Source organism: Nomascus leucogenys, chromosome 16, assembly GCF_006542625.1.
Source record: "Nomascus leucogenys isolate Asia chromosome 16, Asia_NLE_v1, whole genome shotgun sequence".
NCBI classification, from domain to species: domain Eukaryota; kingdom Metazoa; phylum Chordata; class Mammalia; order Primates; family Hylobatidae; genus Nomascus; species Nomascus leucogenys.
Genome location: NC_044396.1, coordinates 27,972,349 through 28,116,527, shown reverse-complemented (window position 1 = coordinate 28,116,527; position 144,179 = coordinate 27,972,349). Strand labels below are relative to the sequence as shown.

Genomic DNA, 144,179 nt, shown 5'->3' with positions numbered 1-144,179 from the left:
GGGAAGAAGGGATAAAGGGCATAATTTAAACCGTTAAAGTGCTATTAGAATGGCCAAAATCAAAAGACTGAACCATACTCTGTGCTAGAGCGGATGTGGAACAACTAGAATTCTCATACACTGCTAGTGGGAATGTAAATTGTGCAACCACTTTGGAAAACAGTTTGTTTAAAAGTTATGCATATTTCTACCACATAAACCAACTATTCAACTGCTAGATGTTTACCTGAATTAAAACCATATGCCATATAAATAGATATATTTTGTTGTATCCTCTTTTGAACCAGGTGCATCATCCTGCTGGTTCCCTCATTAGCAACTTAACTAAATTACTATATATTTGTAGAAAAAAATAAATAAGTAAATAAATAAACGCATACACCCATGCAAAAATGTAGCTGTACTTGCCCAAAACTGGAAACAACCCAAATGTTCATCAACAGGTGAATAGATAAACAGATTGTGATACATCCATACCATGGAATAATATCTAGCAATAGAAAAACTGTACTGCTGATACGCAACAATTTGAATGCATGTGGAAATAATTATGCTGAGTGAAAGAAGCCAGACAAAAAATAGTACATAATGTATGATTCCATACATGTACAATTCTAGATAATAAAAATAAACCATGGTGGAGAAAAAAAAAAACAGATGGGTGACTGACTATAGACAGGAGGAAGAGAGACAGAAGTAGGAATTACAAAGGCACACAAGAGAAATTTTGGGAGTGATGGACATGTTCATTATCCTGATTGAGGTGATAGCTTCACAGGTATATACATATGTAAAATTTTATCAAGTTGAACACTGTTTTGTTTGTTTGTTTGTTTATTTGTTTTTTGAGACGGATTCTCGCTCTGTTGCCCAGGCTGGAGTGCAGTGGCGTGATCTCGGCTCACTGCAACCTCTGCCTCCTGGGTTCATGCCATTCTCCTGCCTCAGCCTCCTGAGTAGCTGGGACTACAGGTGCCCGCCACCACCCCCGGCTAACTTTTTTGTATTTTTTTTAGTAGAGACAGGGTTTCACCGTGTTAGCCAGGAAGGTCTTGATCTCCTGACCTCTTGATCCGCTGGCCTCAGCCTCCTAAAGTGCTGGGATTACAGGCGTAAGCCACCGCGCCCGGCCCCTCAAGTTGAACATTTTAAAGATGTTCAGTCTACTTCATGTCAGCTACACCTCAATAAAGCTGTTAAAAATCCTCTGACTTACCTGAAAGGTTATTATACTTTTTTTTATTATTATACTTTAAGTTCTGGGATGTGCAGAATGTGCAGGCTTGATATGTAGGTTTACACATACCATGGTGGTTTGCTGCACCCATCAACCCGTCATCTGCATTAGGTATTTCTCCTAATGCTATCCCTCCCCTACCCCCTACACCCCAACAGGCCACGGTGTGTGATGTCCCCCTCCCTATGTCCATGTGTTCTTATTGTTCAGCTCCCACTTATCAGTGAGAACATGTGGTGTTTTGTTTTCTGTTCCTGTGTTAGTTTGCTGAGAATGATGGTTGCCAGCTTCATCCTTGTCCCTGCAATGGACATGAACTCATCCTTTTTTATGGTTGCATAGTATTCCATGGTGTATATGTGCCATATTTTCTTTATCCAGTCTATCACTGATGGACATTTGGGTTGGTTCCAAGTCTTTGCTATTGTGAACAGTGCTGCAATAAACATACATGTGCATGTGTCTTTACAGCAAAATGATTTATATTCCATTGGATATATACCCAGTAATGGGATTGCTGGGTCAAATGGCATTTCTGGTTCTAGATCCTGAGGAATCAACACACTGTCCTCCACAATGGTTGAACTAATTTACACTTCCACCAACAGTGTAAAAGTGTTATTTCTCCACATCCTCTCCAGCATCTGTTGTTTCCTGACTTTTTAATGATCACCATTCTAATTTGATTTGCATTTCTCTAATGACCAGTGATAATGAGCATTTTTTCATATATTTGTTGGCCACATAAATGTCTTCTTTTGAGAAGTGTCCGTTCATATACTTCGCCCACTTTTAGATGGGGTTGTTTGTTTTTTTCTTGTAAATTTGTTTAGGTTCCCTGTAGATTCTGGATATTAGCCCTTTGTCAGATGGACAGATTGCAAAAAATTTCTCCCATTCTGTAGGTTGCCTTTTCACTCTAATGATAGTTTCTTTTGCTGTGCAGAAGCTCATTAGTTTAATTAGATTCCATTTGTCAATTTTGGCTTTTGTTCCCATTGCTTTTGGTGTTTTAACCGTGAAGTCTTTGCCCATGCCTAAGTCCTGAATGGTATTGCCTAGGTTTTCTTCTAGGGTTTTTATGGTTTTAGGTCTTACATTTAAGTCTTTAATCCATCTTGAGTTAATTTTTGTATAAAGTGTAAGGAAGGCGTCCAGTTTCAGTTTTCTGCCTATGGCTAGCCAGTTACCCAACACCATTTATTAAATAGGGAATCCTTTCCCCATTTCTTGTTTTTGTCATATTTGTCAAAGATGGTTGTAGACGTGTGGTGTTATTTCTGAGGCCTCTGTTCTGTTCCGTTGGTCTATATATCTGTTTTGGTACCAGTACCATGCTGTTTTGGTTACTGTAGCCCTGTAGTATAGTTTGAAGCCAGGTAACATGATGCCTCCAGCTTTGTTCTTTGTGTTTAGGATTGTCTTGGCTATACAGGCTCTTCTTCAGTTCCATATGAAATTTAAAGTTTTTTTCTAATTCTGTGAAGAAAGTCAATGGTAGCTTGATGGGGATAACAGTGAATATATAAATTACTCTGGGCATTATGGCCATTTTCACCCTATTGGTTCTTCCTATCCATGAGCATGGACTGTTTTTCCATTTGTTTGTGTCCTCTCTAACTTCCTTGAGCAATGATTTGTAGTTTTCCTTGAAGAGGTCCTTCACATCTCTTGTAAGTTGTATTCCTGGATATTTTATTCTCTTAATAGCAATTGTGAATGGTAGTTCACTCACGATTTGGCTCTCTGTTTGTCTATCATTGGTGTATAAGAATGCTTGTGATTTTTGCACATTGATTTTATATACTGAGACTTTGGCGAAGTTGCTTATCAGCTTAAGGTGATTTTGGGCTGAGATGATGGGGTTTTCTAAATATACAATCATGTCATCTGCAAACAGAGATAATTTGACTTTTTCTATTCCTAATTGAATATCTTTTATTTTTTTCTCTTGCCTGATTGCCCTGGCCAGAACTTCCAATACTATTTTGAATAGGAGTGATGAGAGAGGGCATCCTTGTCTTCAGCCAGTTTTCAAAGGGAATGCTTCCACCTTTTGCCCATTGAGTATGATACTGGCTGTGGGTTTCTTATAAATAGCTCTATTATTTTCAGATACATTCCATTAATAATTAGTTTATCGAGAGTTTCTAGCATGAAGGACTGTTGAATTTTTTTTGAAGGCCTTTTCTGCATGTGGTTTTTGTCATTGGTTCCGTTTAGGCGATGGATTACGTTTATTGATTTGCGTATGTTGAACCAGCCTTGCATCCCAGGGATGAAGCTGACTTGATCCTGGTGGATAAGCTTTTTGATGTGCTGCTGGATTCAATTTGCCGATATTTTATTGAGGATTTTTGTACCAATGTTCTTCAGGGATATTGGCCTGAAATTTTCTTTTTTTGTCGTGTCTCTGCCAGGTTTTGATATCAGGATGATGCTGGCCTCATAAAATGAGTTAGGGAGGATTCCTTCTTTTTTATTGATTGGAATAGTTTTAGAAGGAATGATACCAGTTCCTCTTTGTGCCTCTGGTAGAATTTGGCTGTGAATCTGTCTGGTCCTAGGCTGTTTTTGGTTGGTAGGATAGCAATTACCAGTAGGATATTAATCATTGGTCTATTCTGGGATTCAACTTCCTGGTTTAGTCTTGGGAGGCTCTATGTGTCCAGGAATTCATCCATTTCTTCTAGATTGTCTAGTTTATTTGTATAGAGGTGTTTATAGTATTCTCTGATGGTAGTTTGCATTTCTGGGCAATCAGTGGTCATACCCCTTTATCATTGTTTATTGTGTCTAATTGATTCTTCTCTCTTTTCTTCTTTATTAGTCTGGCTAGTGGTCTATCTACTTTGTTAATCTTTTCAAAAACCCAGCTCCTGGATTCATTGATTTTTTTGAAGGGATTTTCGTGTCTCTATCTCCTTAGTTCTGCTCTGATCTTAGTTATTTTTTGTCTCCTGCCAGCTTTTGAATTTGTTTGCTCTTGTTTCTCTAGTTCTTTTAATTGTAATGGGAGAGCGTTGATTTTAGATCTTTCCCACTTTCTCCTGTGGGTGTTTAGTGCTATAAATTTCCCTCTAAGCATTGTTTTAGCTGTGTCCCAGATATTCTGGAATGTTGTATCTTTGTTCTCATTGGTTTCAAAGGACTTATTTATTTCTGCCTTAATTTGTTATTTACCCAGTAATCACTCAGGAGCAGATTGTTCAGTTTCCATGTAGTTGTGTGGTTTTGAATGAGTTTCTTAATCCTGAGTTCTAATTTGATTGCACTGTGGTCTAAGAGACTGTTATGATTTCTATTATTTTCCATTGGCTGAGTAGCATTTTACTTCCAATTATGTGGTCAATTTTAGAATAAGTGCAATGTGGTGCTGAGAAGAATGTATATTCTGTTGATTTGGGGTGGAGAATTCTGTAGATATCTATTATGTGTGCCTGGTCCAGAGCTGAGTTCAAGTCCTGCATATCTTTGTTGATTTTCCATCTCATTAATCTGTCTAATACTGACAGTGGGGTGTTAAAATCTCCCACTATTATTGTGTGGGGGTCTAAGTCTCCTTGTATGTCTCTAAGAACTTGCTTTATGAATCTGGGTACTCCTGTATTGGGTGCATATATATTTAGGATAGTTCGCTTTTCTTGCTGCATTGACCCCTTTACCATTATGTAATGCCCTTCTTTGTCTTTTTTTATCTTTGTTGGTTTAAAGTCAGTTTTATCAGAAACTAGGATTGCAATCCCTGCTTCTTCTTTTTTTTGCTTTCCATTTGCTTGGTAAATATCCTCCCATCCTTTTATTTTGAGCCTATGTGTGTCTCTGCACATGAGATGGGTCTCCTGAATACAGCACACAGATGGGTTTTGACTCTTTATTCAATTTACCAGTCTGTGTCTTTTAATTGGGGCATTTAGCCCATTTACATTTAAGGTTAATATTGTTATGTGTGAATTTGATCCTGTCATTATGACCCTAGCTGGTTATTTTGCCCTTTAGTTAATGCAGTTTCTTCATACTGTCAATTGTCTTTACAATTTGGTATGTTTTTGCAGTGGCTGATACCAGGTTTTCCTTTCCATATTTAGTGCTTCCTTCAGGAGCTCTTGTAAGGCAGGCCTTGTGATGACATAATCTCTCAGCATTTGCTTGTCTGTAAAGGATTTTATTTCTCCTTCACTTATGAAGCTTAGTTTGGCTGGATATGAAATTCTGGGTTGAAAATTCTTTTCTTTAAGAATGTTGGATATTGGCCCCCCCTCTCTTCTGGCTTGTGGTTTCTGCAGAGAGATCTGCTGTTAGTCTGATGGGCTTCCCTTTATGGGTAACTCAACCTTTCTCTCTGGCTGCCCTTAACATTTTTTCCTTCATTTCAGCCTTGGTGAATCTGACGATTATGTGTCTTGGGGTTGCTCTTCTCGAGGAGTATCTTTGTGGTGTTCTCTGTATTTCCTGAATTTGAATGTTGGCCTGCCTTGCTAGGTTGGGGAAGTTCTCCTGGATAATATCCTGAAGAGTGTTTTCCAACTTGGTTCCATTCTCCCCATCACTTTCAGGTACACCAATCAAACATAGGTTTGGTCTTTTCACATAGTCCCATATTTCTTGGAGGCTTCATTCATTCTTTTTTCTCTAATATTGTCTTCATGCTTTATTTCATTAAGTTGATCTTCAGTCTCTGAAATTCTTTTTTCCTCTTGATTGATTCGGCTATTGATACTTGTGTATGCTTCATGAAGTTCTTGTACTGTGTTTTTCAGCTCCATCAGGTCACTTGTGTTCTTCTCTAAACTGGTTATTCTAGCTAGCAATTCCTCTAACCTTTGTTCAAGGTTCTTATAGTCCTTGCATTGAGTTAGAACATGTTCCTTTAGCTCGGAGGAGTTTGTTATTACTCACCTTCTGAAGCCTACTTCTGTTATTACTCACCTTCTGAAGCCTACTTCTGTCAATTTGTCAAATTTGTCAATTTGTCAATCTCATTCTCCATCCAGTTTTGTTCCCTTGCTTTTGGAGGAGAAGAGGTGCTCTGGTTTTTGGAATTTTCAGTTTTTTTCACTGGTTTTTCCTCATCTTCGTGGATTTATCTACCTTTGGTCTTTGATGTTGGTGACATTTGGATGGGGTTTCTGTGTGGACATCCTTTTTGTTGATGTTGATGCTATTTTTTTTGTTTGTTAGTTTTTCTTCTAACAGTCAGGCCCCTCAGCTGCAGGTCTGCTGGAGTTCGCTGGAGGTCCACTCCAGACACTGTTTGTCTGGGTATCACCAGTGGAGGCTATAGGACAGCAAAGATTGCTGCCTATTCCTTCCCCTGGAAGCTTTGTCCAAGAGGGGCACCTGCCAGATGCCAGTCAGAGCTCTCCTGTATGAGGTGTTTGTCGACCCCTGCTGGGAGGTGTTTCCCAGTCAGGAAGCAGTCTGTCTTTTAGCAGAGCTCAAGTGCTGTGCTCAAGATCCACTGCTCTCTTCAGAGCCAGCAGACAGGAATATTTAAGTCTGCTGAAGCTGCGCCCACAGCTGCCCCTTCCCCCAGGTGCTCTGTCTTAGGGAGATGGGAGTTTTATCTATAAGCCCCTGTCTGGGGCTGCTGTCTTTCTTTCAGAAATGCCCTGCCCAGAAAGGAGGAATCTAGAGAGGCAGTCTGGCTACAGTGGCTTTGCCAAGCTGCAGTGGTTTCGGCCCAGTTTGAATTTCCCTGTGGCTTTGTTTACACTGTGAAGGGAAAACTGCCCACTCAAGCCTCAGTAATGTCAGACTCCCCTCCCGCCACCAAGCTCGAGTGTCCCAGGTCGACTTCAGACTGCTGTGCTGGCAGCAAGAATTTCAAGCCAGTGGATCTTAGATTGCTGGGCTCCATGGGGGTGGGATCCACTGAGCTAAACCACTTGACTCCCTGGCCTCAGCCCCCTTTCCAGGGGAGTGAATGGTTCTGTTTTGCTGGCCTTCCAGGTGCCACTGGGGTATGAAAACAAACTCCTGCAGCTAGCTTGGTGTCTGCCCAAACAGCCACCCAGTTTTGTGCTTGAAACCCAGGGCCCTGGTGGTGTAAGCACCCAAGGGAATCTCCTGGTCTTCAGGTTGTGAAGACTGTGGGAAAAGCATAGTATCTGGGCCAGAACGCACCATCCCTCATGGCACAGTCCTTCACAGCTTCCCTTGTCTAGGAGAGGGAGTTCCCCGACCCTTTGCACTTCCCAGGTGAGGTGATGATTTACCCTGCTTTGGCTCACCCTCTGTGGGCTGCACCCACTGTCTAACCAATCCCAGTGAGATGAGCCGGGTACCTCAGTTGGAAATGCAGAAATCACCCGCCTTCTGCATTGATCTTGCTGGGAGCTGCAGACCAGAGCTGTTCCTATTTGGCCACCTTGCCAGCCACCCTCTATTATACTTATTTTACATCTCCAAAGTACCTATCACAAAGCTAGATGCAGAATATACTCATTGTAAACTTGTTGACTGAAAAGAATATTAATTAAAACCCATTAATAAATATTTTAATTGCCCCCAAAACTACACATTTTTAAGCATCTGCTTGTGTCTGTGTAGATGTGTAGAATAAACAGCAATGTAAGACAATACAACATAAGAGTTTCTAAAGTCCCATTTACATAAAATTACCTGCTAAATACAATAGTTTCATCATTTATTAAAATAGTGTTTATTAAAATAGTTTCTCTGAAAGTTCTTATTAATGCTGCTAATATAATTTGATTTATTTAACTTTTAAAAACATATTTCTGTAATCCATAACCTGTATTACATGCTTAGTTTTTATTACTATTATTATTAGCTTAAACTAGCTATACTTTCTTCCTATCCCTTGTCTGAGGAAATCAAAATTAACACAGTTATTTTTTTGTCAACTGGAACATTTTAAAAGTCAGTTTCTAAAATTTTTACTTCTTATATGTAGCATCATTTCATTAACCCAAAATAAGGACTTTCCTTCTTTCTTCCCCTTTCTATATATCCCTAGACTACATTCCAGTATTTCCTTAGCATGTACATTAGTAATACAGTGTCAATTTTGGTCAGTCATCCTTTTAATAGGTACAGTGAAAACTTACTCTTTATTTTATTTCTAACAGCCTGTAATTTGTTTTAAAAGTACAGCTATATTCCCTACCCTGAGGATCTATTAATAAGATAAAAGATCGCATATATCAGTTAGTTTGCATATACTAGATGTCATCTTATTACAATTATTCTTATGCAACGATAGCTTCCTTATTAAAAATAATTTTAGTAAGTTGTATCTTGGGTCTTCCTGTGTGATTTATGTGGTAGATTTTATGATAGCATCTTTACCAAACCTCAGTTTGCAAAAACTCTGGAATGTGATACAGTGTAATAAAACATTGACTTGAGATATTAATTAGGTGATAAAAATGCTACATAAGATTCATTTGTAATACATAAACTGCTGCTTCCAGCTTCATGCCCTGTAATTATAGGGAAATATAAAACTCATACCTACCCCCTGAAGGGAAAATAATGCAGAAGCACAAATAAATTTGCCTTTAATTATTCCAGCAGCCAAAATGCGATGACATAAAATAGTGATATTCTAAGCACAAATCAACACAAAACCATTACTCCTCCCAGGGAATAGATCCAGATGTTCTGTCAGGGACCAGCAATCCTGGGCAAGCACGAAAGATGCCAGCGACTCTATATCAGATCTGAATCAGACACAAAATTGCTATAAATTTCCCATCTGTAACTGTCCTTTCCCTTGTCAGTTCTTGTCCAGCACTCCTTGCTGTCACATTTTTAAAAATATAAATGTATGGGGTACAAGTGTAATTTTGATACATGGATAGATAGCAAATGGTAAAGTCAGGGCTTTCAGTGTACCTCTCTTCAGAATAATGTACATAGTACCCATTAAGTAATTTCTCATTATCCAGTCTCTCCCACCTCCACCACCCTTCTGAGTCTCCAATGTCTATCATTCCACACTCTATGTCCCTGTGTACACATTATTTTAGCTCCCACTTATAAGTGAGAACCTGTAGTATTCATCTTTCTGTGTCTGAGTTGTTTCACTTAAGATAATGGCCTCCTGTTTCACCCATGTGGCTACAAAAGACTTGATTTCACTCTTTTTTATGGCTATATAGTTAATTGATTGGGTATATATGCCATATTTTCTTTGTCCAATGATGACTTGATGGACACTTAGGTTGACACTTTATCTTTGCTATCTGCAATAAATGTTAAAGTTTAGGTATCCTTTTTACATAATTTTTTACATAATAATTTATTTTTCATTGGGTAGATACCAAGCAGTGGGATTGCTGGATCAAATGGTAGTTCTATTTTTAGTTCTTTAAGAATTCTCCATACTGTTTTCCGTAGACGTTGCACTAATTTACATTCCTAGCAACAGTGTATAAGCACTCCCTTTTCTCTGCATCCTCACCAACATCTGTTACTTTTTGTTTTCTCAATAATAGCCATTTTAACTAGTATAACATCATAACTCATTGTGGTTTTAATTTGCATTTCTCTGATGATTAGTGATGATGAGCATTTTCTCCTGTGCTTGTTCACCATTTATATGTCTTCTTTTGAAAAATATCTATTCATGTCCTTTGCCTGCTTTTTTTTTTTTTTTTTTTTGAGACGAAGTCTCGCTGTGTTGCCAGGCTGGAGTGTAGTGGCACAATCTTGGCTCACTGCAACCTCCACCTTCCTCTACCTCCCAAGTTCAAGCAATTCTCCTGCCTCAGCCTCCAGAGCAGCTGGGACTACAGGCGCGTGCCACCACGCCCAGCTAATTTTTGTGTTTTTAGTAGAGATGGGGTTTCACCCTGTTGGCCAGGAGGTCTTGATCTCTTGACCTTGTGAGAGGCTGCCTGCCTCAGCCTCCCAAAGTTCTTGGATTACAGGCATGAACCACTGCACCTGGCTCTTTGCCCACTTTTTTAAAGGATTTTTGTATTTTAGACATTGACGTGACCTCTTATCTTAAATACTGATATGAGCAGCAGCTTCCTTTTAAGAGAGAGACTCCAAGGAGAATGTTATCTTGCCCAAAGGAAAGTGGAAGGATGCAACTTTTATATTCAATTATTCCATTTTTTTCTTAAAATAGATGAAGCAATCTTGGGAAGAATATTTATTTTTTCTTGCTGTATCATCAGACTTCCATGGACCACTCACCAGGACAAATGTACACCCCCACTGAAAGTCTTTACTCCCTCCTTAAGCAAATTTGTAGTTGAATTACAATCTTTCCTTTATTTTGCTAGCCTGGGAAATCTTCTCCTATTCCATCACTGTCTGTGCCATAGAAATAATGCATATAGTGAACATGAGTAATACTTAAAAATAAGAACTAGACTGTAAGTTATATTTTTCCATGTTTAGATTTATCTTAAAATGAGTCATTCACCAGTGTAATATAGAGTATTTGATAACTTGCATTCACTAAAAAAGTCAAGATTTTCTCTAGACAATTAGACTGAACCTGTTATTTACTGCTTGCTAAAGTAGGTGAATATTCAAATTCACTAAACTAAGGTCCAATATTATTCTTCATTAAAAATCCTCCACTTAAAGGAAAAACGTACTTCTAGAGAGGTGAGGTTCTGTGCTTTTATTTTGCTATCTGTGAATGGACACTGGAACCCCAGACCATTTTTCACAGGTGCTGATTATAAATTAGGAATTCCGGAAGATATGCAGCCAGAGACACTAATATGCCACAAGAACCACTCCCCTCCCCTGAAAAAAATCTTTCTGTCTCAAAACCAAATTCTTTAAGATCTGCTCTCTCAAGGTCAGTCTAATTCAAAGAATAACGACGATTTTTTCCACTACCTTATTGAAGCAAATGACTTGCACATTTTTAAGGAGAGGAAAACTTTTTTGAATTATAAACAAAGTTGAAAGATAAGAGACTGATGAAAAACAAATGCACAATGCATGTGACAAGAAAGGCTTAATATCTATATTATACAAAGAGTGCCTAGATATAATTAAGCAAAAGATAAACACTCCCATATTAACATAGGTAATATGGGCTGGGTGCAGTTGTTCACGCCTGTAAGCCCAGCACTTTGAGAAGCTGAGGCAGGAGGATTGCTTGAGCCTAGGAGTCCATGACCAGCCTGGAAAACACAATAAGACCCTGTCTCAAAAAACAACATAGGTAATGTGTATGAATAGGCAATTAATCCTAAAAGACAAATGATCAAGATATTAAAAAGAAATTCAACCACAATAATAATCAAAGAATTTCTAATTGAAATAGTATACTTTTCTCACTTGTCAAAGTAGAAAATATTTATCCAATTTTTTTCAAAGATAATTTCCAGTATTGAAAAGCATTTAGGAAGTAAGGCATTCTCATATATTACTGGTAGTAATGCATCTTGCTCTTTTGGGAAAGCAAAGCATATTTATATGTAATATATATTTAGAGGAAGGCAAAGAAAGATGGTAGAATAGAAGGCTCCACCGATCTTACCCCAACCCCTACAAGGACATCAATTTAACAACTATCTACACAGAAAAAAAATCATCTTCATTAAGAACTAAAAATCAGGTGAGCTGTCATAGTACCTCATTTTATCTTCATATTGCTAAAAGAGGCACTAAAGAGATAGAAAAAACAGTCTTGAATTGCCAACACCACCACCACCATCCATAGCAATGGCCTGGTGCAGAGAGCATCTCTGGGCACTGGGGGAGGAAAATCACAGCAATTGTGAAGCATTGAACTCAGTGCTATCCTGGTAGAGCAGAAAGAAAAACCAGATCAAACTCAGCTGACACCCATCCAGGGAAGGAACATTTAAACCAGCCCTAGCCAGAGGGGAATCACCAATCCCTGCAGTCTGAACTTGAGTTCTCACAACACAGAGGGATAGAGTGCTCTGTGTCGCTAAGTAAACTGGAAAGGCAGTCTAGGCTAAAAGAACTGCAACTCTTAGGTGAATCCTAGTGCTGAACTGGGCCCAGAGTCAGGGAACTGGGGAGGCACGTGACATAGTGAGACACCAGCAGGGGCAGTTAAGTCATGAGCTGCACAGCTCATGACTCTGAAAGAGACCCCTTCCTTATGCTTGAGGAGAGGGAAGAGAGAGGAGGAATTTGTCTTGCATCTTGGATTCCAGCTCAGCCATAGCAGGATAGGGCATGGATCAGAGTTGGGAGGCTCCCATTTCAGGCCCTAGTTTTTTGACGACATTTCTAGACACACCCTGGGACAGTGGGGAACCCACTGCCTTGAAGGAAAGGACCCAGTCCAGGCAGCATTCATTACCGGCTAACAGAAGAGACCTCAGGCTCTGAATAATCAGCAGTGATATCCATATACTACATCGAAAGCCTTGGGTGAGCCTCTGAGACTTGCTGGCTTCAGATGAGACTCAACACTTAACTGGCTGTGGGGGATATGGGGAAAAACTACTTTTGCTTGAGAAAAGCAGAGGGAGAAGTAAAGGAGACTTTGTCTTGCACCTTAGGCACCAGCACAGCCACAGTGGGGTAAAGCAACAAGTGGGCTCTTGGGGTCCCCAATTCCAGGACTTGACATTTGTACAGCATTTCTGGGCCTTCCCTAGGCCAGAGGGGAGCCCACTGCTTTGAAGGATAAGTCCCAGGTCAGGCAGCATTCACAAGATGACTTAAGAGACTTTGAGTCTTAAAGAAACATTGGCGTTAGACTGGCAGTACTCCTCATGACCTGTGTTGATGGTGGCTGTGGAGTGAGGCTCCTCTACCTTTGGAAAGGGGAAGGAAGAATGGGAAGAAAAGTGTCTTATAGTTTGAGTGCCAGCTCAGCTGCAATACAGTAGAACACTAGCTAGACTTCTAAGGTTTTTTACTCTAGTCCCTGACTCCTGGATAGCACCACTGGACCCACCCAGTGCCTGGGAGAACTGGCTGCCCTGAAGTGAGAGACACAGGCCTGGCTGGTTTTGCTACCTGATGATTGTAGAGTCCCAGGGCCTGGAGCAAACATAGGCTGTAGCCAGGGAGTTGTTATAGCAGGGCTTGGGTAAGACCCAGTGCTGTGGTGGCTTTAGGTCTGAGCCAACACAGTCATAGTAGTGGTGGTCATAGGGAGGTTTGTGTCACTCCACCTCAAGCTTTAGGTAGCTCAGAACAGAGAAAGAGAGACTCTGTACGTTTGAAAGAAAGTAAGGGAAGAGAGCAAGAGTCTCTGCCTGATAATCCAGAGAATTCTCCCAGATATTGTCCAAGACCATAAGACCATCAAGGCAGTACCTCTACAAGTCTGCAAGAACCACGGTATTACTGGGCTTGGGGTGCCCCCTACAGCAAATACAGCTTAGATCACAACACCCAGGTCTGTTCAAATATGTGGAAGGAAAGCCTTCTGTATTAGCATGTTCTCTCATTGCTATAAAGAACTACCTGAAACTGGGTAATTCATAAAGAAAAGGTGTTTAATTGACTCACAGTTCCACTGGTTATACATGAAGGATGGCTGGGAAGATCTCAGGAAACTTTCAATCATGGCAGAAGGCAAAGGGGAATCAGACACATCTTATATGGCCAGAGAAATAGGAAGAGAGAGAGGGGGAATGTGCCACACACGTTTAAACAACCAGATCTCATAAGAACTCGCTCACTATCACAAGAACAGCAAGGGAGAAATCTGCCCCCATGATTCAGTCATTTCCCACCAGGCTCCTCCTCCAATATTGAGGATTACAATTTGACATGGGATTCACCTTCCCAAAAAAGATAGGTACAAACAAGCCCAGACAATGAAGACTACAATACCTAAGTCTTCAATCTCCAGACACCAAAGAATGCAATACAATCCAGGAAAGCATGACCTCACCAAATGGACTAGATAAGCCACCAGGGACCAATCCTGGAGAAACAGAGATATGTAATCTCTCAGATAGAGAATTCACAATAGCTGTGTTGAGGAGACTCAAAGAAATTCAAGATAACAGAGAAGAAATTCCAAATTCAATCACATAAATTTAACAAAAAGATTAAAATAATTAAGAAGAATCTGGAGCTGAAAATTCTGGAGCTGAAAAATGCAACTGGCATACAGAAGAATGCATCAGAGTCCTTTAATAGCAGAATTGATCAAGCAGAAAAAGCACAGTCAAAGAAGAATAATAAAAAACAATGAAGCATGCCCACAGGATCTAGAAAATGCCTCAAAAAGACAAATCTAAAAGTTATTGGCCTTAAAGAGGAGGTAGAGAAAGAGACATGGGTAGAAAGTTTATTTAAAGGGATAATAACAGAGAACTTCCCAATCCTAGAGAAAAATATCAATATCCAAGTACAAGAAGGTCAGAACACCAAGCAGATTTAACCCAAAGCAAATTATCTCAAGGCATTTAATAATCAAACTCCCAAAGGTCAAAAATAAAGAAAATATCCTAAAAGTAGCAATAGAAAATAAGCAAATAACATAAAATGGCACTCCAATACCTCTGGCAGCAGACTTTTCAGTAGAAACCTTATAAGCCAGGAAAGAGTGGCATGACATAAAGTGCTGAAGGAAAAAAAACTGTTACCCTAGGATAGTATATCCAGTGAAAATATCCTTCAAACATGAAGGAGAAGTAGACTTTATCAGAAAAACAAAAGCTGAGGGATTTCATCAATCCATCCCACAAGAAATGCTGAAGGGAGTACTTCAATCGGAAAGAAAATGATATTAATGAGCAATAAGCAATCACCTGAAGGTATAAAACTTACTGGTAATAGTAAGTACACAGAAAAGCACAAAATATTATAACACAGTAACTGTGATGTGTAAACTACTCTTATCTTAAGAAGAAAGACTCAGTAATGAGCCAATCAAAAGTAATAACTGCATCAACTTCTCAAGACATAGCAATACAATAAGATGTAAATAGAAACAATTAAAAGTATAAAAGCCAGAGGGAATGAAGTTAAGGTGCAGAGTTCTTGTTAGTTTTCTTTTTGCTTTTTTATGCAAATAGTGTTAAGTTGTTCTCAGGTTAAAATAACGGATTATAAGGTAGTATTTGCAAGGCTTATGGTAACTTCAAGCCAAAAAACATACCATGGATACACAAAAAATAAAAAGCATGAAATTAAACCATATCACCAGAGAAAATCACCTTCACTAGAGGGAGACAGGAAGGAAAGAAATAAGGAAGAGAAGACCACAAAACAGAAAACAAATAACAAGATAGCAAAAGTAAGTCCTTTCTTGTCAATAATAACATTGAACATAAGTGAACTAAACCCTCCAATTAAAAGACAGAGTGGCTAAGTGGATGAAAAAACAAAACCCAATGATCTGTTGCCTACAAGAAACACACTTCACCTACACAGACAGAGATAGACTGAAAATAAAGGGATGTAAAAAGATATTCCATTTCAATGGAAACCACAAAAGGACAGGAATTGCTATACTTATATCAGACAAAAAGGATTTCAGGACCAAAACAATAAGAAGAGACAAAAGTTACAATATAATGATAAAGGGGTCAACTCAGCAAAAGGATATAACAATTTTAAATATATATTCACCTAACACTGGAGCACCCAGATATATAAAGCAAATATTATTAAAGGCCCCAAAACAATAGCTGGAGACTTCAATACCCAGCTACTTTCAGCACTGGACAGATCTTCCAGACAGGAAATCAACAAAGAAACATCAGGCTTAGTGTGTACTACAGACCAAATGTATCTAATAGATATTTACAGAACATTCATCCAATGGCTGCAGAATGCACATTCTTTTCCTCCAAACATGGATCATCTCAAAGACCACATGTTAGGTCAGAAAACAAGTCTTAAAACATTTTAAAAATTTAAATACATGATATATATTTAATGTATATTTAATAGTTTAGTCTATATATTATGTTTACATTTATGAATATATATTTATATATTGTAAAGGCATATAACATATGCATTTGTATGATAGGCCCATTAATTTTTATATTACATATTTATTTGTAAATGCATATATATTTTAAAGGCATATAGATTCAAAGACATGCCTATATTTATATCATGTATATTAATTTATGTATTATGTATTATTTTCTATTTCTATACATTTCAAAGCATATAGAGGAAAATTATATTTCTTTATGCTATATACATTATATAATATGTATGCATATGAATTTATATATTACATGGTTAATTTTAAAGATATATTTGTATTCTGCTACCATTTTGTGGCAAGCTAATTGTAGATATGTTGATTTGAGAACCTGGATTTTTTTAAGTGGTTGACTTTTATGCACATAGACAAAGGCATTTTGGGATTCTTAGAATCTTTGATGCCATGTACACTTGTGGAAATCATGGTGAACACAATTCCTCAACTAATCAACAAAACCAGATGTATTCCCAGCATTACAGGTCCTCCCTTTACAGGCACAATAAATGAGATTTTCTTCCAATTAGATGTTTTCTTAGCAAAATAACTGTTTTGAAGATGTCAACTTTACAATTTCCAAAAAAGTTCTCCAAAATGCAAGTTGTTTTCTGACATCAGTACACGCATAATATATGAAAATCCAAAAATGAAGTCACTCAGACATCTGTACATTCACCCAACATGTATTTTCCTTCCAGTTGTATGTTGAAGGAAAATGGAGTAGCTTCCAATTCCTTCATTACTCACTTCAAATTATTGAAGTAAATGTCACCAGTTCTAGAGCATTTGACATCATTTAACAGAAACTACAGCCGGGTGCAGTGGCTCAAGCCTGTAATCCCAGCACTGTGGGAGGCCGAGATGGGTGGATCACTTGAGGTCAGGAGATCAAGACCAGCTTGGCCGACTTGGTGAAACCCCATCTCTACTAAAAATACAAAAATTAGTTGGGTGTGGTGGTGCACACCTGTAGTCCCAGCTATTTGGGAGGCTGAGACAGGAGAATTGGCTGAACCCAGGAGGAGATTGCAGTGAGCTGAGACATGCCACTGTACTCCAGCCTGGATGACAGAGTGAGACTCTGTCAAAAAAAAAAAAAAGAAAGAAAGAAACTAATTCTTTTCTCACTTTGCTCCAAGCTACAAATAAGCTCCACCATTTCCAGAGCAAAAGGATTCACCTGAGTCACTGATTACAAGTCTTCCTTTACTTGGCATTGTAAAAAGCAGCTATGTAGGAGGCATCAAGAAAGCTAGAAATTAAAGGAAAGCTAAGTCTTGGTACAATTCTAGACTTCAATTTGAGTCTTTTTCAAAAATCATTTTTTATCTGTTTTTGATTGACCAATATAATAGGCTCATTGGTTCTGAGGGCTTTATGCTTCCATTATATGTCTTTCCATAAAAGAAATACTTAAGCTTTTATGTCTCGTCACATTTGTGGTAAAAGTAAAATGAATGAGTGCATCAGCTAAATTATACTTTCTTTGCTTTAACATCTTAAACTTTAGCTTAAGCCTAATACCAATAGAGATAGGTCTCCATAATGTAATATCCTAATTACATTTTAAATAATATCAGTGGAAAGTAATCATAGACATAACTTATCAAAGTTGGTGACTGTTAGTACTAAAGAATTTAATAACATTTGTTTAAACTATAACTTAAATAGCATAATATTAAAAATAATCTTAACAAAGAAAATATTCAAAATTCCAGAAGAAGAATGGGAACATTGTTTCACCCAGCTCATTGTGAATCTCAACATATCCTGGAACGAATAGAAATTCACAAAATTGTATAAACTGAAACCCAAACTCCTCATCACTTTATAATGACCCAAAACAACAAACACTTGCTGAACAGTTGTTGAATGCCTTTGCCATCCCCATGGTTACAAAATTGAGTAAGATACCACCTTTATCCTTGAAAAATTTATAGTCCAGTAGGAGACACATGTACTTAAAGTGATCATTTTGATATAATATTATAATCAGTAAAATAAAGGTAAGTAAAAATTAGGCTATGGAAGCTTAGAAGAGGAGCATTGAGCCTTCAAGGAAAAGTTCCCAGAGAAGATGATGCCCTAACCGATACTTAGAAATGAAAATAACTAAGAAAGAAAACGTGAGGAGGGCATTCTAGCTAGAGCAAACTTCAAGAACATAAGCATACAAGTATGAAATAGCAGAATATATACAAGAAATAATTGGCATCTCAAAGAAAAAAAGTAGGGAGAAGGTTACAAATGGATCATTTTTGAAATCTAAATTATTTAAAACCTAACAATTAATTGGATGTGAGTACTGAGAGAGAGGAACTAGTCTAAGGTGACTTCCAGGTTTCTGTCTTAACTCAGGCTGATACCTTACCTACCTTTTTATCTCCCACTCCTGCCCCAGCTCCCATCACAGAAAACATAACGTGTAATAAAGAATAGATATACAGACAGAATATGCCTACTCTGGAAAACCGGACCCACTACTTTTCATGTATCCAAATGATACCCATTTTTCCAGGCCCAGCTTAAGTGCTGACTTCCTCACTATCCATCACCACCTCCAAGACTTCTTTGTTCTCTCCTGACTCTGACCAAGCACATTACCTGATGTCTAAAATCACACATTTGGGGGTTCATCATAAATTACTCTTTCATTATATTATGCCATTTTTTGCTTTTCAGAATAAAAGTAGCCTAATTATCAGGGTTAGTTGGATTTTTAAAATAATCTTTTATGCATTAATTCTTCAGATGTGAAGTATATAAACAAAATAATAAAAATAACTTAAAATACCATCCCCAGAAACAAACATCATTCACAGTTTGCTATGTATACTTCAAGACATATCCTAGCGAGTATATGATTTTACATAAGCAGACTGAGAACTCTAATACTCTTCACAAACTGCTTTTTTCTCTCCATGACATGTTAATTGTTTTAGATACATACCACTTTATTTAAAAGCTGCAGAGTATTCAATTTTATGGATGTGCCCTGTTTCTTCTTTGCTATTCTTTCTCTAATGTCTAAAGCTTAGATACTTAACATTTAATATTACTTATTTAGTAATATATGTTTTTAAGGCTGTGACTTTCTCTATAAGCACTGCTTTAGCTGCATCACAAATTTTGGTATGCTGTGCTTCCATATTATTTATTCCAAAATAGTTTATAAAATCCATTTAGATTTCTTCTTTGACTAATAGTTTAAGTAGAAGTGTACTGATTAAATTCCAGACACATAGGAATTTTATAAATTATCTTTTTGCTATTTATTTCTAGTTAATTCTGCTGAGGTTCAAAAACATAGTTTATGATTTTAAATTTTTGAAATTTGTTAAAACTTGCTTTATGGCCAGTATGCTAAATTTTGATAAATTGTGTATATATACTATAAAGAATGTGTATTCTTTTTGTTAGTAGATGCAATGTTCGATAAATGTTAATTAGGTCAATTAGATTTGTAACCCATGTCACTTGAACTCTTCTATACCCTTATGGATATTTACCTATTTGTTCTATCAGTTATCAAGACAGTTGTTTAAAATTTCCTACTCTGATATTGGATTTATCTATTTTGCTTTTAATTCTGACAAATTTTGTGTCCTTTGTATTTTTTTCTCTGCTGCCTGAATCAGCAATGTGTTCTATATTTTGAGGTTGTTCTTAGGTGCACACAAGTATAGACTAGCTACACTTTTTTGTCAAGTTGGAATTGTATTACTATTAAATGTATTTTATGTCTCTAGTCGTTCTTTTTTCATTGCTGTCTAATTTGCTTGGTAACAATATAGGTGCAGTATCTTTCTTTTACTTAGTATTTATTGCATAATATGTGTTTTTCATCTTATTTTCAATCTTTGCTACATCCTCATATTTTATTTCTTTTAAACAAATATATAATTAGGTTTGGAATTTATCTAGTATGTTAAGCTTCACCTTTTTATTATATTACTTTGTCCACTTACACTTCATGTTAATATATTTCACTTATACATAATGTAACTTAAACATGTTAGTATATTTGACTTTAAACCTACTATGCTGTTATTTTTTCTGTTTCTGCTTCTTTACTTTCTTTCCTGATTTAGGGTTGATTATACATATTTATAATTCTATTATTCTCTCTTATTAGCTTGGTGCTTATGCATTGTCTTAATGTTCTTTTAGTGGTCACCCTAGAAATTAAAGCTTGAATCCTTGACTCATCAAAATCTAACATAAACTAATACTTTTGCCACTTCCCAGACTATAAAACATTAGAACATTTTAACTCCATTTACCCTTCTGCATTTTGTGTTACTATTATCTTTTAACTTTTAAACTTCACGATCCATTATTGTCATTGCTATATGATGTCAAAATTTATTTATATTTATGCCCACATTTACACTTTTTCTTGATCTTTACTTTTTTTACTTCTCTGATGTTCTATCTGGGATAATTCACTTTCTTTCTGAAGAGCATTTTCCCTTAGCATATATTTGGTTTTCTCTAAAAATATATTTATTTTTCCATGATTATGGAATTCTAGTTGGAAATTGTATTCTTTCAGGAGTTTGAAGATTACATTCCATTGTCTTCTGGGTCTCATTGTTTCTGTTGAGAAGTCAGTTTTCCTTGTTGCTTCCTTGATGGTAATATGCCTTTAAACTTTTAATAGCAAAGTTAAAACATTGTCTTAATATTATTTTCTTTGGCTTTTAGTAGATCTATTATAAAACATCCTGCTTATCCTTCATCAGTTTTGAAAAACTTTCAGCATTATATCTTCAAATATTGCTTCTATGCTATTCTCTTTCTCATGACACCTATGTTAAACCATTTGATTATATCCTACAGGTTTGCAGAATTAGACAGATGATAGATAGATAGATACATAGATAGATAGATAGATAGATAGATAGATAGATAGATAGATAGATAGATAGATAGATAGAAGACATATATCCAATAAATCTTACATCTTTTACTATTGCTGTATTTTCAGTATTCATCTTTGTTAATTTTATCCTGAATGCACACACAAGGTGTTATGCTTCCTGAAAGAGAGTTTAAATTTTCTTCTGGATATTGGCACAATAAAGGCCTGAGCAATCTGCGGTTATTTTAATCCAATGAGCAATTAAGCTTATTGAACCTGGGCTTTAATCATCCTGAATAATATCTATTGAAGTTTTCCCTTACTCCTAAGGTGTAGCCCTTCTAAATCTCAACCAAATACCAAGAGTTTTCACCAGACCCCAGCCTTCCCTGTCAGGTACTCAGCCCTAATTTTTGCCCCTTCAAATTCTAAAGAATAAAATTAGACTTTATATTAAACCATCAGCTCAAAATGGATTAAAGACTTAAACGTAAGACCTGAAACTATAAAACCCCTAGGAAAAGATATTGATTGGTCTAGGCAATGATTTATTAGATATAACATGACAAGAACAGTCAACAGAAGAAGTGGAAATAAACAAATGGGGCTATATCAAACATTAAAAAATCTACAAAGCACAGGAAACAATGAACAGAGTGAAAATACAACCTATAGGATGAAAGAATATAACTGTACAAATCATATATTTAAAGGAGACATTAATATCCAGAATATATAAAGAGCTCCTATAACTAAACAACAAAAAACAATTTTTAAATGGGCAAAGGACTTGAAGGCAAGAGAAAGAATAAATTGCATCCAAATTGGCAAAGAAGTCAAACCGTTGCTGTTAGCCAATGATAGAAAACGCTAAAAATGCCTCCAAAAGACTCCTAGATTTAATAAACAAATTCAGTAAAGTCTCAGGTTACAAAATCAATGTATACAAATCATTAGAACCGCTGTACAACAACAACAACCAAACTGAGAATCAAATCAAGAACTCAACTCCTTTAACAACAGCTGAAAAAAATAATACAATAAAATAAAATACATAGGAATATACTTAGCCAAGGAAGTGAAAGATCTCTGCAAGGAGAACTACGAAACACTGCTAAAAGGAATCATAGATAACACAAACAAATGGAAATATATCCCATGCTCATGGATTGGAAGAATCAATACTGTGAAAATGACCACACTGCCCAAAGCTATCTACAGATTCAGTGCAGTTCCTATCAAAATGTCCATATCATTCTTCATAGAATTAGAAAAAAATCCTAAAATTCATATGTAACCAAAAGAGAGCCCAAATAGCCAAAGCAATTCTAAAAAAGAAGAACAAATCTGGAGGCATCACATTACCAGACTTCAAATTATTACTAAAGGCTATAGTTACCAAAACAGAATGATACTAGTATAAAAGTAGACACATAGACCAATGGAAAAGAGTGGAGAACCCAGAATTAAAGCAAAATACTTACAGTTAACTAATCTTTGACAAAGCATACAAAAATATAAATTGGGGAAAGGAAACCCTATTTAATAAATGGTGCTGGAAAAACTGGCTTGTATGCTGCTGGTAGGAACGTAAATTAGTACGACCACTATGGAAAACAGTATGGGTATTCCTTAAAGAACTAACAGTAGATCTACCATTTGATCCAGCAATCCCACTACTGGGCATCAACCCAAATGAAAATAAGTCATTATATGAAAAAGACACGTGAACATGTATGTTTATTGAAGCACAATTCACAGTTGCAAAGATATGCAACCAATCTAAGTGCCCATTGACCAATCAGTGGATAAGGAAAACGTGGTATATATACACCATGGAATAATAGTTGGCCATATAAAGAAAGAAGACAATGTTTTTTTGCAACAACTTGGATGGATCTGGAGGCCACTAATCTAAATGAAGTAACTCATGAATGGAAAACCAAATAGTATATGTCCTCACTTATAAGTGGGAGCTAAGCTCTGAATACATAAAGGCATACAGAGTGATATAATGGACTTTGGAGACTCAGAAGGGGAAGGGTGGAAGGGAGGCAAGGAATGAAAAGTTACATGTTGGGTACAAAGTACACCATCCAGGTGAAAGGTGCACCAAAATCTCAAAATTCACTTCTGTATAATTCATCCGTGTAACCAGAAACCACTAATACCCCAAAGCTATTGAAATTTTAAAATGTATTTAAAAATGAGATAAAATGAATATTTTTGGTTTTAACTTTTATACTAGAGCTGAAAGTGATTTATACATCACCATTTCAGTGCTACAGTATTCTGTATATGTCTATGTATATTTACCTTTGCCAGTGACTTTTGTGTGTGTGTGTTGCTGTTTCATTTTAACTTGCCTTTCATTCAACTTGAAGTATTTATTGAAGCAACATTAGCATTCCTTATAAGATAGGTCTAGTGGTGATGCTTATTTATTTAAATAAGTTGTTTTCTTTTTTTTCTTTGTCTTCTCTTTCTGGTAACCCCAGCACATTCTGAAGGACAGATATGCCATGCACAGTATTCTTGGCTGGCAGGGTTTTTTTCTTTAAGGACTTTGATTGTACCATTCTACTCACTTCTGGTCTTCAGAATTTTTGCTGAGAGATGACAAATAATCTTATGAAGGCTCCCTTGTATATGACAAGCTATTTTACCCTTTATGCTCCCAAAATTCTTTGTCATTATCTTTTGACAACTTAATAATAATGTGTCTCAGTTGATGTTCTTTGTACCTTTGTATTGGTGGCTGCAAATCTGAAGAAACGGAGCCACTTCTACCAATCTTTATGGACTGTTTTGACAGGGAAAGATCTTCCTAGCTAGAGATTCTGGAAGCAGCTTAAACCTTTTCTATAACTGTGTCTTCTCTTATTTGTGCATTTAAATTCTTAAATAAAATTATTTACCCATTTTTTTTTTTTTAAGAGCCCATCGTATCTTGCTTCCTCTGGTATCTGACTGCTATATCAGGGTCAGGACTTACAGGCACACTTCACTTCTTTCCCTGTTTCCCTGTGGAGAAGCCATGAGTTCTATGCTTTCTCCCTATCTTGCAAAGCCATTCTTGGCATAGTAAGCTACCAGCCCCTTTTCCTTTGTTCTTAGCTGCCCCTACCAAACTAAGCTACTTCTGTCAACATTCTGGGTAAAGTGAGACAGAAACCTGTCCCTCAGGCAGTATATTGAATGTCCAAGATGCTGAAAACACACTTCATTCCTCTTCCTCCCTTCTGAAGGAGAAGTCACGGGGCTGTGTGCCTTCTCTCAATCTTACAGAGCCATGTCAGCAGCAATAAGCTATCAACCCCTTTTCTTTGTTCTTAGTTTACTCCAGGTATCTGAAATATGCCAGTTCTGTCCATATTCCATGTCAGGCAAGACAAAAAACAGCCCTAGGGAAACACACTGAAAGGCCTGAGACGTGGAAGCACACTCTGCTCTCTCTTTCCCCCAAGGGAGAAATCATGGGCTGAGGCAATCTGTCTTAGTGGTGAGTGTGCTGGGTTGAGCAGGAGCTGATACAGGTAAAGTAAAACTGCTCTTCATACCTGTTTCAGTGTGGGTGTTCTTGGTCTTTTGCTCACCTGGGGTATTTCAACTTTGTAACTGAATTCTAGACTTCTTATAAAGGTATTATGGTGCATAAATCACTGTTAAATCCATTCCACAGGGGTACAAGGGCTGAGACTTCCTATTCTGTCATCCTCCTTACATCACTCTCCAAGGCAGGTATTTCGAAATCTTTAAAGCCCCATTTCGTAAATGGCAAAATTGACACCCAGAGAGGCTAGGTAATTTGGCTATGTCAAACAAACAGAAGTAATGGAGCCAAAATTTTAATTCATGTAGCTTGACTAAAACATCAACAGCTTAACAACTCTTCACCACTGCTTGCTATTTAGCAATTTTTCCCTATTTACTAAAAAATCTGTTTTCTTGCACAGAAATTATTATTCGTTTTTAAATAACCTTTAAGAATATATTTTTAGAAATGAAATCACCAAGTAAATGGCACAACCATCAGAAATATTGATAAATATTAACGTACAGCCTTTCATTTTGGTTAAATACATTTTTCAAACTATCAATTAATAGCAGAAAAATTTTCCATGCTTTTCAATCTAAGAACTTAAAAATGGTACTCAATTTTGTATTTGCTCCTCTAGTTATTAGATTGAAAATGTTTATATGTGCTAACATGCCACTTTCTGGTTTGTTTGTTTTGTTTTTAACTTTATTGTAAATTCAGGGGTACAGGTGCATGTTCGTTATAAAGGTAAGCTCATGTCTTGGGAGTTTGTTGTACAGGTTAATTTGTCACCCAGCTATTAATCCCAGTACCCATTAGTTATTTTCTCCTGATCCCCTCCCTTTTCTCTCTTTTATTTTTTCTTTTCTTTCTTTTTTTTTTTAATTATACTTTAAGTTCTGGGGTACATGTGCAGAAGGTGCAGGTTTGTTACATAGGTATACATGTGCCATGGTGGTTTCCTGCACCAATCAACCTGTCATCTACATTAGGCATTTCTCTTAATGCTATCCCTCCCTTAGCCCCCCACCCTCCAACAGGCATTGGTATGTGATGCTCCCCTCCATGTGTCCATGTGCTCTCATTGGTCAACTCCCACTCATGAGTGAGAACATGTGGTGTTTGGTTTTCTGTTCTTGTGTTAGTTTGCTGAGAATGATGGTTTGCAGCTTCATCCATGTCCCTGCAAAGGACATGAACTCATCCTTTTTTATGGCTGCATAGTATTCCATGGTGTATATGTGCCACACTTTTTTATCCAGTCTATCATTAATGGACATTTGAGTTGGTTCTAAGTCTTTGTTATTGTGAACAGTGCCAAAACAAACATGCATGTGCCTGTGTCTTTATAGTAGAATGATGTATAATCCTTTGGGTACATACCCAGTAATGGGATTGCTGGGTCAAATGCTATTTCTAGTTCTAGATCCTTGAGGAATCACCACACTATCTTCCACAATGGTTGAACTAATTTACACTCCCACCAACAGTGTAAAAGCATTCCTATATCTCTAAATCCTCTCCAGCATCTGTTGTTTCCTGACTTTTTAATGATTGCCGTTCCAATTTGATTTGCTTTTCTCTAATGACCAGTGATGATGAGCTGATGGGATTTCACTCATGATTTGGCTTTCTATTATTGGTGTATAGGAATGCTTGTGATTTTTGCACACTGATTTTATATGCTGAGACTTCGCTGAAGTTGCTTATTAGCTTAAGGAGGTTTTGGGCTGAGACGATGGGATTTTCTAAATATACAATAATGTCACTTGGAAACAGAGACAATTTGACTTCCTCTCTTCCTATTTGAATACCCTTTATTTCTTTCTCTTGCCTGGTTGCCCTGGCCAGAACTCCTAATACTATGTTGAATAGGAGTGTAGAGAGAGGGCATCCTTGTCTTGTGCAGTTTTCAAAGGGAATGCTTCCAGCTTTTGCCCATTCGGTATGATACTGGCTGTTGGTTTCTCATAAATAGCTCTTATTATTTTGAGATACATTCCATCAATACTTAGTTTATTGAGAGTTTTTAGCATGAAGGGATTGTTGAATTTTCTTGAAGGCCTTTTCGGCATCTATTGAAATAATCATGTGGTTTTTGTCATTGGTTCTCTATATGTGATGGATTACATTTATTGATTTGCGTATGTTGAACCAGTCTCGCATCCCAAGGATGAAGCTGACTTGATCCTGGTGGATAAGCTTTTTGATGTGCTGCTGGATTCGATTTGCCGGTATTTTATTGAGGATTTTTGCATCAGTATTCATCAGGGATATTGGCCTGAAATTTTCTTTTTTTGTTGTGTCACTGCCAGGTTTTGGTATCAGGATGCTGGCCTCATAAAATGAGTTAGGGAGGATTCCCTCTTTTTCTATTGATTGGAATAGTTTCAGAAGGAATGGTACCAGCTCCTCTTTGTACCTCTGGTAGAATTTGGCTGTGAATCCATCTGGTCCTGGACTTTTTTTGGTTGGTAAGCTATTAATTACTGCCTCAACTTCAGAACTTGTTATTGGTCTATTCAGGGATTCAACTTCTTCCTGGTTTAGTGTTGGGAGGGTTATTTTTGTATAGTGAGCTGGAGAACCAATTTTTTTTTCAAGCAATTAGTCAGTACCTCAACATAATTTAGAGACAAGTCCATTTCTTCTCCCTGATTGAAATTCCACCTTTTCTTATACTAAATCCTCTGATATACTTTGTTGTACTTCTGAACTCTATTTGCCTCTGTTAATCTATTTTCCCTTGTATCATTACCATACTGTCTTAATTCTAAGCATTGGTACTATTATCTACTACTTGTTTCACTTGCATTAAATCTTTTGTGCTCAACCAGTTTCTAAGCTCCTTGAAATCAGAGACTAGAACTTATATTTCGGCCTGTTTGCATGTGTGTCTTCAAAAGCACTTGAAACCATATTATACACTCACAGATCTAAAATTTGTCTGAACGTAGTCTCAGAATTTCATATCAGATCTATCAATCTGTAGAGTAATATGAAAGCTTTCAAACCTTTGCTACAAATAGAGGAGTGGAAATATCTCTGGGACTATCTTAACCAATAATACAGATAAATGATCTATTTTTTTTGTTTTGTCCCATAATTGTTAGAGAATCAGAAGTACTGCTTGCTCTTTTTATATATGAGGGCTGTCCAGATCTGACTAGTTTGATTTACAGTATGGCTTAGGTATAATTGTGTTACTCTGCAACGGAATAGAGCAAAATACATTTACTCCGGCCATATGCTTATGGTTTTAGGAAGTGTCTCATGTTGAGGTACAGAAGATATGGGCTTTGTTTTTAAGAAAATTGATACAAATTTTGGTTTTATCACCTACTGGTTTTTTGCCTGATATGTAATTGACATGCAATAAATATTTTAAATTAAAAATGAATGAATAAATATATACTTTGTCTAACCATAATATGTGTTACTAATGGCAACAACCTGTCAGAAAGTGGCCCATTTTCAGTACCACTGTATTCAATGTTTCTTGCTATTAGAACCATTAGAGTAACTGTTTCATAGAGAACTCCTAGATGGTGAAAGCAAACCCTCCTTTAAACAACCTTAAACTCAAGTATCCAGAAAAGGAAAAGTGAATTCTGTATCCAAATACCTCTTTCCTTCAGGCATTCTTAAAAAAATAAAAATAAATCATTTTTCCTATCTAATATATAAATTTGAGAACTAGATTATTTTATTCTTTTTATTCCTTAGAAAGCACCCCTTGCCTCCCTATTTATTCAAAGCCAGTTATTTTCTCAGGAAAATTTACACAATAAGTCTGGTGTTTTATAAAAACTTCGGTGATTTTTTTATAGTTCTGTGAAATAATAGAGCACAAGCAGTGTCTTTAATATTTAGGACCTGGGCAAAGTGTGTTGTCAAGAGACCTGAATCTGGAAGAAAGTTCATAGTGAGAAAAATAGACAGGGCAGGCTGAATAGGAAGTAGCTAGAAATCATTAAGGGCACTCACTGAAAGTGAGATTATGAGGACTTGATTTTTTTAAAAGGACATTAATGAAGACATATAAATGGCCAAATGCTCATGAAAAGATTTCAACATTACTAATCATTAGGGAAATGCAACTCAAAACCACAATGAGATACCACACTGCACCCGTTAGGATGGCTACTATCAGAAAAATAGAAAATAGCACATGTTGGTGAGGTTGTAGAGAAATTGGAACACTTGTGTACCATTAGTGGAAATGTAAAATGGTGTAACTGCTATGGAAAACAATATGAAAATAATTGAAAGTAACATCTAAAAAGATACATGTACACCTAGGTTCATAGCAATGTTATTCACAATAGCAAACAGGTAGAAGCAACCCAAATACTCATCAATGAATGAATGTATAAACAAAATGTTATATATATATACACACACATATATATAACATTGTGTGTGTGTATATATATATACACTGATATATACAATTAAATATTATTCAACCTTTAAAAAGGGGCAATTTTAAACTAAAGAGCTTCTGCTCAACAAAAGAAAATATCATCAGAGTGAACAGGCAGCCTACAGAATGGGAGAAAATTTTTGCAATCTATCCATCTGTCAAAGGCCTAATATCCGGAATCTACAAGGAACTTAAACAAACTTACAAGAAAAAAACAACCCCATCAAAAAGTGGGCAAAGGATATGAACAGACACTTCTCAAAAGAAGACATGCAGCCAACAAACATATGAAAAAAGGCTCATCATCACTGGTCATTAGAGAAATACAAATCAAAACCACAATGAGATACCATCTCATGCCAGTTAGAATGGCGATCATTAAAAAGTCAGGAAACAACAGATGCTGGCAAGGATGCAGAGAAATAGGAACACTTTTACACTGTTGGTGGAAGTGTAAAGTAGTTCAACCATTGTGGAAGATAGTGTGGCGATCCCTCAAGGATCTAGAACCAGAAATAGCATTTGACCAAGCAATCCCATTACTGGGTATATACCAAAGGATTATAAATCATTCTACTATAAAGACACATGCACACATATATTTATCACAGCACTATTTACAATAGCAAAGACTTGGAACCAACCCAAATGCCCATCAATGATAGACTGGATATAGAAAATATGGCACATATACTCCATGGAATATTATGCAGCCATAAAAAAAGAATGAGTTCATGTCCTTTGCAGGAACATAGATGAAGCTGGAAACCATCATTCTCAGCAAACTAGCACAGGAACAGAAAACCAAACACCACACATTCTCATTCATAAGTGGGAGCCGAACAATAAGAACATATGGACACAGGGAGGGGAACATCACACACTGTGAGGGGGTGGGGGTCAAGGAGAGGGAGAGCATTAGGACAAATACCTAATGCATGTGGGGCTTAAAACCTAGATGACAGGTTGATAGGTGCAGCAAACCACCATGGCACATGTAAAGCTATGTAACAAACCTGCATGTTCAGCACATGTATCCCAGAACTTAAAGTAAAATAAATAAATAAATAATAAAAATAAAAAATAAAAAGAGGGAATTTGGGCATATGCTACAACATGGATAACATATGGACATTATTTGAAATAAAATAGGCCAGTCATAAAGAAAAATACCATGTGAGTCTACTTTTATTAGGTGCCTGGAGTAATCAAATTCATAGAGAAAGTAGACTGGTGGTTCTTAGGAGCTGAGGGGAGAAGAGGAAGGGGTGATATTGTTTTAACGAGTATAGAGTTTCAGATGGTGATGACGGTTGCAAACAATGTGAATGTACTTAATAAAACTAATGTTTGCACTTTACAATGGTTAAGATGTGTACTTTATCACAATTTAAAAAAATGTTTTAAAGCAAGCAATGAACTCTAATTTGCCTCTATAATCTAATTGGAAGGAAAAAGTGATGATACACTGTTAATTAAAAACAGAGATCCATGGTGAAAATGTAGCTATCTTTGGGAAAAGCTGCTAAGTTCAGTTAAACCACTGAAGTTGGCCCGAATGAACTGGGGAAGGAGGGTGAGACTGACATTTGAGAGAGAAGGATGACAACTCAGGAAGAATGGTTTATGAAACAAACAAGAGAAGAAAGAAAAGATTACCCAGTACCTATGAAAGGCCAGTTGAAAGTAAGTACTATTGATGTATAGTGGAATAAATTACTTCCCCATTCAATGACTTTTCTCAGCAACACTCTGTGACCCAAAAACAAAAGCAAAGAAAACAGATATTAATGGGAGATCCTGCACTGAGAAATTGAGAAATGTCACTACAGAAAGGCATTGAGGTAAAGAAATGTATGTGCCCAACTCTTTTCCAAATAGTAACTCGTTTGCTACTCGTTAAGGTTCATATAGAAGACTCTAGCCAAGCCTGCACTGGTCTGACCTCCTAGAACTTTCCACATGCTCACAAACTGGTTACCTTTTTACAGTTGCAATATGACTGAGCATGCATGTGGTCTATTCATTATGATACTTTGTTAAAAATGTTTCTTTTGCTCTTATATCAGCAAACCATAACTTCAGTAAGATTACGTGCAATAATTTTCACCAGAACTTCAACTCAGTCCTTTGGGAATTTACTTCACCTTTTGAAATAGGTTGTTATTTTGCTCCCATTGTACAAGAAAAGGAAGCTGAGGCCCTAAGAAACTAGTGAAAGTCATTCAGCTACCATGTAGTAATGAAAGATTAAGATTCAGACCTCCTGACTGAGAAATAAAACTGTAAAATAAGACCCCAAACTCTCTGCATGAGTTGAATTCCTTGTGGTTGGTGGAAATACTCTAAATTTGAAAGTGGAGCCATATGGCCAAAGCAGGGTGGGAGGGAGTGGTCACATACCCTGGATTTTTGGAGACAGAAGCTCTTCCCAATCATCCTGCTTTGCACCCCTGAGCCAGAACAGTTTCTGTGATGGGAGCTGGGATAGCCTGTGGCTGGAAACCCCTCAATGGCTATTTGAAAGAAACATCTGACAAAGACTTCTGGTTGGGTGCTTGGAAACCATCCAATCAGGGTTTGTCTACTTAGACTAATCAGAGCTAAACAAGTTTGAATCCTTAATTTGCATAAATGAACCATATTGAGAACCTGAGCAAGAACTTTCCCAATTTAAGCCAGACTCTCCATTTGTTATTTGTCACTTTTGTTTTACACTGATAGCTATGTCTCCCCGCTCTGCATTTTGTTTTTTAATAGAAAATGAAGTTCTCCCTTTGCCTCTGCAGATCTCCTTGCTCTTGTTCTTTCCACTGCACTAAGCTGCCCAAAGTAAACAAACAAGAAGAGAGAAAATGCCCATTCATGAAGAGGATAGGAACAAGATTTAGCAGATGTAAAGAAAGCACAGGTAAGTGTCAGATAAAAGTAAGTTAGCAATCTGTGAGACAGAGCAGGGTTGTTAATGGCAAAATCCAGGATATGAGGGTGATAATGGGTAGTAACAAGGACCAGAAGTTAGGGCCACTGGCAATTTGTTGAGTGAGGAACCTTGATTCAGTATCTCCTACACAACATGGATTTTAAAGGTGCCAGTGATTTAGTGGAAGATAAGAAATATGAAGAGTGTGATGTGAGTAGTAGCATGAACACAATGTCCAAGTAAAGAAATGGCAGGAGGTGATTGAAATACAAAAGATATTCACATGCTGAGCTTTTCTGAGTTCACATAAATCACAAAAGGCAAAATATATACATATATGTTGTTTAATATGTGTGTGTGTATACATACACACACACACACACACACACATATATATGTAGCATTTTTTGAAGAAACCACATTTCCACTGAAGGAGTAAAAGAAGTCTGAAGATGGAAAGTTTCTAGCAACAAACGTTAAAAAAAAAAATAGACTAGTTAAAGTGTAAGTATAGGTGTCCTATGGGTGGAAGTAGTGGATAAGTTGAACTGGAATGAGTTTTGAGGTATGGAGGAAGCAGGAGAGAGGAAGACAAATCAGAGGAACCGAAGTGAATAATGTGAGAGTTTGGGAAGTATAATGGAAGAAAGGAGTAATTTTTGCAGTATTTTAATTTTAAAATCAGTAGACCGTCACCACAGTAGAGTCAGGCAGAGCCTCCCATAAAATTTCACATAAGGTGTTTTCTGACCATAATGAGCTCTCTGGTCATGTACTTTGTACTTCAGAGCAAGATCAAGCACTTTCCCTGCCTGTTTTGTTCTTAAATATACCTCAAATTAGAAGCAAGGTGTGTGCTTACCAGAAACATGGGACACATCAAACCCTAGTCCATGAATTTTTTATAAGCAGAGGAGAATTAAAAGATCAGATTAAATTCACAGCAATAACTGAAACCCTGCTCAGAATTAATGTGCCTCATTACCTGAGTGAAGTTTTCAAGAGTAAATACTGCTCATTTCACAGTCAGAGCACTGACGTGGTGACATGTTTCTCACTCGCGCAATTCACTCATAATTTAATATGATATTTTATAATTGTGATAAAATATTCTAGGATAGAAATTATGTTTGGCCATTTATGCAACCCTCCATTTTGCACAAATTAACGCAATTTATGTCCTGGTATTCCTCAGAGCTTAAATATTTAAATGATGTTTAATATAATCTTCCCCAATGAGTAAAACTATTTTGGAAAAAAAGCAAGATTCGAATATTGCAATGTGCAATATGTGCAGTGTGCAATATTAAGAAAATGTTTACTTAAATTTGTATTTGCTCAATACTTAGAATAAATGTTTCAGTTAATTTTTAGGCTGTTCTATTCTGTTTCTCTGCGCTATTTTTTATTCTTAGGATATTTGTCACTTGAATTTGTCTGTGTTTTAAATAACCATCCATCAGTTTTTATTATCTGTGGTAAGTCGTTTGCAGAGATGACCTAAATCTCACCCATTCCTATACACTCACCCCTTTTCTCTCCTCCCATCAAGAAGTGAAGGTTTTTTCTCTACTCTTTGAATTTAGGTTTGGCCTTTTATGTGACCCTGGCCAATGAAATATTAGCAGCATAAGATGAGCAAAGATTTTTAAAATATTTGCACACTGGGGCTTTCTCTCTTTGACTCCAAATGAAACCTTGAGACCACAAAGTGATGAGCCTAAATTAACCTACTGGATAGATCCTTTGAAGTAAAGCAGAGCACCACTTGGCAGTCTGCTAACCACTTCACTTGAGGCTATCTTAGACAATCCAGTCCCCATTAGGCCACCAGAAGAGTGCAGCCAAGTGAATCCAGGAAAAAAAGATCAGAAGAATGTCCCAGCTGAGCTCGTAAGCAAATAAAACTGTGCTGACTCACAGACTCATAAGCAAATAAAACCATTGTTAAGTCAATACATTTTTTATAATTTGTTACATAGAAATAGGTAACTGATACACTAGTATACTATTATCCTCTGAAATAAGTTGCATTCATCCATTCAAGAGGAGTGGTAGGCTAGGTGCAGTGGCTCATGCCTGTAAACTCAGTGCTTCCAGAGGCCATGACAGGAGGATCACTTGAGGACAGGAGTTTGAGACCAGCCTGGGCAACATAGTGAGACCCAATCTCTACAAAAAAAAGATTAATTATCTGAGTGTGATGGTGTGCACCTGTAGTCCCAGCTACTTGGGTGGCTGAGATGGGAAGATTGCTGGAGCCCAGGAGTTTGAGGCTGCAGTGAGCTGTGACTGCAGCACTGAACTCCAGCTTGAGCAGTAGAGCAAGATCCTGTCTCTAAAGAAAAAAATGAAAGAAAAGAAAAGAGACAGAGAGAGAAAGAAAGAAAAGAAAAGAAGGAAGGAAGGAAGGAAAGAAAGAAAGGAAAGAAAGAAAGAAAGAAAGAAAGAAAGAAAGAAGAAAGAAAGAAAGAAAGAAAGAAAGAAAGAAAGAAAGAAAGAAAGAAAGAAAGAAAGAAGGAAGGAGGAAGGAGGGAAGGAAGGAAGGAAGGAAGAAGGAAAGAAAGAAAGAAGGAAGGAAAGAACGAAAGAAAGAGGGAAGGGCCGGGCCTGGTGGCTCAAGCCTGTAATCCCAGCACTTTGGGAGGCCGAGGTGGGCGGATCACGAGGTCAGGAGATCGAGACTATCCTGGCTAACATGGTGAAACCCCGTCTCTACTAAAAATACAAAAAATTAGCCAGGCGTGTTGGTGGGCGCCTGTAGTCCCAGCTACTCGGGAGGCTGAGACAGGAGAATGGCGTGAACCCGGGAGGCGGAGCTTGCAGTGAGCCGAGATCGCGCCACTGCACTCCAGCCTGGGGGACAGAGAAAGACTCCATCTCAAAAAAAAAAAAAAAAAAATAAGGAAGGAAGGAAGGAAAGAAAGGATAGAAAGAAAGAAGGAAAGAAAGAAAGAAAGAAAGAAAGAAAGAAAGAAAGAAAGAAAGAAAGAAGAAAGACAGACAGACAGACAGACAGAAAGAAAAGAGAAAGAAGAAAGAAGAAAGGAGGGAAGGAAGGAAGGAAGGAAGGAAGGAAGGAAGGAAGGAAAGAAGGAAGGAAGGAAGAAAGAAAGAGAAAGAAAGAAAGAAAGAAAGAGAAAGAAAGAAGAAAAAGAAAGAAAGAAAGAGAAAGAAGGAGGGAGGGGAAGAAAAGGAAGAGGGGAAGAGAAGGAAGGGGAGGGGAGAGGAGGGGAGGGGTAGCCAAAGCTGTGTTTTGATTGTGAGGAAAAGGAGGAAATAAAAGTATATCTTACATTAATTCTCAGTCTCATCCAATCACAACTTATACCACTAATGATCGTAAGAATCCTTGATCTTCTAAATTAGCTCAGTGTTTTAGAACTGTAAAAATAAGTAGCTTCCAAACAGTTTTGTTCAAGCTGTTCTATTATTCTAGTAATCCATATGCCAAACCCCATTTTCTAATTTGGTAACAGTGGAATGCTGGGAAGAATCCCCAGTGTTGGACTGGCATTTTGGTGCATGGCTGAGTTGATCACAGCAAGGCAGCTGTCCCATGTCATTCATGTTACATCATGCATGGGAAAGGTTGCAGGGGGAGATGGCTCAAGCTTGAGTTAGACTGAGTTTAAGACAAGATTGTCACTTAATCCTAAGCCACAAGACGAGACAAGAAGTAAGTGCTATTCATGCTCTGTACTAATGATTTTTAACCAGGGATGGGCATTGTAGTCACCAGTAGACTTTTACACTACCAATTTTTCCCCATCTAATTTCAGTTTTGCTTTAAAACAAGAAAAAGCATCTGTTTTGTTTGTTTTAACATCACAGGTGACAGTCATGCACAGTGTTCAGTAAGAATAACCAATATATGCACAGTATAAAATTAATAATGTGATATTATTTGAGGTTAATAAGAGGGTTTTCCAATAATACAACTCCCACTGGACTAATACAGTGCCTAAAATTATAGTAGTCTCTTATTGGCCAAAAATATATTACATGTCCAGGGCAGTCTTAGTATAAGGGAAAGGCTAGAATCAAAAGACCAGGATTCTCTCTTATTTGTTTAACCTTAGTGAAGTCTTTTAACTTCTCAGTTTTTCCTCTGCAAAATAGGGAATGAAATATATGCTTGCTAGATTACTGGTGTGCTTGGGGATGTACTCTGCAAACTTTAAACTGCCATTTAAAATAAAGAGTTGCTATCTTTCGGTAGGAAAAAAAACATTAATTTCTCAGAACCAACTGACTAATCTGAATTCTAGCCTATTACCTAATAAAATGCTGAGAAAACAAGACACAGGTAACTTTGAATTGGAATGGAGGAGATCTCTGAAGTGGGATAATATTTAGGAAGGGAGAACTAGGTGTTTCACTCCAATGGGATCCCCTCAACTGGAATGGAACAAAATAAAGGGCTAAAAATGATGCTAGATGCAAGCATTGCCTACTTCTCAGTTTAGCTTCAGATCATCTCAACAAATGGCCCCAAATCAGAATGGCTTACAACTCCCAATAGGTTCATTTATTCTTAAATTATGAGACAGGTATGGAGAGAGAGTGAAAATAAGATGTATCTTGGAAAAATGCACTTGATTTGAGATATTTAAGTTTTGTAAGCAGCTCTTCTCTATCAATCTCCATTTGAAATCAGGTTATTTCTATTTTTCATATTTGGAAGCATACAGCTATAATAGCAGAGTCAGAGGAGGAATTTTGTGGATACAGGAAAAATAAAACTGAATTGCTCTTCTAATTGCCCTACAGACTTAGCCTATATAAATAATAATTCATAATCTTCTTTTATTCTGTAGTGTAATAATTTATTTTTCTTTTGATGGCAATGACATAGGTTCATTTATTGAGGCCATAATGATGAAAATGAAAACCCAAAAAAAGATGAGCTTACACACTAGAGAAAAAATGCGTTTGAATAGTTAAAATACTAAACAGTAGAGGTAATGGTTTTTTCTTTCATTTCAAGCTTTCAAAAATGTTATGTGAAGGTGAATCTTGTGCACTTCGATTCAAGAGAAAGAATGAAGATGTTGATTTGGAGGAAATCACACAATTCTTGTATATTTTCTACTACACAAAGCTAAAACCTATATGCCTTCCTACTAAAATAACTTTATGGCAATGCTGAACATTTTTCAAATAATTAATAAATTATTTACTAACCTCATGAAGCAGTATTTTTTCCTCCATACATTTCTTTACCCTACAAATCACTAAAATATTCTTTTTATCTTTTTTCTCATTTCCTACAATAAACATAATGGCATATATTTCTTATTTAATACACTTAAGAACAATAATAAAAGACACCTGACCAGGTATATTGTCCAGCTATTCTGAATTGGACAGGCTGAGACTTGGAGCTGTCATCTAGCCAAGTGGTTTGTTTGTTTGTTTGTTTGTTTGTTTGTTTGTTTGTTTGTTTTCAGTGGAAAATAACTTTTATTGAGACCCCACCAGCTGCAAAATCTGTTCCTCGCATTAAGCTCCTTCTTCCTTTGCAATTTTGCCTTTCTTGAGTGCTCCCACGAATGCTTTCTTCTCCTCCATGGTCTGGAAGCAGTCATGGCCAAACGTGGAGGTGGTGTCAATGAACTTAAGGTCAGTCTTCTCCAGAGCCTGTCATTTGGTCTGCACCAGCAAGGACTTGCGGAGGGTGAGCACTCGCTTCTTGGTTACAACCACACGGCCTTTCAGCATGACAAAGTCATTGGTCACTTCACCATAGTGGACAAAGCCACCCAGAGGGTTGATGCTCTTGACAGACAGGTCATAGTCAGTGGAGGCATTGTTCTTGATCAGTTTGCCACCCTTGATAAGGTAGCTCTGGTCGATCTTATAGATCTTCTTGTTGATCTCAGTGCAGTGATGGTACTCTTTCTGCCCAGTGCGTGCCCCAGAGAAGGCCACACAGGCAGGATGCCATGCCCCAATACAGGCCACCTTGCAGAGGCCTCAGCGGATCTTGCAGGACAGCTTCTTGGTGTGCCAATGACTGGTGACCCCTTGGTAGCCTTTGCTCTTTGTCACCCCAATGACATCAATCATCTCATCCTGCCCAAACACCTGGTTCACAGGTACCTGCTGCTCAAGCCTCTCACGGGCCCAGTCCAGCTTCTCAGCCACAGTGCCTCCGTTTACCTGGATCTCCATCAGGTGGGCCTTCTTGTGGAGCAGAAGAAGCAGGCGCATCTGGTTGTGGGTAATGATATGGATGACTTGGCAGTACTTCTTCATGGTGCTGAAGTCCTTCTCCAGCTGCTTCTTGCTATCCTCATCCCGCCATTTCTTGCAGTACTTGGTGAAGGCCTTCTTCTTAGATTTATGCCAGTTCTTATAGAAGTGCCTCTTGCACTCATCACTGATGTGCTCAGCGAAGACGTTCTTGAAGGTCCAGAGGCCTCGAGGGGTTCCCACATAGCCCACATTGCCCACAACCACCATAGTTGTCTCCACAATGGTCACAGCCTCCACCACCTCCTTCTTGTTCACCTTGGATCCTGGCCTGTCGACTTCCCGCACGATGTGGGTCATGCCAGCCTTGTATCCCAGGGAGGCTGTGAGGTGGACCGCCTTGGAAGGGTCATCTTTAGGGAAGCTCTTCACCTTCCTGTGATGTCTCCTGCTGCACTTCTGAGGCAGGAAGCCGAGGGACCCGTGTCTGGGACCATGCCTTGAGACAGAGTCTTGCTATGTTGCCCAGGCTGGAGAGCAGTGGCACGATCTTGGCTCACTGCAACCTCTGCCTCCCAGGTTCAAGTGATTCTCCTTCCTCAGCCTCCTGAGTAACTGGGACTACAGGCGCCCGCAACCATGCCTGGCTAATTTTTTTATATTTTTAGTGGACATAGGATTTTACCAGGTTGGCCAGGCTGGTTTTGAACTCCTGAACTCAAGTGATCCGCCCATCTTGGCCTCCCAAAGTGCCAGGATTACAAGAGTGAGCCACCGCACCCAGCCAGCCAAGTGGTTGTCTTACCTTCTGGGGATGTTCTGCAAATGTGCATTGTTTTACTTGTCTTGATTCTCTGCCTAGATGTTTATAAATAACCCAGGATCATTAAACAAAACACAATAAACAGACAAATGAATAATCAATAACAACATAGTATGATAGATAATGTAATAAAAGTGCTGCAAGATTAAACAATATTGTCACATCACATTGTGAGGGCAATCAGGGACTTGCTTGTGTACTATGTCCAATGAAGGAGATGCATATTAGTTTTCTGTTGCTGTATAGCAAATTACCACAAGCTTAGCAGCTTAAAACAATACCCACTTGTTGATTTCACAGTTTCTATGGATTAGGCATCCAGACCTGACTTAACTGGGTCCTCTGCTCAGGGTCTTAACCTAGATGTTGGCTGGGACGCATTCTCATCAGGAGCTTGAGATGCTCTTCCGAGTTCATGTAGGTGTTGGCGGAATTCCATTTCTTGTAGCTGTAAGGTTGAGGTCCCCATTTTCTTGCAGGCTGTCAGCCAGGAGGTACTCTCAGTTCCTAGAGGCTGCCCACAGTTCTTTGCTACATAATCCTCTCATCAGGTGTCTCACAACATGGATGTTTACTTCTTCAAGGCCATCAGGAGTATTTCTTTTACCAGTCTGTTAGAACAGAGTTTTATAAAACTTGATGTAACCACACAGGTAACTCTCCCATCATCTCCGCTTCCTACCAAGAAGGAAAGTGAAATGAAAATTAAAGTTTGGAAGATGGTAATAGCGGTGTCAGGAAGGAATATGGATGTAAAGAAAGAAATCAAGTTAAAAGATAATGGGATGTTACCAAAGAAAGGAGTTTTCCGTTAGAAAGATAAAAAATAGAATAAAGAGAGCTAATCTATACATCAATAGAGTGAGAGGTTTGTGTGAAGCAGACTTCTAAAAGCTTAGAAAAGAAAAAAATAATGAGAACTTGGGGGAAAACGTCCTTTATCTGAGGATTATTTTTCATTTTCTATAAAGTAGAAATTTTCTCCAGGCATTTATAGCTGTAAACATTACGGTTTTGTTTCAAAACCAAATTAGGAATATTTCAATATTCATTCACTAAAAGTAACTTTAGATCTAACTTTACACATGATATTAAACATTATGTACATTTTTATTTTCCCGAAATAATGATAGCTACTTATCAAGTACCTACCATATACTATGCACTGAGCTTTGTAAACATTGCCTCAGTTCTTACAGCCCTGAAAAATATTAATATAAATATTTTACAGGTAAGAAAGTTGAGATGCCAGGATATGAGGTCAAACTCCACAGGAGCTCAATTACCATTGTATTCCAAGTGAACTACACGTCCAGGATTTGTACAACCTGGTCATATCAAGTGACTTGTCCACATTCTCCAATCTAATGAGAAGAGGAAGCTCAGGCCTTCTGGCTCCAAAGCCTTCTCTCTCTTTATACTGAACCAAAAAGTAAATTTCCATTGATTCAAAATTCCAGGAAATTCTACATTTCTGATTTGAGCTGCGGTGTTGTAGAGTTACTTCTTTATTGGGTATTTATTAAGCCTTTACTATTTGCCAAACACAGTATTTGGTGTTCCATGTGTTATTTCACTTAATCGTCACAGCTTTCTGATGTACTTACTATCGTTACTTCCATTTCACATACAAGAAAACTGAGGTGACTTAGGTTTGTAAACGTGTTCATAATATTCAGGCAATAATTGGTAGATTCAAGATTGAACTCAGTTGTCCCTGACTCATTGTGCATAGCTAATCTGAGGAACCATGGGAGACAACACACACTGCTCAGTTGACTTCCCTACAACAGTTAATCTGAAATTATCTTCACATTTATCTCTTTCCTATTAAAAACTATCATGATACTTTGCAATGATTTATCATCACTCATCAGATTTTATAGTCACCTCCACACAAATCTGTGGTTGATTAAGTAACTAAATTTGGAAGACATTTCAGTGATGAAAAGTGCTGAGTGTTTCTATGAATAATAATTAGCATGGTACTTCAACTAAATTATGTATGTAAGTATTGGGAATCAATCAGCAGAGGATGGTCAGGTTTTGATGAGCAGAACCAGATAAGATGGATTAGTCAGGGCAGCACAGATGACTAAAGCAGACATTGGCTGCAAAAAACAAATAAATAAATAAAAACGTATTCAGCACCTAGTCTGTACTAAGCACCATGCAAAATCCTGAAAACACAATGCTGAATAAGAGGGACACAATCTCTGCCCTCGGGGATCTTACACTCTAGAACATGGCATCATCAGAAGTCACCCCAGCTTGATGGAGTATGCTGCCATGGAACTCTTGTAATAGGCAAGCAGACCAGTGGAATGCAAGTACATGGCCAAGGTGCCTGTGATCCAGAGCCTGCCCTCAAGCCCCTGGGAGCGTCGAGATGGGGCAAAGCAGGGTTGCAGTACTGGAAAAGAACCACGACAAAGGCACATGGGAATATTTCGGGGATTCAGATACTGAAATAAGACAGTGACCTGCCCACAGAAAATAGGCAAGAGTTTGGTACTGCAAATAAATCAGGGCCTGATCATCAGGAAGGTTAAGGTAAGCCTGGTGTTCAGGACTAGGTTTATTTATTTATTTATTTACTTGTTTTATTTACTTTTTTTAATTTTTTTTATTTTTTAATTTGAGACGGAGTCTCACTCTGTTGCCCAGGCTGGAGTCTAGTGGTGCAATCTCGGCTCACTGCAACCACCGCCTTACGAGTTCAAGTAATTCTCCCTGCCTCAGCCTCCTGGGTAACTGGGATTACAGGTGCCTGCCACAACGCCTGGCTAGTTTTTGTGTTTTTAGTAGAGCTGGGGTTTTGCCATGTTGGCCAGGCTGGTCTTGAACTCCTGATCTCAGGTGATCCACCCGCCTCAGCCTCCCAAAGTGCTGGGATTACAGGCATGAGTACCGCGCCTGGCCAGGACTAGGTTTTTTAAGCCCCATGCAGTCTACTAGAAACAGAAATGACCCCAGAGCCTAAGGGATGTGTTAGCCTGTGTTCTCCCATCCAGTAGCTTCTGCTATGGGAACTGGAGAGGGAGTCAGATCGGCCATCTCACTTTCCCATTGGCCATCTCACTTTCCCAGGCTGTTTTCTCTCTAAGACGACTCACTGCATCTGCATAGCCATACTGAGATCCTGCCACCACATTACATCCCCAACCAAAGGTTATCCAAACAATAATCTCACATAGAACATTCACCTGCCCTTACCAAAAAGAGCTTTTTTTTCTCTAAGCACAAATTAGACTGATATTTCACAAGTTCTCTTGCCCAATAATTCTGTTTGGGAACAATTGCTGCCTTTTTTCCTGAAATCTAGACTCCCAATCTTTGCTTTAAGTGGTGAACTTGCTTTAAAAAATAAAACAATCCTGACAAAGGTGCACACACAGCTGTGTGCTGCCTTGGATTGCAGGGGGCCTTCATGACCTGCTCAGTTCTCTGACTTGCATTCTTATCAGGGAGTCAATTTCTTCAAAGGTCCAAATTCATTTCCTTCTAATTCTATGACTAATCTCTTTTATTCTGTAGAAGGCAATGGCTTTTTTTTCTTTTGACATGCTTTCATTAGTTTTTCAGGACATAATCAGGCAGTCATTTTCCTTCAGTAATGCTATGTGTATGCCTGTAGGCTATAATACCCTATGGTGAAAGGCACAAATTGCATGTATTTGATCAAACAAATTAGAACTACTGTCTCTTGCAGAGAGATGTGATATTTTTCCAAAGGATAAAATTTTAGAACAGGATGCCTCTGGTACCATCTACTGCAATTTTTTTAATGACATTTCTTCTCAAGATAGTAATTACAAACTCATTTGCATGTAAGCTTGGACCTGTACAATGCCAATGCTGCCAAATATTTAACAATAAGCATTTGTAAATACTTGAAGTTAAGCTGTGTATAAAAAGTAAATGACTTACCTGTGAGCATATGGTAAATATTCAAGAATCAAAATAGTCTACACAACTCCTAATGACTTAACCAAGAGCTTACAAAGTTCTTTCAAATGTTTCACAGTATTTTAACCTCAAAATAGAGTAGAGTTATTGATATAGTTTGGATGTTTGTCACTTTCAAATCTCATATTGGAATGTAATCCCCCAGTGTTGGAAGTAGGGTCTGGATGGAGGTGTTTGGATCATGGGGGTGGATCCCTCATGAATAACTTGGTGTCCTCCCTGCAGTAATGAGTTCACATGAGATCTGATTGTTTAAACTAGCTGGCACCTCCCCTTCTCTTTCTTGTTCCCACTCTCACCATGTGACACACTGGCTTCCCTTCACCTTCTGCCATGATTGCAAGCTTCCTGAGGCCCTCATCAGAAGTAGTTACTGGCACTATGCTTCATGTACAGCCTGCAAAATCATGAGCCAATTAAACCTCTTTTCTTTTAAATTACTCAGTCTCGGGTATTCCTTTATAGCAACACAAGTGGACTAACAGAGTTACGATGCCCACTTGTCAGCGACATGCTCATGTATATGTGTATGGACCCTGACTATAACCCACATCTTCTAACCTCAAGTTCAATTTTCCTCTCCCCAGTGGACCATACTCAAAAGCTATCATCTATTTTATTCCTCAATATGTTTCTGTCCTGTATGGAAACTATGTTACATCCTGCATTTTTAAGTATCTTTTTCTTTGGAAGGTTTGTTCACAAAAGAAAAGCTGCTTCCAAGTGGCAACTTAGTTATCACTTTAATGACATGCATACCAGTGAAGAAGCAATCTACAGTCTTTTGCAATCTTCTTGCTAGGCTTTTTAACATTTTCCATATGTGGACCTCCTTATTACTATAAAAGAATTTCAGAGAAATTCAGACTTACAGAGATAGGTAAGAATGTAGATTAGAATGGGAAGTTACCTACATGAAAACAGAAATAAAGCATGGCAGTGTGGTAAATTACTGTTATCCTGAGAGTGGCTGAGAAAGTTAAGGTAATTTAGGACAAAATCATGACCCAACGGACGCTGAAAATATTGAATCCTTTATAACAATACTCAGATGATTACCTCTTTTCTAGGTTGAAAATTTTTATATCAAAATAGATGCTTAAGTATATCCAAATTTTATCTGTTTAATGATATTAAGAAGTAATATTTATCAAGCACTTAAACATACCAGGTACTACTGTTTCATGAGTTTTTACTCTGAGTTATCCTATTTAATCCTCAAAACATCCTTTAAGGTTGGGCACGTGGTGGCTTACACCTGTAATCCCAGCACTTTGGGAGGCCAAGCAGGCGGATCATGAGGTCAGGGGTTTGAGACCAACCTGGCCAACATGGTGAAACCCTGTCTCTACTAAAAATACAAAAATTAGCTGGAGGTGGTGGCACATGCCTGTAGTCCCAGCTACCCAGGAGACTGAGGCAGGAGAATCACCTGAACCCAGGAGGCAGAGGTTGCAGTGAGCCTAGACTGCCTAGACTGGGCCATTGCACTCCAGTCTGGGTGACAGAGCAAGACTCCATTTCAAAAAAAAAATCCTGTAAGATAGGTACTGTTAGCCCAATTACGTATTAGTAGATGCGGAAATTAAGACACAGAGTAGTTAAGAACGTTGTTGAAAGTCATATTGTTAATGAATGACATTGCCTGGACTTGGTCCAGGGTGTTATATATTGAGTAGATAACAAGGCATTTTTAAAGAATTAAAAGTGAAATTGCCCAAATGAATTAAAATAGAAAAGAATATAAATTTCCTAAAAAAGAAGCTTGTGTACATCTGAACTCAATACCTGAAGAGGAGGAATTTAAGACACTAGAAAGATAAAGACATATAGGTGGTTTCTAACAGGAGATTAAAGAATAGGCAGACAGTGCTGCAAAAGGCTTTGCATAAACTATAGAGAAAATAAGTCTATAAATAGGTTCACTTGTTATGTTTTTGAGTATGAATAATTGGGAGAACAACATTGCTGAATTCCTGTTAGAAATCACATATAGACAACCTAGGATGATGACGAATGACCATCAATGGAAGCCTCAGCTTTGCAGTTCTGAACAATGATTTTTAAAAAATCATTATTCTCCCCTTTCCCCATATTTTCCTCTCCCCATCCCCAGACTCTGATAATCACTTGCTTGATTGAATCTTTCTACAATCGATACATAAAGAAAAACATCACATTGTACTCCATAAATATATACAATTATTATTTGTCAACTTAAAATAAAGAATAAATAATTTTTAAAAATTTTAAAAATTATTATCTCTCACACACACATACATGTGCACACACACATAATGCAGTTTGCATTTTTATTCTAATTGCCAATATTCGTAACTTGATCAATGGTCAAATATTTGTCCCTCCACCTCTTCTATTTTCTTTCTATTCCCTTCTGTATTCATATCAGAATGAGGCCTTGCAGCCATGAAAATCAGGTACATTAACTTTAGTACATTTCAACAAAAATACATCAAAAAACTTATTTTAAGCAATGCCAGTAGGCCATACTCACACAAAAAATAAATATACAACGAGAAACTTTATTATGTATGATTTACCAAAGGCCTCTATGTGCTGGGCACTTTATAAGCATTATTTCTAATACTACATGTAACATACATATTTATGCACTTTAACTTGAGGAAGCCAAGAATCGAAGAAGTTAAAAGACTTGACCAAGGTCCTAGAGCTAGAACTGTCTGAGCTAGAATTTAAACCCCTTCCAACTGACCCCAAAGACCCAACTCCTGCTGTGGTATCATTCTGTCTTGTCAGTGCATGAAACTCAGCAAAACACAGCCACTATCTCCAGGGATTTTTATGACTAGAAAAAAAATCACATAATAAAATGATTGAGGACACAAAGACAAATTTAGAATTGAAGAAAGAATAAAGATCAAAGGTATCACAGGCTACCCAACATATATGAATCCGTAAGAACATTTTGTTAAACATATGTCACAAACAAGTTACATTAGGATGTTATTTGAACACACACAGAAAACATAGACTAAAATGGCTATCCAGACCCTGAGAGGCACTAAATTGTTGTGGACACCTTTTGAGACATAGACCAGCCAATGCCTTCCTACTACATGCAAAGAACTTTCAACAGTGTCTGACTTATAGCAAATGCTATATAAATGTTCGTTGTTGTTTAGCAACTTATTAAAATTGCCTTATTGCAACCTTCAGTAACAGATTCTTGCAGCCATCATTCTATCTCTTCCTTGGCCACAGAGAGAGGAAAACTAACTCAAACGAGGCCAATTAGATTTTCTCTACCAGAGGTTTATCTGGAGATTGTTCATTGTCTCTGTTAGCATCAAACTGAGTAGACAATTAGGGGACTGAGAAGGCCATTTTCTACTATGTGTACAAGAACGTCAAACTGCTGAGAGAGAGGAAAATGAAGGAGCAGAGAAAGGGAGAGAGAGAGAGAGCATGTGGAGAGCAGAAACACCATATGGGCCCAGAGGGAGAGAGACAGACAGGGAGGCTGCAGTGGAACAAAGCGACCTCCCACTTCTGCTTCCAGCTCTCTGTAAGGTCTGACTTCACTTCTCTCATTGGATCGTTGTACCTTTCAACATATTTTCATTTTTGCTTAAATTATCTGAGTGGGTTTTGGTGACAATCAAATGATTGCTGATTAGAACAAAAATATATTCCAAAAGAAAGGGAATACTAAGAAAACTTGTGAGAAACTCAAATACCCACGTTCTAATTTATTTACTACAGAAGAACCCTCAAGGGTAACTTTAGATTGAAGTTGTTCTTGTGATACCCTGGGTAGAAATGAATTGACTGTGAGGGCCATTGAATACATTTCAGTAGTTTGAGATTTAGACCTGTGCACTTTCTGAAGGGCTGTCTGGAACATTTTTCTGTAAGCAGTGCTACTGCAATGCACAAGATTGTATCTTGGTGGACGGAAAGGATTAAAGAGTTTCTTATATTAACAAGCTTTCTACTAACAAATGAATTGGGTATTGGTCAAAAAAGAGGATTCTAACAAAGACTGTCGTACCTGGATGCAGTCCAGGTATATTATTTGATGTAATAGCAGAGGAATATTAGTACAAATTTTAGAGAGCTTAAGCCTTCTGGGAAACATATGTGAACTGAGAGGAAGAAAATATTTTCCATTTCTTCCAAAGATTCTATATATTTTAGGTCAATACTGATAATGCAAAAAGAAATCTGAGCCTACCTCTAAGCACTCTCGTGGAGATATTCTGTTTCTTTGGACTTCTTTTGCCTCACGGTCATCATCATCCCATATAGAGCTCTTCTAAGGGAATGTGCATGAATCAAAAATAGACTAAGAGCTATATTTTCTTCAGTTTTATGTTCAATGAATTTGCCTAACTTGCAAATCCTGTTAGTCTGGTGTGGATGAATCTTCTGTCTCTTTTGAGGATTACTTCTAATAAAGGGGCTGTGATATGAAGTTTGAGTGCACATGCTTGTGCTGTGGCTATAAAATGGTGAGAGTGATTTCTATTATCCACAACAAAAAAACAGTCTTTCCATTACACACACACACACACGCACACACTATAGTGATTTATATATAATTTTAATGTGCTAAGGGCTACCTCGGCCAGGCTGCAGGAGTTCTTCTAGATTCTAGCTCATCATCAGTAAAGATTTCTTTACCTCCCTCCCTTCCATGAACTTATCTGTTCCACATTTCCACACCACACTACTGCACCTTTCCAAAGTCCTCTTCCTAGAAATTCTACTCCCAAACCCCAGAATCACCTTCTTATCCCTTCATACCAGTACAATGATTTCTGTCTTGTAGGATACCACTTCCTAAATTGTGAAAAATAAACTAGTAGCCCGATGAAGAGTCTCCACTCACACCTTTGTGTATTTAGGCAAGTAAGGAGGAAAGGTAAGTTACTAACATCCCAAGTTGGAATTCCAAATGTAATTTTTCAATAGAAGCAATAATATAAATAAAAAATAGATATTCAATGTTACTAGTATTGTCCTTCAGTTTCTTTCACTCATTTTATTTATTGATTGATTTAACAAAGCATTTTCTTGTCTTCTGCATTCCAGGCACCACTCATGAGTCTGGGGATACGATCATACACAAACATAAAATTATGAATGTTTTATGGATTGGTTTTAATACATAAGCATGACATATAACATTGATTCTATAGGAAATTGTGTACTGAGTTCCTGATAACCCCCTTACAACATATAAAAATCCTATCAATTATTTGAGGAATTCATAGATATGTCTATATCTGTGCATATATAAATGCTAATTTCTCAGTCAACAATGTAATAGTCCATTCATTCATTCATAGACACATAGATAAATATGCATCTATCCATATAGTACACCATAGGAACTGGTGTCGAGACCTCAAATCACTGGACATAACCTCTTCTCATTTTTCTCCAAAACACCATATCAAATTTCTAACATATATTTTAAGTCTAAAATAAAGTTCCAAATCTAAATACTTTTTAGGTTTCTCTATGAATAATGCATAGTTACTAAAGGCATGTGCTTTAGAATCAGACAGATCTGGGTCCAAATCTTAGTATTTTTGTTTCTTTGCACAAGTTATTAGACTCTCCCAAGCACTAAAGTTCCACCTATTAATATTACCTATTAATGTTTGCCTATTAATATTAAATATTCACCTATTAATATTAAATGGGAACAACAGTACCTATCTCATAAGGTTGACATGACAATTGAATCAAACCAAATATAAACATTACAAATATGTATATCTTAAGCCACTAGTACAAGGTAAACATTTTTAAAAATTATACCTATTTCTATGAAATGGTTATACCTCACCTATCTGTGAGCCAAACATCAGAAAGAATTAATTGATTTGGAATCCAGTTAGGAACAACAGGCTCTGCATCCTCTTCTAATGAAAGTACATAGGAACACGAAAGTAGGTAAGTCCTATTTTGTAGTTAGGTAATTTTATTTTTCTTTCCATCTCTAATTCTTATGATTTTATCATGCTTCATAATATGTGTTTAAATATTCCCTTTTACCAGACTTGAAGGAGGCAAATATAGTAATTCCATGAATACACTGATATGGTTTGGCTCTGTATCCCCACCCAAATCCCACCTTGAATTGTAATAATCCCCATGTAGCAAGGGCAGGACCAGGTGGAGGTAATCAGATCATGGGGGCAGTTTCCCCAATGCTGTTCTCATAATAAGTGAGTGAGTTCTCACAAGATGTGATGGTTTATAAGCATCTGGCATTTTTCCTGCTTGTACTCACTCCATCCTGCTGTGCTGTGAAGATGGTGCCTCCTTCTCTTTTGCCTTCTGCTATGATTGTAATTTTCCTGAGGCCTCCCCAGCAACGCCGAACTGTGAGTCAATTAAACCTTTTTCCTTTATAAATTACCCAGTCTCAGGTATTTCTTCATAGCGGTGGGAGAACAGACTAATACAGTATATTGGCACCAGGAGTGGGATGCTGCTATAAGGATACCCAGAAATGCAGAAGCAACTTTGGAACTGGGTAACAGAGGTTGGAAAAGTTTGGAGGGCTCAGAAGAAGACAGGAAAATGTGGGAAAGCTGGAACTTCCTGGAAACTTGTTGAATGGTTTTGACCAAGACACTGATAGTTATATGGGCAATGAAGTCCAGGCTGAGGTGGTCTCAGATGGAGATGATGAACTTCTTGGGAACTGAAGTAAAAGTGACTCTTGCTATGCTTTAGCAAAGAGACTGGCAGCATTTTACCCCTGCCTTAGTGCTCTGTGGAACTTTGAACTTGAGAGAGATGATTTAGGGTATCTGGCAGAAGAAATTTCTAAGCAGCAAAGCATTCAAGAAGAAGAACAGAACAGAAAAGTTTGAAAAAATTTGCAACCTGACAATACAATAGAAAAGAAAAATCCATTTTCTGGGGAGAAATTCAAGCCCACTGCAGAAATTTGTGTAAGTAATGAGAAACCAAATGTTAATCAACAGGACAATGTAGAAAATGTCTTCAGGGCATGTCAGAGAACATCACGGCAGCCTGGAGGCCTGGAGGGAAGGCTGGAAAAATGGAAGGAGGCCTGGGAAGAAGAAATGGTTTCCTAGGCCAGGCCCAGGGCCCACCTGCTCTGTGCAGCCTTGGAACATGGTGCCCTGCATCCTAGCTGCTTCAGCTCCAGCTGTGGCTAAAGGGGGCCAATGTACAACTGGAGCCAACACTTCAGGGGGTGCAGGCCCCAAGGCTTGGCAGCTTACATGTGGTGTTGAGCCTGGATGTCCAGGCAAAAGTTTGCTGCTGGGGTGAAGCCCTCATAGAGAACCTCTGCTAGGGCAGTGCAGAAGGAAAATGTGGGGTTGGAGTCCCCACACAGATTCCCCACTGGGGCATTGTCTAGTGGAGCTGTGAGAATAGGGCCACCATCATCCAGATCCCAGAATGGTAGGTCCACTTACGGCTTGCATCATGAACCTGAAAAAGCTGCAGACACTCAATGCCAGTCCATGGAAGCAGCTGGGAGGGGTCCTGGACCCTGCAGCCACAGGGGTGGAGCTGTCCAAGGTTGTGGGAGTTCTGAATGTGAGACATGGAATCAAAGGAGATCATTTAGGAATTTTAAGGTTTAATGACGGCCCTATTGGATTCCAGACTTGCATGGGACCTGTAGCCCCTTCATTTTGTCCAATTTCTCCAATTTGGAATGGGTGTATTTACCCAATGCCTGTACTTCCATCATATCTGGGAGGTAACCAACTTGCTTTTGATTTTACAGGCTAAAAGGCAGAAGGGACTTGTCTCAGATAAGACTTTGGACTTTGAGTTTGGGGTTATTACTGGAATGTTAAGACTTTGGGGGACTGTTGGAAGGGCATGATTGTGTTTTGAAATGTGAGGACACGAGATTTGGGAGGGACCAAAAGTGGAGTGATATGATTTGGTTCTGTGTTCCCACCCAAATCTCACTTTGAATTATAATAATCCCCACATTTCAAGCAGAGGAGCAGGTGGAGGTAATTGAATTATGGGTGCAGTTTCCTCTATGCTGTTCTTGTGATAATGAGTGAGTCTCATGAGATCTAATGGTTTTATAAGCATCTGGCATTTCCCCTGCTTGCACTCACTTCATCCTGCTGCCCTGTGAAAAAAAAAGTGCCTTCCTCTCCTTCCCCTTCCACCTGATTGTAAGTTTCCTGAGGCTTCTCCAGCAATGTGAAAATGTGAGTCAAACCTCTTTCCTTTATAATTACCTAGTCTCTGGCATTTCTTCATTGCAGTGTGAGAACAGACTAATACATACACAGACCTGAGAATTCATATGGACACTCCACTCAAACTCCAAAAAACAGCTAAAAGTCATATTTTTTTCTTAATTAAATCTTTAAGTCCATTTGACCAAATCTAGGGGTCAGAAATGGATCAAAATGATATATGAATTGTCAAATAACCACTCCCACAAATGCTTTCCTTACAGGACTTAGAAATATGACATTGATTGAAAAATGGCATGCTATTTGTCACATAAGGCTGTTAGCTAAGACGTCTCTTTAACACAGCTTTCTATCACTTCTCTCCCCAGAGTAGCATTGCAACATACACCACTACCCTAGGATTGAGATTGTTCTGAAGGAGAAATACGTTTGTCTGCCACTCTCCCTGAAAAGCTTCTGTGGTGAGGACACAGGTTCATATGTCTTTGTCCCAGGAATCTGTCCTCTAGTTCATTTCCTCAGCCTTTGATATTTGAGGAAAAGTTCTTGTCACTCAAACACCAAGCAGGAAAGAACTAAAATTGATGTTTAATTAACCTTCTTAATTGAAAATTAAAACGACTCTTTTCCCAGTAATAAGAGTCTTTTTAAACCCTGAGAGAGGGAGCAGTGGAGTCAATTAAAATTAAAAACCTTAGGCAGAAGCAAGAATACCTGACCCCAGGGTTGAAAGTGTTTCATCTAATCTGGCATTGTCAATGCTGGAGGTGGTGATTCACCAAAGGGAGGAAACCTCTTCCTAAGTGGTTAAACTTTTAGATACTAAATATAAAGAGAATTCGAAGTTTCTCTGATTTCACACAGTACCCTGGCCTTAAATGTGAAGGGCAGAATTCCTTCTTCACCAGAATTTTAAGAATTTATTATCCTTGTGCCCTGCCTTCTGCACAAGTAATTTTCCCCCTCCTTATTTGTATGTTGTGCTTAATCTACTCAGCTTGATTTGGTAGTCTTTTAGGTCTATCTTGAAAATAAGAATTAGGACAACACTAATGATATCAAAAAGTAGACATAAAAGAAGCACAATCATTTTGTTTTACCTGCATAGTTTCTTCCATCTTGTTTTTGAAGAATCCATGTCCATATATGCATCTTTGCAGATTCTGTGCATAAATCAATAATAACCTGTATATTGAAAAATACATTGAAACAATCTCATTGTATATCTCTTTCTCTCATTAAGCTATAAGATCCTAATTACAGAGTCTGTGTCTTATACATCTTTGTAGCATGGCATATAATAGTATCTGGAAATTTTACTCCTGTTTTTAATATATTTCCATTTAAATAAGAGCTACCATGAAATATTTATAGAAAATTCAAGGATGAGTTTGGGTTGACATTATTTAAAACGAAGGCAGTTCGTGTCTGTCAAATATTAAAAACAACACCTAGCTCTGATAACTGAAATGTTTGTATGAACTTTTGAACTTGAAAAGTACATCATTTTCTATGACGAAAGTGGCATTCTAAATCAGTGAGGGAAACATAGGCACAGTGGCATGCGCCTGTAGTCCCAGCTACTCAGGAGGCTGAGGTAGGAGGATTCCTTCAGCCCAGGAATTTAAGGCCAGCCTGGGCAACTCAGTGAAACCCCATCTCAAAACAAAACAAAACAAAAATCAGTGAGTAAAAAGTGGATGCTTTAAAATGATGCTTGAGAAAAAAAAAGATGAAACTAAATCTTCATTTCAAACTGAAAACAAATAGATCAAAGATCAAAAATGTAAAAATTTTTAAAACCATACGATAGAAAAATAAATGAGGATAAATTTTTTTATAAACTGAGAGTTGGAAATATATTCCTAGTTCAAAATTTAGAAGCAATAAAAGAAGTAAAGTCTGACTACACTAAATAAGAAATTAAAAATTGGTATACAAAAAGATTATAAACAAAGACAAAAGACAAACTAAGAAAAAATACATGCAATTCATGTCACAGACAAAGGGATATTTCTATGGTACATAGAAACATGGGTAAAAGATGTGAACAAACAGAACACAGAAGAAGAAATGGAACACATGAGAAAATAATCAACCTAACTCACAAATTAAAATTTAATTAAGAGATCACTTCGCACCTATAAGAATGGCAAAAATCCAAAAATTAGACAATATATTATTTAATTGTCATGGAGCAACCACATGAGTTGGAAATGCAAAAGTATAATATAAATAGAGGGGGATTTGACAATATCTAGAAAAATTACTTATACATTCTCTTTTTGACTCAGCAATTTCATTTCTAGGAATCTGCTCAAAAAAAAGCAAAATTATAAAATGTTTTATGCACAAGATTATTCACTATAGAATAATTTTAATACTTAACTGGAAATAATTCAAATGTCCATTAATAGAGACTGGCTAAATAAATTACGGTAAACTAATACTATATAGCCATGAAAAGGAATAAAGAAGATTGCTATACACTGATATGAAATATTCTCTAGGATATACTATTAAGTGAAAAAATGCAGAATAACATATACAATGTGCTATTTTTATATAAGAAAAAGAATTTGCATTTATTTAGCAAATTACACTTGTAAAGGGAATTTTTTTACTAACCAACAACTGTTTATAAAAAATGAGTAGCTATAAAAAGAGAAAAGAAAGAGAATACAAGGAATTGCAATTGAACCAAAAGCCCTAAAATATGAAAACAAAGCAAAAACAAGCTAATTGTATATCAAATTAGAGATATAAACACAAAAACAGTTCTTTACATAGTATTTTTATTTTTCATATTTAGTGGAATATAACATATTTCATAGAGTTTGAAAGAAATCTTAACAGCAGCCCAATCATTAATCATAAAATTGTTAATTTTATTTTGATATTCTATACATATTAGAATAATGCAAATATATAATTAAATTTAATGTTAAGTAAAATTTGATTTCACCTAAAATTTAACCATTCCATTAATAATTTAATATTTGAGTTCACCTAAATTTAATATTGCATTAAAATTAACACTTTAATATTACATAACTTAATATTACAAGTAAAATTTAATATTATTAAGCAATAAAATATCCATGTAAGAGAAAAGCAATAAAAGTATATAATCAAAAAGTTGAATTAATCATATTACCAGACCAGCATTATCCTAATACCAAAGCCAGAGAAAGACAGAAAAGAAAATTACAGACCAATATTCCTGATGATGAGCATAAATGCAAACATCCTCAACAAAATACTAGCAAACCAAATTCAACAGCCCATAAAAGGATTATACACTCACACCATTTCTGGGATGCCAGGATGGTACAATGCATGCAAATCAATATATGTGATACACTACATTAATAGGATGAAGGACAAAAATCATATGATTATCTCAACAGATTCAGGAAAAGCATTTGACAAAATTCAACATCCTTTCATGATGCAAGCTGTCAACATATTAGATATAGAAGAAGTGTTCCTGAATATGTTAAAGCTACATATGACAAGCTCATAACTATCATCAGAATCAGTGGCACAAAGTGGAAAGATTTTCCTCTAATATCAGGAACAAGACAAGGATACTCATTCTCACCACTTCTATTTAACATAGTAGTGGAAGTCTTAGCCGGAATAAGGAAGCAAGAAAAAGATAAAATGCATCCAAATTGAAAAGAAATAAATAAAATTGTCTCTGTTTGGAAATGACATTATTTTATATATAAAAAATCCTGAAGACTTCACTGAAAAATTATTGGAACTAATAAACTAAATTTGTAAAGTTGTAATATACAAAATCAACACACAAAAATTAGTAACATTTCTGTATACTACAATCAACTATCCAAAAAAGAAATCAATAAAACAATTCAGTTTATAATAGCATCAAAAATAAAATAAAATACTTAGAAATTAATTTAACCAAGTAGATGAAAGATCTATACACTGAAAACTACAAAACATTGATGAGAGAAATTGAAGAAGTAACAAAGGGAAAGTTATTTTTTGTTCATGATTAGAAGATTTAATATTGTTAAAATGTCTATACTGTAATTTTGATGTACAGATTCAATGCACTCCCTATCAAAAATATTAATGGCATTTTTCACAGAAATAGAAAAAAAGTTCTAATATGCATAGGGAGCCACAAAAGAGTCTAAATAGTCAAAGCAAACTTGAGCAAAAATAACAAAGCCAAAGGCATCACATTACCTGATTTCAAAATATACTTCAAAGCTACAGTAATCAGAACAGCATGATACTGGCCTAAAAACAGACATACAGACCAATGGAAAAACATAGAGACCCAAAAATAAACCCATGCATTAATGTTCAATTGATCTTGAACCAAGCTGCCACATAATGAAGCTTTATGGAAAAGAGACACACAATAGGGAAAGGATAGTCTCTTCCAAATGATGTTGGGAAAACTTAATATTCACATGCAGAAAAATGAACTTAGGCCTTTATCTCACATCATCCACAAAAGTCAACTCCAAATGGATTAAAGATCTAAATATAAGACATGAAACTGTAAAACTACTGAAAGAAAACACAGGGGAAAAATTCCTTGACACTGGCCTAGTCAACGATTTTTATAATATGACTACAAAAACAAAGGCAACAAAACAAAAATACACAAATAAGATTGCATCAAACCAAAATCCCGCAAAGCAAAGGAAATAATCAACAGAGTAAAGACAATTGGAGAAAATATTGGATTTCCTATGGAATGAGAGAAAATATTACATACCATATATCTGATAACAGGTTAATACACAAAATATATAAATAACCAACTCAATAGCAAAAAAAGCAAATAACATGATTTTTTAAATGGGCAAGGAACCTTAAAAGGCATTTCTCCCCAAAAGGCATTTCTCAAAAAAAGACATACAAATGAACAGGAATATGAAAAAATGGTCAATATCACTAAATATCAGGAAAATTATATCAAAAAACTGTGAGATATCATTTTACACCTGTTAAAATAGCTCTTATAAAAAAGATAAAAGATAACAAATATTGGCGAGCATGTGGAGAAAAGAAACCCATTTTACACAGTTGGTGGAAATGTAAAATAGTACAATCACTAAGGAAAGTAGTACAAATGTTTCTCAAAAAAATTAAAAATAGAACTACCCTATGATCCAGCAATCCCACTACTGGGTATATATCCAAAGGAAATGGAATCAGTATATCAAACAAGTATCTGCACTCTCATGTTCATTATAGCATTATTCATGATAGCCAAGATACTGAATCAACCGAAGAGTACATAAATAAATGGATATAGAAAACATATCATATATATACAATGGAATATTATTCAGCCTTAGAAAAGAAAGAAATCTTATCATTTGTGACAACGTGGAGGAACCTAGACACCTTATGTCACCTAACATAAGCCAGGTACAGAAAAACAAATACTGCATGATCTCAGTTATATGTGGAATGTAAAAAAGTTGAATTTGCAGAATCAGAAAGTATTGGTGACTTTATCAGAATTGTTGCCAGGGGCTGGAGGTGGAGGGTTGGAATAGAGAGACGGTCAGATGGTACAAAGTTTCAGTTAGAATGAATAAGTTCTGGAAACCTATTGTACAGCATGGTGATGATAGTTAATAATACTATATTATACACTCAAAAATTGCTAAGAGAGTAGATATTAAGTGTTCTCACCACAAAAAAAAGATTAGCATGTGAGGTGATGGATACGTTAAGTCGCTCGATTTAATAATTTTACAATATTCTTGGAATCTTCAAAAAGTTCATGGAAATGCATATTACAAAAAAACTAAGCATGGATTTCAAAATGTTTATGTACCAAAATAAATCTGTACGAACTTGTTATAACTTGTCTGAATAAGCTCTAGTTCAAGGCAGTAAGAATAATTCATCAGTCTGAAAAGAGCCCCTATCACAGCAATATGGATTCTGCTAAAATTAAAGTAAGAACAAACATCAAATTTGTGGTGAAGCTTGGGTGGGAGAATGAGGAAATCACTGATGCTTTACAAAAGTTTACAGAGACAACGCCTCAAAGAAATCAGCAGTTTACAAATGAATAACTTGTAAGAAGAGACAAGGTGATGAGGATGAAATCCGCAGTAGCAGAACATCCACATCCATTTGTGAGGAAAAACTTAATCTTGCTCATGCCCTAATTGAAAAGAACTGATGATTAATGCCAGAAACAATAGCCAACACCACAGACATACCAATTGGTTCAGCTTACACAATTCTAACTGAAAAATTAAAGTTAAGCAACATTTTCTTCACTGGGTGCCAAAACTGTTGCACCCAGATAGTTGCAGAAAAAAGCAGAACTTTCTACGGAAATTTTAAACAAGTGGGATTAAGATCCTGAAGCATTTAATTGAAGAATTGTAGCAGGAGATTAAACACTGCTTTAACAGTATGATCCTGAAGACAAAGCACAATCAAAGCAATGGCTACGAAGAGGTGAAAGTGGTCTAGTCAAAGCCAAAGTGGACCAGTCAAAAGCAAAGGCCATGGCAACAGTTTTTTGGAATGCTCAAGGCATTTTGATTGCAGACTTTCTGGAGAGCTAAAGAATGATGACATCTGCTTATTATGAAAGTGTTTTGAGAAAGTTAGCCAAAGCTTTAGCTGAAAAACGCCTAGGAAAACTCCACCAGAGAGTTCTCCACCATGACAGTGGTGCTCCTGCTCCTGCTCATTTCTCTCATCAAACAAGGGGGCTATGTTGCAAGAGTTTCACTGGGAAATTATTAGGTATCCACCTTACAGTCCTGATTTGACTCCTTCTAAATTCTTTTTGTTTCCTAATCTTAAAAAAAATCTTCAACTGGTATCCATTTTCTGCAGTAAATAATGTGAAAAAGAATGCATTGATAATGCTAAATTCCCAGGACTCTCAGTCTTTAGGAATGGACTAAATAGCTGGTATCATTGCTTACAAAAGTGTCTTGAATTTGATGGAGCTTATGCTGAGAAGTAAGGTTTGCACTTTTTATTTTTATCTTTTAATTTCATTTTCCACAAACTTTTAAAGTCCCCTCGTACATATAACAGAACATCACATTGTATACCATAAATATATACAATGTTTATTTATCAATTATAATTTAATAAAGCTGGGAAATTTTTAATTTTAGTTAAAATATTTTAATATTAATTCTGAATTTTAATTAACTGTTGAATTAATATTTGAATTTGAAATATCATTATAAACCCATGATTTTTTTTCTTTTTTTAGAAAATACAAATTTCCTAGCTCTGCCCACGGAAGAGGTCTAGAAGCCTCTTGAATGACAACCAAATAACACTAATTCTCTAAATACCGTTCCCTACTAAAAGAATTCAGGGCCTTCAGAAAACAGTGGATTCTAAGTGTGTACCTGGAAATATACAAGATGAACATTTTGTTATCCCAAAAACAAGTAAGTTATGAAGGTCAAAGGGTCATTTCCAAAGGGAACACAAGCCAGCATGAAAGAATACCCCTTGGCCAAATTTGAAATGATTTGAATATCAGAAATAATAATGAATGTAATAGTTTAAAACACGTTGAATATAGATATGTTAAATGAATAAATCATAATAATAAAGAGAGAAAGTAAAAAAACAAAACCTACTTAGTAAACAGCATTTTTAAATTTAAAAAATATCAGTTAGAAGGATGAAATTAAGGGTCCATTCTTACTCTATTAACTATATTTCAGAGTAACAAAATAACTCTGCTTCATGAAGGAAAATTCTTCTCTACCGATTGATGTGGGGGAAATTACAGAATTCTTAAAACCACATTTTATTACTCCAAATAAAATAATCAATTCAATCATCATCAATAGATAAATCATTAGATTGTGGGGAACTTTACAACAGAGGGATCAGGCCATCACCACCCATAACCCGTTGATCATTCTTAGCATCACAAAAATATGGACAATTCATGATTCTTAATTTGTTAATTTTTGCCAAAATTTTTGAAGGAATTCTGATTAAGGATATGATACATTCCTGGCTTAACTAGAACGGAGACACCAAAAGCCACACTCCAGTGGCCACTATCTAGAAATTTATATACCACACATATTCTACAATCAACAAGATTTCTTGAAGATCCCATAAAACTGAAAATGCCTTCTCTGATAATTCCCAGTCAGCTCCCAGACAGACAGCTCTCCCTGAGATTTTCAGCCAAGAAGAAGAAGGGAAACTTTTTCATGAAAGAGTCCATACTGCCCAAAGCAATCTGCAGATTCAATGCAATTCTTATCAAAATACCATCATCATTCTTCACAGAACTAGAAAACAACAATACTAAGATTCATACAGAACCAAAAAAAAAGCACACACAGCCAAACCAAACCTAAGCAAAAAGAACAAATCTGGAGGCATCACATTACCCAACTTCAAATTATACTATCAGGTGGCCGGGCCTCACGCCTGTAATCCCAGGACTTTGGGAGGCCAAGGCGGGCAGATCACGAGGTCAGGAGATCGAGACCATCCTGGCTAACATGGTGAAACCCTGTCTCTACTAAAAATCCAAAAAGTAGCCGGGCATGGTGGCGGGCATGGTGGCAGGCACCTGTAGTCCCCACTACTCGGGAGGCTGAGGCAGGAAAATGGTGTGAACCCGGGAGGTGGAGCTTGCAGTGAACCGAGATCATGCCACTGCACTCCAGCCTGGGAGACAGCGAGACTCTGTCTCTAAATAAATAAATAAATAAATAAATAAATAAATAAATAAAACTACTAGGCTATTATTACCAAAACAACATGGTCCTGGTATAAAAATAGGCACACAGACTAATGGAACAAGATAAAAAATCCAGTAAAGCCAAAAACTTACATTCAACTGATCTTCGACAAAGCATACAAAAACATAAATTGGTCCTGGGAAAACTGGCAAGCCACATGTAAAAGAATGAAACTGGATCCTCATCTTCTTATGCAAAAATCAACTCAAGATGGATCAAAGACTTAAATCTAACACCTGAAACCAAAAAATTATAGAAGATAACATTGGAAAAACTCTTCTAGACATTGTCATAGGCAAAGAATTCATGACTAAGATGCCAAAAGCAAATGCAACAAAAACAAAAATAAATAAATGGGGCCTAATTAAACTAAAAACCTTCTGCACAGCAAAAGAAATAATCAGCAGAGTAAATAGACAACCCATAGAGTGGTAGAAAATATTTGCAAACTATGCATTCAACAAAGGACTAATATCCAGAATCTACAAGGAACTCAGACAAATCAGCAAGTAAAAAACAAATAACTGCATCAAAAAGTTGTCAAAGGGCATGAATAGACAATTCTCAAAGCAAGATATACAGACAGCCAACAAACATGAAAAAATACTCAGCATCACTAATTATCAGGGAAATCCAAATTAAAACCACAATGAGATACTACCTTATTCCTGCAAGAATGGTCATAATTAAAAAGTTAAAAAACAATGGATGTTGGCATGAATGTGGTGGAAAGGGAACACTTTTACACTGCTGGTGGGAATATAAATTAGTACAACAACTATGGAAAACAATATGGAAATTCCTTAAAGAACTAAAATGATCTACCATTCAATCCAGCAATCCCACTACTGGGTGTCTACCCAAAGGAAAAGAAGTCATTATATAAAAACCACACAGACACACACATGTTTATAGCAGCACAATTTGCAGTTGCAAAGATATTGAACCAACCTAAGTGCCTATCAACCAATGAGTAGAAAAAGAAAATGTGGCATATATACACCATGGAATACTACAAAGCTATAAAAAGGAACAAAATAATGTCTTTTGCAGCAACTTGGATGGAGCTTGAGGCCATTATTCTAAGTGAAGTAACTCGGGAAAGGAAAACCAAATATCGTGACCTCACTTATAAGTGGGAGCTAAGCTATGAGGATGCAAAGACATAGGAATGATATAATAGACTTTGAGGACTCAAGGGGGAAGTTTAGGAGTGGAGAGAGGGATACAAGACTACATATTGGGTACGTGTACACTACTTGGGTGACAGGTGCACTAAAATCTCAGGAATCACTACTAGAGAACTTAAACTCCAAAAACTATTGAAATAAAAATAAAATTTCCTAAAATAAAAAGATGATTAAAAAATAAAAAAGAGCAAAAAGCAATAAAGTATGACAAAGAAAAACAACAGAGAAAGCCAACAAAATCAAAAGCAAGAACTGCCAAGAAAAAGAGAACAGACACAAGGTACCAATGTCAAGAATGAAACGCGAGGACAAAAAACCAAACACCGCATGTTCTCACTCATAGATGGGAATTGAACAATGAGAACTCATGGACACCGGAAGGGGAACATCACACTCCGGGGACTGTTGTGGGTTGGGGGAAGGGGGGAGGGACAGCATTAGGAGATATACCTAATGCTAAATGATGAGTTAATGGGTGCAGCAAACCAACACGGCACATCAATACATATGTAACAAACCTGCACATTGTGCACATGTACCCTAAAACCTAAAGTATAACAAAAAAAAAAAAGAATGAAAGAGGGAACATAAATAGAAATCCTCTTACAGATATTACAAGGATAATAAGGAAGTAATATAAACATCTGCATCCTTGAAAAACAAATAACTCTATTTGTATGATAATTGTATGATTATGCTGGAAAGGGAATGCAGATGGAATATAATTCAGAAAATAGGGAATTCCATAGAAATACACAAAATAAGCCAAATTAAGGCATAAGGAAAGCTTTTAGTGTCAACAAAAATTTAAAGTTGAGCCCCTGGCTTGACTTAGGGAAGTCTACTGGAAAAGTACTAGAAAGCAGCATATAATGAAAGAGGGTGAAATCTCAATGTCTCTGGGAGTGTGATAAGGTTCTTCCACAGAGTGAGCAATGAGATATGTTTCAAACAAACATATTGCCATACCTTTGTCTATTCCAGAGAATATTAATAAATTATAAATTATCTCAAATTGAGAGGAGCGCCTATTATATGACTGGCTTCTAAAGCCCTTATGTAAACTAGCCTAGAGAAACAAAAACTCCAAGAAAGCAAAGTAGAAAATACTTTTAAAATCCTGGTTATTTAAGAACCATAGGAACTAAAATTCATAGGAAGAAAAAGAAGGAGTTTGAGTTTAACTGTGAATCCCACTATTGGGGATTTAGTTGCTAAGTCGCAATATAAAAAGAAAATAAATACCAGTTTGTGTCAGGCTAACAAATAGTTTATCCTTTTTTCTAAGTAGAACTTTAGTTCTTTTATACTAAATTTAAATAACTTTTATTTTTGGACATATAAATACAGAAAAATTCCATTAGGATATATTTGGGTAATATTCAAGCAAAAGTTAGTCCCACTAAAGTAATAAATGGTATACAGTAGTTCTCAATTATCTACTTTCCAGTTTTCTTTGTAACTGGAAAGGATCAAAATTTACTTTTTTAAAAATGTAGATATTAATATAGGTGATAGAGTAGTTACAAGGAATACCATAGTTGCATAGTGTTATGTTAAATGGTGGATGTGTTTTATCTTCTTATCAAGGGAATAGATGCAATTTTATTAGGATGGCAAACTCAGTGAGGATATCAATTGCCCTGGACATACCGATAAGGCTGCCATTTCTTTAAAGTTCAAGTTAAACACATAAGCAACTTTATGTAAATTTGTATATGCTTAATTTACTACAGAAAACAGCATATAATTGAAGAGGGAGAAATCCTACGTTTTACATATTATTTATGCTTAAATGCATACATAAAAGGTTATCTTAATTATTAAAGAAAGCTTTATGTGTTAGTTCAGAAAAAGGTTGATCTTGAGTAGAACTTTTGTTATAATTCCAAATTGTTTTTTAAATTTTTTCTCTTATTTTCAATTGTGGCAAAATACACATAACAAATCAATTTTATTTTAAAATATTTGATTGACAAATAAAATTATATATATTCAAAGTATACAATATGATATATTGATGTAGCTATACATTGTATAATGATTACCACAATCAAATTAATTAACACATCCATCACTTTCCATAGTTACCACTTTGCGTGTGTGTGAGATGAGGACACTTAACATCTTTCCTCTTATCATATTTCAAGTAAACAATATAGTATTATTAACTATAGTCACCATGGTGTACATTAGGTCCCCAGAACACATTCATTTTATAACTGAAAGTTTGTACCTTCTGACTAACATTCTCCCCTTCCCCCACCTGTCTTCCCGTGAAAACACCCATTCTACTCCTTGATTCTACGAATTCAATTATTTTAGATTCCACATATAAGTAAGATCATATAGTATTTATCTTTCTATGTCTGGTTTATTTCACTTAGGATAATTTCCTCCAGGTTTATAGATATTGTCACAAATGGCAGGATTTTTTTATGGCTGATTAATATATTCGTGTGTGTGTGTGTGTGTAGAGAAAGAGAGAGATTTTTCAAAAGAAGACATACAAATGGTCAACAGGTATATGAAAATGTGCTCAATATCACTAATCTTCAGTGAAATAAAAATCAAAACCACAATGAGATATCACCTTACGCCTGTTAAGATGGTTATTATCAAAAAGATGAGAGATAAATTCTCAAAAAGGCAAGGATGTGGAGAAAAGGGAACCGTTGTACACTGTTAATGGGAACGTAGATTGGTACCGTCATTGTGGAAAACAGTATGAAGTTTCCTCAAAAATTTAAAAATAGAACTATCATGAAAAAAGTATATGCACATATATCACTTCTGTGTATATATCCAAAGGAAATAAAATCAGCATCTCAAATAGATATCTGCACCCCCATGTTCACTGCAACATTATTCACAATAGGCAAGGTATGGAAACAACCTGTGTCCACCAATGGATGAATGGATAACTTAAATAATTTTTAATGAAAACTCTCTTTGTTTCCAAAAATGCTATTATTTCTAATATATGTTTGTACTTGCTATTGTGTTCATTTTAAACGTATTGCCTTTTCAAAACCACGTAATAATTTCCTAGCTTCAGGCACCTCTGGCCTAGGCTAATATAATGAGATTTTTCTAATACTGTCTTTCCTAAGTGTAGTCTCCAAATTCAGAATAATAAAACTCTTAAGATATCTTTTTCACTCAGGTAATCCTTGGTGCTTCTCAAATGGCCCACTTGGTTTACTTTTATACATTATAAAGGATGGATGCTGGAAATAATTAATATATTATGTTTTTCATATATTAGTTATCTCACCATGAAAGATACTAAAATAAATAATCCAGCAACACCTGTTGGGCTCTAGGTACCAAGAGTCCTGTCTTTTCTTAAGCAGGAATTACAATTCCTGAATTCCCCAGCTATGTAAAACCCTTCTCATTATAGGTAAAAGAAAAAGCTATGATTTATGGTGCTTATCCCTTGAAGTGAAATCTTGTCATAAGCCCATTGCTTTTCTTACCATGTCTCTTGACTCTGTTAATTCATGTTTGTTTGCACGTGGTAGTGGCAGCAGCTTAACTACTTGAAGCTTCAATAGAAAGTGTTCTGGCCTCACCTCTCATACTATGACTCCCTAATAGAGTGCAAGCCTCATTACTTTAAAATAACATCCTACACCTACTAGCCAAACTTATTCCCACTTATAAAATTTTACTTTGCTGATTCCCACATAATAGTCGACTGCTGCTCTAATCTAAGGGCAGCTACCTTACTTCCTCTTCCTGATAAAGATAAATTTCATGACTATTTAACAGTTTTTCATAATGCCCTATCCTGACTTGACTAATGTTTTCCTAAAAACTTCAATATATTTTTGTTGATAACCCATGTCTTTACAATAGTCTGTGTACATTTTGTGCTAGGCACTCTGTTACAGAAGCTCCCTTATTTAAAATTTTAAGTTAACATGCCTTGGAAGTTGTTCATGACTGCAGCTTTGTTGCAGGTTGGGTTCCCGAGAAACAAAATCTAACACAGAGATTAGTTTGTGTAAGACATTTATTGGAGTGTACATGGGTTCAGCACCTCTGAAAGGGAAATGGAAAAAAGGCAAGATTGGACAGAGGATAAGATTGGGCCGTGATGCAGTCTTAACCAAAACCTGAGGCAACCCTATGGAGAGCTCTGAAGCTGGGATGCCCTTTCAGAATTATTCCCCATTACAAGAAAATCAGGCATTTTACTCAAAATCAATCAGTCATTGGATGTAGGCTTCCCCTGAAAAGAGAGCATGACCTTGGACAAAACAAGTGGAGAGAGCAATTTCTAGGAAGAGCTGATGGCTGAGGGCCTAGGTCCTTCAGTCCTAACGAGGAATGCAGCTGCCACATCGCAGTTTCTCCTATAGGCATGGCATAAAAGCAAAGAGATTTGCTAACTTCTTGAGATACCCCAATCAAACATAAGGAAAGAAATGACTTATTAGAGTCAGTTCTACATACAAAGGAAGTCTTAGATATCAATTAAAGCCCACACTTCTGATTCTAAAGGGACTACTTTATCTGCAAACTACAATGCACAAAGCACTGCTGTGATGGTCAATTTTATGTGTCAACTTGACTGGGATACAGAGTCCCCAGATGTTTGGTTAAACATTATTCTGGATGTGTCTGTGAGGGTGTTTCTGGATAAGTATAACATTTTAATCTGTAAATTAAAGTAGAGCAGATTGCCCTCCCCAAAGTGGGTGGGAATCATCCAATCACTTGAAGGCCTAAATAGAACAAAAGGCTGAGCCCTGTCTGCCTTATGGTCTTCCAGCTGGGATTTCAGCCTTCTGTCTCCAAACTTGAACTAGAACTTACACCATCGGCTCTCTTGGTTCTCAAGCTTTTGGATTCAGACTGAAACTTACACCACTGACTGTCCTGCTTCTTAGGTCTTTGAACTGCAGAGATTGGGTCCTCAGTCTCCATCACCATGTGAGCCAATTCCTTATCATAAATGAATGAATTAATCATATTTTCAGATATGGATAGGAAAATATATACAATATATATGTGCTATTGGTTCTATTTCTCTAGAGAACTCTAATATAACTCCCTACTGATTTTTATATTCTTGGTGTTAAAAGAAAGCTTCTCCTCTAATTTCATGATTCCAGAAGTACTTATTCAAAAATAACAGTCTTTCCCTCCAGAAAAGAAAAGATATCTCAGCATTGTCTCATGAACAGTGATGAATTTGGACATTCCCAAGACATTTACTCAATGGCACCCAAGTATATGTCCAGCCCTTTGCTGCACATGCTACATGAAATACCCACAATGGCAAAGGCAAATTGGTTCAAACTTTTCAAAAATATTTATAAAGACATTTCCCTTGAAAGATTCACAAGTGACTAAATCTTGCCTTTTCTGTAATTATCATAACACAGGAAAAACTGCAAAGGTAGAACAAAACTCACAACTCCAAGGATAATTTGAGTATTTACAAATGGATTTATTTACTTGCCCAAATCACAAAGCCTTTAAGTAGGCTTTAAGTTTTATGGCTAGATTGAAGCTTTCCCTCGCTGAAAGTCTAACACTTAAACTTTGCAGGGAGAGAAAGGGAGTTGTGTACAGTTGTATACTTAATTTCCATCTTTACAGGTGAAATGCTTAAGGGGCTACATAAGGTTTTTCCTTTAAAACAGAACCTTCATTGACTTTCACTCTCAAAGCCCTGAAAATGTAAGATGATAATTTTTATACAATCATTAAACAAATTTTAATGTTTTTTATATTTCTATTTTGAAAAAATCCAAATTTATAGGAAATGTATATGAGCAGTTTAATGAATTCCTATATGCCCTTCACCTACACTCACATTTGCACATTACTTTATATATTTCTCCTTCTGTCTTTCTTTCTATATACATTCGTATATTCATAGAAATAATAAAGTTATTATTGCTAATGTTCATTGCCATTACCAATGGTTGCAAACGTCCCAGCCTTCATTCCTAAGTACTTCAGTGTTTATCTTCTGTAAGAATAGGAACGTTTTCTTACATAAACCAACATAAAGTTATCAAATTCAGAAAATCTAATATTGATATAATATCATAATATAATATGGAATCAGCGTCCCAATTTCACCAGTCATCCCCAAACAATCTTTATGTGGTTTCTTTTTCTTGATCAAGAATCCAACCCAGGATCATCTATTGCAAGTAGTTATCATCTCTCTTTAGTTTCCTTTAATCTGTAATAGTTCCTCACCTTTCTATACTTTTATGACACTGATATATTTGAAGAGTACAGGCTAGTTGTTTTGTGGACCTTCTCTCAATGTGAACTTCTCTGATGTTTTGTAACAATTTGTTTTTGCAAGTTTGGCAGGAATACCACACAACTAATATTGCTTCCTACTTGGTGCACCTGAATACCAAGAGGCACATGATGTTAGTTTATCACATTAACTAGTTATGCTAACTTCAATCACCTGGCTCAGATGGCATCCACAAGGTTTCTCCATGTAAAATCACCAATATTTTCTTTGTAATTGATAAGTGATCTGTGGGGAAGTACTCTGAGACAATGTGATTATCTGCTTCCCATCAAACTTCCACAGAGTAGTTTTAGCATTTATTAATGATTCTTTCCTGAGTCAATTATAACTATAATAGTTGCATAATTTTTTTAACTATCTTTTCTTCTATGTTTATTATATAACATTATATCATAATGAAGAATTTTTCCTTCTCTCCCATTTATTTATTTAGCTTCAGCAGAAAGCTATAGATTCTTCTTTTATTCAGTGGGTTACCAGACATTAGTTATATTTCTGTTGATGGTTAGATTGTCCTATAATAAATTTAGCCATCAAGAGCCCTTCAAGCTGGTTCTTGTGACCTTTAAATAATATCCTTTTTTTTAGAAATTCCATACTTTTGGGCACAATAAAGTGCTTCAGACTCAGGTTGAGTTTTCTCTCTCAGCTCTGGATTCAGCCATGGCTTCAAACTATTCAGAAACCATTACGTGGTTTATTTACGTCTACCCAGAGTGTTTGTTCTCTACAGTTACATCAATAACTTTTTTCCTTTCAATATGCTCCCTTAGGAACTCTTTTTCCTATGTATTAGAAGGCTTTCCTATGCTGATCACATGAAAATGTGACCTATACTTTGACAAGATCATCCTGCCTTTCCAACATTTATCTTGCCCTAGTTTCTTTTAGTGGAGAATGGTATTTCAAAAATAAAATCTGGGTGCCAGCTGTGCTCATTGTACCAAGGTGTAATTGCTTCTAAGCTCATTAGTGAATAGAGCTAAGAAATATATACTTTTATTATAAATAGGATATCCTTTAAATCATGAATTAAGAAATATATGTGGGTATTATTCTATCTCTAACTCCAATCTAATGCCACAAGATTCTTTCCTATTTTCCCCAATTCCATATATGTAGTTCCTTCTTCCCCAGTGAGAACATTGGCTCCCAACAATGAGACTATATTTACCCATTTTCTTAATCCCACTAGATATATAAAATAGTTCTAGAATTTCCACAGCCATACTATACACACAAGAAACTATTAAAGAGTGTTCGACATTTTTTGGCAGGTTTTTTCTTTAAGGGTATGTAGCAAAGAGCTGTTTAAAAGTATAAACTAATAATATTTAAAATCATAGCAGTTAATATTTACAGAAGAATTCAATATATCTTATCTAAAATTTCCACCCTAGCCTTAATGATAATGTAATCTACATCACAAAATCCCCATAAATTCTCACTTTCCTTCTGACCACATTACCTTATTACATTCTGATCTTGTCAGGTGTTTTCAAAACCTAATGCCATACACAAGAGTCATACCTAACAGGTACAAACTGCATTTCCTAAAGAGACACCAATGAATACACCCCTACAGAATACACAACCAGTAGACATTATATAGGAAAAGACACCAGTGTGAGTCAGCCTTAGAACTATATTGGAAAGGGCCATTTCAAGTGTTTCAAGCCGCTACTGCTGCTTGTAAACTCCAGAACACAGAACCCATGGACTTATACTTCTTAATGCAAACATATTAAGGATTTTACAACATGAATATCCATCCCCACTGGAGATCTAACCCTGAGCTCACTAAAAGGCCTCCAAAAGTAAGAAACTTACAGAAGTAGATAATTGAACAGACAGTTGCCACCGCTGCCGACACTGCCAATTGCACAATTTTTTATATGGCTCAGGCACATATAAAAAATATTAACTCAAACACATCTATTCCACATGCCTCAACTTAACTCTAGGTCCCTCCTCACAGTTGCTCCTGTTACTTATATATCCAGAGCCTCAAAGTCACCTATGGGATGTAAGGATAACAAGGAACAGGTGACTAATAAAACAACTTATGATTGAACTGTTTTGTCATGAATTAATTCAGAAACTTCACAACATGTTTAAATTTACCTAGAATGTTTGTTCTTTGCAATTAAACCAAATACATTTAGGTGGCAACTGATACCAACTGATTATTTTTATGTCCTTTCTATATGCACCCAAAAGATTATTTTTCCTATTTAATTAGATAGGCCTCTCATGCTAATGACATCGAAATGTGACCTATTCTTTGTCAAGATTGTCTTTGTAAGTACTAAAAAAAAATTCTACTATTTCTCATATTTTGTGGGGAGCCTGACATGGTAACTTACCAGAAAATATGCAAGACACCAAATATCACTAGCGTTTTTTCCTTAGACTGAAATGTGTGATCCTCATTTTATAACTAGGACCAAAAAACAAATAAAGCAGCTCAAGTTTGAGAAGTCCAACCAACCAGCATAAATGTATTGGCTAGACTAATCTAGCTAATAAAATTTTTCCTGACTATTTACAGGTCAACCATCTATTGAGTCAATACAGTAACCAATACCTGGATAAACACTTCAGGAAAAGTGGAGCCATTAATTTGATTTTAAAAAAAAAGCATAAATAAGGTTGCCCAAACTGATCCGTGGGACTTGTTCTCCTAGTTGGTTATAGGCCATTTTGGACAGCATTAGGAGATATACCTAATGCTAAATGACAAGTTAATGGGTGCAGCAAACCAACATGGCACATGGATACATATGGAACAAACCTGCACATTGTGCACATGTACTCTAAAACTTAAAGTATAATAATAATAATAATAATAAATAAATATTTAATCTTAAAAAAATAAATGAAAGATGGGATTTCAAACGTTTCTTTTGACATTTATGATGGTCCTCATACCTTTTGCATTTTCTTCTGAATGAGATGCAATTAATTAAAAATTACTATAGTACCATTACGCTAGGCTGACACTCAGCTATATCTGAATCCATACAGGCTGCTATGACAAAAATACCACAAACCTTTTAGCTTTTAGACAACAGAAATTTATTTCTCACAGTTCCGAAGGCTAAGAACTCCAAGATCAAGGTGCTGGCAGATTTGATTGCTGGCAAGGGCTCGTCTTCTGGCTCATACATGGCACCTTCTAGCTGTATCCTCACTTGTGAAAGGAGCCAAGGCAGCTCTCTGGGGTCTTTTGTATAAGGTCACTAATCCCATTCATAAGGCACCCCCCCTCACGACCTTATCATCTCCCAAAGGTGCCACCTCCTAGTACCATCACCTTGGAGGTTAGGATTTCAGCATATGAATTTGAGGGGGGACATAAATATTCAGTTCATTGCAATTCTGCATCAAAAAGACTGAAGCTTTCACAGCTCACTCAGCAGACTTTGGCTAAAAGAGGAAACGACGTTACTATAGTAGAGAAATGGTGCACTCCTAGCTTAACTAAGGTGAAGGGCTCAGCAGAAGTCCAGCAGAGTTCAACAGCAGCCACACCCAGAAATAAAACATCACTTTCTGTCACTTTTAGTAACAAGATTTCTCCAAAACCTCATAAATAAAGTTGCCTTCTCTGATAAATGCCAGTCTGCTTTGGGGAAAATGCTCTCCCTGATAGGTTTTAATTAATCAGCTTGCCCATAGACAAAAAACAATATTTCACTGTTCCTCAGGCTGCTTGTTTTTATAAATCCCCCCTTGCCTTGGTTTCATGACAGATCTCCAGCGCATGTGAATAAATATCAGCTGTGCTTTTAATTAAATTGAGTTATTCTTTGGTGAGATTGTCCTGAATTTAATCAAGCTTCACAATTGACTTTCATTTACAGAGGACAGGAACAAGTTAAGTGATCACACTGGAAGCAAAGAGTCACATCCAAAATGTAAGAAAGTTCATAGGACAATTGACCCAGTTTCTACAAAAAGCCAATGGTGGGAATTTTAAAAATGAAGGGAGGATTGTACCAGATTAAAAGAGATTTGAGAAACATAAAAGTGAATAGAGTATGTGGACCATATTTGGGTCCTGTTTTAAACAAAGCAACAGCATTCTTGAGACAATCATGAAAATGTGATTATAATTGTTAAGTATTTTAATAGAATTGTATTTATGTAAGAAAGGTTCATGTTTTATAGAGATACATACTTCACTACAAAGAGTGAATTTAAATGATTGTTGTGACTTCCTTTTAAAGATTTCAGCAAAGATGAAAAAGGAAAAAGAAACAGAAGCAATAAAGTTTTGGTAATTTCTTAACTTGACTCAATACAAGTTCATTATTTGCTTTCTTGTGTCTGTTTGAAATAGTTTATGACAAAAATATAAGTACAATATTTTTATATTTTGATGTAAATATTCAAGCTATTGAAATCCTCCTTCCAAAAGAGGACGTTTCCTGCGCATTCTAAATAAGCCCAAGTAACACATCTGCAAATCTCTGGGCAATTTCTTTTCTGCCGCAAAAGGCAGCATTTGCTGCCTAACTGCACATTGCTGTGTTTTTGCTGAGCTGAACTAAAAAGATAGGTGTAGTTCAGGAAGTGATCCAACCAAAAACAGAAAAAGCCATTAAATATATGACGAGAGAAAAAAAAGAGTGGAATGGGGTTCTGTTGTCTATAGTTGAGTTCAAGTGCTTTTTTTCTTTTCTTTTTTTTTTTTTTTGAAACGGAGTCTCGCTCTGTCGCTCAGGCTGGAGTGCAGTGGCACAATCTCCGCTCACTGCAAGCTCCACCTCCCGGGTTCACGCCATTCTCCTGCCTCAGCTTCCGGAGTAGCTGGGACCACAGGCGCCCGCCACCACATCCGGCTAATTTTTTCTATTTTTTAGTAGAGATGGGGTTTCACCATGTTAGCCAGGATGGTCTCGATCTACTGACCTTGTGATCCGCCCGCCTTGGCCTCCCAAAGTGCTGGGATTACAGGCGTGAGCCACCGCGCCTGGCCGAGTTCAAGTCTAATGTTACTGTCAAAGTAAATATTTGATGAAATTGACTTTTAAAAATACTACCTACATCCGTTAATTCAATTCCATTTGATAACACAGCAGGATGTGGGTGGGGGAAGTTTAGAGGGTCAGAAAATTAGTTAATAAATGACTAATGGGAAAATCTCCCAAGAAGGCAGTATAATAAAATGCTTTTGCTTTTCTCTTCCCTAAATCCTCCTCCTAGTTTTTTTAGCTTGATTTAGAAAAATAAGGTTCTTAGGCAACTGATATTGTATGTATAATGCAATGCTCACAGTAGGGGTTCTGTTTAAAAAATAAAATAGAGGCTTGTGGGATAAACAGAGTGAGTCACACTTCTCTTAGATTTCCCTTCCGGGCACTTCAGTGTTGTCTCCGCTGTTTTCTCACTTGAGGGTTTGTAAACTAAGATGCTGAGTGAAATCTCAAGGGGAACCAACTTCCCAACTTCAATGGTGTCCAACTAATGTTCTCCCTGGACTCAAGCTGTAAATCAACTCATGGAGAGAAGGAAAAAGTTAGTTACAGTAATTGCTGCCAAGATAGCGAGTAGTTTTCAACATTATCAATTTAATGTAAAGATTGAGCTCGTTTAATTTATATCAAGCCCTTCTTATGATTAGAACAAGTTTATTTCCAGAAAAGTTCAATTATAAAACTATCAATAGGATTTACTAATTTCAATAAGACATTTTGCTTCAGGGTGAATTATACTAATTATTAATACATACAAGTCCCATTTGGACATAAAGAAAACCCTAGGTAGAGAAAAGAAAATAATAATTAACTAATTATTGTTCATTTTTAAATAACTAATTTAAGAAGAAAACAATAAAGTGTGTTTGTTCCACACTTCAGAAATAATTCTAACACACTGGCAAATTCCTGAGCAATATAGAGCTCACTGCTAATAAAGAACACTAACTCTCCCTCCTTGGAATGAGTTTCCTTTTGAATAAACCATATTAGACAGTTCTACTAAAGGACATATGATCCTTTTTATTTTTCATTAATCTATAAGAATTTAAACATGGCAAAATAATCAGAATGTTAACAAGTCAACTATTTTTTCATGTGTGATTATTTTAGATGCATCTCTAAATATCTTCAGCTGCAACTACTTTATATCCTAAACTTCTAAACATCTAAAAAAAATTTAGTGGATTTTATCTCTCATACTTCTTTTGTAATCAACTGAGGTCAGACAAAAACAATTAATTTGACCTTAACAATGTTTCTCTTATCTCACTAACTTTTAATAATTACTTTAGGATTCTTTCCCAGGCACTTGATTATGAATAGCAGAAAATCATATGACTGTGCTAGATGGCATCAGCTAATCCTCCAAAGCAACTGCTCCTCTCTGGTTTGGAAAGAAATCAACACCTCAGGCCTCCTCACAGAGATAATACACAATAGGCTATAACCCACAATAATTAAAATTTCTGTTAGCAAGTCTGTGATTTCCACAACTCCAGCTTACTGCTGTTAAAGATAACAAAAATTAACAAGGGCCATCTACTATTGTGAGCTCTACTCATTTAGGTTCTTTGGGAATAGGGCAGGATATAAATAAATAAACACTGGTAAACAGCCTAATACCTGCTCCCAACACAAGCTAAGCAAAGGAGGTTAGAAGTGTCAATATGGTTTCACTGGATTCATCCATTTTGAATCATTTTCAACATTGTATTATTTATTATTTCACAAATTGTTTTTAACCATCTACCTCGTGAATCATGAAACCAACCACTAGGAAGGGTATAAAGATACACACTATTCATTCTCTACCTTTCAAAGGTTTAAATTTATTGGAAACACTAAATATAGTCATAGTACTTAAAATTACTATATATCCATGATGGCTTAGACAGTTCATACATGATAACCCTTCAGTCTACCCAAATCCCCGCACAACAGATACTGGTTGTCCTTAGTTTACACTGTGCAAATGTATTACCTATTCTTTGAGTGTCCACCCATTCTCATCAAAACCATTTGCTTCAGGAAAAGCTGATCTCACCTCCAGGCCTCTGGGGCCAACTCTATCTATATGGTTAGACGAAACAGCAAATGCACTTTTATTATTAGAGCCAGTTTGTGTTATTTTTTCAAATTTTTGCAACAAAACACGATCCACAATACACAAGATCATATTCACTCCCCCAAATTAATATTTTCTTAAAGAGATGGGTGTTATATTTTCCTTCACTTTCTATTTTTTAGACATTAACGAGAAGCTTGGCTAGCATCACAAAAGCCTGAAACATCATCAAATAAATATTTGTTGAATAAATCAGCTGAACAAATGAATAAGTGAATAACATATTGAATACGAAATAATTTTTCTGTTCATATTTCACCCTTACTTTCCCATGTGAATATGCATGATAGTATATTGTAGTGATAAAAGAAAACAAAAAGCAATTTGATAATGGCACAGTCCTTTGAATTTATTTGGTTTTTCTTAGCTGATGGACAATTTTGCCTACTATCTTTTTATTCTATGGTAAATCATATTGACCTACTCTCTTCCCCGTTTGACATTATTTAAAAATCATTCATAACTGAAGTTAGGCGGCTAACACCAAGAAAATCGGAAATAGAAAAGAGTCACACAGGTGACCCTTAGGGCAGTAGAATGAGTGTTTTGTTTTCCTCATAGTGATCAAAAGTGCAATCGATTTCATTCAGCAGCCAACTGCAGTTGTTAAAGACATTAATGCCATGACTTAGGGCCCTTGTTCTCCAAGGAAGCTGAAGAATGTGTAGAGATGACACACAGCCTGAGGGGAAAGGGTGTGGTGGGGAGAAGAGAAATACTTTGAAAATATTAGTCACACAGACATGCTGAAGATCCTTCACCTCATGAGTGATAACTACTCCAGTGAGAGGTGATTAACTGTTACATTTAAAGTGGGAAATGCCTATATAGAGAGAGAAAATGGTTATTTATTTCCAGACCCTGCCAACTTCCATATCGCTCTCTTGCTGTGTCATAGTCACAGACCTGTTCAAAGACAGGAACTATAATTTCTAATCTTCCCGTTCAAGAAATAATTTTATTGATCTCCACTTCATCTTTTATTTTCCCCATGATTCAGCAGGTCAAAACTGTTCCAGTTCCTGTAGCATCCTATCATTCAGCAAAATGTCCATGAGGTTAAAATGTCTTACAAGTTAATAGGAGGTGAAGAAATTTATTTCAGCACCAAGGAGAGTGCCCTGTTATTTTCAATTGGTTTTATGTATTTGAAACTATGTATTGTTTCTGAGGATAGAAAAAAAATTGAAAAGTGATTGGACAGAAAGCTGCTAAAAGCCTATTTTAATAATAAGAAAAAATATATTCATTTTTCTGAAATTAAAAACTTGCCAAGGTTTCATACCTGTTCATGATTGCAACAATGTGCTCTTCTTTCGGCTTTCAAATATGTCGGAATTAGCAATTCTTTGCCTATTTTTCTAATTAGCCGGGCGTGGTGGCGGGCGCCTGTAGTCCCAGCTACTCGGAGAGGCTGAGGCAGGAGAATGGCATGAACCTGGGAGGCGGAGATTGCAGTGAGCCGAGATTGCGCCACTGCACTCCAGCCTGGGCGACAGATCGAGACTCTGTCTCAAAAAAAAAAACAAAAAAAACAAAAAAAAAAAAACCAGTTTCTGCATGCAATTAGACTGGCTCAATAAAGTCACAGAAGTGTTAAATTAGCAGTAATTAAAAGCTTCATGCAGCAACTCCTAAACTTTTTCTCACCATTTGCAGAGCTGTGCACGTAGCAAATGCTCAATACATATTTAAGTCAAGTGAAAGAGAACAAATGAATGACTGGCATCCATTAAGTGAGAAGGAGGAACGAATAAATGCCTTGTTTGTAATGAAAGTCACTTTCTGCAACTAGTCTCAAAGATCCTCACATACGACATTGCTCAATCTGAAACTTGAACACATCCTTCCTGGGCCTACATAAATGTAGTCTCTCTGGATCTCAGAAAAATAATGCCCCAGACCACACCTTTCATCTCTTCTAAGTTTTCCATGTAAAGCATTCTCCTTAGAGCCCTGGAAAGGTTACTAAAATTTTGACCCACTTAATCCTACACCTTCAGGGCAACATGGCATTCACCTGTGGTTTCCTTAATGCCCAAACCAGCCAGCCAACCCGTTTCTGCCGTGTTAACAAATGGACAGGACACAGGCGCCAGAGGTTAAACTTTCTTCCTCTTCCCCCATGTCCCCAGGTGAACCATAATTACCATCCCTATTCCCAAGCAACCAGGTAGCCCCTTCCTCTGTGCCAAGAGAAGAAAACACTATGCTTCCCTCTCCTGAGAGACCTTCAAGAGTTTAGAGACCCCTAAGTCCAGCTGTGCTAAAAGATAAAGGACAATAATGCAAGTCTGCTCTGAGCTGCCTCCATAGCCAGCCATAGGGTAGCCCTGAAGGACTAGAACCAAGGACAAAGCCAAAGGTGAAAGAAAATATGAAAAAGTGAAAACACAGTATTTAAACAGAATTTTCCAACAGCCTGCATATAGTGAGGACTTCTCAAGCTTCTGAATCCTTTTCCATTGAATTGTGCAATGGCACATGTATGAGCAAAGTCAAGCCTCCTGGCTCCCAGGTAGGCACAGCCCAGTTCTTAGCTCCTAGGAAGCTTCAGGGCTTAAAGCTCCACTCTACTTGGACTGTACTATCAGGCCCCCAAAATGGGGGGAGCCGCCAGGGAAGGACTGATTTCCATTTCAAACTGCATTCTGGTACTTTGTACTCCAGCACCATTGGCCGATCAATATTTAATGCTTGGAGATTCTGACTCTGCGGGAGTCATGTCAGGGGACCTTGGGAGCCAATCTGCTTGAGCTTCTGAGTGATAATTATTCATGGGCTCCTGCCTCTTGCTCTTTCTCTAGCACGGTCCCACTCTGCAGACTCAGTGCCTTATTCAGTCTTCTCTCTCGCTCTCTCCGCTGCTGTAGCCGGACCCTTTGCCTTCGCCACTGCTCAGCGTCTGCACATCCCTACAATGGCTAAAACAGCAATGGGTAAGGCACTGCGCCTCGTTCTCCGTCGGCTTTACCTGGAGCCCACCTCTCACCTCCTCTCTTGAGCTCTAGAAGCATTCAGAGATATTTTATAAAGAAAAAGACGTTAATGGTAACACAGGACCAGGAAGGACAGGGCAGTTCTGGGGGAGGTGGGAGGGCAGAGAAGAGGTCTATGGAAATCTAAAGCGAAGAATTTCTTTTAAAAGGTAGAAGCAGGTAAGTTTCCCTCCTGTGGGTAGAGAATTTATTCTGTTTCCATATTTAAAATTAGGACTCAATCGTGATGGGAGGAAGCTACCTTAACTGTTTGCCTTAAATGGGCTTAAGGGACATTTTGGAAAGTGCTTTATAACGACCTTTTTTTCTTTCTTTCTTCTCTAGTTTAAGAAGAAAAATAGGAAAGGGGAAAAGGGAAGGTGGGAGAAAGGAAAAAGAAAATTGCAAAGTCAAAGCGGTCCCATCCCGCTGTTTGAAAGATGGGTGGAGACGGGGGGAGGGGATGGAGAGAACTGGGCACATTTTACGGTATTGTCTCCTCGGAGAAACCGCTAGTCCTGGGGTGCGGTGCAGGGAGGTAAGACGGCCGGGGACAGGGTGGGGGTAGGACCTGCGCTCCTTTGTTTTAGGGCAAGGGAGGGGAAGGAGAGAGGAAGTCGCGGAGGGCGTGGAGGGCGCGGGTGGGCAGCTGCAGGGGCGGGGAAGCGCGCGGCGGGGAGGGGTGGAGGGACAGCGGCTTCGAAGGCGCTGGGGTGGGGTTTCTTTGTGTGCGGACCAGCGGTCCCGGGGGGAGGCACCTGCAGCGCTGGGCTCACAATGCGGACAGCCCCACCCAGTGCGGAACCGCGCAGCCCCGCCCCCCGCCCGGTGCTGCATCTTCATTCGAAAGGGGGTCGGGTGGGGAGCGCAGCGTGACACCCAGGAGCCCAGCCCTGCGGGGACAGCGGCGCCACGCCCCGCGCTCCCCGCTCCCGACTCCCCACCGCGGCTTCCAAGAGAGACCTGACCACTGACCCCGCCCTCCCCACGCTGGCCTCATTGTTCTGCTTTTAAGAGAGATGGGAAAAGTGGGTTAACATTTTTCTTTTAGGAAGCAAATTACATAGAGTGTTTAGACATAGACACAGATAAATGGTTCTCTGAAGACCTTTGATCTCGTTTGCGGGAAAAGCTTCTAGAACCTAGACATGTGTATGTATAATAATAGAGATGACATGAAACCGTATATAAAGCAAAAGAGGTCAAAGTCTTAAGTTGAGCCACGCGAAATTTCCGTTTTGTGGGTCAGACAGTGCTAAATATCGGCAATTTCATAAGCTCAGACAAGACAGTAGAGACACAGGATGACCGGAAAAGATTCTGGATTCAGGGCCTTCATCCGCAATTGGTCTTGTGCCTTGAGTGCCCACGGTTCTGGCGATCAGTGGCCCCGGGGTGAACAGGCAGGGTGGGGCCTGGGGTCCTCTGGCAGCTGGAAGCACGTGTCCGCCGGGACTTGGTTGCAGGATGCGGAGACAGGGAAAGCTGCCGAAAGGGCTCCATCTGCGCGGCTCCGCCCTGCCCCACCCTCCCCGCGGAGCTGGGGAGACCTCAGGCTCCGAGACTGGCGGGGAAGAGGAATATGGGAGGGGCAGTTGAGCTGTATGCAGTCCTGGAACCTCTTTTTTCAGTCCCGCAGTCCACACCGGCCCGAGCACCCCTTGATGTGCGCAGACCCCCGGCGTGGCTCTCAGCCCCAGCACCGAGCCCCTCCCAGCCAAGCGGGTGGCTCTGCAGAAAAGCTGGCTCGAGCCCCTCCCGGCCACACAAAGGCGCGGCCCCACCCAGCCCGGGCGCGAGACCGCAGAGGTGACCCCCTTCCCGGGGATTCAGGGAGGGCTCTCTCTTCTCGCCCACCCACGGTCCGCGGAGCTCGGGGCTTTTTTTCCCCCAGCCCAAGCCCCCCGCCCAACCTCTGTTCTCTATGATTTTCCAGAATGGAGACCCCGCGAGGGGCTTCTCTAAGGGAGACCCTCGCTCCTCCAGCGGGGCGCGGCTCGGCCCCACCCCTCCCAGCTGAGGCCCAGAGCCGCCTGCCGCTGGCCGGGTGGGGGCGCACGTGGCGATTGGGTGCGTGGAGCGCAGCCAGCCCTGCAGAGCCCCGCGCCGCGCCCTGCGCTCCCCTCCCCGGAGCTGGGCGCTCGCCCCCGCGGTGCAGCCGGGGAGACCGGTTTCTGCGCAGTGTCCTGAGCTACCCCCGCTTTCCACAATTCGCAGTTCACTCGCACGTCCAGAAAGGTTCTGAGAATGGGTGGTGGGGGCGATCTCGCCTCGCTTTCTGCACCCCTCAGAAAGGTTTCCGCTGCAGGCTAGCGGCTGCAAACTCATCATCATCAGTATTATTATCATTTCAAATCGTTGTTATTATTTAATGATTCAGTAGCCTTATTTGTTCTCATTTACTCAAAAGGGACGTGGATTGCTCTTGGTTAAGGATTAACCCTTGTTGCGTTCACTTTGCTTCCTCCTAATTGCCCTCATCCCTTTCCCCCACAAAAAGGAAAATTTGTCTCCAGTCGTTCATTTTAAGATATAAAGCAAATATATTTTTGCTTCCTGCCAGGATTATATATGTTCATGTGGCTAAGATACATGTGCAGGTGCTTGCTAAGAGCAGGGTTTGTGTGCCAACGATTGCTGGAAAATTCTCTGCAGAGAATTGTTTGTGGCTGCAATGGGTGAGAATACACATATATAATTGAGATGATCTTCAACATAAGGTTATATCTATAAATATATAAACATAGTTTATGCACAAAATTTTAACTTTTTTCCCCCGAAACTGTCCTTCCAACTGCTGATTCTTGATACAGCCTCAATCCTACACAGATACATGGATCGTGAAATGGTAGCCGCCATCCAAATAAAAATCTCACCCCAAATATGACAAACGCAAAGATCCTTTCTGGCCATAATTTAACCTCATTTGCAAATCATGAAAAGAACACTACTTCTGCAGTATTAAAATAATAGATTTTGAAATTAATTCCAATTTCAAAGATAATTAATTATCAGGGCGAGTGCTTTTTTCCTGATTTATTAAACAATTAGGTATTCAGCATGATTGTAAGAGGTGCATATAATATTCCCCATTATCTTTTCTAATGAAGTGGGCAGCTTCTGAATGGATATGTAAGTAACTAGAAATGAAAAGTTGAGGATTTGGTCAGGATTTCAGGATAAAACTGAAAGAAATGGCAGTAGTTTATCAATTAATCTCATGTATTTAGTTTATACCAGGTGAGTAAGCTGAGCCTGCAATAAACACTCTCTGACCCAGTGTAACACGTCGCAGGTAGCTAGAGTGATAGTATAAATTAATAGACCTGGTGGTGTTTGTCTATGCACGTTAAAATTCTCTGAGAGAAAGTATATTTTAAAATGATAATTAAGATTGGACATTTGTGCTATTAAAACCTAGAACTTTAGTCAAAATTCACAGTGGTTTTTTACAATAATGTGACTTACAGATTTGTAGTAAATTATTCTATTCTAAAAGAGAAATGAGTGTTTTTATTGTTACAGCTATTACCTCGTTAATATTTTTAGCAAACTTTTATTTGTTGCATTGAAAGTAGTTTTAATTACTTTGGGTTTTTATTTTTCAAATTACTAATGGATAGACGGTGGAATAAGCATTTGATCATTTGGCACAATATGACTTCCATCAAATAGCTCATTCTCAGTGACTAAAAAATGCTGCAAGAGGCTACATTTTCCTCAGATTCAGGAAATGTCCTTTCAGAGTGCCATAAGGCTGATTCATATAATAAAATAGTTTTATTCCCTATAATTTAAGATCAAATAGTTACTTAGTTCTGTGAATACCTAGCAGTAGCTATCAAACAGAATTTTGAAGTTAAATCTGTACAACTAACAATGAAGTGGAGGATGAATCGATTACATATTGAATGGAAGACTTTGTCATTGATAAATTCAGACCATCTTTAGGAAAATTCCGTATTTATCAATCACCATTATTTTTTACTTCAACTGAGTGTGACTGATCATATGCTCAGGCTTCCTTGGTAGCTCATTGCTCACAGGTGGCTGAAAAAAGCTGGCCTCCGAGCAGGAGGAAGCTCACAGCACAAACCTAGGCCTGGGCGTGGCCACCGGGAGCTGCTGATAGCGAACCCCAGCTCACACCAGTTTCTTTTTTGGTCGTGGGAAGAAAAACACATATTATCCTGTTGTCACAAGAACTGTGACCTTATATGAAAAATGCTATAATTTTTTCATTAAAATAGAAAATACTGAATTAGCCAGTGGCCCAGATGTTTTCAGAACCTAGACTGGTTCTGTCCATTGGAAAACCTCGGTGTCTGCATTAACTTTTCACCACACTAGAGGGCAATCGTGTTCTCTAAAAAAGCAGATGATTGATGTAATCCTAGTTCCAAATATTAACTGTTTAATAAAATCTTTTCTTTTACCAGGAACATTCGAGTGTTTATTCAATAAGCTGATGCCATGCTTTACCCTAGTGGATGAACAGAGCTTGTACAATTTTCAAGGAGACAGGATGAAATGAGTGGTCATAATCTGAAAGTAGATACACGCCCTGGTTAATTATTCCCTGATGGTTTTACTTCTCAGTTTTATTACACTGTTACTATAATACCATTTATGTTACTTCTGAGATTTTTGTAGTGGATAAATAGTAGAAAAATGTCAGTAGTAATAGCAAAATTATTTAGCAGCCGAATATTTTAATGCTTAAAAATAAAGGAATAAATTAAAGAAAATCATTGTTTACTTCTTCATCGATTTGAAATGTGCCCCCTGTTCAGGGCACATCTGAATATCAGAATCTCCACCTGCAGAGAATATGCAGGTTAGCGAGTAAAACAGGCAGGTATGTGATACTGAGGAGGTGTACCAAAAACTGACTGCTATTATTTTTCCCATCTTCTAAGTCTGTCTTTCTTTTCCATTTAAAGATACCTTTTTAAATCTAATCCAATGTGATTTCAATCTAATTTTATCAGATTTCAACAATTATTGAGCATCTCCTTGTAGTGGTTTTCTGTTTATTAGAAAATCGATGTTAATTTTAATGAAGTAAGAAGAAATATATAAGCATAAACTAATTTTGGGTATCATCAAAAGTGGATTTTTTAAATGTATGCATTGATAGAATTATTTTTCTATTACATTTTATGTAATTCTAATCCATCTATAAAATATTTAATAGTGTCATATTACTGTGTTCCTCAAACCTTGATTTGCATATGAATTACCTTTGATTTTCATTAAAATGCAAATTCTGATTCAATACATCTGGCTTGAGGCAGACATTCTGTCTTCCGAACAAGCTCCCAGATGATGCTGATTCTGACCACTAAACACATCAGTTTTAGGGATATTAACTTGTAATATACAGGTATCCCTCCTAGTAAGCTCTGGTATTATGTCTTAACATTTTTAAATCCATGGTAATCTTTACAAAATATTTTACTTCTGAACTCATATACCTAGGGATTTTATTACTCTGGGAATTATGTGTTCTGCCCCATCACTCTCTCTTAATTGGATTTTTTAAATTATATTCATATTGCAGGACTCGGCAGAAGACCTTCGAGAGAAAGGTAGAAAATAAGAATTTGGCTCTCTGTGTGAGCATGTGTGTGTGTGTGCGAGAGAGAGAGAAAGAGAGAGAGTCTGCCTAAGAAGAAATGAATGTGAATGCGGCTTGTGGCACAGTTAACAAGGATGATAAATCAATAATGCAAGCTTACTATTATTTATGAATAGCAATACTGAAGAAATTAAAACAAAAGATTGCTGTCTCAATATATCTTATATTTATTATTTACGAAATTATTCTAAGAGTATTTCTTCCTGAATACCATGTGAGAAAATTCTTAAGAATTTATTGAGTTTGACTGTATATTTGAAAAGAGTGTTTTCTTCTGCTTATCTAAGTCAATAAAGGATCTTCACTATTCAATTCTAACTTTCTAAGGAAGTCAACCTGCAGATCAAAAAGAGGATCTTCAAGGAATAGCATCAAAGACATACTCAGGTCTCCCATGCAGTGACTGGCTGACCATGCAGCCATTACCACCTTTCTGGAAATGTTATGCTGCAAAAATGATACAATACATGAAATATCTCAAATTAAAAATATAGCATTTCCCAAATAGGGCACTAAAAACATGATTCCAAATAAAACTAGCTTCAGGGTTTGCAGAATATACTGTTAACACAAAGTTGGACTAAGTCTCAAAGTTAGCCATTCAGTTGTTGTTAACAGTTCATTTCAGCGTCTCTCAGAAGCTGGGTAACTTTCCATTTTTGCAATTTCTTGTACATTGAAGGAAAGGAAGACACACTAAGACAGCATTACAAAAGTAATTCATGTTTTAAATGTTTAATTCTGGCAGTCAGTTGGGGCTATCTGTATAACCTCATTTGGAGATGACAAAAATCTAAACTTGAGGGCCTTGAGCCAACAAGTCTTCCTAACTATTTCTTTACTCAAACATTTTCCCGCAAATGTGCTTTCTTTCAACAGTTTTTCTGGTGTATTCATAAATTCCAGATTCTCTATGGGAAGTAACTTTTATTGATTGATTTAACCCTTGTATAGCACATACAACATGCAAGGCATTGTTCTAAGAACTTTCCACATATTAACTGTGTTAATCACCTAATAATCCTAAGAAGTAGGTTCTATTACAGATATGGAAACTGAGGCACAGAAAGTTGAAGTATCTTACTCAAGATCACACAGTTAGTCAGATCCAGAATTTGGGCCCAGGCCATCTGGCTTTGGAATCCATGTTTCACCAATTCCTGCTAGTCTCATATCTGTTCCATGTTAGAGGTGAGCTCCCACTGCAGAGGTCACACCTGTGATATCACCATTTTATTTAAACAGACCTGAGATGGTCTTCTCCTTTCTGATCACAGACTCACCTTGAAGAGAAAACACTTCCAAATTGATGCCTAGTTTTAATAGCTTACCTGGGGCTTATTCAAATAATTGCCATGATTTAGGCTTTGGGAGAAAGAGAGCTATGAGGCCGTGTGGGTTGTAACGTATGAGACACATGGCATTCTGCAGGCTCAGCACAGCATCGATTTCTGGCGTGAACACACTCTGACGACCAGTTCCAGAAATAACGTTGACTTAATCTCCTCAGTCCCATCATGGTTAGCACATTTCAAAATGCCTCCTTAACTACTTCCATAGGCCAGAGAGATTTAGTTTTAACATTTTGTTGAATAAAATAAATTTACACATTCACATTTAATATAACTATTAGATGTTATTTCAAGATTCTCTTCATATTATTACCATCAAAGCAGGCAGGCAGGCAGAAGAGAACTGTAGGAAGGTTCTGAATCCCTTGTGAAACATTTTTAATTATCTTTTAATAAAGGAATCAGGCCCTGTCTTTTGTCAAGGAGACATTTGCAGTAGTAAAGCTTGTGTTTATAATATCCATTTTTATTAGTCATGATTAAAGATAACATTTGTGTACATTTGTTCTCACAAAACACTTTTATATGAATGTAAAGGTTAATGCATTTCAGCAATCATTTTGCTAGTCATCTGGAAATACAGCTTCTTTAGGAATTGTACTTAGAGAAGGAGCCACATATTATACTATAAAACCATAACAAAAATATTTTAAGCTTTTTCTCACTTGTTGACCTCCAGAGTAAAATATTTAATACTCTGGAAAATTATAGGTTTCAAAATTTATTTTATGGCAAGGAATAGATAATTACAGTTCTCATAGAGCACATTTAAAATAATTTATTTTTATAGGGCAACAATATTGCCTGGGACTGAATTTTTTTTTACAAAGATTGTAAAGCAACGCGTGCAAGAGTGCCCATTTAGCAGTTATTCTTCTGGAATAATTGTATTTTGGATGTTGGAGTTTGTACATTATCCATTAGTACAAGTACCCAATATAACGATAGATCATCAGGATAATAAATCTGTCCATCTTTTAGTTGTATGTCTTTATATCAGGATAAAGATAATTGAGTGAAATTTATCTAAACCTAGTCCCACAAATACTTTTACAAGACAGCATGTTAAAGTGTAAATTAAATTTTTATTAGCATTCTACTCTGTCTTTGGAAGTTTTTTTTCCTTATGAAATGCAGCCATAAAGTTTAACTTCCATTAACAAAGCTGCTCACAGTAAACCCTATTATAATAATAGTTTTCCAGTTTGGGCTTCCTAGTGAGGAGCAACCTAACTCACATGAAACAACTCCAACTTAGAATATATTGACTGTTACAAAACTGAGACCAGAAAATCCCATCAAGATGGTACTGTTATCATTTCCAGACTCTCAGGGGAAGAACATCAATCATCTCAGGCACTTTTAGGATGGACTTATTGCAGTCTCCCTGGGAACTCTGCTTCAGAACATAATTATTTTTATTACTGCAGAGTTACTTTTTATTTCCAATAAAAATATCTATTGTTATTATTTAAGTCTTACAGGTTTATCTGAGAAATTCCAATTAGCACCCTTCTCATAATAATTATTCAAACACATGAAAAATTACCAAAGTTGTTCTAGTCTTTTGATGACATATTACATGATCCTGCACTCTTGTCACTTTAAAAATTATCTTTTTATTTTATTTCTGATGATTTTTTCTTATATAGTTTTTAAAAAGGAGCAGGCAAGCATAGAAGACTAAAAAATGTTCAAAAGAAAAATTAAATCACATGATCTATCTATATGGGACCTTGTCATTTTTAGAAAACATGCACCTGCTTCATCCTTTTTAATCTTCATATAATCCCTCTGAGATGGGCATAGTATACAAGTTGTCTTATTTAAAGATTGGTAAATTTAAGCTCAAATAACTTATTCAGTGGCAAGCCTCAGAGGCAGACTCGGAACCCAGATCTAATATATATTATATATATATAAAATAACATATAATATATGTATTACATATAATAAAGTTGTGTATATTATTTACCTATTATAAAATATATGTAATATATAAATATGTTATATATCATGTATGTGCCTATTTCATACATATATACACATTCACGCAAAATAAGGTTTAGCACTCCCTCCACTGTCCTGTAATAAAACATGCACAGTGAGAAAAGCCATACACTAGGCATATTTGTCTTCAGTTTAAAGTCATTGATAGTCAGTGTCACTAACTAAAGTAAAATAGATTGGAGCACCAACTTTGTTCTGAAGCCTGTGCTAGGTATTATGAGAACAAAAATAAAAATATTCCTCACCCTTGGTGGATTTAGTCTTTTGCAGAAAAAAAGATCCTGTACATGTCAAAAAGTTCAATAGTAATAATGGTAATTTATAACTATAAATGGAAGTCACCATCTCACAATTTCACCATCTTAACAATTTTATTAAACTGCCCTACAATATTACAAGATAGTACATAATGATATACTAGTAACATCAACTAGGAAGTACTAAGATCCACCAAAAGGCTGAAAAAATTAAATATTTAATGAGTCCATCAACCAATCTGGCCAGAGAATTCTTTAATTAAAATGCTTCCCAAATTTTACTGAGAATCAGCAGTGTTGGAGGAGCTAGCCTCCACCCCCAGAGGTTCTCACTCTATGGGTCTGAAGCAGGTCCCATGGATTTGCATTTCTAACAAGCTCCCAGGTGGTGCTGATGAGGCTGATTCAGAACCACACTTAGAGTAAACCTAAAACAGCAGTGACCTGTAGGGTCCCCAAGCAGCAGGCCAGGACAGCATGTGAGTTACCTCTGTGGAGCTCTGCAACAAGGTGTCAAGAGGTCAGAGTCTAAGTCCCCATCAGCTCTGCCCTTCTCCACCAGTGCCGCTGGTGCTGCATGGAAGGAAGAGCCCAGAAGGGATTCTGAGTTTCAGTCTTTACTCTTGCTGACTCACCTTGGTCAGGTCAATTTTCCTCTTTGTTCCTCTAATTCAGCATCTGTAAAATAGCCATGTGAACTGCCTTGTCCATATCAGAGGGTCTGTTTCAGACTCAAGGAAACAAACATGAAAGTGATTAGTGTCTGTCAAGTACTATATAAATGCCAGAAGTTGAGTTTTTAAATTGTCATTAGATATAATAAAATACCCATGTAAATGCATTTAGAATGAGTAAAGAGGGAACAAGGAGCACAATCAAAAACTGAGTCATTTGCTTTTTGAAAAATACTTTCTAAGTAATGAAAACTGAAGTAAAATGTTAATTGAGTCCCTCTGACAACAGCATCAGACGTTTTGCAGTTCTTGTGATTAGAACCCACCTGGCCAGCCCTTCTTCCTCCCAAAGAAGAGCCTTCTTCTTCTTACATGAATGTTGGCTCAGAAGAAGCAATTAACTCATCCAACATTTTATTACAGTCAATCCACATCCAACTTTTCCCCAACTCAATCTGCTTTAAGGGAAGGATGGTAAGTGGTGGCCCAAGATGGCAGCCACCAAGCTTAGAGAATCTCTGGAAGCAGGGATGTCCCCAGCAAGTAGACACTGAAAATATGAGAGGGCTGATAAGCCAGAGATAAAACTCAGTACTTACTTTGCTTCTGGTCCATGTCTACCCCTTTCTTGGCACCACCTTGACACTCTACCCTCTGAGTCCACCCTCCTGAGATGGAACAAACTCTGCTTAGACAAAGCAGCCCATGTCCAAATGTGTTAAGGCTTAGTTTAAAGCTGCCTTCAAAAGTTAAAACAGAAGTGTAAAGCTCTGTGCAATTAAAAATAATCAGCATGTCTTAGAACTCAAATGAATGTAAAATCCTATGAAAATTAAAAAGCAGTACCACAAGTTCCCCCCAAAAGTCCTTAGGGCAGCAACTGTTCCTGTTACAGGTAAGAGAGAGCTCTAGTGGATTAGAGGTAGGTGTGGGTATCCAGTGGACATGGTTTTGAACCATGCTTCACTACTCATTATCTGAGAATTCTTAAGCAAATTTATTAATCATTTATATATTACAATTTTCTCAGTTATGAAATGGGAAAACAATAGCTAAATCACATGGTTGTTAAGTAAGCAATTGATTGTTGAGCATTTGGTAATCGAAAATATTAATCTCCTTCCCTGATTCCCTAGGTAAATGATGAAAATACTAAATAAAAATAATAAAAATTTAAAGTGAACATCTCAATTCTTATACTTTGTTAATTTCTACATGTATTACAAATCTACTAGAAATTACTTGGAATTGAGGAAATGATTACTGCTTAATAATTCTTTGTGGTAGAGGGAGAGTTGGTATCATATTTATGAGACAGCAGCCAATATAGTATATCTCCAAGGAAAAAATCCATTCTACATAATGCCAGAATTTAATAGTTAAGCATTTTATCTAGGTCACAGCAAAATAAGCAAGATGGATAATTAAAATAAAAGTATATTTCTCTTGCATATATTTCTCATTTCATGTTTCCCTATCATATTTTATATCTTACCCTACTTCAAATACATATATACTTTCAATAAAACTGAGCCTTCTTGCTTACCCAGGAAGTTTCATCATTCAGTAGAAATAAAAGATGACTTTAGAAATATTAAAATATAAAAATCTACACTGAGGTCTTTTGAATGTAGGAACAAGAATTATATCACACACACACACGTACACGCATGCATGCATACACACACACACAGAACCTCTGGTTCCTTCTTAACATCAATCCATCAGTTTCACTCCCACCCCATATCACTTGACCGTGCACAATATCTCATCGCCACCTCCCAGTCTTCTCCCTGCCTGGCACCCTCCTGCTCTCCTGCTTCCACTTAAACACCCTTCCTTCAGCTAGATCTTTTCTTTCAGGGAACCTCCAGTTACTTTCTTATCTGGATCAGTTTAGCCTTCCTCTTCTCCACACATTAGTGGATAAGCATGACAAAGACACTAGAGACAAATAATACAAACAGAATATATCTTAGATGAGTACGGTGACGAAAAGGATATGGATACTTAGAGTTTAGCACTATTCTCTCAGCCACTCAGGAAAGCAACGCCTTTACAATCAATAGTGTTTCAGGTACCAATCAATAATCTGTTATTGCTATTTTTAAAATCTATAAGGTATCAGTAAAATGTAATTACTAGAGCAACAAAGATATCTTGTGAAATCAAATTAGTATTCATCTAGCAACTGAGTACAAAGGTTTAAGGGAGGATAACTACCAATACCAAAGCATTTTAAGCATTTTGTTTTGCCTCCTAAATATCAAATCATGTAAATGTGTGGTACATAAACTAGGAATTATATTTATGACATAGCTGCAGACATATTAAGAGAAATATGTGCTTATATTTACAAGTATACTACAGTTCTTTTTCATATTAGATACTGTTGATGATAATCTGCATATAAAAATGCTCAATATTTTTTCACATTTATAAGCCATAAAATACAGGTAATAAAATATGCTTCTCCTCTCATAAAAATGGAATAGTGACAAAGAAGGAGCTTTATATGAAAGCACCATTACAATTTAAACTCCCACAAGGTCATAATATATTGCACTAAGCAGGAGAGTTCAGCTTACTTATTTAAAAAAAAAAAAAATTCTAATGAGGTTCTGGAATGCACAGCCAAAGCATAAAGGTGGAAATAAAAGACATGCATGTCTTCTGAACTGATTTGGTTGATGATTTTTTTAAAAAAGGTTTTGTGTCTTCTGACTTGGTTGATGATTTTTTTAAAAAAAGGTTTTGTGGTAGAACAAATAAGGTAAATGAAATTCAGTATTTAGGATGAAAAGTTTTTCTAATTTCAGGAACAACATTGAAGAAATATTGAACTAAGCAGCTTTGAAAGAATCAGATTCCATTTGTTGAAATTTTTCTGAGAATGAATTTTTTTAAGACAGTGTACGCAGTTACAATGTGTATTGGTTATGGATTGTGGCAAGCTATATTACAACTTACCCAAGACAAGAAATAAGGAGGCCGGGCACAGTGGCTCACGCCTGTAATCCCAGCACTTTGGGAGGCCAAGGCGGGCAGATCACGAGGTCAGGAGATCTAGACCATCCTGGCTAACACGGTGAAACCTTGTCTCTACTAAAAATACAAAAAATTAGCCGGGCGTGGTGGTGGGTGCCTGTAGTCCTAGCTACTTGGGAGACTGAGGCAGGAGAATGGCGTGAATCCGGGAGGCAGAGCTTGCAGTGAGCCGAGATTGTGCCACTGCACTCCAGCCTGGGCGACAGAGCTAGACTCCGTCTCAAAAAAAAAAAAAAAAAAGAAAGAAAGAAATAAGGAAAAAAGTCACTTGAAAAGAATACTGGACTTTGTGTCCAGCTTGCATAGCTGAAAAGAATAAAAACCTGTCTACTTAAACTCATTGCAAAAAGAAGATGTCACTCCTACAAATAGCAAAGAGTGATGAAATTATTCTATCCAGAAAACTATACATTTCATCCCTTTGGATAAATTTTAGAAGTGAACTATGAATACATACGGTGAGGATAGCCAGCTAAGAAGTCAAGGAGAATTTCTCAAATTTGCTGCTCAGAAAGATCATGCTCTCCACAAAACAAATAATAGCAGGCTTTCCAAGTCAACCTTGAATCCAGCTTTCCTTGATCTTTCCTTCTTGTGAACTTTCACTAGTTTACTATCTAACAATGAATTTGACGATAGCCACATACCATCTTATAGCAATATTTGTTATCATATCCCTTGTTATTTATCATTCACCTGCTCTGCTTGAGCCAGCTGCAAGTCACATGTCCCATGCACTTTTTCCTATTTGATTTTTATAGCACTTTGAGACATGTCTCATTATTCCTGCTTGACAGGAAAGAAGCCATGGAAAGTTGAGTGACTTGCTCCTGATCACAAATGTTGGCCAGGGAAGAGCCGAGTTTCAATTCTAATGCTCTTTCTACTGCACTCTGGATTCCTCATTTTGAACTATTTTTTTATTTTTTACACTATAGACTTTTTTCCTCATTTTGAACTATTTTTTATTTTTTGCACTATAGACTTTTCTTTTCTCTTATACCCAACTATATTGATGACTTCTTTTAGGCTAGAAACTTGTTTCACTTACTTTCCCTTTCTTCAGATTGCTGCAATATTGGCCAACATGTATTGGGTACTTACTGGGTCAAGTACTGTGATTGTGCCAAGTATCTTATAGGAGGATTATCATCCTCATTTTTACAGGTGAGAAAGGAAAGGAGGTAAAGTCACACACAGCCAACAAAAATGGTAGCACCAGGATTTGAAACAAATCAGTCTGACCCAAGTTGACTTCATTAACCACCGTACACACAGTCTTCTTAGACATAGTAAGAGCTCTAATTGTGTTTGGTGATTTGATTATTATGACAAAGTAAGTAAGAGAAGCAGGGAGAATTATAAGAAATAAGGCTCCACAACACTTGGCTATAGCAAAGCCCCTTAAAACTTCAAAAGGTCACCCAAAGAATAAAGATCAGGCCAGGCACAGTGGCTAACGCCTGTAATCCCAGCACTTTGGGAGGCCGAGGCGGGTGGATCACCTGAGTTCAGGAGTTCAAGACCAGCCACAACATGGTGAAACCCTGTCTCTACTAAAAATACAAAAATTAGCTGTGTGTGATGGTTGCCGCCTGTAATCCCAGTTACTTGGGAGGGTGAGGCAGGGAGAATAGCTTGAACCCAGGAGGTGGAGGTTGCAGTGAGCCAAGATCATGCCACTGCACTCCAGCCTTGGCAACAAGAGCAAAAAACTCTGACTCAAAAAAAAAAATCCATAAAATAAAGATCAATTTGGAGAAATTAATGCTTATTAGCAATGTCTTGCACAGCACTTCAGTTTCTCAATACATTACCTAACTTAATCCTTACAACAACACCCTATCCCCATTTTGTGCATAAATAAACTCATGTTCAGAAGGTTGAATAAATTATCTAAGGTTGAATAGTTCCTGACCTAGAGCTCGAATCTTCAGTTTCTATCATATTCTTGCCCTTACCCTGGGGTAGTGAACATTCACTCACTAGCATTGGAGCTAAAATAAGGGAGAGAACATATAAATGAATACAAAGGAGACATTCACCTGCCTTCTCTTTCTCCTTACATAGAGAAGGTTGATATCTGCTATTGTGAAGTTTGCCTTTTGAAGGATAGAAATGAGAAGTCTTTCTTAAATTTTGCCTCTACGCCAAGAAATTAGAGTGGTACCACCAGTAGTTCCATTTTCAAACTATCACTGTAGCTAAAGCTATGTGGTAAGGGCCAAGGAAGAGAAGAATTATTCTTGCACTTCAAAATGCACAGAAATACCAGTCAGTAGCATAATATAAAGGAATTTAGTGGAGAGAAGAGTTGACCTCAATCTGGCTCCAACATCTTGGCTCTTAACCTCTACCCTAATTTGTTCTTCATGGGGAAGCCAACTGGGCCACTGGAAGATTCAGCAGCTACCATTTGCAGCTGAGGGACAGCCCCTCCCTGCTTAGCGACCAATGGATATGCATTTATGGAACACCTGCTAACTGCGACACACACTCCTATGTACGAGGGAAAATACAACAAGTGTTAAAGGAGATGCCTTCCCTTGCCCTCAGGAAACTTAAGTATAGTTGCAAAGAAATGATTAGCAGCAAACAAAGCCATAGAGAAGTAAGGGCTAAGGTCTGTGAAACAAACCTGGAAAATAACCTTGTCCTTGAAAAACACGAAAGAAAGAAAGAAAGAAAGAAAGAAAGAAAGAAAGAAAGAAAGAAAGAAAGAAAGAAAGAGAGAGAGAGAGAGAGAGAGAGAGAGAGAAGGAAGGAAGGAAGGAAGGAAGGAAGGAAGGAAGGAAGGAAGGAAGGAAGGAAAGAAAGAAAGAAACTCCAAGGCCCTTGTGAGGGAAACCATTAAGTTTGCTTCACTTCTGTTTTTAGGAAGATACAAACCCAGTCTTAATGAACCTCAAGGCCACAACTACTGGAGACATTTAGGAATTGTCACCACATTCTAATCTATATATCCTCTGTCTGGCCCTTCCTATTACTATTTTGTAAAATTTTTGAAGATATGAGCAATTTTTAAAACCATGAATCCCCCTTTTTTTATAAGTAATATTTAGGCTGAATAAACAAGAGAAAATAGGACATAAAGGGGAGCCAACGTTGTGCCTTCATTTATAATGTATTCCCAAGTTGTGAGTTTTGTTTATCAGCAATTTATCATGCCAAATTCCAAGTCATATTTATCTATGCACATCAAACACTTGATTCTATTTTTGCCTTAACTTTTTTATTGGGTATGTTTATGACCAAGTCATATGGTATTTTCCGTGACAGATAAAATGCACAGGTTATTCCAATCTGACTCAGCCAGTCATAGCAACATGTAGTCCTTCTCATGTCTTAAGAATGAGTATCAAGAATTCAAAGGGAGTTCCAGATGGCATCCAAAAAGCTTATAGTTTATGCATCACTTATTCTAACAGTAGAAAAAGAATATTTGAAGCCAAAAATAGACCTTGCATGTAGCATGTGGAGGAGTAGAAATTGCCCTGATAGTTAAACAATTTGAAATTCAAGACATTAATTTCTTTATGAAGCATTTGTCACATCATATATATTTTATGCCTATCATATATATACTTATTATGAAATACAAAGAAATTATTCATTCTATCTAACTAAGACTTTGTATCCTTGACCAATATCTCTCCATTCTCCCACCTCCACCCTAGCCCCTGGAAACCACCCTTCTCCTCTCTGCTTCTATGAGTTCTACTTTTTTAGTGAGATCATGCAGTATTTGTCTTTCTGTTCCTGGCTTATTTCACTTGACATAATGTCCTTCAGGCTCGTCCATGTTGTCACAAATGACAGAATTTCCTTCTTAAGGCTGAATAGTATTCCATTGTGTGTATGTAGCACATTTTCTTTATTAATTCATCTGTTGATGGATAGTCATATTGATTCCATATCTTGGGTCATATGAATAATGATGCAGTGAACGTAAGAGTGCAGATATCTTTTTGACATACTGATGCCACTTTTATGGGATATATACCCAGTAGTGGGACTGCTGGATCATCTAGCAGTTTTATTTTTTTATTTTTATTAATTTATTTAATTTTTTTTTTTTTTTTTTGGAGATAGAGCCTTGCTCTGTCGCCCAGGCCGGAGTGTAGTGGTGCCATCTAGGCTCACTGCAATCTCTGCCTCCTGGGTTCAAGCAATTTTCCTGCCTCAGCCTTCTGAGTAGCTGGGATTACAGGCACACACCACCACGCCCAGCTAATTTTTGTATTTTTAGTAGAGACAGGGTTTCACCATGTCTCAAACTCCCGACTTCAAGTGATCCGTCCACCTCAGACTCCCAAAGTGCTGCGATTACAGGTGTGAGCCACCACGCCTGGCCTAGTAGTTCTGTTTTTAATTTTTTGAGGAGCCTCCATACTGCTTTCCATAATGGTTCTAGGAATTTACATTCCACCAGCAGTGCACAAGGATTCCTTTTCTCCACATTCTGGCTAACCAATCTCCTGTCCTTTTGAGAACAGACATTTCAACACGTGTGAGATGATATCTCATTGTGGTTTTGATTTGTTTTCCCTGATGGTTAGTGATCTTGTGACTTTTTTCATATAACTGCTGGACATTAATATGTCTTCCTTTGAGAACTGTATATTCAGGAGAAAATAACCACTTCTCAGAGGAGCTTTTATTTCAAAATATCCAGGAAAAAAATAGAAAAAATGGAAAATTTATCCTAGAGTAAGTTGTCTTTTATATTTTGACCCTGTTTGTGACATAAACTGGATGGCTTTAGGAGGATTACTTACTTGCTTGTATATTGCTTTAGGTTGTTTGCAGAAAATTATACTAATTAAAGTTCAAGGCTATGATGTGATAAAATCTATTTCAGGAAATGAGTCTACACGCAAAGCTTGAGGAAGTAACATTTGAGTTTCAAAACAAAAAAGCAATTTTCAATGTCATATCTAGGTTAACCCAAAAGATTTCTTTCACCCTATTTAGCTGCCTCTAAGATGGATGCTGAAGATAATTACATTGTGGAACAATAGTACAATGCTTCACACTCACCTCACAGGCTCTGTTATTCCCACATACTGCCAGAGATACTCCAAAATAAAATCACTGCAACATCAGGCAGTTATAAACCTTGACAGTATTATTTTCTATTTATATATAGTATATTTTATATTTTACAAGTATAAAATATAACATTTTATAAATATAAAATAGAATATATTTATTCTATTCTCTTTGACACAAAGTGACCATAAGACATATTACTTAAGTATGACTAGCAAAGTCATGGGGCTTGTCATTCAAGTGGAAACTCCTAACTGTTCAGTTTTTGTTCACTGCACCATTTACATAAGCCAAACTAATGCTGCAAACTGTGCAAAACAATGCACAGTGTTGTGAATGAGTGGCTAAAATAAAACTCTAATGAATGGGGTTTGAAAAATGCAACTTTGAGGACACTGTTGAGAAAATGCTACACACTGCGCATTTTACAAAATTTCGTTGAAGGACACGTGGATATTCTTTTTAGGATTATGGAGGGAAGCAAGGTTTTGGCTCCTACATGCAGCTTCTGTGGCCTTTGCCTGAAATAGTCATCTTCCATTAATTATTTAGATATCATTCATTTCCTAAGACAACATTTAGGGAGACTGCCTTAAGTACAATTTGTACACTACCCAGAAAAGAATTCTTTTTGGTGGAACATTGATAAATATTACTTGGCAGTAACACCAAGTTAAAATATTTGTTTCACAGTTGATGTTAATAACTATTATAGATAAAGTGAATTTTATAAGACATACTCAGATCTAAAACAGCAATATGGAGCTCTTCAAATCCATTGAAACTTCATACCAGCCTACAGAAGTAGAGGTTTTTATGCAAACTCTTCAAGAAATATGCTCTGAACTTTTAATTCGTTAGATTGATAGAGGAATTAAATCATGATATAACTAATAGGTTTGTGGTACAAATTGCTGCTGTTTAATCTGACTCTGTGTCTTCCCATTGTTCTATATAAATTAGATATTCCATTATCTAAAGACAGTCAACCCCATCCGACGGTGATAGCTCTAGGACTCCCTTTGAGTTCATTAAATCTGTAGTCTCAGTCTCCAAACTTCTGGCTAATTCAAACAGAAAAGTCAACTGGCCCATGAACTGAAATAAAGTCATCTGAATTTTTTTTTTATTTTGCAGTGTGATAAAAGTCTCGCACTTTTTATTTCTGAAAGTTTCTGCTTTCACTGAGAGCATAATAGGCTATCCACCCTTATGTAGTCTTATATACAAACTCATAGGCTAAATTCAAAAACCTATGTGAGATAGAAGTCAAGGTTTATTTTCTGGAGAAAAGCCACATATTACAACAAAGTGAACAATGAAGCTGGCATCCTTATCACTGGTGACCAAAACATTTGTGACTCTGGACATTGGCCCCACAAATGCGATAATCATTCTGCATAGGAAGTGAGTTTTGCTAATTAAAAATGGATCCAAAATATTTTCTACTCTTCAGCCAAGAATTAAAAAGTAATAGGGTGAAATTTAAATCACTTGGGTGCTACATTGAGCCATTTGGAGAAACAATTCAGACAATGTCATGGCAGCCTCAAATTGCTGCTCAGGAGCATCCCAGCTTAGAAGATTGCAGGAAGGGAAAAGCATAGTCATTCTTACATGAGAACTGTCCTTAACCAGATGAATAGACTCTCCATTTTTTACCCTGGCTTTGTCTCATTTAAGTCCCAACCAATCTAGCTATCATTTTAGGTTTTACTACCTGCTAGTATTTAGGGGCTTAAGGGGGGAAGAAACCCCTCAATACTCAGAATTAGACTTGGTGATAAAAATCTTGACACATAAACAGAATAAAGCGCTTTCATTACTCCTCTAAACCACAGTGTCATTCGGTCTCTGTCAAGGACTGTAAGAATTTCTTTCATCAGGGAAAGAAAAAAAGGACAAGAGCCTGCATGATGTAGTGGAACTCTCATTAAACACAGCAGGAGCTTTAACTGGAATCCAGAGTAAGGTGAGGTACCAGGTTACAACAATTTACTGCTTCTATTACAGTTTTGATCACAAGGACTGATTCATGTCATCTAGTTTCTTTTCCTTGTCACTATCACTGGTGCTAAGAATACATCAAATTGAAATTTAAGAGCCTCATATGTTCCTGTATAACCCAGTGATGGGTTGTACTGCTTTGACCTTCTTAAATGTCCCTTCATTTGATTTGATATCTATTCCCATAGAAAAACTATAATGCTTTGGTTGGTCAAAATATTAATCTTTCAAAACCTCCCTGGCTTAGAAAACGATAATTTTTGTAAAGAGAGATGGGTAGAATGTGGACTGAAGCTAATTTTATTCTAAAGCAATTAGCATTACATCATCACAGCAGAAATATCTAGAATATTACCTCATGTCAGTGATCTTCTGATGTTAAAAAGGGTATTTAAAAATCTGAGTTATTTCTTTTTCTTTTTAAAGTTACATCATTAATTACATATTCATCAACCAAAATATTTTATGCTCCAAATTTGAGCTGATATAGTATGTAAGAAGTGTTCAAAATGAAATCATTTTGGTCTATTTTGTCTTTGAAGAAGATCACAGGGATGGACCTCCCAAAAGGATTTTTAAATGGGATTACATATCTGACTTTTAAAAAAATTATCTGACCTTGAGTTATAGTGCCCCAGAGTAAGCAAACTTCCAAACACACAATATGATCAGAATTGAGTTAAAATTATCATCAGGGGCTTAATTTCTGAAATTAAAAAGGAAATGCTATTTCCTTATGAAAAAAAAGGAACCAAAAATGAACTGCAAGGTAGCTGATTTCTGTCTATGTTAAGACTTAGGTAATGGGAGAAAGAGAAAAGGAAGAACAGAATTAGGAGAGGAGCAGTGTTTAACAATTGCGGGTGCAAGACTCAGGTTTTTTAGAACCCATTAGCAGAGAACCCTATTTCTCCCATTAACTGCTGTCCTTTTAAATCCTGGCACCAGCTCTGAAGACTGCGGGGTCCGTAGCTAGTGCCCCACTCTACCCAGTTTAAAGACACCACTGCCTGGAAATGACAGGGGTTATTTTCTTAAGGAAAGAGGTGCTTTCTGCCATGTATATATAAACTGGTAAGCTTCAAATAAAGTGCTTTTGTCCTTTCTGTCTATCAGAAACTGTGCAAATCAAATTGCTGTAAAATCAAGGGCAAGAGGCATCAATCCTGCATTCTATAGCATCTGATTTTATCCTTTACTTTATCCCCAGGCACATTTCAAAAGGAAAAAAATTAGGTTGCATTTAAATTGAGTATTTAGGACTTGCCAAGAAAACCTCCCGCTAGACTAATGTGATTGCAGGGAAAACAAGAGAAAGGAAAAGTGGAAAGGGAGTGTGCTAACAGATCCTGGGCCTCATCAGCAGAGCCGTCCTGAACACAAGGCCATGGTCAAACATCTGGTCCCGCGAATGACTTTTTCTTTATGGTCATTAAGAACACCAGTGTGTAGGGACACAAACAAGTATTCCTTTCAGGGATTATGACACATTTTCTCCCAAAGTAGTATATTAATGACATTTCCAGAACATTCTTTACTATCTTTTATATGTGATCAGGAAGTCTAATACATATCACTACTTCTTTTACACATAGCATTAGCCAAAACTAAAGCATCAAATAAAATTTTGCCTAGGATGAATAAACAGAAGAAATTTTTATGATACTGCACTATCAATTCCAAATTAAATAACAACAAAATGATAAGTGTTAAAATTCACATTAATGATTGTTCCCACACAAGCTGGAAAAAAATCTTTCTAAGAAGAGTCTTTCATGAGTTAATCCCACCTTTCAAAGTGTTCAGCGGCTCCGAATTCAGTTACTGTTTCCTATCAGTTCTTCTTTCATTAAGTCTCTTCCCTTTTTTTTTCTCTTTGCACTATTTCCCTTAGCCAGGTACATAACCTGCTGTGCTTTATTCATTTGTGTCTTAAGCTTGTTTCCTGATGACATACCTTTCCAGCAATGCCATCTGGGGAGTTTGGGCAACTGTACCACGTTAGGAGGAAACCCTTCTTCACAGGAGAGTGTACCTTTGCTGCAGGGAAGGAATCAGGATTTGCTTGGACTGTGGTTGCAGCTGGCTTTTAAGGATCTCCTTAGAATGCAAGCAACTCATCAATGAGAATCTCTGCAATGGCTGTCACTGGGTAGAGTCATGCAATGTGGGGTCATAGCCTTTGATACAAATAACAGTAAAGATAAGAATGCTATTAAAGGAATCACCCACAGAGGTTAACTGGGTTTTGTCCCTAGACCACCTCGAACAAGAAAGAATATTTTTATCAGTCACTTTCTTAGTTTTAGCTGATAAAACAGAGTACCATAGACTAGGTGGCTTATAAACAACAGAAATTTATTTTTCACAGCTTTGGAGACTGGATGTCTGAGATCAGGCCGCCAGAATGATCAGATTCTAATTAGGGCCCACTTTGGTTTTGCAGACTGCCAACTTCTAGTTGCATTTTCATGTGGCAAAAAGAGATTGAGCTAGCTCTCTGGTCTCTTCTTATAAGGACACTAATCCCATTCATGAAGGCTTCACCTTCATGACCTAATTACTCTCCAAAGACCCCACCTCCAAATACTATCACATTGGGAATAAGATTTCAAATACAAATTTTGGGGGGACACAAATATTCAGTCCATAATAGTAATGATTACTCATTACACATTGGGCTCTAAATGTGCTGGCTTCTGACAGTTTTTACACTCACCTCTCTTTATTAGCTTGTCAAGCATAATTAGGGCAGTGGCCTTACTGAAAATTATTGAATTTCGTTTCCTAAGGACAGATATTGAGGAGTTTTTTCTTCACTAAAAATTCATGTTCTGCTACAGATTTCATTTGTTACTACTTTGTGAGATGGTAAACCTTTTATTTTATTTTTATGTTTGGACTGACCCTTCTTAATAAAGTCGGCATGTAATATGTTTCATGTGCTTCTAATATGTGCTTAATTTTGCAAAATGTTTTGGATACCAGATTGCATTTCTCTTCCAAAAAAGGTACCAGCCTACAAAACCTTGCTGTTATTGTTTTCAATTAGTTCATGGAATTAAATGTATTAAATCACCAAATGTTTTATCCTCTGGCAGAAATTATGATTCTCACTTAACATCCATATAAATCTGGATCTGCCTGGGCCTTTATAAGTGACACAATTTCATTAACTGAATATACAAATGATACAAAGAAATTTGGTTTAGCCTTCTAAAATTCCAAAGGTGTTCAATAAAATATCTCAGAATGGAGTTCCAGGACTTTTATGGCACAGGACAACATGTATTGCTTATTTTTAAAAAATAAGCTAAATAGTGAGGAGATTCTTTTAGCAGATCCTCAGGAAGTGTTAGGTTGAATCATAGGCAAATGATATTTGATCTTTGCACCTGTTAACACATTGAACCTCATCCTAAAATTGTAGAGCTAGAAGAAAGCCTTCTGGCAGTTTTCAAATAGATTGATTTACTGCAATTTATCCAGAAGCTTCACCATTGTCACTGGCTACATGTGACTTTGACCTCTGTGGGGCTATATCCTCATTTGTAAAATTGGTGGTGAGGTAGGTGGACAGTTGACTAAATAATCTCTTAGAATAATTCTAATATCTGTGGATGTAAAGCATCCAGGGGTTGAATATGTTTCTTTCTGGCCAAGAAAAGATGCACCTCTCAGTAATGCCCAAACTCATCTTCTGAGAATCCTCTTTCCCAAGATACCCACTCTCCCTTGGGTTATATTATAGTAATGATCAGAAGCTCCTGCCAAGAAGCAACTGTTAACCTGAGAGGTCTATATTTTATGTCACAGCCATCTGTTTATACTTTCTTACAAGTTAGTGCACAGTATACCCATCATTTTCTTCTGTTTTCCTTAATTTATTAATTTTACTAATTGCATAATTAACAAAGGTAAGAAGATTTTACCTCTTTATCCCCATCTGGTAGTTTGCAGATACTTGGCCTGATGACAACTGACAGTGATGAGATACTCACCAAGTTTACCAGGGCAGGAGGCTTCCTAGAGAAAATGAAATGGGGAAAGGGAGTGAAGGATTAAGGAGGTGACGATCTGGACTCTTGCAACTGCATGGCAAGGTTGGCACACAAGCTGGGTTGCAACGGAGGGAAGGAGATCCTTATCAGATGTAATCAGAGCTCAGATCCATGGCTTTGGTGTGTGTAGAAAGAGGGAGAGACAAAGAACTTAAAACAGAGCTGCCATTTGACCTTGCAATCTCATTACTTGGTATATACCCAAAGGAGAATAAATCATTTTATTAAAAAGACACATGCGCTCATATGTTCGTGGCAGCACTATTCACAATAGCTAAGACATGGAATCAACCTAGGTGCCCATCTATGGCAGATTGCATAAAGAAAATGTGGTAAATATACAGCATGCAATACAACATGTCCATAAGAAAAAATGAAATCATGTCCTTTGCTGCAACATGGATGCAGTTGGGATCCATAATCCTAAGTGAATTAACACAGAAACAGAAAACCAAATACAGCACGTTCTCATTATAAGTGGGAGCTAAACACTGAGCACACATGGACATAAGTATGAGAACAATAAACACTGTGGACTACTAGAGGGGGGAAGGAGAGAGGTTTGTAAAACTACCTGTCAGGTGCTATGCTCAATACCTGGGTGACAGGATCTACATCCCAAACATCAGCATCATGTCATATTCCCATGTAAGAAGACTGCACATATACCCCTTGTATCTAAAACAAAACATGAAATTAAAAAAGAAAGAAGAAAGAAAGAAAGAAAGAAAGAAAGAAAGAAAGAAAGAAAGAAGAAAGAAGAAAGAAAGAAAAAAGAAAGAAAAAAAGAAAAAAAGAAAGAAAGAAGAAAGAAGAAAGAAAGAAAGAAAAGAAAGAAAGAGAAAGAAAGAAAGAAAGAAAAAGAAAAGAAGAAAGAAAGAAAGAAAGAAAGAAAGAAAGAAAGAAAGAAAGAAAGAAAGAAAGAAAGAAAGAAAGAAAGAAAGGGGCTGGAAATAGAGGCTCACACCTGTAATCCCAGCACTTTGGGTGGCCAAGGTTGGCGGATTGCTTGAGCCCGGGAATTCGAGACCAGCCTGGGAAACCTGGTGAAACTCTGTCTGTACAAAAAATACAAAAATTATCCAGGCACAGTGGAGCGCACCTGTAGTCCCAGCTACTGGGGAGGCTGAGGGGGGAACATCACTTGAGCCCAGGAGGTGGAGGTTGCAGTGAGCTGAGATCACGCCACTGCACTACAGCCTGGGTAACAGAGCAACTCTGTCTCAAAGAGAAAGAGAGAGGAAAGAAAAAAGAAAAGATGGACAGATAAGAAAATGCACTTGGAGATTAAGAGAAAGCAGCAACATAGGACCCTGGATAATGTGTTTGCTTAATAAATATCCTGATGAGTTATCTGACTATTCCCAAATGAGTACATGGCAATTCAGGCTGAATCAACAGAGGAGACCTCCAGAATCTTACTTATGTACAATAGACCTGCATGCACATTTACTAGAATGAGCCTCTCTCTCTGGTGATCATGTCTGTTTCCACTAATTCCATCTGTTTCCTCTCTCTCCCTCCTATCCTGCTAGATCTTAATTCCTTCGACCTTCCCTTGTTTTTCTAACTCTCTTTCTTTATCTTGTTATTTAACCTGCTATACTATGCAATTCATGTCCTCTGCAATAAGGAACATGCACTTCAGAATTCTGTTGACGTCTTACATTCATTTATATTTAGTGAAAGAATGCAAAGGAGTCTACCTGGCTATATTCACTCTGCAGGAGGCAATAATTATTATTCAAATTAAAGGAAGCAGTAATGGGAAATTCAGAAAAAATGAAATATACTAATCTTCAGCTTTTCATTTCAGCCTACAAGGAAAAAATGAAGGAGCTGTCCATGCTGTCACTGATCTGCTCTTGCTTTTACCCGGAACCTCGCAACATCAACATCTATACTTACGATGGTGAGTAACCTAGGATAGACATGCCCCTACTAGCTAGATCATTTGGAAAGGTTGACATATATTTGTTTCTCACAGCTCCTTATATAATTACACCAATATTTTGTAGATCTCACTATTGACTTGCTGTGTCTAGCTATTACGTCCAATTGATTACCTATTGCTGAAAACAGTTTGAATTTGGTGCTAATAACAACACATCAATATCTGTTAAGACATGTGGATGGATTCTTATTAACAGCCACATCCAGTATATCAACATCCACGATATGTCTAAGGTCTTTCTTTGCAAATAATTTAATAGGCTAAGCTGTAATTGGAGTAGATCATAATTTGTAAGAAAATGCTTTATGCTTAGAAAACTCAAGAGAAAGAATCAACAACCATAACTGTTTTGCTTTATTGTAGTCTTTATAAAGTTTCTATATTTTGTATATACATGTCAACCAGCTAATGATAATAATAATAATTGACTCAATAAATAAAACTGACTTACGACTGAGGCCCTAGATAAAGAGGGTCTGAAAAGAAAAGCCTAAAGAATTAGCATGGCAATTAACATTATTGAGGTGCAACTCTTCAGGTTTGATTTATCCTGACTCATTTTGCTTACTTTGGCTCTGCCACAATCCACATGACCTTGGGCAAATAGATACTTGGATTCTCTGAGTCTCATTTAACTCTAGCGTCTTCCTCGTGGGGTTGTTGTGAGGTTTAAACGGTTTAATGTAAGTCAAATACGCAAAACCAAGCCTAGCTCATTATATCACTCTGCAATGATAGCTATCATTATCAACATCATCCTTACCTAATTCAGTCAATTTAACTAAAATATTTTATACAGTTCCATGTATCCTAGATATCCCTAAGGCATATTTTGCTAACTTTGAGGCTCACAATTATTTTTATTTTCCACGTATGTAAAGAAAGATATTAACGACAAGACAAACTGACCTTGTGGCAGTTAACCCCTTCTGCGCCTTTAAAGCCTATTCAAGGACTCAAAGGCATTTTCCTTACAAAGTTATTCTATCGTAGCCCAAAAATCATAAATGCTAATTAACTGTTCCATAAGGAAATGCCCTCCATGTGAAAGGAATTCTATCTCCAAACAAAACATTCATTAGAATGCAGGGCCAATGCCTACTTTGTACAAATTCATTCGGTCAGCAAATGAATTAGACAGACCTTTATTATTTGCTAGATGTAGCTGTGAAGAAGGATCCAGCTATGTTTCTTGTGAGACTCTAATGTCGAACTATGGGTTGTCACTGAAGATCCAGAGTTCAATACGGCATAGTCCTCACCTTCAAAGAATTCAGGGCTTAGTAGAAGAGTCTTACACGAATGACTAGAATGTAGAACACAGAGTGGTTAGGACAAATGAGCCAGGGATGGTTTTTGCTGGGTTAGGGAATGAAAAAAGGGGAAGAAAAAAATGTGAAGTTATGTGTGAGCTGATTCTTGAAATAAGCTGTTTTTATTTGCCTGCGTTCTCTTATAATCCTTTTCCATAGGCTTCCATAATTTTTATTGAGCTGTATTTAAAGTTGAATAGATATTTCAACATTTCTTGTAAACTGTGCTTCCCAAAAGAGTCCGTAGAGAATATCAAATTTCCGCAGTCTTTAACTTGACCTGATATTTCTATGTTAGATAATAATCTGACTTGTTTATTGCAGGCAAACATTATAACAAGAAATTATTATTATTGTTTACATTTGTAAGCACTAAGTATATGGCTTGTGCTTTGCATTCAGCATCCTTTATTTTTTAATCTTCACAACCACCTTAGAAGGAAGGTACTCTTTTTATTTCCATCTTTTAAATGAGGAAATAAAAGCATAAAGAAGTTAATTAACTTACCTAGTGTCACACAGCTATTAAGAGGGGCTTACTATTTGGATGCAAATATAGGCAGTTCTAATTCCAGAGCCTCTAATCTAAGCCATTTAAAACCCCATCACCTTATCAAATAAGCTGTTTTTATTTGCCCGTGTTCTCTTATAATCCTTACCCATAGGCTTACATAATTTTCATAAAATTGTATTTAAAATTTAAGTATAATCTTGGATGCCATCAGGAAAATGAAAAACATTTTTACATTTGTGAAGGAAAAAGCCCACATCATTTCCAATATACTTATTGAGTTAGTTTTATCTAGACTATCTATTAGCAGCTAAGGATCTGAGGTCAAGTCCTGCCAGCCTGGCATTTTACTTGACCACAACCTCCACGTGCACTAACCAGGCTGCTAAAAGAACATTAACGGGAACATAACCTGCTGGCTTGGTTGCCACAATCTTAAAAAGACGTTAATAAATTAGAGAGCACTTAAAGAGGTTAGGAAATAATATGGTGGTAAAGATCTAGAAACAGTGTCATTCTGGGGCACTTGAAGATGTTTAGCCTGGGGGAACAACTTGAAATGGAACATAACTGTTTTCAAATACTTGAAAAATGGTGGTGCACCACCGAGAATGGCCTAATCATGGGTAGCTTCAGACTTCAGACAAGGATCAGTGGGCTAAAACCAGAGAGATGGAGTTTGGGACTCAAAGAATGCTCATCTGAAATTGAGGGCTGACCAGCGAGGTTCTTTTAAAAATCATTGTATTTTACTAAATTGTGAGTTCTATAATTATAAATATCCTAGCAGGTGCTAGCTATCATCTTTTCTATTATAAATTATACTGTCTTATATTATAAGTTATATTACGCAGGCTTAAAACATAAGGGTCTGATAATCTGCTTATCTTTAATACATAAGCCACTGATAGAAAGTAAATGGCTAACCATTCTTCAGTTCTTTTTTTAATTGACAAAAATTGTATATGTTTGTGGCGTATGGCATATTTTGAAATATGTATACATTAGGGAATGCCTAAGTCAAGCAAATTCACATATGCATTACCTCACATGCCTGTCATCTATTTGTGATGAGAACAAAAAATCTACTTTTTCAGTGATTTTCAAGAATACAGTACATCGTTATTAACAATAGTTAGCATGGTGTACAATAAGTCTTCTGCGGCTGGATGGGGTGGCTCATGCCTGTAATCCCAGCACTTTGGGAGGCCAAGGGTGGCAGATCACAAGGTCAGGAGTTCGAGACCAGCCTGACCAATATGGTGAAACCTTGCCTCTACTAAAAATACAAAAATTAGCCGAGCATGGTGGTGAGTGCCTGTAATCCCAGCTACTCAGGAGGCTGAGGCAGAAGAATTGCTTGAACCTGGGAGGCGGAGGTTGCAGTGCGCCAAGATAGTGCCACTGCACTCCAGCCTGGCAATAGAGGGAAACTCCATCTCAATAATAAGTCTCTTGCATTTGTTCTTCCTGTTTAACTGAACTTATGTATTCTTTGATCAACATCTCCCCAATCTCCACCCCTAACCCCTGGTAACCACAATTCTACTCTGCTTCTGTGAGTTCAACTTTATGAATAGTCCACATGTAAGTGAGATCATGTGGTATTTGTCTTTCTGTGCCTAGCTTATTTCACTTAGCATAGTGTCCTCCAGGTTCACCCATGTTGTCAAAAATGACAGGATTTCCCCCAACTTTTTTTAAGACTGAACAGTATTCCATGTGTATGTGTATAAATTAGATTAGTAGATGTTGCCACTCCCTCCTCCACCACAGTGGCTCTTTCCCTGGCTCCTGGCTCCAGCCGAGTACACTAGAGGAGAATATTCTAAGCAGCAACAACACAGGAGCAAAGACATTACAATGGGGTGTTGTCTTATTGCCCCCATTAGACTGTAAGCATCTTGAAGACAAGGACCCCCATCACAGAGTGATGTTGTCATCCCTGGAGTGGGCACTGTGCATGATTGATGACTGGAAGCAATGAACATACAGAAGGGCAAAACAGAAATCAGCAGGATGCTTTGCATTTCAGCATTGACTTTGCCAAATATGCCCAACTGTTCAGGGAGTTATATTGGTTCTAACGTAGCTACTGTGATTTCTAAGCACAGGAATGGTGATAATATATATAATGGTGTATGCATATATACACATATCTATATAATGATATCTCATTATATGTCAGAACTGAAGAACTCCGTTATTTTTCTCATCTAACCAAAAAGGGCCTACAGCTACGATAATTTCCAAAAAAATAAATCTGTGCTACTTAATTTTCATGCAAAGCTCATATTTGTTCAATAGGAAAATAAAGCTTCATTTAAAATCAATTTAGGCTAGTTTTATCTAGGTATGCTTACCATTATTCAACTCCCTGTAGATATTGTCAAATTTCTCGATATTGTAAATATTTATTCTGTTCAAATATATCCATAGTTATACTAAAGACAGAGAGGTCTTATATATTCTAAACAACAAAGAGCAAATGCTCATAAACAGCATTTTATTCCTATCTCCCAGAATAACAACGCTACTTCCAATTGCTAGAATCTAAATTATTAAAATAAATCCATGCTGCAAGCTTTGCATGTTTAACATTCTCAAATGTTCATTTTTCAGATATGGAAGTGAAGCAAATCAACAAACGTGCCTCTGGCCAGGCTTTTGAGCTGATCTTGAAGCCACCATCTCCTATCTCAGAAGCCCCACGAACTTTAGCTTCTCCAAAGAAGAAAGACCTGTCCCTGGAGGAGATCCAGAAGAAACTGGAGGCTGCAGAGGAAAGAAGAAAGGTAACTTTTTCCACAGGTTTTCCTTCTCTCTCTCCCTCCCCTGCTCCTCCCTCTCACACACGCGGGCACATGCACATGCACACACGCACACACATACAGAGAACAATGACAGCTGAACCTGCGCCATCCCAACATATATAGGTTTTCAGTAGACACAGAGCCAGGCTAGTTGGGGTAAAAACTGTAAGATAAATGCTAATTTTAGGCTAGCCAAACCGGAGCTCTCAGAAACCCAAAGAGCTTCAGTGCCCTAGTGCCCCTTTCCCTATATGGAATCCCTTTATTATAAAAGCCTCCCTTCCCTAGACCATCAGGCAGAAGTACTGTAGAGAAAACACAGCCCTGGCAAACTCCAGTGGTGGGGAGGGGAAGAAGGGCTGCTTCCTGCCTCTCAGGATCTGTGTCGCCGCCTCTGTCAGTCGTGGTTTTCCTTGGAATAACAAATTACCAGATCTTCCCTCCAAGATCTTTCCTGCCCAGGGTAAGGGCCAAGAGCTTGCCCCTTTCCTCCTCAGAGTCCCATTGCCTGCCCTGGAAGTTGGTCCTTCCAAGATCAGGACCTTCTCTGAGATCTTTGAATATGTTCTTCATCTTTTTCTAAGCCTTGATGAGGATTTTTCTCTTTTTGCCATTGGTCCCTGCTTGTATTAAAGAACTTTCCTTTTGCCAAATCTTTAATTTTCCATAATCACATGCCTAAGAAGAGCCAAGGGTATTAATATTTGAGAACACTGAGAAATCCTAGTGACTCTGTACACAGACAGAAGTTGTTTGAATGTGTCTGTTCCAACCATGTGGTTATGGTAGTCAATCCCATCAAGGTATTCATGATCATCCAAAAATGGAATTCTTTTATGTAATTCATCCCTACATTATATTTCCCATTATTTTTTATGATGTAATTTTAGAATCAGGTAATTACTAAGAACATGTTCCCTGCACAGTTTTATGATGTTGTCTGTAAAAAGTCAGCCAACACGTTGGACACTTCTATGTTGGATAATTACAAAGGGAATGAAGATAGTCCTTCTCCTAAAGATTGAATCCTCCAAGAGAGAATGCAGGACAAACACAGATGTGCTGTGTATAGTGTATGTGCATATATACACACATATATGTACAAAAATATGTGTATTATCAAATAATGAGGCTGAAACCTTAGAAATCCTTGGATTAAATTTTCTAAGCAAGAAAACACTATAATCTTTGTAGTTGAAAAAAAATCCTCCTATGATATGTAACATGCTGATCTCAACTTTCACCTAAGAATGATGTTCTCCAAATGTCTGATGAGCATTTTGTATATACATATAAATTTTTATATATATAATTACAATGGTAATTGGTATATAGAGATATCTATATTATAGATATATATAGCTATCTCTATATATTATATATACCAATTATAGATATAACAATGGTAATTGCTATATATGTGATGTGTATATATGTATACCATAATTATATATTAACATTGTATATCTGCCAGTTATATATTAATATTGGTATATATATGCAATAATTATATATTAATATTGGTGTGTGTATGTGTATATATATATATAAAATACTAGTTATCATTGTTCTAGATGTAAAAAGCAGGAACCTGAGCTACTAACTCAACTATATATATATATATATATATATATATATACAGGAAGTTGCTTTAAAACATTTTTATCAGCTTTTTTGTTGTTATTTATAGCTTTAGTCTCATAGTAAAGCTAAAATAAATTATTCAACATTATCAAAACTTTGCTGCCAGCAGATGTAAGCAATACCTAAAACAGTGGAGAGCGTGTTGCACCCAAAGCAGTTTAAGTTCTGACCCAAGCACTGGCATCTTATAGGCACTAGGTAGAGATAAGAGTCATAGGTCGACATATATTGAGATGCTGTGACTTGATTAGAATACGGAGTCAGTGACTGAGGTGAAATTAAAACTCAAACCAAAATTGAACATCCTGATTTAGGATGTCGCTGGTGTTTCTAGGTACTACACTTAATTTGAAAGAAATTATTGAGGATAAAAAAAGAATTGGGATCACCAAAATTAACTAGGTGTTCTTATAAGAGTCCCTGAGGTTACTAATTAATGAATCTGATAAAGCTCCTGCACCCTGACAGCAAGAAATTATCAATGATTATACATCTAAACAATTGAATTGAACTAGAAACTGGCCACATGGTTAAAAGACATTTACAAATGTAGTCATCCAGTGTTATGAGGCCCAGAAAAAAAAAATTCCTTGGAACACTTAAAAGCCGTATTCTCTCACCTTTCCAGTTATTCGTTAAAAATTTTGTAATGCAAAAATCACCATATAGATTATGCCCTAGTGGTCGGGTTTTATTTTTAGTTTTTTATTTTTTTTTGTTAATGGTAGAGTTTTAATTAAAAGAAAATACAACTAATTAGCAGAAAGTGCCAACTTTAAAAAATCACTAATTGATTTTATTCTATTGGGTTATACTGACTTAATTAGCACTAATTTAAAGAACTATTAATTATCTTTAAAGAGTCTTTAGCAAGTGCATATATCTCAGTAATTATGTGAGTAAGGACATGCCTATAACCAAAACCCAACTCAACTAGTTAAAACAAAAAGCAAATATGTGACTAAAAAGTCTAGGAGTGGCTACAGTATCAGGAACAGCTGGATCCAGGGATCACATTATTATCAGAAAACTTTCTTTTAGTGCCTATCATCTCTTCCTGCGTTTAACTGGTTTCATTATCAAGAAAGTGTAATTTCAATAGTCAGTTCCAAATTATTTTTCTCACAACTTAGCAATTCCAGCAGAAACAGAGCTTCTTTTTCCCAATAGTTTAACAAAAGTCCTGAAATTGAGTCTCAATGGCCTGGCCTGGATCACAGGCCCAACCCAGGACCAATCATTGTGGCCAAGAGGATGTAGTAGTTTGATATGCTAGCCTGAATCACATGCCCACCACTGACCTGCAAAGGATTTTAGGTAAGATCCCTGGGGTGAGAATTGTGGAGGGGTAGTTCCCCAGAAGAAAATCAAGGTGTTCTCACAAGAGGAAGGGGGAATGGATCTTAAGTAAACAAAACTATAGATGTCCACATTTTTTATCTATAAATGTTTAGTGTTACTATAACAATTAGAATAATTATTTAGTTCATACACTATTCAATTTGTATCGCTCTTCTGTTGCCCTGCTGCCGTTATTTTCTTATAGATAGAATGAAAAATATTAATCTAGGCAGCTCTGTGAAACAGTACTGTCTAAGGAATATAATGTGAGCCAGGCCGGGTGTGGTGGCTTATGGCTATAATCCCAGCACTTTGGGACGCCGAGGCAGGTGGATCACCTGAGATCAGGAGTTCAAGACCAGCCTGGCCAACATGGCGAAACCCCATCTCTACTAAAAATAGAAAAATTCGCAGGGCATAGCGGCGGGCGCCTGTAATCCCAGCTACTGGGGAGGCTGAGGCAGAAGAATTGCTTGAACCCAGGAGGTGGAGGTTGCAGTGAGCAGAGATGGTACCATTGCACTCCAGCCTGGATGACAGAGCAAGACTCCATCTCAAAAAAAAGAAAGAAAGAAATATAATGGGAGCCATATGTGTATTTTTAAATTTTCTAGAAGCCACATTTTTTAAAATAAAAGAAATATGAAATGAATTTTAGTAAAATATTCTTCACCCAATGTATTCAAAACATTATTATTTCAATATGCATGTAATCAATATGGAAGTATTAATGAGCTGTTTCACATTATTTTATTCATACTAAGTATTTGAAATCCAGTGTGTATTTTACATTTACAACTCATTTCAATTCATGTTAGACATATTCCTAGTGCCTAGTAGCCAAAGGCAGCCAGTAGCACAGATACGGATATTAAAACAGAAAACATCTAGTGAATAATGGGGAAATTTTAGGCCTAAGTTTTTAAAATCCATACCAGATAATTATTCAGATTCAACTTTACTTTGTTTTTTCATATATATTCTTTAAAAATTACATTAATATGGGAACTCGGAAAGTTCAAAAGAAATTCCCATTCTATGGTTTTAGTCTTTACACTGTCAGAACTAATGCAAGTGTGAAGTTTAGGATGTACTGCAAGTAATAGGATCTTCTAAATCTCATGCCCTCTTCTTTAGCTACCTACTCTGTTTCTATTTCAGTTCCTCACCGTGGGGAGGGGACTTCTGAACCTGGGTTTCATCTCTTACTCTCTTTCATGGTAAACAGGTTTTCCTTTGTAGCACCTAGCACACTTAGTAAGTAATTAGTATTTATTGGCATATTAGTATGTATATGCATATGTATTTATTTAACCCTACGTCTTCCACTAGATTATAAACTCCATGAAGATAGAACTTGTCTTTTGTTTAATAGTGCTTGGCAATAGTTAGTACTACAAAAAATCTTTTTTCTTTTTCAACTCCTGTTAGTCATTGCCTGAATACTACAAATGTTTTTAAGTAAATAAATAAATAGTAACTTTCAGGACCAAATGTGAAACTGGCAATATATAGCTTGTTTTGATTTTTTATTCCACCCTGCCATCCTAAAACAATTATAGTCATTAAGTTTCCAAATGACAACTGAAATTGCGCTAAGGAAATCCTAGTCTGGGCAAAATCACTCAGTCAACAGATATTTATCAAGCACTTACTATTTGGCAGGCCCTGTTCTAGACACAGGGGATACTCATCAACCTTACATTCCAGTGGGGGAGAAAGAGCTAATAAATACATACGCAGCATATTAGATGATACAAAATTAGCAGGACAAAGAGAACTGGGCGTGTGGGGGTGAAAGAAGCTATATTATATATTATTATTACTGTATATAATAATATAATTATTGGATAGTCAGAAAAAAAACCTCTTGAATAAGACAACATTTGAAAAGAAGCACAAAGGTAGCAAGGGAGTAAGGCAGGCAGCTCTCCTCTGGGGCCTGAACATTCAAAGTGATAAGAGTAGCAGGTACGAAGGCCCTGAAACAGGAATGTACGAGGTGTGTTTGAGAAATAACATGGAGACCAGCCTGGCTGCAGCTGAGAGCAGGGGGAGAGTGGTAGCAACTGAAGTCAGAGGTCACAGTTAAGGACTTTGACTTCACATGAAATGGGAGATCATGGAGGATAATAAAGCCATTTCACTACTTTATGTGAATCTCAGCATCTTTTTAAAGAAGTATCCTTTTTTTAAAGGGAGAGATAACTAGAAAAATAAATAGTGTTAGATAAATAGAGAAAACAGGAAAACATTCTAGACTAAGACAGTGATTCCAGAACTAAGGATCCACAGAGGCGAGAATGCAGAAAGTGTGTGTTTCAGGGCAGTGGGTAGACTAAGGGTTTGGACTAGTGGATTTGGATAGGGAGTTGGAGAGTAGCGAGGTGAGATTAGGGAGGGCTGTGAATGCCAGGTTAGTGTACAAACTCCATTATATAAGCAGTAAGGAGTCACTACAGACTTTCCAAAAATACGTACATGTTCCACCTGGCCCATGGGTTAGCAACATTTTTGTTGCCCTGGACCCATTTCCTTCCCAATAAGTTACAGGTTTCTGAAGATTCTACCTAGCAAACATACTACATTTAAATAAGTATTAATAAATTATCTTACCATGATTATAATCAAAGGAATCTGTAATTGCTAATTATTTCTGATTATTAAAAGATAAGCAGCTTTGCACTAAATTGACATAATTCTAACTCAAACTACATATACAGATAGACATGGATATAGATGTGAAATATGATCTCTGTTAGGGTTTTTTAAACTTAAAAAAACTTACAAGTTCTCCTCCCTCCCCCTACCCTTAATACCTTGAAGGCCTCTTCCTGGGACTTCAGGGACCCCTTCGGGGAACTATGACCTAGGCTGTGTTTGGGGAGCTTTCTGGATTTATAGCTGGAAGGCTGCCACAGAGGCATCTCCACTTGGGCTCAGATTCACTTTGTGTTCAATGTTTTGGCAATTTCCCCACCTCCCCATTCCATCTGTTGACACTATTGCAGCACTGACCATCAGTTAGTAGGTTGGAGGATACTCCCTCGGGCTCCTTTGAACCAGAATTAATGCTCCAGTGATTAGCTAGTAGAAGAAGCTTGTCATAAAAAGAATAAGCCCTTTCCCTGCTTTTTCTCCATTCTTTGATTATCGCTGGTAGTCAGTGATGATCACCTCTATGAGTCTGTATCAATCTCATCCGATCAGCTTGAACCTCATCTCTTGAAATCAAAGTTTCCATAATGCAACTGACCCACAAGGGTGAAATGACATGAACGCTTTAACCATCCATTTATCATTTATTCATTCATTCAACCAACATGTATTTAGCAAGAGGCAGTCGAGCTAGCATAACTATACATCCCAATTGGCCCCGGACAACTCCAGCTAACTCTTGTTGTTTTGATACCATTATTAATTATTTCTCTTTACTCTCATAAGTGTTCCAGTTTGGACAATCAATTACATGGGTATCCTTAGCAGGGCACAGTGTTTAAGGGCATCTTTAAAATATTGTCTTTAAGAACATGTGGTTAAGAGAATGTCTGTGTTCAAATCCTGGTTCCACCACTTAAAAACTGTGTGACCTCAAGCAAGTGACTTAATCTCCCTATGTCTTCCTTTGTCAATCTGTAAAATGAGACTAGTAATAGAACTTATGGAGTTAGTGTGAGAATTGGAAGGTTACTCTACAATAAAGACATATAACCGGCATGGTAAAAGGGTTAGCAATTACTATGTGAAGATGCATCCAGTTTCTGACCTCACAGAGATTATCTAGCAAACTCATGATTTTATAAAGAAAAGAAGTTTCTCATTAACAGAGACTGAAATGCTACCATACAATACGTTGCCTTTTTTTTTTTTTTTTGAGACGGAGTCTCACTCTGTCGCTCAGGCTCAGGCTGGAGTGCAGTGGTGCCACCTTGGCTAATTGCAACCTCCACCTCCCAGGTTCAAGCAATTCTCCTGCCTCAGTCTCCCAAGTAGCTGGGATTATAGGCACCCACCACCACATCCAGCTAATTTTTATATTTTTAGTAGAGACAAGGTTTTGTCATGTTGGCCAGACTGGTCTAAAACTCCTGACCTCAGGTGATCCACCCACCTCAGCCTCCCGAAGTGCTGGGATTACAGTCATGAGCCACCGTGCCCAGCCAATATTTTTAAATATTATAAAATATTCTTTATCAAATTGCAAAGAAGAAAAGACAGTTTGATAGGTAATAGATATACAAATAGGTCAGGCCAACTAAAAGTGTCTTGAAAAAATTAATACTGTGAAAACAAAAGGATTTTAATGACTGATAAAATCTCACCCTAAAAGAGATTAAATTAAAAATCACCCTACTTGAACCAGTTCAGTGAGATTTCATTAGCATGCTCTCATTACTGGCATAATCAGCTTCAAAGTCACCAAGCCTCTGAAAGGAAGATGTGTTGCTTATTCTTGATAAAATGGCATAAAATTAGATCATCAGTCACCAAACATGATAGACTTACATTTTCCATTTGTTGGCATCTCACATAGTAGATGGCAATTAAAATGGAATCCAGGGAAAGAGGGGGTGGTTTGTATAGCAATGGATTATGAAACGAAGTACTGGATTATTCACAGCTTGACATTCAGGAAACATTCTGCTCCTTACAGAATATGGCACGTGGGCCACAGAATCTTCCGTGTGCTACCTTCTTGGTGAAAAAGAGCACCCCCACGTTTCTTTTCCTAGGAGCTAACCACAGTAAACCCATTACACACTTTAGCAGAAGGGCTCATTCTAAAGGTCTTTGGATTTTAATCATTTTAAATTTCCTGTTATGCTTCAGGCTTTTCAACACAAAGTGAATATTGTACTCTTTGGTTTTACATAATTATATTCAATTGTCGTATTTCAACAGGACATTATTTGTGACTTTAGATGGGTCGATAATGATTTTCATTGTTAGCAGTAAAGTCAATAATTACAGACACATCACCTAACCTACTTGTGTAAAGGCATTTTTGGTACTAGGAGATTTAGTGTCTGATCAACGGTCCTGGATAGCAAGTAATATATCCCCCAAATAATGAAAAGTGACAAAATAAATAGGTTTACTTCAGAAATAAACGGAAAATTAGTGCTATCTAAAATGTAGTCTTAAGTCTCATCTGTGTACATAAAGTAAAATGAGTTTTATGTACCAGTTACTCAAATTTGTCTTCCACTCCATTTGTACAGTAATTAAATTCTTACACTCAGTAATATAAAAATTGGTAATTAACCTCTTTGCAAAATGTTAAAGTGTTCCTAAATGTACAATAAGTCTCCTTCCCTGTCTCATTGTTTTTCGCTTCACGTACCTCTCATGTAATTATTTCAGTGATTGAGTTCAGTGTGAGGAGGTTTATGCCTAGAAAAGGTGCTCACCAATAATGTGCCTCAGTTCCCATAACAGCAAGATCGAGAAGGTTCCTTAGTCTCCCGGAATGTCACATTGAACATCTCAGTTCTATATTTTGCCTTGACATTTGCATTATATCAGCTGATCATTGTCTTGCCCTAATTTTCCATTTTAATATTTTAGTGACCTTCTATATTAGGTACAGGTTATTTAGAAGTGTTCCTCCAAGGCCAGATACTTTTTCCTTGAACAAGTTATTTTTAACAACTTTTAGCGATTTTCTCACTTCACCACCGTCCGTATCATAAGTCCACGCAATCAAAATTCCTTTCTGCTAATCTGCACAGTCAAGATATCAAGTAAGAATACCTATTTGAACATGTAGTGAGAACTTTACTTCTCTGCCAAAAATGAAGGAAAATGCTGCCACTTTCGTATATCACACGTTTTTTATTCTACAGCCTCACTCATTTCACGTCATGTTTTAGTGCAGTTTTCTGGACTAACTGCTTATTTTCTCATTGAGTAAACAGCCTATTTGCTCATTGGAATCAGAACCAATTTTCTTCATTGAGGGTCTGACTAGAAGATTAAACTATGTTCATGTGAGAGTCAATTTCTACCTAAGAAATTAGTTAGAGGAGTTATAGGCAGCAATATCTATCTGGATGCTACACTGTGAAAAAGGAAGAGAGGTTATGCCTTTCTGCCCCAATGGGGTAGCAGATACCTTAGGAACTGAGGTAGATGCCCCTATGGTTATTAGCAGCACTGAATAATTTGTTCAAAAATTGACTGCTGGACAGGTGTCGTGGTGCACACCTGTAGTCCCAGCTACCCGGGAGGCTGAGGCAAGAGGATCTCTTGAGCCCAGGAATTCGAGGCTATAGTAAACTAAGGTCACACTGCTGTACTCCAGCCTGGGCAACAAAGCAAGACCCTGTATCTAAATTTAAAAAAAAGATTGAGTGCTTATGAATAGAGACTAACATAGGAAGTCATAAGTATTTCCTCGGGATAGAATGCTTTCCACCATAATTGACTTGACAGCCTGTATTTTTGTGTGTGTGGACTTCAGCTTTAAATATTTGAAACACAGATAATTATTAAGTCCTACAAATGTGTGAGTTGAGATAATAGTGGATATAACATTCCCTTCCAGGGTGTAAGAAAAGGCACCACAGAAGTGAGTAGCCCTGAAGCACAGCCTAGCCCAGTTTGGCAGGTCTCTGTGAGTTAGCAGCAGACTCACGTGACCACACTCTGTACTGCCTTCTGTTTCTGTTTCACCCCATTAATTGTGCTAAAGAAATGCACTTGACACCTGTGCTGTGTAATCTCATTTAGCCCCAATAGCTACAAAAGTACTAACCCCATTAAATTGAACCATTTCAAACTGAGCCAAACATTGCACTCCAGTAAATATAGTAGGCATTGGTTATAATGGGAATTCTCCATTATTCATAATGGGAACTGCAGGAGTTTGTTCATGCAGATCAAATGTGTCCCACCAAGGCAAGAAATATGGAAAAGTGTGTGTTGCTGTATTACCTTGTAATTTCAAAGCCTTCCCGTCTGAATCTTATTTCCCTGCTGTTTCCTCTTGACTTTGGTTCCTTCACAAAGGAAAATTAAGAACGCAAATATAAACATTAAGTTAAAAAACAACTGAACAAAGTGCCAAAGTTAATTGGAGCATCTGAAAATGAAACATTTGGCAGTTGCAGTGGCCTCTTGATAATAATACACAGTAACTCTCTGTAAGCTGATCCTGTCTGAAGAGCGGCAGGCACAAGGCCACTGGCCATGAAGTCCATCTCAAAGGGCCAGGCTCAGCAAAGCAGGATGTAAACCCAGGCTTTCCAAATACCAGGTTGGGGCTAATGTCACTGTGCCACAGGATTTTCTGTAGAAAGGCTACTTGAAAAAAGTGGCCATTAAAAATCCAGGTGGATCCTATCTAGGGCAGTGTTGGAAACACTGATCTATGGGAGGAGGAGCAGGAAGGAATTGTTAAGCCACTGAGCAGAAATGTTATATTGCTACCTGCCTTTAGCAGCTGTGGCTGATGGGCGCCAGTTGCTAAGAAGAGCATTACCTAACAGTGTATTAAGATAGAAAAATGATTTTAAAGCACTGCACTTAGAGAATGTTGAAGTTTTGCTTTGCTTTATTTTGATTTGTTTGGTTTGACTTTGTTTCCTGGAGCATCCTCCATGGATTTCTGTTCACTACAAGAGAAACCTAGGGCTCTAATTCAATTCCTAATTCTTGGACATATTGCACCCTTGTTTTGTGATAACCCAGCCTTCTTCCTCGAGAAGGTTTTCTGGAATGGAGGTTACATGTATTGAATTTTCTGAAATGAAGGTGCAAAGCTATCTCTTCTTATTTCTTTGTGGTGCTCACTTCACTGTGAGATTTCCTATCAATACAGCCCAAGTCAGTGGGCATGCGTGAGATGGGGATGAGGGAGTTAGGAAGGACTTGGACTCTCATCAACCATCAGGATCCCTGAATCCACTAACTGTCCATAATCAAAGAAGTTTGAACAAATACTTCACACACATGAAATTGCCAAAATTTTACGTTTGAGTTGTTATACCAGTAAGTCCAGTTGCCATCATCTCCTTGTCACAAGTGTCTTAAATTTTGCTTTCGATATTAATGACTACCACTCATTCAGTACTAACTTACTTGATATTAGACACTGCATTAAATACCTTGCAAACATTATTTTGTTTCATCCTGACAACCATATGAGATAGGTACTATTCTTATCCATATACAGAAAAATTAATTTCATGAAGACTTTTCCCAGAGAGAGAAACTTTAAATATTTACACACACACCTCTCTCCCTGTAACAATTTCATAGTCCTGATAGCAAATAGGCAAAGTCTATGTAGGATGCTTTACCAACAGTCCCACCTAGAGGCAGGAGAGTGAACCAGCTAGAAAATATTTTATTCATATTTCTTCCAGAAAGGCTCCATTGGAGTTTGAACTCAATTTATGTTATAATTTTCTTATTATTTTTGTATTGGTTTTCCTGAAACAAATACAAAGTAAGAAAGCATTGGTTCCACTAAAAATGTCCTAAAACCGGCCAAGCACAGTGGCTCACACCTATAATCCCAGCACTTTGGGAGGCCAAGGCAGGAGGATCACTTGAGCCAGGAGTTCAAGACTAGCCTGGCCAACATGACGAAACCCCGTCTCTACTAAAAATACAAAAATTAGCAGGGTGTGGTAGCACGCACCTGTAATCTCAGCTACTCAGGAAGCTGAGACATGAGAATTGCTTGGACCTCAGAGGCAGAGATTACAGTGAGCAGAGATCACGCCACTGTACTCCTGCCTGGGTGACAGAGCGAGACTCTAGCTAAAAAAAATAAGCAAATAAATAATAAAATGTCCTGAAACCATTATAGGGTTGAAGCAAGAGGCAGAGCTGGTTCCCAGGATTTTCTATCTAATCTCCAGTGAGCCACAGACCTATTCCTGATCAACTTCAGAATAAACACATCAATAAAGATGTGTAAGGCTGTCTGACTTTACCATTTCTGTAGAATTTTATTTGAAGAGAAGTTTCTCCTTTCTCCAGTTCCCATATTGTTTATACAACAAGACCTTTCCAGTAAATGCCCACAACCACTACCATCAACTAAAATGTTTTCCCACTAATGCTTTCAGTGGTAATCAGTATTTAACAGGGCACTTAGGATTATTGTTTGATCAACCATTGTTTAGATATTCCCACTTATAATTACTCCTGTGAAGGATCGCCTCGGGGCGTCAGCTGATCCTGAGAAATTATCCAGGAGCCGTGAGTGTGTAATAATTTAGTCTTAAACCTAAATAGGTCAGTATTGGGTAGGACTTTTCTCAGCTGCATAATGGGAAGAATAAAAAGAATATGGAAAGAAGTTACGTAACACATCCTGGGTCACCAACAGAGGTAAGACTTGAACACAGGCCTGACATCAAAGCCATGCCAGTATGACTTACAAAAGGTAGACTGGACTACCTGCATTTGAGTCACTAGTGATGCTTATCACTGGGCCTCACCAAAGAACCTTGGAATCAGAATCTTTGGAGGTAGATGCCAGGCACCTGCATTGTTATCAAGTCCTCCAGTGATTACCACCCACTGTACAGAGCCAAACAGCCTCCTGACGCTGGAAGAAAATTACAGTGCTCAAAGTGCAGGGCAGGGTGTACATCTGGATCTAAATCACTGAGCAACCACAGGGTTTCAAGACAGGGTCAAAACAAGGACTTTCTGCTCTCTGTGGCCAAGTGGACACTAAGTTTGCACTGTTCTCAGATCTCCAAAGAGACTTTGGTGTATGAGGGATGGGGAGGGGGGAAGGGGGTGTGAAATAAAAGAAGAAAGTGAATTTGATGATTTGATTGATGAAAGTTGAAAAGCTCATTGTAGGGCCTAGCCTATGGTTGATGAAAAAACAATGGATCAGGAAGAAGATCAGAACTTGTCTCAGTCCTCAACCATTTTCCTCAGGCTTCGGTTGAATATTGCCATCCTCTAATTCATTATAGCATTTTCTGTTGCATAAATGCTTAGCAACAACGTCTTTTTTTAAAAAAAAATTTGTAACTCCTCAATGAGGATTAAATGCTTCTTCTTCTAAGACAGTCCGAAATATACTCACAGCTGAAAATTCAGCTAACCGCATTTCCCAACTAGCCACATTCTATAGAAAACTCTAAGCCATGCAGATGAGTATAGACTTGACAATAGTGCTTAAGGCTGGAAGTACTATTCATCTGAAAAGAACGCTCCCTCCAATTGGTGGGCCATTATTCTGCTAGGTTTGTGTTTGGATAATTATAAGACGGCTATGTTTTTCTTCCCCAGTCTCAGGAGGCCCAGGTGCTGAAACAATTGGCAGAGAAGAGGGAACACGAGCGAGAAGTCCTTCAGAAGGCTTTGGAGGAGAACAACAACTTCAGCAAGATGGCGGAGGAAAAGCTGATCCTGAAAATGGAACAAATTAAGGAAAACCGTGAGGCTAATCTAGCTGCTATTATTGAACGTCTGCAGGAAAAGGTAATCTCAGCAGAGTCCTGAGCAGATGGATATATTCACATGCAACACAGCTGGGTGAACTTCCATATGCCCGAGCACACAGACTAAGTCAAAATTTGCTGCAGGTGTGAGCACAACTAACTCCCATGGGCAGGGTCTCACAGTGTAGCATTGAGTTAGCAGGAGGTGCAACATGGTAGAGAAATGGGAATCCAACACGAAAGCTGGAATTTTGTCAAATTTTCCCATGGTGAGTGGATTCAGGGAGGCTGATTCATGCTTTTGAAATGTGTAAGATGTCTATACAAGCCTCACAAGGCATCTGTAGGAAAAATGTTACATTAGCAATATTAATGTCAATATATTATATTGATATAAAGTATAAATAACATTTGATTTAATATTTATTTAATATATGACATTAAATATCTATTTAATTAAAATATTAAATTAGAAAAATATATTTGCCAGGAAAGGCCAGGGTATTTATGAACACTGGTAAGCCCATTCTAGGGTATAATAGCATCACATGGGACCATAGCAAAGATTAGCTCACAGGGGATGCTTCATCCAGTTCTGGTATCCTGGTGCCCTTCTCTTCAACAACCTAAACATATACTCATTCCCATGAGTCAGGAGGAGCTGTGCTGGAGTTCCCCTGAAAAATGCTGTCTTTCACTTTTGTACTCTCTATGCTGTCTCCCACCTATCTCCTCAAAAAACCTTTTCTTTGAAAATATACAGTATAGCTGTGAGTAGTTTAGCTGTGTCCGTTTCCAGAAATTAGATTAAGCATTGAGAAATGGGATGTTTGAGAAAGATGCCTCAATCCTCTTCTGAGCAGTCAGTCACCCTTCCCACCAGTAGCGAGGGCCTTTGTGTGATAGGCATTGGAGGTGCAGAGCAAAACAGGAGTGTGCCTGTCATCAGAGCCCTCAGAGTTTAGTCAGATAAGCCTCCTGTTTTCTGACTATTTCTCAGAGTTTGATGTCTTCTATTAGAGATGGCCCGTCTCATCTAAGGTTCAGACAACCTTATCCTGAAGTTCTGATGATTCTGTTTTCATTCTCAGTCTCTGACTGCAAATATCCAGCTAGAAACAAAGGAAATCAGGCATGAAATCTTTTAAAGATATAATCGCATGGACATCTTCATTTGTGCTCTTGAGGAATTTTTGAAAGCATTGCTGGGGAAGGGTGTGTGGGCTCTGATGCAGCAGTAAGACACTGAGTCTCTCAGAGGTGCATGGACGAGTACTGCTGACTTGGGCAAAAGCCGGAATAGTTACCTGATGCCTTATCCAAAACATGAAAGTTCGGATTAAATTTGTATTTATAAGCTAGTGTTTTTATACTCTCAGAAAAATGTCATTGCGTTTCACCCAAGTGAGTCAAGTCACGATTTGGAAGAGGCAACAGAATTTGGCTCTCTCCAGGTGATTTATGGTGGTATAGGAACACATGTTTTACTCAGATACAGGAGAGCAAAGTTCCATTTGCTACAGTTTACTCCCCTGACCTTGAACCAGTCAGTCTTCCTCCATCTGCCCCCATTTTGCACTTCTCTAGAGAACTAAGGATGTTCCTGCTTGACCAGTGCTCGTAACACGGACAGCAGAAGGCCACTGTGTGATGTCTTTGAGATCACTATGACTCAACCTTCATCTCACATCCTAGGCCCTAAAAAACTTAAGTGAAGTTGCTAGGAACGGTACCTGCTGATCTTATTGCAGCGTTCTCAATTAGGCCTCAATGCAAGATTTATATCACTGGCAGTCCTGGAGCATTTTTATTTTTCAAATTACACATACACAAACACAAGGCATGGCCTCCTTTTTGTTTGTTTGTTTTTTTGAGACAGAGTCTCACTCTGTTGCCCAGGCTGGAGTGCAGTGGCGCGATCTCAGCTCACTGCAACCTCTACCTCCAGGGTTCAAGTGATTCTCGTGCCTCAGCCTCCCAAGTAGCTGAGATTACAGGTGTATACCACCACATCCAGCTAATTTTTGTATTTTTAGTAGAGACAGGGTTTTGCTGTGTTGGCCAAGCTGGTCTCAAACTCCTGACCTCAAGTGATCCACCCGCCTCGGCCTCCCAAAGTGCTGGGATTACTGGTGTGAGCCACCGTGCCCAGCCAGGGCATATCCTTCTTGATTTCAATTGTAAAATAGTTCAAAAAATTTCCATATTTTATCTAATATTTCCAGAAGTGCTAGCTTCTAACAGGCGATTTTTTTCCTCTGTGTGTTTTTTTCTCTTTACCCAGCCCAGCCATGCTCAGCTCATTTTTGTACTCTTTCCACTCCCACCCAAATTTAGTGCCCTCCCCCATACATACATACATGTACATCTGCACATCACTTTTCCTGCAAATAATCAACCCAAAGAGTGCTTAAAATTCCTGACATCAACCCACAGAATCTCCAAGGATGGGACCCAGCATCCATATATTTTGAAAACTCTCCGTGTAGTTCCAATATGCAGCCAGATTTGAGAACTAGTGGTTTGTAGCCTGTTCTGATTTAAATCTCAGCTGTCAGCATTCTATCCCATGTCATATAATGCAGCCCAGATAATTTCTAGGACCACATTTTTTTCTGGTATTTCATAGCTAATGAGGTGCTTTTCAAATCTAATAGGATCTTTGGCCAGTGTCAGTCAAGATCTTTTATCTCCTCAATAAAGAGGAAATACCAAATTTACTTTGATTTGTGTATATCACATAGGTGGATTTAATACAAAATTGTGGTTTACATATTGTGAATGTGTTTGTGTATACTAAAACTACTTTACTACTTTGCTTTTTCCTAAAAATAAGACAAAGTTTTATATTAGAAGCAATATTTAGCATTTTGTTTGAATGAAGTTACTCCTGTGGAATTAGAAATTTAAAAGAGGGTCAGTAATAACAGTAAAGCCAAAAGGCATGACACTGCCAATGTAACATAAGCTGTTCTGAAATCTACCATATCAAAAGATAATTATGCTGGGCATGGTGGCTCACACCTGTAATCCCAGCACTTTGGGAGGCCAAGGCAAGAGAATTGCTCGAGGCCAGGAGTTCAAGACCAGCCTGGGAAATATAATGATACCTTGCCTCAAACAAAAATTAAAAAATTAGCCAGCAATGGTGGCACACTTGTAAAAAATGCCTGTAGTCGTAGCTACTTCAGGAGCTGAAATGAAAGGATCGCTTGGGCCAAGGAGTTCGAGACTGCAGTGAGCTCACATTGTGCCACTGCACTCCAACCTGGGAAACAGAACAAGACCCTGTCTCTAAAACAAAAAGAGAAAAAAAGATGACCACTTCTGAAATGACACCTATTAATGAGTTAATCATTCAATGAATATGTATTGAGTCCCTACTATAGGCTTAGGAACCTTTGTAATATCAAAGGTATTTACCAACCATGTCTTTCTCAATACAGACAATACAAAATTCAGCAATAAATAATGTAGCACCAACAATTAGAGAATAAGACAACATGTAGTATGGTCCAATACAGACAGTAAATACAAAGACACTGAATAATATCAGTAAAAGTAAATTCACATCAAGATAACTACACCATGTGCCCACCCTTTTGATAGCCCTCACTGGTCCTATCAATTAAGCAAGAGACACGATACAACTCTGTGCAAGCTTTTCCGCAATCTGCCTACCATTCAGCACTCAGTCCCTCTTCCCTTCAATTAAGATAATTGAGCATTCAAGCATATTTTCACCATGATGCCCATAATGGTATCTTCAATGTCACTGACTGATAAATTCCCAGAAACCCCTCAGAGCCCCAGCCATGTTAGCTCAAAGCCTTTAGCTAAAACTGAAAGCCTAAAACAAAAGCAGCCCTGGCTGCACTTCAGAATCTACTGGACAGCTCTTTAAGGGATTCTGATTTAATTGTCCGGAATGGGGCCAAGAACCTTGTATTATTTTAAAGGCTCACTAGTAGGCTCTAATATTTAGCTGTGGTTGAGAACCACTGTGCTAAATGTTTCTTAAATATGCTTTGTGATGTCATCATAAATTATATTTTAGTATTTTTTGTCTTTGTTGCATAAGTGTTCTTTCTTCCTCCAAAGAAGAATGTTACAGTCATTTTTTATTTCAGTTTCCTGTTTTCATAGCACCTGATCTTAACACTCCAGGCTATTATATAGAAAAGAATCAAATGTGGAGAAGGCTGTGGGAGAAGGGATGCCTGTGCCACAAAGACGTGTATTAGGCTGATCTATTGATGTCATATCCAGGACTCAAAAGACTAGTCTGTGGATTATGACTGGTGAAGTTAAAAATGTTCTTATTCTTAGAGTGGTATGAGAAGTAGAAAGGGAGAGAAACAGAGAAGGGGAGGAGAGGGGAAGAGAGGAAGAGGAGAGAAAGGAAAGAGAGAGGGGGAAACACCTGTTCTTGACATACAGGAATGATTCAAGACACTTTCTTCCTCCCCTGATGTGTCCCTTTCTCCCCTAATGCACTATGCAGCATCCTGCAGAAAATTCACCACCTGACCCTCTTAGGAACCCTGAATAGTAGGAGCGCCAAATGACCCTATCAGGAATTGCAGTGAGACAGTTAGTTTTGAAAAATCAGTTAAAGCAGGTATAATCATTTTAACAACAATACATCTATTCACTAAACATATAATTTTAATGTCAAATATTTAAGTGTAAACTTATTGACCAATCTTTTGATGTAGTTGGGCCCAATACCTTTTCCAAAAATTGACCAGTTAATGGGGGTTCTATAGCAGTTTCTTTTCTTGCCATTTTCACACTTACGTCACATTAGCTATGGTTTGCAGTTTTAATTTCTTTAAAATTGAGTAGGGACTAAAGACATCTGCAAAATAACCTGGATACTTTTTACAACTTTTCCATAGCTTTTATAGTTGACTCACCCAGTGTCTACTAAATACTTCACTTTCTCACGTATTTCCAAAGGTTTGTCTCCACCCTCTCACAATTTTCCATTAATGTAGTACTTAATTAAATTAGATAGTTAAATTTTCAAATGCAAATTGCTAAACAGGTGTGGAAATACCATTGGCTATAATCAAGCATATAACACAACCAGTTGAGAAGGAAAGTATGTGGCGATATTAGGGAAGAGGCTTTCCTTCTCAAGCAACTCAGCATTTAGGAGCCATCAGACAGCAGGACGATGGAAGGAACAGAGAGGGTTAACATGGCAAGTTACTGAAGAGGACTTCCACTGAACCTTGTTGAATTCCCCACTTAATCCAGATTGTATCGTATCTTCTTTCTTTTGTAATTCTACCATATCATCTTAGTCAATGCCAAGACTTCTGAGCTCATAACATGGTAACAAATACCAAAGGAGCTTTCAGTATTGTTTAGAAAGGAGAGAAGCAAGTAACCCAGACAAACTTGACAACTGCTTTCCCCTATCCAACCATGAAGTACAGTACTTAGGAAATAAAAGAAATTGTTTCACTATAATTCATCATTTCACTTCTAATATCTAGAAAATGTCAAATGAAAATATTATAGCCATATTTTAGTGGCAATAGTAGCACATAATATGATGTAACTTAAAATGATAAAAATATTTTCAGGGAATAAGATTCTGTGATTCTTTCCCTAAGAGGTAATTTTGATAATATGTAACTGTTTTGTAAATGTCAATAGTCTTGGGGATACAGGTGGTGTTTGGTTACATGGAAAAGTTCCTTAGTGGTGATTTCTGAGATTTTAGTGCACCCAATACCCAAGCAGTGTACACTGTACCCAACATGTAGTCTTTCATCCCTCGCCTCCGCTCCCAACCTTCCCCCACAAGTCTCTAAAGTCCGTTATATCACTCTTATATCTTTGCATACTCATAGCTTAGCTCCCACTTATAAGTGAGAACATATGATAATTAGTGCTCCATTCCTGAGTTACTTCACTTAGAATAATGGCCTCCAGCTCCACCCAAGTTTCTGCAAAAGACACTATTTAGTTCCCTTTTATGGGTGAGTAGTATTCCATGGTGTATATATACCATATTTTATTTATCCACTTGTTGGTCAATGGACACTTAGGTTAGTTCCATATCTTTGTAATTTCAAGTTGTGCTGCTACAAGCATGCATGAGCCTGTGTCTTTTTCATATAATTACTTCTTTTCCTTTGCGTAGATACCCAGTAGTGTGATTGCCGGATCAAATGATAGTTCTACTTTCAGTTCTTTATGTTTTCCATAGTGGTCGTACTAATTTACATTCCCATCAACAGTGTAAAAGTGTTCCCTTTTCATCACATCCATGCCAACACCTATTGTTTTTTGACTTTTTAATTACAGCCATTCTTGCAGGAGTAAGGTGGTATTTCATTGTGGTTTTAATTTGCATTTCCCTGATACTGATAATATTTAACTCTTTAGTTGTAGATTTCAGCTATTATCAATTTACACCTATTGCATTCTTCTCATCTTTTGTTTTCTTGTGATTCTGATGCACAAATAGCATTTGTGCAACCACTTACTATTGAACATGTCTGATGAACACTTACTTACTATTGAACATGTCTGATGAGTGAATAATGAAATAGGAAAAGGGATTAAAACTAGCCTTTCTTAATTGTTTGCTATAGGCCAGACATTTCTGGATGTACTATCACATTTCATCCAAACAACAACCTAAAAGAAAATACTGTGATTATCCCCATTTCACATCTAAGGAACTTGATCTTTAGGAAGGTTAAGTCATTTAGCCAAGATCACAAGTAGACCACAGAGACTAGATTTGAATGCAAGTCTGTTTGACTCCAAACCTAATTTTTACTATCTGCCCATGACCCCTGATCACCAACATCTCAATGTATGAACATGTGCTTTCTTAGCTCACACAACTCACTCCTGACCCCTCTTTTATATTGCAAGTGCATAGTCATTAGTAAAAAGAAGGATTTTTGATGATACTGACCTCATCTTGAATTTAATTAGGCTGATATGACAGAATTCCATAGATGGAATTGACATCCTAGGTCATGTAGTCCAAGTCCTTGTTTATATTTGATACCTAGTGAGATTAAAGGGACATTAAAAAGTAAAGAAAGAAAAGACTCCATATTTCTTACCTTCCAGTACAGAAATCTTTCTATGAAATCAGGGGAAAGAATTAGAGGACCAGAATTTTTCCTAAAATCAACTTTCATACATCTTTTTTCATATAAAAGGCATAGTTGCATACAATGCTAAAATATTGTATTACATTTCCTTTATATTGATGGGAGGAAGGGGGTAAATTGCAGAAAACATTGTAAGTTTAGATATACTTGGGCCTCTGACAGTGCCTAGCAAATATCAGGAGCTCAATAATGAAATAAATATTATCAAAGAGTAGTCTTCTTGATGAACCTTCTCTGAGTATCACAACTGCCTTAGGAACCTCTAGATTCAAGGTCTGGTAATTGCAAACAGTGACCTGATAAGAAAAACAGACTGTGTGGGAAATTACATGCTTCCTGCATGACTGCCTTTGGTTCTCCCACATTTGATATAAAGTCACATTAAAATTTCATGAGTAAATATTCGATAATGTGAATGTAAAGTGTTCAAATAATAGAGTGACTAAAATGCCCGAAAACAAATAATTTTTAATTAGAAACTCATAATTATTTATTTTCTCTTTTTCCACGTTATCTCAAGCTCAGAAATTATATTTATTCTTTCCTATGGCAAAATCAATTTTGTTAACACTGATTTTGAGTTTAACAAGAAGTGTACTCTAAAGTAGCCTAATAATACTAATTATAATGTTTCCTGCTATGTTATCAATTTGAATTTATATGAATCTTTAGACTTGAGGCTTCTTTTTCCTAGCATAGTGATGGTCTGGGCTTTTTCTCAATTTTTGCCAGAGCTCAGCTCTCACTAATTAGTTTCTTTCTGCATGAGAAAAAGATTCTGCTTCATCTTTTTCCTCATAATAGCAGAACAAAGAGAAGAATCAGCTGCATCCATGCTCATTTCCCCTGTGACATTTCCAAACAGGATTTGATTTCTCTATGCATGCCTTTTTCCTTCTCTTCATGGTTTTTGAACATATACAAAAGCTCATTTAAACCAATTAAATAAAATTGTTTTTAATCTCTTTCTCTAGAGTCAACTTCCTGCTTACTCCAACTCTGTATCTTTGAAGGAAGTGTAGGGTGGTCTATGCCTTTTTTCTCCCAGAATCTACACTTGAAACGACACATTTTTCCACGCAACTATAAAATGTTCTCTTCACTCAACATTGAAATTGTATAGCAGTGATTAAGAGGGTGAGCTGTAGAGCCAAGTTCCCTGGGTTTAAATCCCACTTGTTAGTATCATGAACATGGGCAAGTTACTTACCCTTCCTGTGTTTTAGTTTCTTCATCTGCAAAATTGGGACAATAATAGAATGTCCACTATAAGATTATTGTGAGGATTAAGGGAATTAATACAGGTAAAACCTGTACTGATGCAGGTCTGGTACACATTAATTGCCTAATAAATATTCAGTATTATAATATAAAGAACCCTATAAGTATAGACTCCTTGAGATTAATAGAGTTTAATGATAAGTTTTACTTTATAGCTGGTCAAGTTTATTTCTTCTGAACTAAAAGAATCTCTAGAGTCTCAAGTAATTTCTGAAGCTTCAGAGGGAAGGAGAGAAGCAATGTAAGCAACATTCTACAGAAATATAAATAATACTACTAATAATTAGCATCTTAAAATTTCAATTCAATGAACATTTATTTAGCACCTATGATATATGCAAGACAGTTTGATTTTAGTCATCTTATGTGTAGCCATGTACTAAAAAATACTGATTTTAGTCATCTGATGTATAGCCACGTACTAAAAAATACTTCCTTCATCAGTTCCCTCCTCAGGAAGTTCAGTTCCCAACCCAAGGCTAGTACCTTGGTTCCTTATATAAATAAACATCCACCAATCACATGCTATCTGCAAAGCACTCTGCTAGGCCCTGCAAATGGAAGAAAAATGAGAAAACATAGTCCAGGCCCTCAATTAGCTTATCAAATATAACAGAGGAGGCAAGAACGGAGAGGCTCATAATACAAGCTAGAATAAAATGACTGCCGAATAAAAGGAAAGATTTATGCAAGTGTTCAAATGGAAAGTGAGATAAGTTTGCAGATTAGTCTTTGCAGTCTCATAAAAATCTTTATGGAGAAAAGGACAATGGTCATAGGGCTTAAAGAGTAAGTTTATAATCCTGAGCAGTGGAGATGAAAGACTAGCATTGAAAATTGCATGACAAGACAATTCCATTAAACTGAAACATCAAGTATGTGTAGGAAAAGATGGGAGTTATGACTGGAAAAGTCACTTGGACTGCAATTATGAAGGGCCTTGACAAACAGGTCAAGAGCTTAAGAAGCAGTATAGAAAGTCTTCATTCTGGATCTAGCCCTCCCAGAGTGTCCATCAGGATTATAAAGTCCTTAAAATATTAGTGAAAAGGAACGACATCATTAGAAATGATAGAGAAACAATAATGTGATGTTTTATTGCCTTTCTCTGGATTTATACTGTGATCCTAATATTCAAAATTATCTCAATAACATGAACTTTTGGTCATAGTTTTAAACAAAAACAGTGTTAAATATATTTTTTAAGACACGATAAGTCTTGTAAGATCTTTTCTAACATGACATTTTGCAGGGCCCATATTTTCCTCTCTTCTGAAATGGGAAAAATTCCTAAAAGTAAACACCAAACTGGGTCACTTCAAGTCAAACGCATGGTACGCAAAGGACCAGACAACAAGGGCCTGTGACATTTCTTCTTCCTTTTGTGTTTTTTAGGAGAGGCATGCTGCGGAGGTGCGCAGGAACAAGGAACTCCAGGTTGAACTGTCTGGCTGAAGCAAGGGAGGGTCTGGCACACCCCACCAATAGTAAATCCCCCTGCCTATATTATAATGGATCATGCGATATCAGGATGGGGAATGTATGACATGGTTTAAAAAGAACTCATTATAAAAAACAAAAACAAAAAAAAAGAATCAAAAATTAAAAAAAAATCAATGCGGTCTCTTTGCAGAATGTTTTGCTTGATGTTTAAAAAATACCTTGGATCTTATTTTGTAAATACTTACATTTTTGTTAAAAAATACAAGTATTGCATTATGCAAGTTATTTCATAATCTTACATGTCCTGTAACAGGCTTTTGATGTTGTGTCTTTCCACTCAAATGAATTTGCTAGGTCTGTTCTTTTTGAAGCTCCCCATGTCTAACTCCATTCCAAAAGAAAAATGAGGTCAGTAGACAGTCTATGGTGCTAGAAACCCACCATTGCCTAATGACCTAGAAGGCTTTGTTATCTCTGAGCTTGACTAAGACCATACCTAGATCACAGGTATTATGACTCCACATGAACCTTCACATTTGTTCGCTCATAATCTACTTACTGCCTAAAAACTACAAAACCAGGCTAAGAAATACCACCAGTCATAGCATTTACTTCTGCTTCTCCTGGATTATGTGCTACAAATGTGCTTTGGCTTTAGAAAGGGATGGATGAGAAGACAGATCTGAGACCAATCTGGGTAGAAGCAAAAAGTTGAACCTTTTAAAGTGCTGAACACAAATCCAAATTCGAATGGTTCAAGCAGCCGTGAAATCGCTCTTCATAAAGTGGGCTTAATTCTCTAGTTTAAGTTCTTTTGATGGAATGAATTAATTAATGTGTCAGGTGGCTTATTTGTGGATGCCATGATTGATGATGTTCATTTTAAGCTCTTACCTATAGTACAAGTACATGATGCTACTGAATATTTTTCCACTTGGAAACTGTGAGCTGGTTGTTGCATTAAAACACACACACAAACAAAATCAAAAACACTGCGGACTTTCACTCAAGCTGGTCTTTCTTCCCCAGTGTAAGGCAATCCTGCCTACTAACGACACCAACAACAAAACACTCCATCTGTGAAGCTGACGCAGTTAAGGGGGCTAGGCAGGGCATTTGTGCCAACTAAGAATCACCAGATACCCACCATAAGTACCTATCGCAGTTTTGAAGTCGTTTCTCCCCAACTCCCAACTCCTGAAGGTTGCTGCCTGCATATTTACTCTTCATTAGTGCTATTTTCCTGTATGTCATTGTGAGCAAGCTGTGATTAATAAAGAATTGGAGTTCTGTGAACTAATAAAGGTTTGGTCTGTTCTCTTGCCCCTTCATGTGTCTGACCCTGGAGTTCAGATTTTAAAAGGGCGGCCACTGAATTAGACAATCTCACAAGCAAAGAGATAATAAGGAGAGTTTGAAGGAAACCAGTGCCCTGCCGAGCCATTTCCCCTTGGGAGCAGCAGGCCGCATCTCTTTTCTCTTGCCCTCTGATGGGCCAACACAGTGGGAGAGACCTTCAATCTGTTCCCCTTAAAAACATACAGGACTGAACAAGATACCACAAGATTCAGACTGATAATTCCGAGGAATTCGAAACATTGAAGGTTCCTGGCATTATCTCAAGTTCTCCCCTGTGGCCCACAGAACACCTCCCCAAGCCTAGGCCGTCTGTTAAGATGTGATCCCTGCCGTACTGCTGAATTTTGCACTGCCAATAAACACACCGCACACATGGGCGCAGCAGGGTCCTGTCAGGGACCCAGATGGACCAAAGGAACCACATCCAGTTTTAGCAGAAAATCATAAATAATTGAAACCACACAGATTTGTGAATAAGTACAGTGGGCTATGGTCCACAGGAGCTCTAACAAGCCAAGTTTAGGGTTGCAGCCACCTGGTCTCTATTTTGAATATTCTTTAATATTTGTGGGAAGCTAACACTGCTACAAACGATGCCCATGCTTGATGTGAAACACATGAGCTTCCAATGAGCATGAAATGAGCTGTCTCTTCATACTGGTTTTATATAGCTTAGTTTGGAAAACATTACCCGAATTACTCATTGGGTCAGACCCTATGAAAAGCCCTGGAAACATGAACATGAATGACCACAAGAAGCTCACAGTCCAGTAGCTTATTTGGGCCCCAAAACAGCAAACACGATATGTTGGTCAGCCCTCTGCAGCATATTGGAGGAAAATGGATCGTTTCTAAGAAGTTTCTGAAATATTAGAAATAGTTGACAAACTTCTCATAGTACTTTGTATGAGAACTGAAACTGCTGACCAGTCCAGCTGCCTAATCTCAAAGATGAAGAAGCAGGCCAGGCACAGTGGCTCATGCCTGTAATCCCAACACTTTGGGAGGCCAGGGCAGGCAGATGACTTGAAGGGAGGAGTTCGAGACCAGCCTGGGAAACAAGGTGAAATATCTTTTCTACAACAAAAATACAAAAAGTAGCCAGGCATGCTGGGGAGTAACAAAAAGTAGCCAGGCATACTTGAAAGGCTGAGATAGGAGAATCACCTGAGCCTGGGGAGATCAAGGCTGCAGTGAGCTGAGATCGCACCACTGCACTCCAGCCTGGGTGACAGAATGAGACCCTGTCTCAAAAAAAAAAAGAAAGAAAGAAAGCGAAAAAGCAGAGGAGGGAAAGGTGAGTGGTTGGCTCCAGGCCACAGTGCCCACATCTCATGACTTCTTCCCTTATGTGAGGTCCTCAGAAGAACATCTCTAAGTTGGGCGCAGCATATACTGCTTGGGTGATGGGTGTACCAAACTCTCACAAACAACCACTAAAGTACTTACTCATGTAACCAAATACCACCTGTTTCCAAAAAACCTTTAGAAATAAAAAAGCAAAAACATTTTTAGAAGAAAAATAAATAAAAGAGCATAATTCACAAAGGGGGGAAAAAAGAACACCTCCAAACCTTCCATATCAGTGAGGGTGGATTATGTCTAGGAAGCTTCCCTAGACCAGGGGGCCTCAAATGTCAGTGTGCTTCTAAGTTATGTGAAGGGCTTGTTAAAAACAGATTGCTGAGTCCTGCCTCCAGAGCTTTGGATTCCTGAGGTCTCTGGAAGCCTGAAAATGTGTATTTCTAACATATTCCCAGAAGATGCTAACACTGCTTGTCTGCAGCCCTCACTCAAGAAGCCCTGCTGTCAATAATGCAACCGATCCAGGTGTGTGGATTCTCTGTGGCTGTCACACTGAGGGAATCCGTTTCAATCAGGGCATGTTCCACTGGAGGCAGGGCAAGAAGAGAAACTCATTCACTCTTATTCAAAAAAGTTCGGGGGTGGGAGGATGCAGAGGAATCCAGAAAAAAGCAAGATAAACAGCTGTGCCTTGCAGGATAATAAAACAATGGAAGCAATTGTGCACCCAGGGGCTGGGATAGAGCTAAGGTGGAATTAGAGTACCAATGACTCGGCATCTCTCACACAACATGATTTCAGTAAGGATCAAAAATCTGAAGATGCTCCGCAACCTTTAACAGATGAACTGAGTGCTTTTTGCAAGGATTTGCCATTCTGTGAATTACCCAGTTTGTTAGCCTGGTTCCAGTTACAGATTTTTTTTTTTTTTTTTACAGAGTCTTGGCTTCTTCAGTACTGTGTTTAAATTGCGTAAATGTCTTCGAAATGTTCTGTGAAAATTCACAAAGTCCCGTTAGTTTGATGATTCACCCTCCTCCCCTATCTCTTCTACACCCAAAAATGTATGGAAAAACTGAATGTTGACAAAGGTAATTCTCTTTTCTAGCAAGAGTCTCGCCTTTGTGCTCTTCATCAGCCTTCACAACACTTGAGAGGAGAAAACAATGGGGAAAAAAGTGCTAATAGGCGTATTGTGGCCCATCTACCCTCCTCCTACTGAGGAAGAGGATGAAAAGGGGGAGACATGACTTCTGTGGCTTTAGCAGCCAAATAACCCATCATCCCTCTGTTCCCAGCCCCTGGACAAGACATCCCTGATATCTAATCAGGCAGTTTGCTGAAACTGCTAATGCAAGCACAGAGCCCAGAGCAAAGCTAAGGCCCCCAAGTTCCCCCAAATTACCTGAGTCGTCTTGGATTCCTCACTGTCCCCCACCACCCACCTCCAGTTGAATATCAAATGGTGTCAATTTGACCTCCACACTGTCCTGCAGTCCTTGCTTCTTTTCTACTTCCAGAACCACAGTCTAGTTTGGGTCCTGGTAGACACTTGGAGCAGGCTTCTAACAAGTCTCCTTTGCTCCAATCCACAGCCCCTACACATAGTGACCAAGTCTCTCCAGGACTCTACTGCCCCTCCCCTCTATCTGCAGAATGCAATCTGCACTCCTCTACATGACATTAAAGTGTTCCACCATCTCTCTTTCCTCAAGAACACTACTCTCGGCCAGGCACTGTGGCTCACACTTGTAATCCCAGCACTTTGGGAGGCCGAGGCAGGAGAATCACTTGAGCCCAAGGGTTCAAGACTAGCCTGAGCAACATAGTGAAAACTTGTCTCAACGAAAAATTTGAAAATTAGCTAGCCGGGTGTGGCAGCTCACACCTGTAATCCCAGCATTGTGGGAGGCCGAGGCAGGTGGATCACCTGAGCTCAGGAGTTCAAGACCAACCTGGCCAACATGGTGAAACCCCATGTCTGTTAAAAAAAAAAATTAGTTGGTCATGGTGGCATGCAACTGTAGTCTCAGCTACTCAAGAGGCTGAGGCAGGAAGATCGCTTGGGCCCAGGTTGTAGAGGCTGCAGGGAGATGTGATTGTGCCACCGCACTTCAGCCTGGGCAACACAGAGAGATTCTGTCTCAAAAAAAACAAAACAAAACAAACACTACTCTCTTTGAACCCCAAACAATTCACTCTGATGTGCCAATGACATGACATTTCAGGCTTCCACACACACATTGTACTCTGTATGAAATTATCTTCACTACAGTATAACAGGAAAGGCTGTCGGGCTGTCATAAAACCCCCAAATCTCAGTAAATTAAAACCACGAAGGTTTATTTCCTCCTCCTGCTACATGTCCAACCTGCTCACTGTGGATTCTTCTCTATGTTGTGCCTCACTCTGGAGCCAAATGTGATGGAGCTGCCTCTATCTGGAACGTTGCTGGTCACTGCAGAAGAGGGAACGTGCACACATGGCAAATCATGCACCGGCTCTCTTAAAGCTTCTACCCAGAAGTAGCACACATCACATCTCATTGGCCAAAACAAGTGATATGATCCCATTTAACTCTAAATGGGTAGAAAAGTGCAGTCTCATCATAAGTTCAGGAGGAAAGCCAGAAATATTTATTTGATGAGTCATAACAATGACTGTCACCCCACTGGTCACTAAATATTCAACTCACTCTCCTTCCTCCATGTAAAGTACACTCACATTGTCCCCAAGATATAAAACCTCCAAGTATCATTTGGTCATGGCATCAAGTTCAATGTCTTGGGTAATATACAGTTCTTTCTTGCTTTCTCTCTCTCTCTCTCTCTCTCTCTCTCTCACACACACACACACACACACACATACACATTTAGACATAGGTTCTTTCAACCTGAGAAACAAATAAATTAAAAAGACAAGTCATCACTCCCTGAATATTCAATATGTAATGGCAAAATGGGACAGGATGATCACAATAAATATGCTCATTCTAAAGGATAAGAATGGGAGCAACACCACATTTACTGATCACATAAATTCTGTCATTCCACTGGCTAGACATTGTGAGGCGCTCTACCCTTGAGACGGGGCACATTCCTTGACTCTGTCTCCATTATATTCCCAGAGAGGAGCTCCTCAGTCCAATGTTCTTCATGGCTCTTGGCTCTGTTCTCTAAGCAAATCTTCCTGTTTCTTTATTCTGCTTGGTCACAAGTACATTGAGAAATATGCCTCCTTGGAATCTGAATCTCCTTGGAAGCAGATTTCTCGGCCTGTTTGCTGTCCACCAAACCTGGGGACCCAAGAGTCATTAAGTTTTTACTGATCACCATATTGGTTTACATCCTGGCAGGAAACAGAAGGCACAGTAAAAAAGAGTAAATAACAAGAATTGAATGACAATTATATTAAAGTGTGTTTTAGTACATTTTGTGTTGCCATAAAGGAATACTTGAGACTGAGTAACTTCTAAAGAAAAGAAGTACATTTGGCTCACAATTCCCCAGGCTGTACAAGCATAGTGTCAGCATCTGCTCAGTTTCTCATGGGGCCTTAGGAAGCTTTCACTCATGGCGGAAGGCATGAAGGCAAAGGGGGAGTAGGCATGTTACATGGTGAAAGAAAGAGCAAGAGAGAGCCCCCAGGCCCTTTTAAACAACCAGTTCACACATGAACTAATAGAGCAAGAACTCTCTCATTACTATGAAGAGGGCACCAAGCCATTCATGAGGGATCCACCCTGATGACCCAAACACCTCCCGCCAGGCCCTACCTCAAACACTAGGGATCGCATTTTAACATGAGATTTGGAGAGGACAAACATCCAAACTATATCAGGGTGTTGGCAGATTAAGAGAAACCAACAAAGGATGATGAAGCACTGCCTGACCAGAAGTTATGACCTTTAGGAGAGGAACTCAGCCTCCAACAAATGCAGCCTAGCAAGGAAGGATTTGAGAATAAATATATAAATATCTTTCTTCCCTCACCCTTCAATCTCTAGCCTAAGTTTCACATTGGCCATATCCAACCAGAAATTAGAGGGCACGGGATCCCAGTTGTCCTGTGTATAGAACTCAGCCTCTGAGGCTGAGCAGAACGAAGAAAAGCAGAGAGAGAATCCTGAGGGGCAAACAGAGTGTTTCCTCTCTCTCCCATGTAAGACACTGCCCCATCTGAAGTCTTCTCAAGGAGGTAATGCTGAGTATCTTCCTTGCTCTCATATGTGACTTCCAGATCATTCTTTGTCCTTTCTGAGACACCCACTCTTGAAGCTCATGTCTCCAATCTATTCAACCACTTTGCTTCTTTGTTGGTGTTCACTACTAAGTATCATAATGCTTCCATTATCGCCATTCCATGCATGCCACTTTCTGACCACCATCTCCTGTCTTTCCAGCTAAATTTCTTGAATAGCTTGACTCCTGTCCTTCAACCTCACTGGGATTCCCATCCATTTATAGAAGCTTTCCATGTCCTTTATCATCCTTAGTCTTCCCTCCTTACCTAAATTAAATTCTAATCATTCCATTATTGTAATCTCTCTCATATAACCCAATAACTCCCTCTCTTAATGTGTTGTTTTCAGAAGGTCAAACCCATAGTGCTAGCTAAATTAACTCTCCACCTAATCCATGCCTGTACCTATATAGATGAACATAATTGTAGAAATCAGATAGCCATGCTGACTGGTATCTCTTTAAATTCATGAACATGAACCTCAAGTGAGCCCTTAATTTTTCCTGGCAATCACACTATATGTCCCTAGTCTTATACTCTCTTAAACCTCCTCAAACATCCAACACCTCCTCTCCTATCCTCAGCTAATGACTTTTCTTCCTACTTCACTGGGAAAATGAAGCAATTAGAAGACAGTTTCCATAGACTGCCTCCAACACATCAACCCACCTACCACCCTTATGCTCTGCCTTCCGACTACTACTGCAGATGAGCTATCTAAAGCCAGTGCTTCCTTTTGTACACTAGATCGTATCTCCTCTCACTATCTCAGATGTATTGCTCTGGAAATTCTCTTCTCTCCCTCCCATTTCATCATTTTTTCTTTCTACAAATTCAGCATAAAACATGCTATTATTTTTACATCTTAAAAAAAAATTGGATTCCATTTTTCCCAGCAGCTATTGACATATTTCTCTAGTTCACTTTACAGCAAAACTCCAAAAGCACTGTCTCCACTCTCTGTCTTTCATTTATTGCCTCTCCTTCTCTCATAAACCCTCTCCAATAAGACCTTTACCTTCATTCCACTGCAGCTACACTATTCTTGTCAGGTTACCAGTGATCTCCATGGTGCTAGATCCAATGGTAAGTTCTCAGCCCTCATCTTACTCTACCTATTATTTGACATAACTGATGAGTCTCCTCTTTGATATCTTTCTTCACTTGGCTTTTCCTACCCTACACTTTCCTGGCTTTCCTCTCATCTCAGTATTGCTGCTTCTCTATCTCCTTTGCTGCCTCTTCTTCTACCCAAACTCTAAATGTTGGCATGCCCCAGGGATCAGTCTTTGGTCTCCTTCTTTTCTGTGTCCATGCTTACTCTTACTTCTTTGGGTGATCTACACCCATCTTACAATTCAGACATCATATATATGCTGCTAGTTCCCAAACTCATTTTTCCAGATTTGTCCCCTGAACTCCAGTCTCATGTGATGAACTGACTACCTAAACATCTTCATTTGTATACATAAGAGGCATCTCAAAACACATCCAAAACAATACTCCCAACATTCCCTCCCAATCTCTTGCATTTTCATTCTTCTAATTGCTCAGCCAAAATTCTTGTACTATCTTTGATTCCCCTTATTCTCTACATGCCCCACAGACAAACATAAGAAAATTCTGTTGCCTCTATTCTCAAAATCTGCCTATCTAGATGGAGATATACATATAGATATAGATGCTATCACCTCTGTCTAATCTACCATTATCTCTTGTTTGGATTATTGAAATAGCTTCCTAGCTATTTGGAAACAGCATGATGTGCTAGACAATACTTTGGACTTTTGAACAAAATGCTGGATTCAAAGCCCACCTTTGTTACTTAGCAGTCATGTGGCAATAAACAAATAGATTCACCCCTTTGGCCTCTGTTTCCTCAGATATAAATTGGAGGACAATAATAGTACCAACCTCATAAAGTTTAGTGAGAATTAAATGTATTGGCAACTTAAAGCACTAAAAGCAATGTCTGACCCCTAGTGAGTCATACATACTATTAGACTTACAAAGTATAAAGTATTCATTATTTTTGTTATTTTTATCTAAAAGGAACTGAGATGCAAGCTCTTTAAATATAATTTCAACTTTATTTCAGATTCAGGGGTACATGTGCAGGTTTGTTACATGGGTATACCACGTGATGCTGAGGTTTGAGGTAGAAATGATCTCGTCACACAAGTCCTAAGCATACTACCGAATATTTAGTTTTTCAGCCCTTCCCCCCACCTCCCACCCCCGTCTAACTAGTCTCTAGTGTCCACTGCTGCCATCTTTATGTCCATGGGCACCCAAGGTTTAGCTCCCACTTATAAGTAAGAACATGTGGCATTTGGTTTTCTGTTTCTGTGTTAATTTGCTTAGGATTATGTCTCCAGCTACATTCATGTTGCTGCAGAATACATGATTTCATTATTTTTTATGATTGCATAGCATTCCATGTTGTATGAGTACCACATTTTCTTTATCCAATCCACCACTGACTGGCACCTAGGTTGACTTCATGTTTTTTGCTACTGTGAATAGTACTGTGATGAACATGTGAGTGCATGCGTCTTTTTGGGTTTTGGGAAGGCAATATGGTTTGGCTGTATCTCCACCCAAATCTCACCTTGCATTGTAATAATTCCCACATGTCAAGGGTGGGACCAGGTGGAGATAACCAAACCATAGGGGCAGTTTCCCCCATGATTCTCATGGTAGTGAATAACTCTCACGAGATCTGATGGTTTTATAAATGGGAGTTCCCCTGCACAAGCTCTCTTGCCTGACACCATGTAAGATGTGACTTGCTCCTCCTATGCATTCTGCCATGATTGTGAGGCCTCCCCAGCCACGTGGAACTGTGAGTCTATTAAACGTCTTTTTATTTATAAATTACCCACTCCAAGGCAGTCCTTTATAGCAGTGTGAGAATGAACTAATACAGGGTGTTTGGTTTTCTTTTGTTTTTTTGCTTTTGTTTTGTTTTGACACAGAGTCTTACTCTGCCGCCCAGGCTGAATGCAGTGGCACAATCACAGCTCACTGCAACCTCAAACTCCTGGGCTCAAGCCATTCTCCCACCTGAGCTTCCCAAGTAGCTGGGACTACAGAGGTGCACCACCATGCCCAGCTGATTTTTTAAAAAAAAATTTTGCAGAGATGGAGTCTCACTATGTTGCCCATGTTAATCTTGAACCCCTGGGCTCAAGTGATCCTCCCACCTCAGCCTCCCAAAGTGCTGGGATTACAAGCATGAGCCACCACACTCGGCATTTTGGTAGAATTTATTTTCCTTTGGATGTATACCCAGTAATGGGATTTCTGAGTCGAATTGTAGCTCTGTATTAAGTTATTTGAGAAATTTCCAAACTGCTTTCCACAGTGGATGAACTTATTTACATTCCCACCAACAGTACATAAGTCCAACAGTACATAAGTGTTCCCTTTTCTCTGCAGCCTCACCAGCATGTTATTTTTTGCCTTTTTTAAAATAGCCATTCTAACTGGCATGAGATGGCATCTTATTGTGGTTTTGATTTGCATTTCATTGATGATTAGTGATGTTGAGCATTTTTTCACATGTTTGTTAGCCACTTGTATGTCTTCTTTTGAGAACTATCTGTTCATGTCTTTTGCTCATTTTTTCATGGGTTTATTTGTTTTTTGCTTGTTCAAATGTTTAAGTTCCTTACAGATTCTGGATATCAGGTCTTTGTCAGATCCATAGTTTGTGAATATTTTCTCCTATTCTGTAGGTTGTCTGTTTAATCTATTGATAGTTTATTTTGCTGTGCAGAAGCTCTTTAGTTTAATTAGATCCCACTTGCCAATTTTTGTTTTTGTTGCAATTGCTTTTGAAGATTAGTCATTAATTCTTTCCCAAGACTGATGTCCACAATGGTGTTTCTTGGGTTTTCTTTTAGGAGTCTTATAGTTTAAGGTCTTACATTTAAGTCTTTAATCCATCCATCTTGAATTAATTTTTATAAATGATGAAAGGTAGGGATTCAGCTTCATTCTTCTGCATCTGGCTAGCCATCTATCCCAGCACCATTAAATGAATAGGTAGTCCTCTCCCCCATTGCTTATTTTTGTTGACTTTGTCAAAGATCAGATGGTTGTAGGTGTGCAGTTTATTTCTTCGTTGTCTCTTCTGTTGCATTGGTCTACATGTCTGTTTTTGCATCAGTACCATGCTGTTTTGGTTACCATAACCTTATAGTATAGTTTGAAGTTGAGTATTGTGATTCCTCCAGCTTTGTTCTTTCTGATTAGGATTGCTTTGGCTACTCAGGCTGTTTTTTGGTTCCATACGAATTTTAGAAAAGTTTTTTCCTAATTCTGTGAAAAAATGACATTGGCAGCTTGATAGGAATAGTGCTGAGATACAAACTTTTCTTTCATGAACTTTAAACTCATTCCAAATAGCTATTCAAAAGAATTTTTATAGTTATACCTAGACAACTTACATTCTCTTAGAAGTTTTATTAGAGATTTGCCTGCAATGAGAACCTATATACATATGTGTGCGTGTGTGTGTGTGTGTGTGTGTGACCATTTTGGGAACATAGTAAGGTATAAATAAACATATTTGTTCTCACAATTTTTGTAGCCACAAAGAGCAAACATATTAGTCACACACCTTTACTTTGCTGAAGGAATATATCACCCAACAAAACATAAGAATCAGTTACAACCTCAAAACTGTTGTCAACAACTTTCTATATGTAATTCATTTACTTACTCACTAACAAGCACTCACTCGGAAACAATATTTTGCTTCTATAGCTCTTTTATTATCTACTGGGAGATGAACAATTAATGGTAAATTATATACTCTAAGGAAATAGTGGGAGTAACAGAATGACTCAAGGATTCTCCCAAAGTTTCACATATTGAGGAATATCTATCTTGGAAACTGTTAATGTTCACACATTCAATATGAAATTAATGGTTACAGAAGAAAGGAACATAATTTCTAGTACAAGGCTATAAACCAAGCATAGTTATATATTACCACAAAAGAGATGGGAAAAAAACCTATTAAACGTGAGCAATGTCTACTGTTACAGAATATGCATTACAGAATCAAATGCAACCTTCCTAATTAAACTACATTATATTTTTTGGCTAGGTTTTCATTTTTGTAAAATGATGTTAACACCAAATGTAGGAGAAGAGCAAGAAAAAGTGCTAGAAACAAGGCAGTCTTTTGGAAAAAAAAATTACCCACCTCCAATCTGTTCTACACACTCTAACCAAAGAGGGAGGGAGGTGCCTAAAATTGAAATCTGATTGTGTCACTTCTCCACTTAAATTATTTTGGGAGATTCTCATTGCCCTTAAGATAATCTAAATTCTGTGGCATAATTTACAAACTTGTGATCTCACTGCTTTCATCTCTTACCAGAGCCTCATAACCTATGTGGCAGCCTCATTTCCTTTGGTTTCTGGAAAATACTGTGATTTGCTATTCCTAACACTTAACAGAGTGCCTAGTTTATAGCAGGAGTCTTATAAATACTTATGGAGTGAATGAATGAATGAATGAAAACAAATGGATAAAATAAAGAGAACACATACTTTTTAAATGATTTTGATATTCATCTTCTCTTTTCATAGCTATAGCCCACAACCATAGCCAATGACAACTTTTTTTAAGTGTCTGGGTAGTAAAAAAACAAAACAATTAAAAACTCAGATTTAAAAGTAATTTCAACAGATTAACAAGTTGATTTTTCAGTCACTGGGCAGGTCTGCACATTGTAACACATCAGAGCAGACAGAATAACAACTTTGTAATTTTGGTGCTATAAACCAAGGATGATAATTGTGAATATACATGTTTTGAAATCTAATTTTTTAATTAAAATGTTTAAAGTCAATGGTGAGTTGCTTTCATTT

The 144,179-nt window shown here is 37.6% G+C and overlaps 1 protein-coding gene and 1 pseudogene across 2 annotated transcripts; one reads left to right on the top strand and one right to left on the bottom strand.

Moving 5' to 3' along the window:
• Positions 1–37,386: 37,386 nt before the first annotated feature.
• LOC100602298 lies at positions 37,387–38,454 on the bottom strand (annotated as a pseudogene).
• Positions 38,455–76,997: 38,543 nt separating this feature from the next.
• Positions 76,998–132,688, top strand: STMN2 (stathmin 2). Of its 2 annotated transcripts, XM_030794890.1 has the most exons (6): positions 87,108–87,112; positions 97,727–97,730; positions 103,332–103,427; positions 107,916–108,088; positions 121,358–121,549; positions 131,337–132,688. In XM_030794890.1, exons 2-6 carry the CDS (start codon positions 97,727–97,729, stop codon positions 131,394–131,396), a joined length of 525 nt encoding a protein of 174 aa, XP_030650750.1. In that variant the 5' UTR covers positions 87,108–87,112; the 3' UTR covers positions 131,397–132,688. The 2 variants fall into 2 exon arrangements, with proteins under 2 accessions (XP_012351542.2, XP_030650750.1); XM_012496088.2 differs by lacking the exons at positions 87,108–87,112; positions 97,727–97,730 and adding an exon at positions 76,998–77,374.
• The last annotated feature ends 11,491 nt before the right edge of the window (positions 132,689–144,179 follow it).

Excerpts from the sequence above, each read along its gene's own strand:
- STMN2 (XM_012496088.2), top strand. Across the intron at positions 108,089-121,357 it reads CTGCAGAGGAAAGAAGAAAG|TCTCAGGAGGCCCAGGTGCT; the intron begins GTAACTTTTTCC and ends TTTCTTCCCCAG. Across the intron at positions 121,550-131,336 it reads TTGAACGTCTGCAGGAAAAG|GAGAGGCATGCTGCGGAGGT; the intron begins GTAATCTCAGCA and ends TGTGTTTTTTAG.